Source organism: Pempheris klunzingeri, chromosome 11, assembly GCF_042242105.1.
Source record: "Pempheris klunzingeri isolate RE-2024b chromosome 11, fPemKlu1.hap1, whole genome shotgun sequence".
Classification (NCBI taxonomy): Eukaryota; Metazoa; Chordata; class Actinopteri; order Acropomatiformes; family Pempheridae; genus Pempheris; species Pempheris klunzingeri.
This window is the reverse complement of record NC_092022.1, coordinates 19,407,846-19,520,186: the sequence shown is the minus strand read 5'-3', so window position 1 is coordinate 19,520,186 and position 112,341 is coordinate 19,407,846. Positions and strand designations below refer to the sequence as shown.

General features: G+C 42.4%; 10 protein-coding genes across 16 annotated transcripts; 5 read left to right on the top strand and 5 right to left on the bottom strand.

Moving 5' to 3' along the window:
* Positions 1–2,256: 2,256 nt before the first annotated feature.
* wdr13 (WD repeat domain 13) lies at positions 2,257–8,613 on the top strand. Its single transcript, XM_070840201.1, has 10 exons — positions 2,257–2,303; positions 2,850–2,937; positions 3,063–3,294; positions 3,727–3,836; positions 4,057–4,187; positions 4,281–4,588; positions 6,128–6,308; positions 6,464–6,605; positions 6,736–6,854; positions 7,709–8,613. Exons 2-10 carry the CDS (start codon positions 2,897–2,899, stop codon positions 7,891–7,893), a joined length of 1,449 nt encoding a protein of 482 aa, XP_070696302.1. The 5' UTR covers positions 2,257–2,303; positions 2,850–2,896; the 3' UTR covers positions 7,894–8,613.
* A 5,146-nt stretch (positions 8,614–13,759) lies between these two features.
* On the bottom strand, positions 13,760–14,974 carry LOC139210168 (probable G-protein coupled receptor 173). Its single transcript, XM_070840154.1, has one exon. It carries the CDS (start codon positions 14,972–14,974, stop codon positions 13,760–13,762), a length of 1,215 nt encoding a protein of 404 aa, XP_070696255.1.
* A 4,762-nt stretch (positions 14,975–19,736) lies between these two features.
* Positions 19,737–28,855, bottom strand: LOC139210367 (protein phosphatase 1 regulatory subunit 3A-like). The gene is made up of 5 exons (XM_070840401.1): positions 27,795–28,855; positions 24,673–24,719; positions 24,203–24,285; positions 23,830–23,856; positions 19,737–21,623 (listed from the first exon to the last, which is right to left on the bottom strand). The coding sequence occupies exons 1-4, from the start codon at positions 28,655–28,657 to the stop codon at positions 23,830–23,832; spliced, it is 1,020 nt and encodes a 339-aa protein (XP_070696502.1). The 5' UTR covers positions 28,658–28,855; the 3' UTR covers positions 19,737–21,623.
* A 1,196-nt stretch (positions 28,856–30,051) lies between these two features.
* tspy (testis specific protein Y-linked) lies at positions 30,052–35,928 on the top strand. 5 transcript variants are annotated; one of them, XM_070840097.1, is made up of 8 exons: positions 30,052–31,422; positions 31,537–31,614; positions 31,700–31,811; positions 32,562–32,716; positions 33,210–33,286; positions 33,572–33,759; positions 34,105–34,152; positions 34,405–35,928. In XM_070840097.1, the coding sequence occupies exons 1-8, from the start codon at positions 30,466–30,468 to the stop codon at positions 34,440–34,442; spliced, it is 1,653 nt and encodes a 550-aa protein (XP_070696198.1). In that variant the 5' UTR covers positions 30,052–30,465; the 3' UTR covers positions 34,443–35,928. The 5 variants fall into 5 exon arrangements, with proteins under 5 accessions (XP_070696198.1, XP_070696197.1, XP_070696199.1 ...); XM_070840096.1 differs by having other exon boundaries at positions 34,087–34,152; XM_070840098.1 differs by lacking the exon at positions 34,105–34,152.
* Positions 35,929–40,368: 4,440 nt separating this feature from the next.
* Positions 40,369–50,193, top strand: LOC139210365 (semaphorin-3F-like). Its single transcript, XM_070840399.1, has 18 exons — positions 40,369–40,802; positions 42,613–42,749; positions 45,769–45,929; positions 46,046–46,108; positions 46,202–46,321; positions 46,528–46,621; positions 46,730–46,849; positions 46,970–47,115; positions 47,222–47,336; positions 47,436–47,505; positions 47,668–47,812; positions 47,927–48,149; positions 48,233–48,321; positions 48,433–48,474; positions 48,599–48,756; positions 48,851–48,918; positions 49,014–49,141; positions 49,687–50,193. The coding sequence occupies exons 2-18, from the start codon at positions 42,638–42,640 to the stop codon at positions 50,056–50,058; spliced, it is 2,226 nt and encodes a 741-aa protein (XP_070696500.1). The 5' UTR covers positions 40,369–40,802; positions 42,613–42,637; the 3' UTR covers positions 50,059–50,193.
* Positions 50,194–50,595: 402 nt separating this feature from the next.
* On the bottom strand, positions 50,596–55,610 carry wasb (WASP actin nucleation promoting factor b). The gene is made up of 11 exons (XM_070840400.1): positions 55,394–55,610; positions 54,546–54,686; positions 54,246–54,332; positions 53,999–54,095; positions 53,504–53,533; positions 53,362–53,397; positions 53,051–53,243; positions 52,785–52,960; positions 52,081–52,676; positions 51,858–51,969; positions 50,596–51,757 (listed from the first exon to the last, which is right to left on the bottom strand). Exons 1-11 carry the CDS (start codon positions 55,493–55,495, stop codon positions 51,699–51,701), a joined length of 1,629 nt encoding a protein of 542 aa, XP_070696501.1. The 5' UTR covers positions 55,496–55,610; the 3' UTR covers positions 50,596–51,698.
* Positions 55,611–55,826: 216 nt separating this feature from the next.
* On the bottom strand, positions 55,827–67,212 carry LOC139209477 (sodium-coupled neutral amino acid transporter 3-like). 2 transcript variants are annotated; one of them, XM_070839200.1, is made up of 16 exons: positions 67,088–67,212; positions 63,548–63,673; positions 63,336–63,420; positions 63,062–63,177; positions 61,743–61,816; positions 61,298–61,390; positions 61,099–61,180; positions 60,911–60,993; positions 60,671–60,729; positions 60,432–60,569; positions 60,144–60,223; positions 59,940–60,040; positions 59,629–59,753; positions 57,564–57,708; positions 57,329–57,432; positions 55,827–57,228 (listed from the first exon to the last, which is right to left on the bottom strand). In XM_070839200.1, the coding sequence occupies exons 2-16, from the start codon at positions 63,586–63,588 to the stop codon at positions 57,124–57,126; spliced, it is 1,431 nt and encodes a 476-aa protein (XP_070695301.1). In that variant the 5' UTR covers positions 63,589–63,673; positions 67,088–67,212; the 3' UTR covers positions 55,827–57,123. The 2 variants fall into 2 exon arrangements, with proteins under 2 accessions (XP_070695301.1, XP_070695300.1); XM_070839199.1 differs by lacking the exon at positions 67,088–67,212 and adding an exon at positions 65,409–65,527.
* Positions 67,213–68,026: 814 nt separating this feature from the next.
* Positions 68,027–71,449, bottom strand: apex2 (APEX nuclease (apurinic/apyrimidinic endonuclease) 2). Its single transcript, XM_070839198.1, has 6 exons — positions 71,335–71,449; positions 71,136–71,219; positions 70,707–70,887; positions 70,277–70,420; positions 69,806–69,875; positions 68,027–69,335 (listed from the first exon to the last, which is right to left on the bottom strand). Exons 1-6 carry the CDS (start codon positions 71,447–71,449, stop codon positions 68,187–68,189), a joined length of 1,743 nt encoding a protein of 580 aa, XP_070695299.1. The 3' UTR covers positions 68,027–68,186.
* Positions 71,450–71,797: 348 nt separating this feature from the next.
* On the top strand, positions 71,798–86,739 carry LOC139209500 (protein bicaudal D homolog 2). 2 transcript variants are annotated; one of them, XM_070839233.1, is made up of 10 exons: positions 71,798–71,952; positions 73,088–73,420; positions 75,540–75,752; positions 75,968–76,120; positions 77,553–78,044; positions 79,686–80,570; positions 81,190–81,369; positions 82,972–83,123; positions 84,354–84,714; positions 85,858–86,739. In XM_070839233.1, the coding sequence occupies exons 2-10, from the start codon at positions 73,169–73,171 to the stop codon at positions 85,861–85,863; spliced, it is 2,694 nt and encodes an 897-aa protein (XP_070695334.1). In that variant the 5' UTR covers positions 71,798–71,952; positions 73,088–73,168; the 3' UTR covers positions 85,864–86,739. The 2 variants fall into 2 exon arrangements, with proteins under 2 accessions (XP_070695334.1, XP_070695335.1); XM_070839234.1 differs by lacking the exon at positions 84,354–84,714.
* A 4,640-nt stretch (positions 86,740–91,379) lies between these two features.
* Positions 91,380–99,545, top strand: nt5dc2 (5'-nucleotidase domain containing 2). Its single transcript, XM_070839571.1, has 14 exons — positions 91,380–91,770; positions 93,399–93,583; positions 93,679–93,753; positions 93,842–93,897; positions 94,084–94,177; positions 95,055–95,183; positions 95,650–95,710; positions 95,818–95,920; positions 96,022–96,123; positions 96,281–96,362; positions 96,556–96,642; positions 97,651–97,791; positions 98,639–98,703; positions 98,938–99,545. Exons 1-14 carry the CDS (start codon positions 91,398–91,400, stop codon positions 99,197–99,199), a joined length of 1,815 nt encoding a protein of 604 aa, XP_070695672.1. The 5' UTR covers positions 91,380–91,397; the 3' UTR covers positions 99,200–99,545.
* Positions 99,546–112,341: the final 12,796 nt, after the last annotated feature.

The window sequence follows — 112,341 nt, the reverse complement described above, 5'->3', positions numbered from 1 at the left end:
TGTTTTAGATTAAAGCCTGAATGTTCGTTTATGCTTGAGAACAAGTGCTCAGTCTCTGCAGACCTGACACCAATCAATCCAATAAGTACAGTATTTTAAATATTATTCTGATATTTCCTTTCAGCTAACTTTTCTCCCTGTAAATGTGAAGGCACTGATGACACCTGTGATATTTTTATAAAATTTTACATGAAACTTTGTCGTCTTTGTTTAATTCATTGTCGGGGGAAAATCCAAACAAGAAATGAGCAAGTGTAATGATATCAGGGATAAATAGAACTCAAATACACATTGACTGCTGTAAGAACTTGTTTATTTGAATGATTATTTACAAGAAGAATGTGTAGACTGTTTGACAGTCTATCACGGTGTAAGGGTGAGTCAGGGAAGGATGGAAAAGGGGTGACAAACTTTTTATTTTTAGCTCAAAGCAATGGTCCGGTTAAACCTGGAGTCTTTTTCTGAGCATCCAATAAGCCAGAGTGCACAGTGAGGGGAAAGGGACAGAAAAAGGTTGGAGAGGGAGGGGAAGGATCGGGGGCTGAACAACAGATGGTGATGGATGGAGATCAGGTTCACTTTCTGCCTCTGTGAGAGGTGAGCAGATGCTGTATTGGAACTGGCCGCACAACAGCCCAGTCTGCAGGCTCTGGGGGAAAGTGCGAGGTGCACTCAGCCCTGTTTGCCCCGGGGGCCCCCATGTTTACGACGGCAGGACCCCAGCAGTGTCTCCAAAGCCATCTTCACGAATGCCTGGAAGTTATTGCTTCTCTCCCTTCGGCTGTCCTGCGAGGGGATGAAACACAGACAGATACCTTCACTGGGGACACAGCAATCACATCACCACAGTACCACACTGGGTGCCAAACATAGAGAATTTCTTCCGGTGTACTGAAATTCAATATCAACTCACAAAACTGTTTGTTTGTTTTGTCTTTACGTCTGGGCACACACAATGACATACTGGCAACATGTAGATTCATATAAATGCTTACCTCCTTGCTTCTTGCTATCATCTCCTTTCTGATCACCTTTCTTCGGCTGCTCTTTAGGACTCTGAGGTTGCTGGGAAATGAAACCAAAAACAAATCCAGTTAAGCAACAGAAAATTACTGCAGAGAGGAAAATTAGGATTTTATCATGGTATTGTAATGATTTTCCTACCTTGGTAGTTGACTTCTTGTCCGACTTATTACCTGAAATAAGCAGAAGTCAGTCACTTTTGCAACATTTGTATTTTAAATTTGTAATCAAATCTATATTTGTCATTGAACATGCAGCTCCCTTGTTATCCAGGTATAAATTATAGTTAAAAAAAAGATACATTTTGTGGACATTTTTGTTTCACATTGCTTACCTTTTGTTCCTGGCATTTTGGCTGTGCTCCAGTCAGTGCTGATTTCTGAGAATTCAGTGCTTAATGTGGTGTTCAACTCGGTCATTTATGGCCAGTGCTTGTGAATGGCTCTGTCACTGGGGCCCCTTCGAGAAAGAGCACCATGAACAAGCAAAGAGCCCCGTCAGCTGAGCAGCATGCCCCACAGCCCTGCAGGTCTTTGCTGAGCCAGGCGAAACCTCAGAGCTGACCTTGTAATACTGCCATTGTGAAGCCACTGGAACTGTGTGTTCACCTATTGTCCATGACAAGAAAGCATTTTCATCATGTTACCGGCGCCGTGATGGTGTATTTTATTTAACAGTCTGCTGGGCCAGGGATAGCTTTCTTTCATGTTAATCAGCCACACTGGGTGGAGGATTAAGATTTTGTCCTCAGAAACCCAAAATAAGAAGATGTTGTTATGTATGAATACAGTAATTACTCCTCAGAAGTGTCAGCACTGCAGGAGTGGATGATGATAATAGCAGGGATCAATAAGCGAGGCTCAAATTTGCCATCCTTTGCATTATTCATTGTGTGGACTTCGACACAAGCTGGTGAAATATTGCTGATATCCCTAAAGGCACCAGTCCTAATGTGCAAACATTAGTGGTACCACTGTCATTACTCTGTACTTGTGTGTAGGCTGGTGGGGGGACTGTAAAGTGAACACACTCATAATGTAGCAAAATGTGGTTTAAAACATGTCATTTCTGTCCTCTAAAAAAACACGCTGATGTCTGGTTTTGGTGGTAGTGGGTTGTATTTCCTCTGTGTCCTGTTCATCGTGTTGGATCAAACAATAAATCATGTGAATGCAGCGGGTCATGATCCGGATACATGTAGCTGCCATCAGTAAGGTGGGCCGTCACACCGTGTCACGTGACTTGACTGAAAAAGCAGCGATGGAGAAAAGCTAAGGAAGGTGAGCCTTTACTAACGTGTTTGTGGGTGTTTCTTCGCTGTATTATCACAACGCAGCGCCACGCAGTCTGAATAAAACTGCTAACTGATTGACTGTCTATGCACATTAAAGAACGAGTGGGAAATACATTTGTATGCGAGGGCATCGCATGTAATGTTGTGGCTAACTTGCTAATGGCTAGCTAACGCTAGTTAGCTTAGCGACGTTAGCTGTCATGAAGGCAAGGCTGCTCCTGCTGCTCTTTGCTCTCCGGAAAATGTTTAGCCCCATTTGACAGTTTCAGCTCTATCCAGCAGTTATGTTCTGGTGTCAAACTCGCAAAGTAAAACATATCTCAATAACAAGGTGTTTTCTGTCTGTGCACAGTACCATTATATTCTGCATCATCACTTGGCTCGTCTCTGTGAATGGGAGGGTGGGGGTGATGCTTCACATCTCTGAATGTGGCATTCATGTTAGCAGATAGATGTTCATACATTGCATGGATGTAAAGTTTACCAGTGAAAGTAGCTGTAAATGTGAGTTGCTTGTTGTGTGTTTTGACAGGAATCTGCCCAGGCAGTGGTTTCCTCTCTACCCAGAGTGCTTGTGGAATGGCAGCAGTTTGGCAGCAGGTTTTGGCAGTGGACGCAAGGTGAGACTCAATCATACAGCAGGCTTTCACAGTCTGACCTGATGAATAAGCTATTCAGATGCATAATTGCTTATGGATCAGTGGTGAGTGATTGTGTGTGCTGTGTCACTTCTTACCCTCCACAGGTACAATGCTTACCGCACGCCTACGTTCCCACAGTTCCGAACTCAGTACATCCGCCGACGCAGCCAGCTGCTCAGGGAGAACGCCAAGTGTGGCTTTGAGCCGGGGCTGCGCAGGCAGTACCTGAGGCTGCGCAGTCAGCTGCTGGCCCTGCGCTACGGGCCCCTGTCTGAGCAGAGCAGCTTCAGGGCCAGCAGTGTGCGCAGCTCCCGCACCACACTGGACCGCATGGAGGTCAGACCCAAAGCAACAGAAAGGGCAGGGAAAGTAGAGGAGGAAGAATAGGAGGGGATGTGTGTACTAATTTGGAAAAGGAGATATAAAAATATCTGAGAGTTGGAATGAAAACATGAGATAGAACATGTGAGAGCCATCTGGATGGCTAGATGTTAGTTTTTTATCAATCAGCAGCATAGCCAAATAACACTTTGGTTGCCCATGCATATTAAGCTGAGCAGCTTGGTTGAAATGGTTGGCATTGCCCAGTACATGGACAATATCATTAACTGAAAAATGCATGGTAATTTCAATACTTTTTCCAGAATTATTGGTGGTTATTTTTTGATTATTTGTGGTCTTAACTTCTGCCTTTACTCGGACTCACTCCTATGAGGTTCTGTCCCCCCCCCCCCACGGCTCCCCTCCCTCTGCTTTCCTCTCATGCAGGACTTCGAGGAGGACCCCCGTGCCCAAGGGGCTCGTGGTCACCGCCGGTCCGTCAGTAGAGGCTCCTACCAGCTACAGGCCCAGATGAACAGAGCTGTCTATGATGAGAGGTACCCACACAGAGGTCCTCAGCCTTCAGCATCTGGTCTCATTGCCTTGAGCAATTGAATTCCCTTTGATTTATTTCTTCTTTGAGCTACTGGCTGTAATTCTGGTTTGGTTGCACTGAGTAATGCTCATTAATGCTTGAGTTGTCAGCTGTAGGCAAGGGCTGTGAGGTGAATTGTATTGATTATATATTTATATGGCGGCTTTTATTTCTGACCGAAGGCCTCCGGGCAGTTTGGTGCCCACCTCAGTGGCAGAGGCCAGTCGCGCCATGGCAGGCGACACGACTCTGAGTGAAAATTATGCTTTTGCTGGCATGCACCACATATTTGACCAACATGTAGACTCTGCTGGTAAGTGGATGTGTTTTTAATTCATGATAATCCATTTATATACATTAAACTGAACATTTACCTCACCTCGTGTTCCTCTCCTCGTTCTTCTAGTTCCGCGGCTGCAGTTTGCTAATGATGACAAGCACCTCCTCGCTTGCTGCTCACTGGATGGCACCCTGTCCATCATGACATTGTCCCCGCCTCCTCCCAGTGTGAAGGTGACCCTGAAAGGTCACGGGGGACCTGTCACAGACTTTGCTTGGTCTCTGAGCAATGACATCATTGTGTCGACATCACTAGATGGGACTTTGCGTATCTGGAACACGGAAGATGGCCGGTGCATCCGAGAGGTCAGAGACCCAGAATCCAGCGAGTTGCTCTGCTGCACCTTCCAGCCCATGAATAACAACCTTACTGTGGTGAGTCCCATTTCAGTCATGTAACCATTTTTATATTCTCTAGTATTAATTCCCTAGTACTGCAAAGACTTGCACTGGAATTGTAATCAGTTACGGGTAATGCCAATGAAAAATAAAGAAGAACTCAATGTAAGACTAGAAAAGAGTTAATTTTTCTACAATTCTTTTTGTGTCCTTAACTTTACAATGAATGAGTGAGGATGCTCACTTTTTGTGTTACAGTATTATACATTTAATATTCTGATATATTTCAAAGAATCCTGATGACATAGTTCCAGGAAGAAAATCCTTTAAATATCTGTTTCGTCAACTCAAACACAAATGATAGAGTATTGAGCTCAGTATGAGCTGTGATGGCGTCTTGATACAAGTTGCATAGCTGCAAGCATTACAGTGGTAAACCATAGCAGTCTGTTTATAATAAGCTCAAATTCTCTTATTGAGGGCTAATCATAAACTATATGATGCAGTATTTTGACATTTTAAATGTCTGAGTTTCAATCCCAGACCACAAAATGCAGTTTGAAATGGTAATTACAGGTTTTGCCTTGAACCAGTGCAAATCACATTTCTGTGTCAGTGTTGAGAAAAGGAATGTACTAAGTCTCAAGATATTGGTTAAACCTGAAAAATACCAAACTACCATTCTTGATGTGTACCCGTTACCATAACTGCCAGTTGTTTTACTGCAATCTGTTCTCTTGACACTTGAAGGGATCGTCCAATTTTAAAACATATGGTGTTCAGAATTTTGCTCTAGTTCTGGTATACCCAGAAAATAACCCTGAACCACTGATGCTGACTTTTGCTGCTTTTTAGTCCCCCTTTAATGTATATAATATGCCATAAAATGTAAGTAATTATCATGCGTCTTCTTTTACTCAAAACACTGTCTCATTTTTTGTGAGTGTGCACACTAAAACATGCAGAGGCATAGCTTCTCAAACGTTTTTTCATGTCCTTGCCAACTAATCCATGCATATTTACACTGTGCGGGCTCTGATTAAAATTTTACAACTGAATGTAATTTTTTTTTTTTTTTTAACCAAACAAAAAGCGACAAATGCCTTGGATAATTTTGATTTTACTCTGCTTTTTCCATGCCAAATACTTAAATTGATGAACAGAATGTAAAAGAAAGCAGAGTTGTGCACAGCAGTGTCCATTCACGCCTCATTAAATGGAACATGAGGGAGATTGATATTTGTTTTTAACTGATAGTCAGAACCAACAATGAGCAAAAACACTGTGAGGGAAGAAATGTTTGCTTTATGATTCGTGCAGTTTAACTGGTCTGTCTTCTAGAGCAGCCCTATATTAGTTTCATCTGCCTGAACACAAGATGACATTGTTGATTACACAGTTTCTAGTATTAGACTTAAAAGAAATATTTCATATTACTGCATTGGTTTCACGAGACTAACTACACCAAAGACAAAAAAAACACACAAAAAATAGAGCCCCTGCTTTCTCCAGTCAGTTTATCAGTGCTACCCTGTGGAAATAATGAAGGTCCTCACTCCTAGTTCTGTGTTGCAGGTGGGAAACAGCAAGCACCACCTGCAGGTGGTGAACATCTCCACTGGGAAGAAAGTGAAGGGGGGCTCCAGTAAGCTGACAGGCCGCGTGCTGTCTCTCTCCTTTGATGCTCCGGGGAGAATCCTTTGGGCTGGTGACGACAGGGGGAGCATCTTCTCCTTCCTCTTTGACATGGCCACAGGTACTCTCACAGCATCTCCATTTGGCAAAGGGCAAAGTGTGCAATGACTGAATCACAAATTATAATTAGTTTTTGAATCATGCTCTGGATGGTGGGGGAAAACGGTTGATGCATCTCTGCCGGTCTCTTTCTGCCTGCCCCCTCCCCCCCTACAGGGAAGCTGACCAAAGCCAAGCGTCTGGTGGTGAGTGAAGGCAGCTCCATCTGCAGCATATCTGCTCGGTCCTGGATTAGCCGAGAGGCCAGAGACCCCTCCCTGCTGGTCAACGCCTGTGTCAATAAGCTGCTGCTGTACAGGTCAGTCTGTAAGGGCAAATCACTGCTTATGCGCTGAGATATAATTTAAAGCCATCGTAATTGGTGTAGCATGTTTCCGAATCTGCATTTACATTGGATTTGATCAGTCGTGCCACCTTTGTGTTGGCAGGGTGGTGGACAATGATGGTACACTACAGCTGAAGAGAAGCTTCCCCATCCAGCACGGTTCCCAGCTCGTTCACAGCATCTTCTGCCCCCTCATGTCTTTCAGACAGGGGGCCTGTGTGGGTAAGAAGTCTTTCAGTGTTCCTGCTGTGATATTTGAATAGAAAATGAGACCACAGTTCATTATATGCTGCAGGCTGTCCCATGTGGAAAAAAGGATATGCAAAAAATAGCATACTGCTGCTTTTGGATAAAAAGAAAAACCATAATAGCAACCTTTCGGCAATTAAGTAACCTGCCTTGTTGTAAGCTTGTATGCATTGAGTAAATGTGATTGGTTTTGTAAAGCACTCAACTACCACGGCATTGTGGAATTTACAGAAATCATACAAGCGTAATCGAGTTATAAATGTGTGTATATATATGTTGTTTGCACGAGAGCATTGATACATGACACAGCATCAACTGTTCATTTTATTCAAGGATTGTCAGTGTTTTAAATCATCAGGTTTATGTCTCCTATTAACAGAAGTATCTCACTTACGAAAATACCCTTGAGAATCTTCTTTTGATGATGTGTTGTCGTGTCATCATTACAAAAGCCACTGGTGTTTAGCGACATGGCTGCTTACATTATTTCAAAAAGGACATGAACCAACAAACTGAAGGCCTTCATTAGAAGTGTTTGTGGCAAAACTGGCCTCATTCATGTCGGCATCTCTGGAGAGTTGAGCAGCGTCTCCAAATTTGTTTTTGTTTTTTTTTCCTGCTAGGAATTCAAAGGCTGCATTGTGCATACAAGTGATTTTAATACTGTGTCTCTCAAGATATTTTAGAGGCAGTGTGAACTACTGAGATACTCATTTTCAATCCAAAGTGAATTTTAATAAGGCATCCATCATTTATTTATCTAGTTGTCCTTGTAATTTCTTTTCACCATTTAACTTTTTGATTTTCTGTTTTTCCCTCTGACACAGTGACTGGCAGTGAGGACGCCTGCGTCTACTTCTTCGACGTCGAGCGCAATACCAAGGCGATTGTGAACAAGTTACAGGGTCACGGGGGACCAGTGCTGGATGTCAGCTTCAACTGTGACGAGAGTTTACTGGCCTCTGCGGATTCCACTGGCATGGTCATCATCTGGAGGAGGGAGCAGAAGTGACGGATCCACCAATAAAATACTTCCATCCACCGCATACAAAAGGCCTGCAGCTCCGTAACCGTCCAATAACAAGTCTGTAGATTTTCACTGGAATGTAACAGGCTGCATTAAACGTCTAATTTAACGATACTCAAGTGCAATCAGATAGAACATTATACTGTGTAGGTGGTAGGGATGTCTTTGAAATTCAAGGGGTGGGGTGGGGGGGTGTATGTGTGTGTGTCAGTACTCCTACAGCTGCAGCTGAGTAATTGCTTTTCAGCCGAGACAGAAAGAAAGAAAGAGAGCACTACTCCCATGCATGTGTCATGGCTTACCTCTGTACGGATGTGACTGAATTCATGCAAAGAGGATACAACGTAATCTACCAGAGAAACCAGATCCAACACTTTGTATCACACTGACAGTCCCTCTGGCATAGATCTAGTTCACTATTTATGTAACTGTTCTTCAAACAGTGTAATCAAGTGTAGTAAAACCGCCTTATTTGCTGTCAGTTCTGCAATTGCCTGTTTGCATTTGAGACCATGTGCATGACATCGAACTTGGAATCCGTCAGTAGGCATAACAAATTGATCAACACAAAAGACAAGTGTATTTTTAAGTACGTGTTTGTACGTCTCTGTGTGTGTGCGTGCGTGCGTGTGTGTTTTCAGTTCATGCTGGTTGCAGATTCATATTTATTTAACGCACATACAGAATAAACTGCTGTAACTGTCAGTAGTCTCTTCTCTTTTTTCACAGAATACATTTAAAACAATAGCATTTAAGAGCTAAAATAGCAACAAGAGCTTATTGTAGTAGGGTAGTCAAACCTACAGTGTAGGAGAGTGTTAGTCATTGCGTGGGTCCTCAAGATTTCCACAGGATTCCCCCCTACATCAATGACTAAAAGTGTAAAAATGTGGAGCTGGGCAATATATATCTATGATGTGTAATGAGATTAGGTTTTGTTTTGGGACTTTGGTTGTCGTATCATTTAGAGAGTGCTTATATATTGTCTTTTTGTGGTCTTAAAGGCTTTAAGCTTCAGTAATATTTGACCTTTCGAGTGTTCCAGCTTAAAGAAAATACTCAATTCCTTTGCCTGCTTGGCCGTCAGTCATGATGATGTTTTAGCTCGCAGAGACGCTGTGGATGGCAACGTCAGCCCACCGCATTAATGCAGTCTGGAAAACCTCAAAAACTTTTGGATGCGTTGGCGTACATGTTCCCCAGAGGATGAATCACAGGGGATCGCTGACTTTGGTGATCCCTTGTGATTCATCCTTTTCATCCAGCACTGCCTTTAGGTAGACATTTTGAATAAAATACCTTGACAGATAAATTGCTCCAGATATTTCCGGTCCCTTGAGGGTGCATACATTGACTTTGGTGATTCCCTGATTTTCAATTTAGCGCCATTATCAGGTCAGTTTGTCCAACACTTTACTGTAAGAGCAAATACCTGCAAAACTGATGACATTCACAGCAACCTCCACTATGTTGAAATAATTACAAGCTAAACTAAGATGGTGAACATGGTAAACACACCTTTTAGCCCAAAGGTAGTCTTGTTCAATGACTAATGACTCTTTAAATTCTTTTCGTTCAAACCAATTTTAGAGGTTGAAGGTTGAATTTACTATTTCTCAAAAAAAATAACGTGATTTTCACTTAGTCTGGTGACCCCTCCGCTATGTACTGGAAGTCTTTCACGGGTCCTGACCCCCACTTTGAAAACCACTGAGGTAAATCATAACTACATGTTCATGCTCCTCCACATTTAGAAGTTTCTGTTTTCTAGGTCTAGACAAGCGGTGAAGATTATACAGTAGAGCTGCAATGACTAATGTATCAATGTGCCAATGCGTGACATTACTTTTGCAGCCACAGTGCAGGAGAAAGAAGTACATATTTAACTAAAAATGGTGAAAACTGGTTGATTAAAACAAAGTCACTGGGAAGCACAGTGTTTGTAGGAGCCTGTGATTTAACGTTTCAAACACATTATGTGTGATTTATGCGCAAGTGCAACGCCCTCAGTCTTGATTGTTTTCCTCTCAAGGTTGGCGAGGGTATTGTGACGTAGAAATGTGGCTGCGTGGGAGTGAAAGCACAATGAATGGTTGCTGTCTGGGAAGGTCAGGACAGCGCTTTGTTTGAAACAGGCAGGATAGGTGCTGATAAAAAAAATCAAGAAAACCTATCCAAAGGAGAAAACAAGAAAACTTCTCCTGTGTGAGCCCGAGTGCTCTGATAGGACAACTAGAGCGGGGCCTTTGCACAACTCTGCATCTTCAGAACGTGCAGTGGGCGAGGATAAGTTTTCACAAATGAGTAAGGCAGCCTTTGTTGTGGTGTATCTTGGAGAGAAGTGGGATGAAAACTAAAAATAAGCGCTTAAGACCAAACTTCAGCATCACTTCTGTTGAGACAGAGAGGCACGGTTTGATACAACCTGTTAAACCTGGACTATTTAGAGGATGACACACAGCTGAAGCTGCTCGCTATGGAGGCATCTTTTCCAACAGAACACAGTCTAAGTGCACACATACAGACAATGGGAATTATCACTCATTCAAATTCAAAATATCTGCTAATTGTTTAGGGAGAGTATACGCAATCATACAATGGCTGGATTTCAATCGGGTCCTAATTAAGATTGAAAAATGTTATTGTCTCCACAGCCTCTACTTTTTATTTCATAATGTCAGAAGCATAATTATGTAGCATGCTTGGTTGCATAAGCTTTAGTGTAGGTGTGGAATCTGTGTGATTTATTTTACCTGTACAGTGGTTGAGATTCATAACATAAAGTGTTTCATTTATGTGATTTATGTTCCTCGTCGTGCAGAGGAGATAACCCCTAACAACTACATATAAAATGGTTTCTATTTTCAACAGTAGTATTTTTACTTGTTAGATTAACACTCATTTATCCAGACATCACAACACTAGCATATGCTAAATTTTAAAGAATTAGATTTATTTTTCTGGCCTGTTGAGAGGTTGGATAGCATCTCATAAACATCAAATCACTTGGTCCTGATTCTACAGCTGCCACTTAAAAAGAGTGGTACAGAGCAGCAGTTATGTTTATTTATATTATTTTGTCGTCGCCATTTCTGGATTTTGTGTTCTCGTCTCCGAGATGTCACTCGATGCTGTAAAATTCAAAATACTTCACTAAATACTTCTGTCACATTTCAAGGGTCTGCTTTGGAGCATCAATATCAAAAGCTAGTTTTAAGTCTAAATATTGATAAACTTAATTCATCACCTTCAGTGTTTGCTAACTAGCGTGCTTGTCCTTCTGTATGCTTATGCTGGAATCGTCTAATTCTTTTGTCTGTTTTTAGAGCTTCATTGTTTAAAACGAGACCAGGAAACTGTTGAAAGTAGAAATTAAAACATTTTTCATCTGAAAATCTGAGGTTTTGCTGCTACAGCCTCACATGGTCTGGTATGACCAGCAGCTTATGTTAGCTAATGTTAGCAAACTTTAGATTATTGCTGTTTAACACATTGTGTGACATTGCTTTGTCATGTTCTTGACTTCGTGACTCTTCTCTATTTGAGCTAGTGCGACACTTCATCACTATTTTGTAATTTTCATTGGTAGCCAGACGAGCTGCGGGTTAGCCAAAAGTTACAGAGTCACTTTAAGTTTTATTCCAGGAAGCTTTACATCACAAGAAACTTTCAACCACAGTTGTTCAAGCTTTATATAACTATTCTAATTTGCACATATCTCTTCAGTTTTTTGTATTTATACACCTGTCTCCACGGATTTGAAAGGCTGGCACTTGAGTAAGAAATCACAAATCCTCTACAGTAGTTGTTGGTCAGTGCTCAGTGGAGAAGAAAGTGTCAGGATGACTTCACAGTCATTTTTGACTTCATGCAGTGGAGTGTACAAGTGTCTGGAGTGTAGACTAATCACAAATGCACCGCACACAGGATGTTATTTGTGCTATATGTAGTGTGAAGTGGTCTATTTCACCACAGGGGATCCAACCATGTCAACATCCAGGCAGGTCACTACTCAGAATGCATCAAAAGTAGAGTCTTTATTGATGAGTGGGAAAAAGAACCACCTCAGTTAAACTGTACAGTTACAGAATATCATCTCGCGAAGGAATGCCAGACGTAAAAATTATGGACCTCAGTTCACTTTTTCACTTTTCGTCTTTCCACGTCAACATCTGTACAAGTTGTAATCCACAGTCTTGAATCTATGAAATGCAGTGGAATGCATGCTAATACAGTATGCTGTGCAAGTGTCCACATTTAGAAAATTGACTGCACAAATATATCTACGCCTAACATACTGTAGGTCTGACATTTGTATTACATGAATCTTAATTTGGAGAGACAACTTAATGTAGTCTAAGCCGGTTTCCATACACCAAACATCTCTGAGCCTGAAGACGTTTAGACTTTGAACTTACTGTGATCCAGGACACTCAAATGGTGACATTTATGTTGAGGGGAAATATAAGAGAGCCTGGTAACATTCAAGTTTCCTTCACATTAAGCGCCACTTCATTTCTCCTTATTTTTTCATATCCTGGTGAGAGCATAACAGTACTTTCAAACATTCCCAAGATCATCATTTGCAAATAAATGTTCATTTGCTAATGATTTTTTTAAAACAACGTAATTTACATCATCATTTAAGTCATTAAATCCTATGGCCCGTTTGCAGTGTACAAGTGTTGTTTTGTAATTATTCGGCCCCCCCTTTTCATTATCCATCCCTGTTTCACATTTGCGTGTACATTACCATTAAAAATCAGACTACATTTTCAGTTACGGAAATCCATTTAAAGGATACATTTCCATATGATGATTGTTCAATTTTGCATGATTTTGAGACACCAAGATGAGGCTGCTTTCATACTGACTCAATATTACTGGAACCTATTCTATCATCATTTCTTCTGTCATTTTTCTCCCTCCCTCTCTCCCACCCTCCCTCCCTTCCCCCTCCCTCTCTTCTCTTCCTACCTCTTCCTCTCTCACGCACACATACACACAATTGCTATATAAAAACACACAAGCAGGAATATACATTCCTGTACAGTCTATACAATATGAAATCAAGTCATATTTCAAAATAGTGTCATCTGCTTAACATGTATAGTTTACAAATAAAGGAAAACAGGCAATTTTTATGATACAAAGAAACCTGACACGCCCTAAATCAAGTCCAAAAAATCAAGCATGTTAGGGGCTTCTTGGGTTCACAACAGCTATTTAAATGTATCCAAGGTTATCGGGTCCATTCGATATTCTGCAGTCTCCTTTGAATTACATGAAAAGGCGTCCGGGGTGGTCCATCAATCCATTCAGACCCTTTGAGTTCCTTGATGTGTTTCAGAGTTAGTAACGCTCTGATCAACACTTTCTATTCACAGTCCGCAGCACATTTCTTCAAGGATTTCAACCCACTGTGTGTCTGTTTTGTGCCTCATGTGACACAGAAACTAATTCTCAGTTGAAAGCTCTGGGGCGTGTCCCACTGAAATAAGGCAACATTATTTTAAAATGGCATCTGTCACACTTAGTTGGAGTGGTGATTGTTGTGATCTTTCCTACTTATTAATCATACAGTACATCATCAGAAATGCAAACCATTAAAGTGTTACCAGGGTAACAGGGTACTGGGGTACCGCCCTGGTCGAGCCTTTGCACCTGACACATTTATTCAAATATCAACATTCTCAATGAAACGGTGCCATGCCTGCATTTGTTGGCAAAAATTGGATTTTGTTGTGCAAAACAACAAAACAGACACTTAACCAAGGTGCATTACATCACTTCTTTTCTCCAAATTTCCCCTTAAAACCTGTAACATTCTCTTCACAAAGCTCATTTCTTATCACATGATGCAGTAGGCCTCATCCTGGGGCAGGTGTTGTTTAGTCCTCCAGTAGGTTGGCAGGTGAGCTCTCAGCACTTTCCTCAGGTCCTCGTTGAGCAGGAGACAGAAGATGGGGTTGACTCCGGCTTGGGCGAAGCTCATCCACACTGTGATGGAGAGGTACCTGTGAGGGATGGTGCAGGACTTGACGAACACCCTCCAGAAGCATGCCACGATGTAGGGAGCCCAGAGGACCAGGAAGAGCAGAGTGATGGTGTAGAACATCCTGCCCAGCCTCCTCTCTGACCTCACCTCCTCCATCCCGAGCAGCCGCCGGTGTTGATTGTGTAAATTTTGCCTGATGCCCAGCAGAGTGGGTGGCATGGGGCCGCGACCGAACCCTGCAATCCAGTTAGCTGCAGCTTGACCCGTGGCCCCGGGGCCGTGGAAGGTCCAGTTCTGGCTGATGGCTGGCACCAGCTGGACAGGTTTCATCTTGCGGTGCCTGTACTCAAACAGCAGCAGCTTGGCGTAGAAACCGTGGGTGGCCAGGACCACCACAGCCAGCATGAGCATGAAGCCCAGGGTGTCGTTGGTCTTCAGGTAGCGGTGTTCAAAAATGCACTGATCCTCATCACGAATGAACTTGTACGTCCCCACATCAAAGACAGGTGGGAACGCCATGGCAACGGCCAGAGTCCACACCATGCAAATGATGGCGGCGCAGGTCCAGATGGTCATGCGCTTGGCGTAGAATCGGTGGTGGGCGATGGCAAGGTAGCGGGTGACAGCCACACAGAACAGCATGAAGGCAGCGTGAAAACAAAACAGCACAGCCATAAAAGCCACAACTTTACAACTCAAGGCACTGTAAGTCCAGGCCGAGCTGTTGTGGACAGAAACCAGCACAAAGGGGAAGCAGGCGGCAGAGCGAACTGCATCGGCCAGGCACAGGTCCAGGAGAAAGAAGTAGGGAGCCTTGTGAAGTGTCCTGTCTCGTAGGACCAGCAGGGAGACCAAGAGGTTGCCTACAAGGCTGACACAGATGATCAGACCCAAGAAGACCAGCTTAAAGTAGGCAGACACATCTGTGGCAGAGATTCCTCCGCTGTTGCTGCTGCCGTCACTGCTGCTGCTGCTGCTGCTGCTGCCGCCCCTTGCCATCCCGCTCTGTGAAGCCAGCACAGCCAGCAAACTGCCAGGGCCATCGATGGCAAAGCTCTGGTTAGCCATTCTATCACCTTCCGCAAGAGAGCCTGCCTGCTTCAGGCCCTTAATAAACACTACTGATCCTCCTACAGCCGTCGTCTCCCGCGGCTCTCTCGTCTTTACAAAGAGAGGCCGTACGGATCTTTTCTACACGACAGACTCATCTTTCCTCTTTGTCCACAACCTCACCACCTGTGAACAGAGACACACATTTTGAAGAATGAAAAACAAGATGTCTGACATGCCTGTTAGGTCCAAAACAGTCCAGCATCCAGACACAAAACTCACATTTCACAGCATTGATATAGAAGTGCTGTGTTGGGCAACACAGTGGAAATCTCAGCCTTCCTGTTTCTCTATGGCTGGGATCAGATCAGCAGCTCTACAGCATGCCAGCTCCTTGGCTCTCTCAGTAATTACCTTGCCCGTTGCTAAGATACAACAGCTCACATACTTTGTGTAAGTGTGGGTGTTTGAGTGAATGCATGGGGGTGTACAGGGGGATGGAGCAGACACAGTACAACCAACACTGGGCATATTCAACAAACAGAGATGTTGTAAATGAGCAAAGAACATTTTATGCTTTCTCTCTCTGCTGCTGCGCTGTGCATGTGTTATGTGCGTGACGGTCCGTTAAAGAGCAGAGGGTGTAATCTGTACCATTCACAGCACATAACAAATGTGAAAATATAACGGCAGCCATTTGTTTTTTTGTTGGTTTTTTTTTTTTACTGTAGGCCTACGTGTGAAGAGTGTTACTCAAGAGGAGGAGAAAGTTATCATTGTGATTATCATGGCCAGGCCTCGTTGTTTAAGCAAGGAACCAAATATCAGCCCTGTTTAAAGATGAAACGATTAAAATCATGAAAATTCAATAATAAAAACCAAGCACAGATCCAAGATGCAGCCTCCCCTGAAAACTCATTTACAGGCAGAAGGTGATAATAAAACATAGCTGTGCTTGTCTGGGTGGGCCTGGTCTATGTAGGCCATGAAACACAATGTGATCTGCTGTAACTGTAGGCTTATTTCTCTCCATACATAACAGCATTCTGCCACCTTGACAAACATCATTTCACCTGATTAGATGGCTGCCATGTCAGCTAGGCCTGAAACACAGGCTGGAGTGAAAAACAGATGAACAGGTGTCAAAATCACCTCTGATGTGTGTGTGTGTGCGTGCATGAGTGTGTGTGCGTGAGTGTGTGTTTGTGTATATGTGTGTGTGAGGAAAATAGAGAGAGAGATGATAACCTACCTTTCATCCCCTCATTTTTTTTTTTGTGGATCTGTTCTTCTCTCACGGCAACAACAAAAAAATGATCCCAGTCGCTTTGTCTCACTGTTTGTTAAACCGAGAGGAAAACACATAATAAAGCCTCATGCTCTTGCTGTGCTCTCGGGCTCAAACAACACCTGTTATGCATAAATCCATCGCAAGGAAATCGAATCGAGCAACATATAATAAACATAAGACGGCAGCAGAGGCTATCTAATAATCAACAGCTGATCAAACAATCCAGAATGAGGACTCCGCTCTTAAACCATATTTAAGAGATATGTATAAAAAAAAAATCCACTTCCACCCTTTTACAGTCTCACAGAGATGGATGTGATCATTTGGTCTGGGTCTGAATATCATCCGAGAAAACAGATTTTATGTTGCATCACGTCGAAGATGGATTTCCAGGAGGCTAGAAACAGACGCGATAAAAAAAATATAGATCTTGTTCTGTTCATATATCCAAATGATGTCAGATTTTCAATGCTTATAATAACCCACCCACAGACGATAGAGAGGAAAAAAAGATCGCGCATCCCCTAAATGAAACGTCTTGGCATGTATATTGGCTAGTGGCACCAGAACAATTAGTCCACACAGACAACAGCCTCGATACGTCTCTTTTTCCCATCATCGGTCAAAAAAAAAACAAGGCGATGTATTTACCCTGAACTGTCAATATGCAGTCTTTGTTTTGCTGTCCGGCGAAGGTGGACTACATTTTAATAGTCCACAATAAAAGCCTCCATGACAGAACAAGTACATGTTTTTTTTTTTGGACAAATCCAGCGATGTCACGGGGAAAATCACATCAGCAGCGCGGTCGAAATCACGATTATATATTTTTTTATCTTTCCTTCAGAAAGCAGAGGAAACAAAAACAACGCGGCTGGATTAGGCGAATTATTCCTGAATAATCCCAATTATGGCTGCTTGCAAGGAGGCAGCTCGCACATTCGCGGAAACCGTCGGTTTTATTCGGAGAGAGAGAGAGATGGAGAGAGAGAGAGAGAGAGAGAGAGAGAGAGATGGAGAGAGGGAGGGAGAGAGAGAGAGGCGGACCTGTGCGGTGTTGTGGGCCATCACTCGAAATGTGATGTTTTATTCTAACCCTCTCTCATCATGTATGTCATCAAACCGTGTGTGTTTCAGGCCGAGCTGTCCGGACCCACGGTGATACAGAAATAGGCCCGGCAGCGCAGCAGCAAGGAATTATGGGTCCTCTGGGATAATATTGGGCCTTCTTCTTTTTCCCAGGATAAAATAATGAAACTCGAATTTGCACAAACCATCACCATACCCACCATCATCCCGTACAGAGTGTGGTGATTTCCAATTTCTCTTTGTGCTTCATATTTTCACGTTTGTAATATTTGTATCATAAATGAGATCATTTATCATATATGGTGCAGCATAATTTCTACCTTGCACCTCCCTGTCTTTTCCTTTTATTCTTTACAAATATTTCATCCTAGTTAATTTTAGTATGCATATATACTGCTGACCAGCTGGTTTGCAGTTTGAACCCCTGTAGTTGCGTGGGTTTTCTCCAGGTTCTCCAGCTTCCTCCCCCAGTCCAAAGACATGCAGGTTAGGTTAATCGCTGACTCCAAATTGCCCGTAGGTGTGAGCGTGAATGGTTTGTCTGTATCTATGTGTTGGCCCTGTGATTGATTGGTGACCAAACCAGGGTGTACTGGGATTGGCTCCAGCCCCCCCGGCGACCCTTAAGGATAACCAGTATGCCAACACATGCCAGTATGTCAGTGTAGCTGTAGACGTAATTATTTTTCAAAGTATATCAAGCAGTTTGGGTATGAAAGTTGTCTTCAAGATTATGGTATTTCAGTTTTATATCATCTCCTGGCAAACTCCAAATTAAAAATCCGGTGGCCTTTTAAAGTTCAGTTAGTGTTGATTGACATATTTTTGTAAAATTCTGGTGGGAATTTTGCCTTTATTTCATAAGGGACAGGACATGAAGACTCCAGTGGGCCCACAGAGCATGTAATCTTGTAGACATTGTAATCAGCATCGCGGACCCCTGAGTCGACAGGATATCCCAAAAGAGTTGTTTACAGTGGTGTACATATTTGTGCACAAACCAAACACATGAGCCTGCTGATCGATAACAATCACCTACATTTCCTTTAGACTTCAAGCCCCAAAAACAAGCATCTGAGCAACTACGGTAAACTAAATAGTGACCATTTATGCCCTCTGAGCACTGACAACATAGCTCATCAGATAACCAGTAGGCCTACATGTAGTTTTAGTTTATGAGTAAATGTTAAAAAGATGTCTGTTCATTCCCTTTAAAAAGACAAATATGTGATGTTTGAACGCTTTATTCAGACTCTGTATGTTGGCCTTGGACAACATTTGGACTGAATGTACTAAACAGTCACATTTGGACTAATTGATGGCCGTGATGGAGCAGATAAAGCCAATTAACATCCGTGGGCCATGGGTGCTAATTCTCTTTGAGCACAATGACATGCAGAAAAGAGGGGTTTTATGGGAAAACAAGATCCGTATTGTCTTGGGGTTTTCTGCTGCCAAAGATGTTGTTAAAGAACAAGCTGGCACTCCTCAGCATGTCAGCCATTTTTTGTGATGAAATAGCTCCGTTCAACCGAGCTGCACTTCCCCTCAGAGTGATATCACACTGGGTAAGACAGAGTAAGAAAATACCTCCTAAACCGTTATTTGGTAATAATGTCACAACACTGAAAGAACCTCTTTTGAAATCAGTGATTAACACGGCTTTCAGTTGTGTATTGCTCAGAAAGGAGTTAATGACTTCAAAGTGAATGATCTGTTGTAGAATTCGCACTGATTATCCTCCTTGGGTCAGTTTTAAGTCTGCTTAAATTTTTAATACATTCCACACTCGAGCTATGTGACCATCACACAAATTAATCACTCCCACTCCTTTCCCCTGCACAAGTCTATGAAATGCAAGTGTGCTCTGCTTGATAATTTTGTTTTAAGGCCAAATAGATAATCCACATAAACCAAAGGGTACCTGACATCCAAGGACGTTTGTGGGCTTGAAGTTAATAAAGTTGATAGAAAATGCAGTCGACTGATTTGGCAGGAAAACACTGAAGTAGCTTAAGGGCTCAGATGGTCAAAGAATAGACAGATGTCTTTAAGATGTCAGCCTGTGATGACTATAATCAGAAATAGTCTTTGGCATCTCATCATGTGGCATCAAGAGGGGGGGTGGCTTTCCTGAGAATTGCCAACTCTGAAACACTGAGCTCAGCTTACAATGGCCAGTGTGAACTTACTCTGGCATGACACTATGACTTCAGTGCAATGCATGACCTTTGGCTCCCATCTGCAGCTCAGGTTGCCGCCTGTGTATTTCCACTTCGAGAGAAAGACACGCTAAAGGCTGTGATGGCATTTTCCGCTCACTACCGTGCATGAAACTGTCATGCGCATTATTTCTGCAGAGTGAATGAAAAGAAAAAGAAGTACAGACAAACAGCGGTGCAGGGTATGAGACATGTTTAATGGCAATACACTGCAAAAACTTCTCATCACTTCAAACATGCCGTTCAGTGCTTCAGCCTGTCTGAGAGGTTGTCAAAGTAGGGCGATAAAACGTCTTGTTGTGCAACAACAACAACAACATGATTGACTAGCAAGGATCAACAGAAAGACTTGGGTGCAATAGTGAAGAGGCTGGTGTTCTTCAATGATAAACATCACCTGTCACATGTCACATTTTCCCACTAGTTTCATCCCTCAGACGGCATCCTTTTCAAAACGATCATCAGTACAGGTCATCAGGTTTTTGTATTTTATGGCATTAAGGCAAAACACTCCACGTGACCATGTCTTGCTTTCACATTTTGTAAACAAAATTCCTTTAGTATAACAAGTCTCTTTATTGTCCCACTATGGTGATAAAAGACGCGATAACACATGGAATTTGCAAAAGTTAAAATCATGGCTTGTGTGGTTAGAAAACCTTGGCTACACTGACGACAACAGTCAAACAGTCAAAAACACAAGTGCATTATAGTACTGACTGAATAAATCACAGTATAAGACCACATACACTATCTCCATCTGACAAGAAAAAAAAGCAATTACAGACAACTTACAAAATATCTCCGATATCATGCTGTGCTTTTGTAGGGATCATCATGTTGTTGCAGAAATGCGCTAATGATTGAAAATTATTTTATCACTTAACACTTGTTTAACAGAAAGCATAAAAATATCGCCAGTATTTCTCTCTGCATGGACATACTAAAGAACTGTACCCATTATGTCTGAAAACGTATACAAAACTCACACAGTGATACACAACTTCAAACGGAGACTCGTGCATTGATTTTTTTAACTTGTTAGCTAATTTTGGAATCATGTAAAGGCACTTTAAATTGAGAGAGAGATTGGAAAAGACTGTAATCACAAACGGTGCAGGACCAAAAGTAATCCAATGAGGAAGAGGGCACTGGGTTGCTGCATGACTATCGAGAGGGAGACAACTCCACACAGAAAGACCACGGATGGCATCAGATTCTTGTTTACGTTATGTTCAGACTGGAGCTCAGAAACCTCTGACAGTGTGTTTGGTAGACTCTCTAATAATGCATCAGGGGAAATCTGGGGAGCCTCCTCCTTCCCTCCCCCGGCTGAGGCAGTCTGAGGAGCCGAGGTTTGGCTCACCTCAGTGACACCTGCGCTCGCTGAGGGTTTCTCTGTGAGTTCAGGTGACGGTGGCGCCTCACCTTGTACCCGCAGACATGCCCGACTCTCTGCCACAGGAGACAAGAGTGCAGGCAAACTGCCTTTGTGATGTGCTGCAGAGCTGGTGGAACTTTCTGTTAATCCTGAAACAAGTTCACTCAATCCCACTGCAGCCTCTCTCTCAAAGCCCTGACTCACGGAGGGAGCTGAGACGCTCTCAGCGGGCAGCTCAGGACAAAGACGACCGGCTGGGCTGTGGGTCGACGCGTCCTCTCCTGTCGCTGGGCACGGATCCGTCTCTGTAGGAGGATGCACGCATGAGGCCTCTGAGCGAGGGATTTCCTCTGCGCCAGCCTGGGAGCTGTCTGATCTCGGCCTTGACTCTTGCTGTAGAGGAGGAGTTGAGGCCGGCAGCAGTGCAGAGGGACTACAGTCTGTGGGATGCTCTGACGTTTGGCTGCCTAATTCACAGTGGAGTCTGGGTAAGGGCTGTGACTTATTTGGACGAACCAATTCGCTGGCACAGAGTACAAAGGATGAATTAGTTTGAAGCACGGTTTCGGAAGACATACAAGAGAATTGTTCACCTGGGGATACAGTGTGAGCGGACAGTGTGCCATCAACAGATGGAAGCTCTTGGTTGGGTGGGACAGGGGGACCAGATGGGTGGACTGCAATCTGTTAAAGTAAAAGAGTGAGACAACAGTGACAGCTAGGAGAGCATAAAGACAAAGGGAAATGATTTGTACTTCACATTAACATTGCACACAGAGAGAAGAAAAGCATTTGACTGCATACTAATGCTTTTCTGTGAGATGGATCCCATGCTGGCATTGTAATTGTGAGGAAATGCACACAAATTTTTTTTCAAAATTACTGGCAAAATTGTACAGTCTAATGCTCAGACTCTACTTGTCCTGAGAACAAAACAGTATAAAGATATAAAGAAATAGTTCAAAGACTTAACTTAACTGGGCTCCATACAGTACAAGGGCATCCAACAGAGAAGAAAAATAAATCACTGCAATTTATTTTATCCTCAAGTTTACCTATTACCCAATGTACATAATTTCACATATTGAATGTTTTTCCTTTGAATGCCAAGAACTGGAACGAATGCTGTCCCTGAAAGACCCTTATTTTCGCTTTCACTTGATCTTACTCAAAAAGGTAAACAGTTAATAATCTAGAAAAGAGCTTTGACTGCTATGAGGCCGCTGTGACAAACATCCAAGGTCAACAACAGATGGAAATATAACAAGAACAAGAAGTGCAAGTCAAAGACACATGAAACACAAATGACAGAGAGGATGAGACTGAGCACGTGTTAGATACAGATGAATATAAGACTTAATATCGGGTTATTCTCATGTCTCCACATGATGATCCAGCTGTGACCTGGTAAAACACCACAGAATTACAACAATGCTCGGTCAAACATACATGCATAATTTTGTATGCTGCAATTTTTGGTTTCTGGAATCATATTCTGATTCTCTGCTTCATAAAGTCACGCCAAGTAGTTTTCAGCTTGTCTCGAGAGAGCACCGTGTACTGTGTAAATCTCAGAGAAAACAACCATTAAGAAATGACTTTATAGCAACACAAAATGAGTAAAAAAGCTAAATGGAAACCAACCTTAAGTGCACAACTAAGTGCTCAGCAAAAGAGCCATTAATATGATAGATCCTGGCAATTAAACTGACAACATTTAACTTGAAAATGATTACACAAAGCAGGGAGAATTCATTGGTCATGAATGATAAAGTTTGAATGTTTAACCCCTGAATACCCCTGAATTAGATTCTCTAAATATTCTGGATGACGTGATTTACTAGTTAGAAGGGGCTGATGTTCATACAGTAGATGACTGCTTCACCTTTAACTTTAATGCTCTACCAAAGGGAAACAACATGCATGTGAATACAGATGTAGAACAAATATTAGGATGAGCTGGACGAGCACATGCCTTACAGATCTGTAGAAACAGTGAGACACTGATACCAGATCACGTTTTATCATGTTATTCTGTTAAGTGGCGGAGTTTCTTTTGACTTCCACCTCTTCTGAAATACAAATATCTTCCAATCCGATATGTTTCATATATGGAACTGTTCCACAATCAAATTTGCTTACCAAAGTGCTAATGCAAGCCCCCTGGTAATCATAGTTTTAAGCAGCTCAACAGCTCTCCCTTCCACCATTTTACTATGAGAAAAAAAGAAAGTATCCTATGCTGCATCAATAATTTAGCATAAAGCCAAGAAATATTCTGGCACATAACACATAACTTACACTAAGTGTAAAAACTTTAATGGGTCGACAAGTGAGGTGTGATGCTGGTAGGTGTATTTCTTTTACCTTTGGACAAAGCAGGGCGGGCTGTTTTTCCTGTTTTTAGTCTTTATGCTAAGCTAAAAGTCTCCTTGCTCCTGCTTCATATTTATAGATTCTAAGCAAGAAAGCGAGTAAGCCTTTTGTACATTTGTCTAAACATTGGAGTATTTCTTTAAGGTAGCACCAGGGTCATCGTGTAACACCATGTATGACCTAACATGAGCTTCGGTAACATTTCAATACAAATAACTCCATATAATCACCATGACAACATCACATTACTATTAACAGTGTTAATAGTAGTGTAATCACCATCATAAGTAATCTGAAAATACAGGGTACAAGATATGATTACAGAGGGTGGGATTGGATATTTGGGTTCTGAATAACTTAAAACTGAAAAAGACATGAGTTCAAATTAAACAGGGACAACATCAAAAGGTGCAAAAACATGAGCAGCATGCATCATGATATGAATACAATAAGACGCTGACAAGGAAAATAGCATACAATACTCGTGCTGCAGCGGTGAGAAGTGAGACATTACCTAAGTTGTTGCTGAAGCTTCAATGAGCTGTGAACAATATAAACAACCAAGCCAATGATGGTGAGCTTCAAGAGATGAACAGAAATGTTTGTTACGTTTTATTAGACACGACTTGCATAAAGGGAAAAAGCACTTAGCCTGCTTACCTGTTAAATGGGAGAGTGTCGACAACTGCATGCAAATCAAGATAATTTGAACATAATCCAGCAAGTAATTTGCTAAATGTGTGCCCTCTGTTGGCAAGTGAGGAAATGTGATGGGCTGTTTTGACTTTTGCAGGTCATAGAAAGTTCATAAAACCTTCTTGTTGGTTAACAATTTATTCCTTTAAAAGCTGTTAATTGCTTTCTCATTCTTGTTTTTTTACCCATACCTCTATGTCAATCTCCGGCTGCACGATGATCGGGAGGACAGCTTTGGGCCTGACAAGTCCTGACGTGGAGGTCCCTGCTTCTCCTGTTGGTGCAAAATAGATAATTAAACTGCGAGAGTCTGATTAGACTAAATGGAGAAAAGGAGACAACGTTGTTGAACAGAACAGGATTGTTATCGTCTACATTTTGTATCAAAAGTACACAAGAAATTAAAGGGGCACTCCACCTATGATGGATGCTTATGAGTTGCACTATGGGAAATGTAGGATCCAGCATATTTGAACTTGGACATCAATTAGGACCACTACCACAGTGCCGCTTTCAATAAACGTACCAATTCTACATCCTGTGCAGCACCACCGTATATGATTATCCATTATATACTTGTTTAATCATCTATGTCTTCTTTTTCTCAGATAGTGAATTGATATGTCGATAATGATTTTGAACGACAGCATTGATACTGTACCTTCTTCGTTTTCCTGCTCCTCCTCTGAGTCAAAATCATCACTCATACTGAAAGAGAACACATTTGGGTTACAAGCCAATATAGAGACAAGGCCAACACGATTTTACACGTCATGCAGATCTAATGCCTAGAAAACAACATTGTATTAATGAATAACATGAAGCCTAATAATAATGATGCTATTAAAATACACAGTCATCTTTACACAGTGTTAAACTGGTTGAAATGTGGGCAGATGCAGCAGGTGAGACCTTTGAGATGTGGATGCATTCAGTTTGCAGATAGGGATGGACAGCAAGATAAGAAAATGGCTATGGCTTGTTCACCAAGTCCTCCAAAGATTACTATTAAAGACTCATCTTTGGCTATAAAGGCAAGATCTGGATCATCTGCCAGATGCAGTAGCCATGTCTGAAAAGAAAGAACACTAATTTGGGCCCTAAGATTGACTGTCAGAATAAAAGTTGATGTATAAAGAAGGAACAGTTGAAATGGCAGGAGAAGGTGAGCATACACTATCACCAACACTTGCTCTGGATCATTAGGCTTAATATATGCTGATGCAGCTCTGCTGTTAATGTGCTGAACTGGTATATATCTCGATGTGTGGTATTGTACATTCTGTACGGTTCAGTTGTGGGGTGCTAAAACCGGCTGTGCAGGGTGTTGCACAGCCAAAAGCCTCAGTGATGACCCATCTCATTAGGCTGTTTGTTAAAATACATGACAAGGTGTGAAATTCGTGAGTGAGATATTGTTGACTGAGGTTAATGGTCACTTAAAAGTACAAGCACAACACAAGCTAGTAGAAGCCATGTTTTTATACTGAAGTTCGTGTATCAAATATAATTGTGGTGGCAGTAATTATAGGAGAAGTCAATGTGTTGTGCTGAATGTATTTCGATATCGCAGATGACATATGATCCATGTCCCTCTAGAACCCTTTCATATGATCAAATCCTAAATATTTATAAATTGCAGGGACATTTCTTAAGACATGGCCATGATTCATTTAAAATCATCTGCAACATAATGATGCAGAGATGTTTTTTTCTGTTGGAAGGCACTTCTGTTTAGAGGGTGGGTTGTAACATTGCCAAGAGTCCTGCGAAGGATGCCAAATGAAATAAAGGTCAAGATGTGTGATTAGCATGTGACAGCAGCTACACAAATAGAGTGAGAAAGCTGGTCTTACTCCTCGCCCTTGAATCACTTCAAGTTTTATATCAGCTGGGCAGATTTAGAATCTGATAGAGATCTGACAAATACCTTTGCATAACAGGCATAACATACATAGCACGGTGATGTGAAATTGTGAGATTGCGAGTAAGATTCTTCATAATTTTTGGAAAAATCAGCTCCTGATTCCTGAAATAACTAAACATAAAACTTCTTGTTTTACATATGAAGGTTACATTTGATATGTCAGGTTGCCATAGCCTGTGAGCCTGGACACTCTAATCTGACCTGAGCCTGATGTAGAAAAAACAGGGTTCAGCACAATTGTGCGGGCAGGTCTGCGTGTCTTTCTCTATATACAGCATGAGAGATCTAAAGACTGATAGTAGATAGACTTAACATCCCTTATTCTGTTAGCCCTAATCGAGCCTGATGTGGAGACGAGGCCCCGTTTGGCCGTGGTCATGCAGCAAAACTCCAAAATGACTCAGCAGTGAGTTGATGCAAAAAAGATTAAGACTGAGGCAAACCTCTGCAACCTCATCACTTGGACAAGACAGATGACAGAGAAATAGAAAAACATTGTCTGCTCCTGCTCTGGTCTCAGTGTTCACTATCAGATACATGTCATGTGATTTCTATATTTAGTATAAACTAAGGCAGCAGTATACTTACTTCAAAGCAGAAACACAGGCTTCTGTGTGAATAATTGATATTAACATACAGTAGGTAACACATTGTAGTGTCTAGACTTGTTCATAGTAACCTTTCCTCCCACTGGCTGCTTTGTTAATGTGTTAAAATCCAATTATCAGTAAACTTCAAAGCACCTAATGAATCTCTGATGGTTGCTATGGTGGGGGTGCTGTTACAGTTTCTGCTCCCCAAACTCCTCCTTTTCAATCAGTGACTCATCCATCCCTAACAACCCATCTGGCACCTTCCCTACCTCCAAACAGCTACAGCAGGGGAGACCCACATGACAACTACCCTGTTTGTTTGCTCCTTTTATGGCTCCTGATAAGCTTGGGGGATCTTCCGTGCTGTCTTCTGCCTCCATCTGGGTGCATTCATCACGCACTTTCATGTTGATGTAACAATAAATAGGCGTTTAAATCTCCCTCTCAGGGGTTAGCTGACTTTAATGGTGTAGAGGAGAGCGGGTTCGTGTGCCGGTCTCCAACTACACAAGGGAGAGAGGCCGAACCGTTCCATTGAAATCGTTCCGCTCCCCTACGACTCTGATAGAAAAGGTCAGAAGTAAATTTAAGGCAGGGAAACGTCAGGGCTGAAAACGACACCTGCCCTTTGCCTATTTTGATCGCCGTCACACACCACTGGATGATTGGCATTCTGAGGGGGGTGTGTGCTCTGTCCAAAACTCTCTCTACGCCTCGCTGCAGACACTGACTGTAAAGGGTAAAACCAGCCATTGACTGACTTTATGATCACATAACTATGTAGCACACTGCGTAACTGCGTTTCTTCCTGGGTTTACTTTAGACTTGAATTCTTACTCTAGTCTCTGGGCAGATCTTCTGAATAAAGCTGGATGCTCATTTCAGCCAAAAAAAACCTCAAAGGGAATTAGCAGGCAACTGGAGCTCTGCAGCTGTTGCACACAACCCAAATGTCTGCTGCTTTTGTGACTCATCTCGTTATCATTTGATGGCAAATATGGAGCCCATGCCAAAGTGAGGCTACCTGGGGCTGAATGTTTTCCCTATTTAGAGAATACTGTGCCTTAATGATCTTAAGGCTGCCTTTGATTAGAGGCAGACTGAGGTTTTTCCAACAATAACAAACAGGTCAAAATGTGTAGGTCAGAGGTCAAAGGACTGTCAGGCGGAGAGCTGCCTGAATGCTGCACAAATGTTCTGTTAAATCTGCATCCTGTGGTCTGTGTGGGACAAAGGAAAGCACGCACGTGACAGGAGATTTACCTGTACACTTTTGGAGGTTTCAGGATACCTCTTACTTGCTGCATGTGGATGTTTGTCTGAGCTGATTCTTCTTCATAGGACAGGAACAGAGTAACCACATAATTCATAGAGGAGTTATTAGCCCAGTAATCACCATCAGAGGTTTCATAGCGAACAACAAACTCTATGCGAGAGCCGTGAGTGGTGTAAGGCGGTGCAAAGGAGAGCTTGAAGGAGAACTGATCAGTGGTCCCGTCGTGAGATCCCTGGACATACTCTGCCGGGTGGTCAAAGTAAGTGGCCCAGTTGTCCATGGTGGACCTGACGTAAACTGCTTTGTGGAAGGAGATGTTCAGGACTCGTATTAGCCCAACGAAGGTGAGTGGCTCATCCTCTACAGCTGACATCTGCTCAACCTCCACTTTGTGAGTGCTCACAGCCTGCAGCAGGGCATCGCCAGTGGGCGCATGAAACTCTGGGCGCACATGATAGGTCGGCTCGCGCGTTGGCTTTCGATACTTTGCCTCCTCTTCCTCCCACCTGGCACTCTCTTCTTCCTCGTCCGAATCAAACGCAACAAATTCCTTCACATCCACCAGATCCCCACCTGTTGTATCGGCGAATAAAACCCTCTTCCCGGCAGACAGCGCCGACTGGATCCGCAAGTACTCGGCGGTCTCGTCGTAGATGGACGCGCCTCGCTTTCTGGGCACCGGGGAGCATCTCGGGATGAGGTGGACGTCCTCGGTGTCATCGTCCTCATCATCTTCATCATTATTCTCCTGGTCGTCCATGGGGGTCCTACTTTCTGCCTCTTCGGCTGATTTGCCTGTTTTAACCGTGGTAAAGAGGCCCTCTTGATTTGGTATGCTTAAAAAGGACATTTTTGCAGAAGTGAGCACTCATGGAAGCTGTGGCTGAGCAGAGTAGGCTACATATGGCGTCTCCAAAAAAAACAACTACTACCAATTACTCCTGATTTGCGCAGCAGTGGCCAGTGTAGCTCCAGCGCTGTCCCTGCGTTACGCACAGAGCCTCTTCTGCCAACGTGTGGCGTTAAATGTCACCCGTGGAGAAGCTGTCTTTACCCTTGTGATAGTGTATCCCCTGGTTGACATGACTTTATGCATCGCAGTTTGGCTGCTGTCGCGGAAGGAGCAGCCTCTAATTATAGCACTGACCTACCAGGGCTCTCCATGCCCCAAATTTGTCTTTTTAGTTGGTATATTCCTGCGACCCCCCACGTCCCGTTTGGTTCGAGCTGGCTAGACGCCCACTACTGGAAATTAGAAATTAAACTAATATCATATCGGCCACATGCCAATCTTACTAAAGAATTATATATATATACACACACACATTTAACCCGATGTAAACACAATCTGTAGTGTATACAGTCCTAAAACATATGCAGATATAGTCGGACGGTCTATTTTATCACCATGATCCACTATCCTGGTGAGAGGTCCCAAAAGTATTAATACACAGGTCATGCATGTTATTGCTCTGCATGCAAATTTATATCAGCCTGCATGTAAATATCTTTGCTGCAAGGCTAGGCTGTGATCACTCCTGTTAGTGTTTGTGCAAGTTCATTCTACCGCTGAGGGTTTTGTCATCCGAAACATTAATGTTTGTTAATTCATCCGAGCACTGACAGAAATAGCCTACACTTTGAACGCTGTGATTGTTATGTAATCTCACTCATGTGGCCTGTTAAAATGTGCCCCTTTTGTGGAGACTAAAAAAATCCCACAGCAGGCGTATTGACATTAAACGACACCTTTTCATAGGCCCTAATCTTAATGCCAGAGGTGTTTTCAAACCTGAAGGAGGCTTTCCTCATTCCTTTGCCTCTGTCCGAAGACTGATGTGCTGATGCAACATTTGATATCATTTAATGGCGCTACAGGAATGTGTCATTAAGGCACAACTAATCAGGCTGAGGTCTTGAACCTTAAATGTGTTATTAATTACACATTTCCTCCATTTTAATATCCCCCGTTCAACGGGTAATCACACGGATAGAAAGCCGGGAACTGAGATAAAGTCAGGTAATTCGCTGTATGCTTAGATAATGTCTTGTATATACATATAAACGATACTTTATTTAATTGAGGTGATGATTATCTCCCCACAGCCGACAGCTGCCGCACTGGCTCACTGTACCGCTGCCTCGCATAGATTCACCGTGTAAACACACCCTTGTACGTGATTGGTGGAGCCGTTTTAGCGCGGCGTGCCGTAGCCAATCAGATGATTGTTTTTCTGTCACGTCGGTGCACGGATAGTAAGCTAACGGATAAAGCAAACATAAACTAATATAAAGAACGCGGTTTGTCGCTAAAGGCGGCTCAGCACGGGAAGGTTTCATTGTTTGGACCGAGTCTTTCCTTTTGGACTTTTATTCGCGAAAATGTGGCGCGGCCATCGCTGCGAGGACACACGAAAAGGCTAACTGGCGTTAGCAGTAGCCTGCTAATTTTTAACGTTCCGCAAGGCCGCGGAGAAACACCAGAGCTGCTTCCTGTTCTAGCTTCATTGAGAATGTAGGTTAGTTTACGAGCAGAGTAACAAAACCACAGCGGGTATCCAAGAAGCCGATTCAGTGGTGTAGTCGATTGCATTTAAGTTTGTCTTAGTTGAGCTCGCGGGCTACCTAGCTTGTTAGCTATTTGGCTAGCTAGCTAGCATGAGTGAACTGACGGACTCCAAACAGTCCGCTGACTCTGCGTCGAGGAAACGGTGTCCATCACCAGACCAGGATGAACGCAGCACGATTCCCAGCAAGTCCACAAAAGTAAGTGACGCATCAAATGAAGCGGGGGTAACTTCGCAAAGTTGCAAAAACAGTGAAGCTGAGAGTAAAGAAGTAGCTGCGAGTGAGGGCCAGTCAAAAGGCGGCGAGAAACTACCAGCTGTGGTGGAACCGGATCGGGGTTCAGATGGCACCAGTGCACTGCCTCTCAACAACTCCGGTGCTGACGGCCAGTATGCCAGCAGCGACGAGAAACCCCAGCCTTCAGAGCCACAGCACCCAGCTCCCGCAAAGGAGGGGACAGAGAAGACGGTAGGGTCCAAACACCGTCCCGCAGCTCCTCTGGACCAGTCCGACTCAGCAGCCATAGCAGCTGCTGAAGCACTCGCCAGTCTCACAGGAGGAGACGGGGAAGACAGCCAAGAGACTCCTTGCTCTTCTGAAAAGGCAAAGCAGGTGAAACAAGGGAGCAAGTTCAAACAACGTGGGGGCCACCAGTCCTCAAGAGCAGGCTCTAAAACGCAGGCAGCTGCTGCAGACAGCTCCACCTCTGTGCATAGCACTGACAGAGAAGATGCAGATGATATGCCAGAAGCAGATGAAGCTGATGAATCCATGTCTGGATCCTCGTCCACTCCAAGCTCCTCTTTCCCTTCAGACAATGAGGACAATGATGATGGGGAATGTGCCATTGTGTCGGTCAAGATGGCCCCAGAGATGAGGCAGTCGGTGGCTCTCCTGGCGCAGGTACAGATGAGGCTGGAAGCTCTTGAGAAGAAAAGCGCCCGGCTTCACCAGCGACTGGAGCTGAAGATTAGCCGTCAGCGGCGCCCACATCTGGATCAGCGCAGCTCCATCACAAAAACTATCCCAGGCTTCTGGGTCACAGCTGTATCCTTTAAAATGAAAACAATCCTTTTTTCTCCACTCCCATGGAGAAATCATTTCTGTTTTTAATAATTGAAATAAACATATGTTGGATTTTTCTTAACTCTGATGTGCCAGCTGTTGAACCATCCTCATCTCTCAGCTCACATTGACGAGACCGATGAAGACGCTCTTAGTTACATGACTGATCTTGAGGTAGGAGGAGTTGTGCTTTCTTACAGTGTCTGACTATTGTATACGTCTAGTAGCAAAATCCAGACATTTCCATGCGTCTTTTCAGATCGAGACCTTCAAGAATAATAAATTGGGCTACAGGATCCGTTTCCACTTCAGACGGAACCCTTACTTCCAGAACAACATCATCATGAAGGAACTGCACCTCGGGATGGGAGGTAAAAATAAACATGTGGTGATCAAGTCAAGATGCAGATGTCACACATAATAAAAAGCACAGTGTTATAATACAGAGTCAGACTTAGTGTCATGGCACTGTACAGGTAATGCAGTGCCAGGAAAAAAATAATGTAATAATGAATAATTAACCAAAACCAAAATATTGTCATTTTCAGTGTACATATCGTCTTTCAAATGGGGCTCATTGAGTCATATTTTGGAATAAAAATACTAATGGCAGCACATTCTGTCGAAGAACTGCCAAAAAGTATTGAGAGTGTCGAGTACTTGGCCAGAAAACCGCAGACCAAGTTCAACAAACTTGTCAGTTTCACACCTACAATGACCAAATGCTGCAGCCGTGTAGTTAATGCTAGAAGAAAGTGTGATGCTATTGTAATTGTTATGCTCCCTATGAATATAAGTATGGACAAAGTAATTAAAACAATGCACTTTCATACAACACAACTAATAATTGATTCAAAAACTACTTTAGAGACAAAAACACTGAAACAGTTCCAACAAAAATATTATATTGTAAACTTCACAAATTCACTATGGCAGGGCAATTATGTAAATTTTGTACTTGTGCCACCTTTTTCTAATCTCAAACAGTTCAGAGGTTGTTTACAGTTTGAGTGGTTCAAAGAAATCAAAGTGTTCATCTCTCAAACTGACTGAGTGCGAGTGCTTTATACACCTCATATTTTGAGGCCACTTGGAGTCTTAAGTGTCTGCTTGTGTTTCAGGGTCTCCCATGTCGTTCTCCAACCCCATCCTGTGGCATCGTGGCCAGAACCTGACGGCCCACAGCGAACCCAGGAAGTCATCGCGTGGGGTCTACCAGACCTTTTTCAGCTGGTTCAGTGACCATAGCAACCCAGGACAAGATGATGTAGCACAGGTACAGCTCATGCGCCCACATCCGGGCAAACGTTTGCGATTGTAGCGCACAGAGATCGGCACTGCCATCTTATTAACAAAGGTCACCTGTTTTACAAAGTGCAGCACTCTGGTGACGAGTATTCAGACCAGCCAATCTGCATCCAGTTTTTCTGTATTAGGATGATCTCTTTGCACCATTTTATCCCACTGGACATCCCTCTAATCAGCCTGTGCCAAATGTGTGCCTGTAGAGGGTTTAAGTCTGAATGGTTTAACAAAATGTTATTTCTTCTGCATTTATTCAACTTTCTTGCCAGCTTATGACAAACTAAATTGATTCTGGGGTATGCACACATACAGATTTGATTAATGCTGCTTTATGTCAGAAATACTGGCTCATATTTAACACAATGCAGTCATGACACGTTTACTATGTACTACATGAAACTCACATCTTTGTCGACTATCTTTGTATGGTGTATTAAATGTGTGTCCTCTGTGCTGGTGTTTAGATACTTAAGGACGACCTGTACAGAGACCCTCTGAGATACTACCTCACTCCGCTCTGGGAACCGAGGGAGAACGGCAGGTAAAACATGCGTGTATTTAGGCCACAGAAGCAGACAGTTGTAATCTGTAGTCAAACCGTGTTGACAAACTGCTTATTAAGTTGTAAATTCTATAAATATTTTCAGCCCCAGGGGCCTTGAAATAATAGTTTGTGTGTGAACTTTAACAGTTTCCTGACATCTATCTAGATGTATATATATTTCCTGCAGGTAAGACCAGCTGGGATGCATACTGAAAGAATTATTGTGTTCACTGTTAACACAAGTGTGTGTGTGTGTGTGTATTTGTGTATTTTTTTCTCCAGTGGTGGCAGCGGGGCCAGAGCAGCCGACAACGGTAACGGAGACGAGTGTGTGGTGATCTCTGACTCGGATGAAGAGCCTGGTGAGGAAGCTGGTGAGGCAGAACAAGGCCACAGCAGGGAGGAGGAAGAGGACGATGAAGAGGAGGAAGAAGAAGAAGAAGAAGAGGAGGAGAGGGGGCCAAGTGCTGGTCAGTGCTAAGGCAGAACTTTTAAAGAAGAGCCACGCGGCTGGTTGGGGCACAGTGACTATTTTTTTTTCATTTAAATAGTAATGCAGATACATTTTTCACATCTAATTAGATTTTTTTTTTTTTTTTAATAGGCGTATTTGTATTTTGAAGCATTTTAGCATATTTTGAGAATGGATGTTAAGTTGTAAGACAATTCTGTGTTTGAAATCCACAGTGATTTTATGAGGGGCCGTGGGCTTGTTAGCATCAAGTTGACTGGCTTGTGTTGTAGCTGTCATATATGTCCTAGATGTCTGGGTAATGCAGGCTAAACTGAATAGACAGGAAATATCTCCTCCTCAGATGAGAGCCCAGAGGAGGAGGATGATGGTGGAGAAATTGTGATCGACGGTAAGACGCCACTCTTAACAGTAGTGTTGCAAATTCACCACTATCACAACAATGAGTGGGGGGCTGGGAACCTGTGGGGCGGCAGCTTATCTTACTTTTCATATTTACAACTTTCTGATTGGGCTGTTTTGTTTTTTTGTTTTTTTTCATAATCTGAGTGTGCTTTGTATTGACAGTAAATAAAGTGTTTGGGGTGAAATTACAATCACATTTCATACCAGAAATTATAGCTGGCTTACTTTTGTCCTGTAGGCTCTGATGAAAGCGAGCAGGAGGAGGAGGAGGCCTGAAAAGAAGCGGAGAGGAAGAGGAGGTATAGCAGGAGGAATCATCAAGGGACCAGGACGATGAGGAGGAGGCCTAGTTTGGCGAAGAGTACCAGAGCAATTTATTGTCATTTTTATGCACAGAATAGCAGTTTTTGTTGTTTTATACCTAAAATACATAGAAACATTTTAAATCAGGGTTAACTATAATAATAAAGCCAAGGCAGCATGTTTTCCCCTCTATTTTATACAGTCTGTACTGTGTATTCTGATGTACTCCAATTCCAATTTTTGCAAAATGTTCTTTTCTAAACCGGTTCTTAGGCATATTATTCCCATCACTTTGTACAAGTGGTGTTCTTGTATTTCACGAGGAGCGTCACACGACAGCCTACAAGCGTGTCGGTGAGCTTTTGATTGCCGCTTTCTGTTGCCGGCGAACTTCGCGTTGCAAATTCCTCAAACAAATGATGCAGAAACCTCCGGAGGCATTATTAGTGGTCATTTCAAGGCAAACTTTTGGCTGTTTTTACAATTGATACATGACAAGACAAACGTGTCACAAGCTAAATTGATATAACGACAGTACATTTCAGATGCACTGAGTACTGAACCAAAATTTGTTCTCAGGGATGATCATGGTGGTAGTTTTATTGAAAGAACATTACTGATTTTCAGACATTTACACACTCTGGTTATTGTTGGCCGTGTATAAGGAAACGTGTACTCTACTGTAGTAAATAGAAACAAATATTGTTTTAATATACTACCTGTGTTTTTCCTTCTTCATCTCTACGTTCAGTCTTGTTACACACCGACCTATGCCCTTCCTAACAGTCTGTAATCCATCTCCGATGTTTAAAAAATCGTGTGTAGTTTAACCAATGTTTCTGTGGATTTCTTTTTTTTGTATTTTGTAACGGGCGCCTACAATGAGTAGCTGAGTTTTGTATTTTCTTTTCTCAAGATTTTAACTTAATTTGAATTTGCTTTCTAAGACATTTAAGACTTGTTTTTGTGTAACGTGTTTAAAGATTTGTGTTGTCTTCTTTTTGAAAACGATGGTATTTATTACGTTCCTTTTCTACACGTCCAAATCATGGCATGCCCGTGAGCATGAAATGTAAGACAGGATGATTACGTTACTTTCAAGGCTTTTTCCGTGCACAGTGTCCGTAAATGTCGTTAAAATTCACAGCAACATTATGGGGTGCACTGTAACAAAACTAGTATTTGTATTTGCTTACTTTTCCTAGCAATGACCTGTAAATAATATCTCAGCATTGTCTCTTGGACGAGACAAGTACACGTGTTTAATCATGGATAAATTTATCAAATTATCTGGAATTTTTTCAGAAACATGATCAGAAGGTTATATTTTGTGTGCTGTGTTTTATAGAACACTGTAGTTTAAAGATACCTACTTGTTTGTTGCTTTGGTTAATTTTGTTGGCTCAAAGATAAATGTCCACCTTTTGACTCAGACCTAATAAAATAGGCAGTTGTTTCACCTCTCTGTCTGTTCTGCTTTACATACGCAGTTACTTTGTACATGTTATGACCACTGGATGGCAGTCTAATTCAGATTATTATCACATCTCCTGTGAGGCTGTTAGTTTTGGTTTGTGGGTGATACAGTATATCATGTACTACTTTGATGCCAGTGTTTATGCTTTCAGATGTTCATAAAAGAATTAATTGCCTAAATGCGACCGTCTCAACCCCCTAAGAACTCATATCAAAGGACATGTGAGACACACTGACATAAAAGTCACCTCTCACTACTTGGCTGCAACACTTTCCACTTAAAGAGCAGAATCAAACAAAACCCAGTGCGACACAGCTGCTCTTTAATGTCTTCCATCTTTGATATGACGGCACTGTGTGATATCTGACATTTTGAATGTAGCACTGCAAATAGCCCCGGGCAAGACATTTTTGGACAGGCCCAGACAAAGGAACAGCAGCAGTGTTGCAATGGTACACTTAAACCCTTGATTCCACTTTTGATGCACAGCTATAAATATTCCACCAGCAAAAACCTGTCCTGCTGTAGGCCCAGCAGCACCCGGGGTATGCGGTCGAGGATGGGCATATACTATTAATACTGATGATGGAAACACGTTATACCCCGTGAAATGATCCCATGTGAAACACAGTGTTTGCCTCCTCTTTGAAGCAGCTTTATTCAGCCCCCCTCGGAGCACAACATGTTTTTATGACTATGAATTAATAATGGCTTCGCTACAATATTGATCGTAACAAACTAAGTACAGATTGCCGGGACAACAACGCTATCCTTGGGCTGCTTTGTGGTCTGAGGGTTGTCTGTGGAGCCTTTGTTATGTATGGGGTGGCAAAAGCCTAAATGGATTCTCCAGTGTAAACTACACCCCCTTGGGTTGAGCCAATGTTGCTACTGTACACAAATCATCTTGTCATGCTGCTTCATGCTCTCATGTTTCACAAAGTAGTTCCTCCTACTCAGACTGATTCACTGGAAACTAAAAAATGAAAAGATAACACACAGCTGCTCACTCTTCATCTGTGTGATTGATGCTGGAAAGGATACTTTTTCTGACAAGTGTACAAGAAACATGCTTTTGTTTCTCTCACAGACATCTATAGTGGGTAATCTGATAGGCTGTGGTAGTGCCCCTGAATACCAACTACCTGTGTGTGTGTGTGTGTGTGTGTGTGTGTGTGTGTGTGTGTTTCTGTCTACATGTTTGTAAAAGCTTGCATTCTTTTATGCACCTCCATGCACGCACGCATATTGGCAGAAGCGGCACGTCACACACATACTTGCAGGTTTCCACGTATGCGTGATTGTCTGCTTGTCAGTGGTAATCAAGATTAAGCACAGCATTTGAACTGTGCAGAGGGGCAAACAGAGAGGGATGAGAAAGGAGAATAGAGTGAGTATGATTGAGGGAAATGGATGAGTGCAGTGATAAGCGGAGCTGCCTGGGCCCTGACAGATACACACAGCAGATGGATGACTCTTATCTGGGAGATCACAGAGTGCATACTCACGCCTAGGCCCAGTTACAGAGAGCCACGATCACACCAGACAGATGAATAGGCCTACCCCCCACCAATCACATTGCACATACAGTACACACACCAAGTCAAGTGCACGTGCACACCTACACACACAACCACTTGACAGAGTGAACAGATTGCAGCGCTTGCGTTACCTTCACGTCTTTGACATTGAAATTCATCTGGAATTCTGTGTGTCAAGGATGTGTGCAAAGAGAGGAGAAAGGGAGGGCGTGGAGGGAGATAAGAGAAATCGTTTTCGTTTTAATTGAAGCTGCAGAACAAGTGCATATGTGTGTGTGTGTGTGTGTGCAACCCATGTTTGCATGCACACATTTTATACATGTATGCTGGCGAACACATTTGTCTGCCAAAAAGAGAGGCACGTGCACTCCACTCTCACTTTTTCTTCCCCAGCATGACAGATTTTTTTTCACTGATTCTCTGAGCACAAACAGGTCTGTGATGGAGGTTGAGATGGAGCTGAAGTCTCACATGCTTGAAACAAAAGAAAAAAACAAACATTTTGGGCTGTTTTTGCACTCAACCGTTGAGCAGCTATTACCAAAGGCTTCTGCAAGAGCGCTGACAGATTTACCTTTTAAGACACAAGCACTGTACTTTCACTCATCCGCCTCACATCCCCACCATCCTCCCTTTCATGTACAGTAACCCTCCCTCCCTCCCTCCCCAACACGCACTCCTTGTTATTTGGAAAGAGCTCTTCTTCGACAGCTGTTGATTCTCCCAGCTGTATTTTATAGCGAGGGAGAGTGCCAGTCTTGTCTTCAAGGCAGATGGTGGCTGGCTGGCCCAGTGGACACGTGGCACGTTGGACGACTGCAGACGGTGCTCCGTCTCAGGGAGGCTGCAGCTACAGTACGCCTGTATGGAGTTCTCAGTAAAAACCTGCAATCACCTCACTTCCAATATAGTGCAAGGCGAGCAGGCTGCGACTGGAATGTGCGCCACGTATGCGGCCTCCATGTCAAAGATATTTTCCAGAGTCGCTCCCTTTTGATAATCAATGGTGTGTGAAGTTCATGGATGTCACACAGCACCTGTTCCCTTTATGTTCCATTTTGATGTTTACATTTTTTCCTGACCTGTAAGATAATAATTAGAAGACTTGTAAAGCCACGTGAAAAGTGCTGCGGTTGAAACTAGGGCAAATAATCCTCGGTGAATATCGTACCTTTATTTTCTCTACCCTATAATTTCCCCTCAGGGTCATGGTAGACTTTCCCAGCATGCATTGGTGACACCCTGGACTTGCCTCTCCGTAACAGACATGTTCAGACACTCTTCAGTTCATCAATATACTGCTGGAAAGACCATCAGTTGGTCAAATAATGGGTTGTTTTTCCTCAGGGGGACAATTCTCAACCCCTAGAACTGGCGTGATTGATGTGTCTGAGGGCCCCGGATTTATCTGGAGCCTTTGGTTGGCCTACAGGGATAAATGTGCACCTCACATTTCACATCACCTATCCATTAGATGAGAAGATCCTCTTGACAGAGCTTTTTGTGGACCAGAAGAAGAGACTGAGTGTTTGTTTTCTAATCCGTGCTGTCTGTCTCCATGATACAAAATCCATCCATCATGTCAGAGGTAACAGGCCCATTCGGCCACTGTTTCCTGCTCCTTGTGCTCACGTACGCAGAGCAAAAAATAATCTTTTCCACTGGTGAGTGGAGAGCTGTTGCTATCTCTTAAGCAAGTCGAGGCAGTAGTTTGTGCGTGCCGGTCAGATAAGACCTCAGGATTGTACGGTGAGAGACGGGGATGACGTTAAGAGGCGCTTGTGAGGCGAGGGGAGCTGGTCAGTGCGCTGGTGTCCATGGCCAAAGTTGAGAGCACACGGAAACCTGAACTCGGCTCACACTCATGACTCATTTCCTCAGCTGGAAACAGAGGGATGCCTCCTGTGGGGTGGGGAAACAAAGACTCCCTCCTGGACACATCTTGACACACCACTGCCTGTGGATCACATCTGGCTGATACCCAACACGAGATAAGGTTGATGCTTGTAAGTTTCCCCATTGTGGGACTAATAAAGGAAGATCTTATCTTATCTTATGCTTCCACGCTCTGTCCGTGTGACGATGAATCACACCCAGTAATGTACATTAAAGATAAATTCAGAGAATTAAAATTAAAGCTCTCCAACTCTTGCCAGGAGCTGCTCTCCTCCGTGACCTTTTACACACTGACACACCACATTGCCTCGTGTGTTTATTCTATTTCACTGTCTTGCAGGGCCACAGCTCAGAGTACATTCATCGTCTGCTTTTGTGCCTTTAGTGCGCCATACTGCGTCACAGCGACACCACAAAGCCAGTAATGATGAGAGGCGCTCTGAAAGCTGTTTTAATTTCAAGCTCAAGGCTCTGTTAACTGGATGGATGTCCTTTACGTCCACCCCCACCTCCTCCTAGTTGCTTTGTCACTGTTGTCATGAGTGCTGGAGCCAGCCAGTGAGGAATCCCAGGAATCTTTTTCGGCCGACCTGGCTCTCATGTAGAGCCGAGGAGTAATGGTGACATTGTCCAAGTAGCAGGCTCCTCTTTAATAGTGAATTTCAGCCCCTGAATCATGTATAAGAAAAGTCTGTGGCCTCCCCGGTGCATGAGAAAAAAGACATTTCCATAAAACAGTGCCTCCATGTCCATCACCATTTAACTGAATTATTCAGCTTAAATAAACTTTGCCCACAGAGCACTGTTGAACTGACATGGATGGATACCAGTTTACAGTGGAGTGGAGCAGTGTGGTACACTCACCAGCAGTGAGAGGGTTAATCATACCCATATGGTGTACCAAGAGGTTTGGTCCAATGCTGCTGTGGGCCAACAGGAGAGGGAAGGCTGGGTGGGGGCAGAACAGAAGGGAGAGGACAGCGGGGCAGACTCTCTCCCAACACCTGCACCTGGTCACTTGATTCACCCTCAAACACCCGCAAACTCCCTTTAAAGGATCAGCGGACCAACATCTCGCTCACATCACGGTGATGGTTGCTGCCATCCAGGCGTAAACTTTTGGAGGGAGTGGAACAGGCGTCCAGGGATCAGCTGTGCGTTTTTCTTTCTGTTTCGTGGAAGAAAATGCCGTCGGTTAATAGCGACTGATTAGGCAGCGTTTTTTGTTTTTTCCTCCTCTCCCTCTGTCTCTCTGTCTGAAGGGGAATTTGCAAACCTATCGGATTGTTTTATGCCTGCGCAGCGCTGCTGAGGGAGATTTTCCAATCCAGCTCCGAGGCACAAAACGCGGGGAATGCAGCGGTAACATCCCGCAAGTTTGGGACCTCAGAGGCGCATCGAGAAAGTCGGAATTCAAAGGTAGGACATTTAACTTCTCCCCGGTTTAACTTTTAACTCCTGTTGGGTTACTCTGTAGCGGAGTGTGAATGGTGGATGACTGAAGTGCACTCGTTTGTTCGGCTCCTATTTCTGGATGTTGAGTTCACAGGTAAGTGCGCACTCCTCCGAGGGGGAAAAAAAGGAACTAGGTTATTGAAATCCTATAATTATTTCTTTTTAAGGGAAACCATATGTTATTAGGGCTGAAGTTTAATCTGTCCTGCCGTTACCACCCAGCACAGAAAACCACTAGAAACACCGTCATACATACAGATTCAACCAAGTGCAATCAGGCCATCATCCATGGAGCCTCAGAGGCACATTATTGTATTTTAGTTCCTGATATTTTAATGCCATTACTTTCCTTTAGATTCATTTTTCCACCCTCATGCTAAAGCCATACATTGTGTATATAATGGGAAGCACACTGAGATGGAGCCATAGACAATTTGCCAGCCTTTATTCAACAATCATGTGCAAACAGAGACTCAGAATGTGTCTGTGGTGTCCACATTCTCATTTTACTCTCATTTGTTGACTATTAACATTTTTGGTAACCATGTGTAGTCATTTATTTATTTTATGAAAGTGATCCAGTGCTGTTGAAATGGGTTCTTTTTTTCCTCCTGACAAAGGAAGAGAAGAACATCATGGAGCATGTGTATTATTAACAGTGAATACACAGTGTTTGATAGGAGGAGGAGAGATCAATCCTCCCTGGTGAGCTGATATATGGCAACTGTGTGATTATGCCAGTGAGCTTGCAAGGCGTTCCCAGTGGCTTCTGTTTTTAATTACCAAATGTTCAGCGTGCCAGTCATTGCAGTTTCATCACAATGTTCGTATTTTTCATGGCAACATATTTTCATGCAACGTGTCAGAGAAATGGCTGCGACGTTGTGAAACATAAAGAATATTCAGCGAAATCTCCCTTCGTTTTTCAGCATGAATACCTCTCCCTAAAAGCCCTCACTTCAAGGCTTGTACCTTGTGCCACTGGAGGCCTTGGCTACATGGATGCCATGAGAAAAAGAAAAGCCCGTGGGATGGCTTATAGCCCCAGCCAAGCACACCTTCAGGGAGACAATTTAATGGATGTTGTGGACTCAGCTTTTAGTATTCATAATTTATATAGGATCCTCTCCAGCAAAGTGCAGATGCATAATGAATGCTTGAGTTAAGGTCTAACAGTTAGGCTACGTTGCAACACCCCTAAACTGTCAGAAATTGTTTCAGCGAGGACTACCTGTGTCTTTGAACTGCCATGTATTTCACTCGTCAGCCTCTGAAAGTACGTTTACGTGCTTGGTTGAAAGACTGAGAGAAAGGCCGAGGGAATCACTGATGGGTACCAGAGTCTTGCTTAATTCAGCTTTCTGTGAAAATGTGTAGAAAAAGTATGTTTAAGAAAATGCTATATGCTTAGTGAAATGTTCAACATGAAGACAAGGTGACATAAATCTCCCTTTTCGGACTTTTTCCATGTGACTGTGCTTGCAAATACCACTATACAGTCCTAACACATACCTCACTACACTTTAAATAAATAATAGGGCTGTCATATTTTCCAGAGCAGGTGTGAAGATTTGGACGTTGTTCTCTCCTGCCAAACTATACGTCTCGCCTTGGAAGGCTTCAGGCCAAACTTCTGATCAGAGAGATCAGAGAAAAAGAGAGAGAGAGAGAGAGAGAGAGTGTCTCTTGCCTGTCCTTCCTTCTTTTTCTGTCTCCTATTTCTCTTGGGGCACTCTATAATAATAGTTCATTCCTCTTTTCTTTTCTCGTCCAGATTTAGATCTCTGTGGGCTACCTGCATGACTGTTACCATGACAGCATCTGGAGCCCAACTCCTCCTGTTGGCCTTATGTGTTTACAGAGGCTCGGGCCTGCAGCAGTCTGCCCCGCGGGTTCGCCTCTCCTTCAAAGGTGAGCTCACACAGATTAACTAAAACTCCTCTGACGGCAGGGATTGTCATAATAGTTTCTTTTTCCTTGTTTGGTTTCTCCCACTAAGTTCCTCACTTGCACGCACAAACTCACGCTCGCGTCCACACCAGCGCCAGCGGTTATGTTTCCTCTTTATACATATGTAAAGAACCTATTTCCTGCCACATGCCAAACAGTGCAACACTGAAAACAAAAGGTGGATATTACGTGTGGTTTGTTACTGGTAGTGCCCTTCGACATAGTTCCTCCCCACACCCTAAACCCAACATGCACTGTAGTCTGACATGTCATTGCTTCTTTGTTTTTGAAGTCTGACATGATGACACAAAAAGGAAACACCTGAAATTTGATCACGACACCAAAAGGATATTTTAGATGTGTGATGTTTTGTCCGCAAGGTATAAGTTCAAAATGTGTGTGTGTGCGTGCGTGTGTGTGTGTGTGTGGGGGGGTGTATAGTGATTTTAAAGCCTTTTTTTTTGGTACGCATTTGGGATTTTCCCCGTCTAGTCGCTGTCCTCATTAACTCTTAATGGCAGCGATTCATGTTACAGATATGTGGATGACACCTTTGATCCAAACAATGCTGGATGATTACAGTTATTTCTGCGTCCCTATCATGTCCTGCCTTCAGAGAGCACCTGCAATATGTGGACGTGCACGCTCACAGAAATGCACTCGAATACACGCAGCACACCTGAAGTACCTGTGAGTACGAATTAGAGGTGTGAATCAGGTTTATAACATGCTTTCATGTGGAGACCAGTCAAAATCTTGTGGTCCCACGTCAGGTCCGGGCAGCTTTGATACGCTTGCCGTCTTATCTGCAGTGATTCAACGAGAAACATTTACGATTTTGCACAATTTCGACATGAGACACATCTGATTCAGATTAGAGGTGAGCTAATCATGAGGCCTGTGCTTGATAACCAGCAGTTGGAGTCTACATGCAGCATTGGATTGAGTTGACGAATTTTTTTAAGACTGAAAACAGCTGTCTACATGCTGTTCGTGGCTGTCGTATATGGCAACGGTTCCATTTGAGGCTTGAGACAGTAATTGTAGTGCGTTTTAATACGACCTTTAACACTAATCCCCTTTCAGTAAACAGCTTATACACACTAGTGCATTTTTTTTTTTTTTTGCAACAGCGTGCACCATGTAGTTGTCTGACCAATTACACAAGTTTGGTCTTGAACTTGATCATGTTCCTCCATGTGGAAGATGCAGGAATTCACATCTGCACAGAGCTCTTCATGACAAATTCATGTCCAGGAGCTTGTTCAGAGCAGCTGAGAGGTGTTGAATTATTAGCTTGTTGGTAAGGTTTCGCAGACAAAGCAGCAGCATTCACAGACCTCAGTTCCCCTTCCCCCTAATGCCAAACTAAAAGGAGCAAAGTTGGATTTACTCCCCAACTGTTTTCTGCCACTCCAAGGATTTATTGTTCATTGTTTGTGACACCGACTCTCTTTGTTCCCTGAGGCGCCTGTGGAGGAGGCTTCAGGGCGGCTGGAGGACATGTGACTCTTCTGAGCGAGCGAGCCGGCCTGAGCGACACTCTGGGGCACAGGAGGCCTGCAGAGGATAGAGATCTTACATTGTTTCCTCTGTCGCTGGGAACTTGTGTCAGTTATACGCACTTCAAAGGGATTGAGTCAGGATCATTTGATAGAATTAGTCAGCATTGCTAGAGAGCAAAACGCGCAGTGTAACTGAAGCCATGTTTCAGGATCTCATGCCCCTGCGGTGCTGTCACCAGTTTGTTCATACTTCAGAGAGGCCTGGGACTAAACAGCGGTGGTCATTAGTGCCTTAGTGACAATATGTTGTCAGGTTGTAACATGAGAGCTTGTAGTGGCCCAGCTTTAGCTTCATACTTCAATTGCATGTCCTTCCCAGTGTTTCCCTATCAGTGTGAGAATGTTGTCAGGGGATAAGTGTTTGCTGAATGTTTACCAGATGATGGCAGTACATTGTTTGCTATTTTTGGAGAATGGAGACATGTATAGGGGTGTGGTGTTTCTACATTTAGCCTGTTCGGTGAATCCACTATGGCCCAGTGGAGCTTGGCCAGAGGCTTGTTATCCTGTGTTTACCTCTCAGGAACAGAACCGGACCTCGTCCCACCTCTAAGACTCCGTCTCATGTCGTCCGGAGATCCGATTGCATAGCTTATTTTAGTGGCACCTTGACTGCATCCTGTTCACATTGACCTCAAAAGGAAGATGGCAGGCACTTTGATGTAAATAAAGATTGTGCTTCCTCCTGAATCCCTGTAAGCCGGCTTCTGAGGGTCTGCGTGAACATTTGTCATTGGTTAAGCCTGCTGTCTTTAACATGCCTACGTTGTGTGCTAGTGTGCACATATGGTGGTCAACATCTTGGTGTGTGTGTGTGTGCGCCTGCGTGTGTGTTGCTTTTATGTTTTTAAAACGATTCAATGAATCAGCGGGTGGAAGAATGGAAACAAGTCACATTCGGTGGTTGAGTGCAGTGCATTTGTCTCGCAGCAGATGAAAATTGTTCAATCAAAGCTTTCAAGAGAACAAAAAAAGGAGAAACATTTTCCACAGCAGCATGTCTTAACAGGTTACGCTCTGCTGAACACAATCCTGATCTTAAGAATTAGCTCCGAGTTCCACTGACCGTATTTCCTTAGGGACCAGCTTTTTCGCCTAACTCTGCCGGGCATGTGGCGCCTTAAACTCAATCAGACAGGCAGGACACATAAAATATTGAGATCTTAAAAGCGAATATGTTTCTTAAAATGCACTAAGTTGAGTTATATTTAAGCAGTGACACACATTTTCCAGAAAAGGGTGTTGTTCAAGGGACCATAAGTTCATCCAAGGCAATAATAAAACATGTTAGTCATAAAGAGAATAATGTGAATAGATTTTGAGAGGTAAGCTTTGCTCCCCCTGCTGTTGGTTTTCCAAATGGGGTACATGTGTTATTTCTTTTTTAACAAAGTTGCAAACACCTTTTTACGCAGAACTGATGGACACAAGGGCAGCGCGTCCCTTCAGTTTCTCCTTCAACACCAGCGACTACCGCATCCTCCTGATGGATCAGGATCAGGGCCGTCTGTACCTGGGCAGCCGGGAGTACCTAGTGGCTCTGGACATGCACAATGTCAACAAGGAGCCACTAATAGTGCGTACAAACTCCACCAGCTTGCTTTTTCTTAAATCCAGTCTGCTATTTGGTATGTGGCATTAAGTCTCTACATGCAGTGATCCTTAATAATCCAGTATTTTTCGAAAATACAGATCCACTGGCCGGCGTCTGCTAAGAGAAAGGGAGAATGTCAGATGACAGGAAAGGGAAGACAGGTGGGATCATGTGTTTACATCCTGCTGTTTTCAAGACGGGACAATGTCGATGATGATGTTTGAATTCCATTTGTCTTACTCCCGTTTGTCCAGGGTGAATGCGCCAACTTTGTGCGTTTGATAGAGCCGTGGAACCGCACCCACCTCTACACCTGTGGAACGGGGGCGTACCAACCTATCTGCACATTCATCAACAGAGGCTGGAGGGCGGAGGTGAATGCGCATGTGACATTTACAGTTCCCCGCGTGGGATTTACAGCAAAGATCCCCCAGCAGTAGACCTGGAAAGTTTTGTCCTGATAAATATTTCAGGGCTACAAACTGGGACACTGATTTGTTTATGATTTTCCCATGCTCCCTTGTGACGTTTTAGCAGCCTATTTTTATGCACACTCTCACTATCTAATCTGCCTCTGCAGGACTACCTGTTTAGGCTGGTCCCTGGGTATGTGGATTCAGGGAAGGGAAAGTGCTCCTATGATCCCAAACAGGAGAACATTGCAGTTCTGATTGGTAAGAGACACTTCATTCATAGGCACAAAATCTCATTCAAATCTCAATTTCCTCCACTGCTGAGTCACAAAGTCTCACCTCTGTTCGCTTACTATCTCACCTGTTCAGATGGTAACCTATATGCCGGGGTCCATATTGACTTCATGAGTACAGATGCTACTCTGTTTAGGACCATGGGAGGGAGAACGGCAATCAGGACAGAGCAGTATGACTCCAGGTGGCTCAACGGTGAGTAAGTGTGGGTGTGAGGAGGTAAATGTTGCTGATTACAGGTTATGCTTCCTCTCATTTTATTTGACAACCACTTGCCTCAATCCCCCTCTCCGCTTATCCGTTTTTATCCCCCAGAGCCCGTGTTTGTTCAGATCCAGCAGATCCCTGACAGTGCAGAAAGGAACGACGACAAGCTTTACTTCTTTTTCCGTGAGAAGAGTCTAGACTCGAGCGGCGGGGCGAGTCCCAGCGTTTTAGCCAGAGTGGGAAGAGTGTGTCTGGTGAGCCGAACCACGTCGTATGTGGAGTGAAAATATATGCAGCGTACCTTGTAATATGAAATGCATTGTACCTATTGAGCCGTGACCTAATTTCCTTCCTGTCTAGAATGATGAAGGAGGGCAGAAGTCCCTGGTGAACCGCTGGACGACGTTCCTGAAGGCTCGCCTTATCTGTTCAGTGATAGGAGACGATGGAGTGGAGACACCATTTGATGAACTACGTGAGGCTACAATAAAAAAAACAAAAAGCACTGCGTTTAATCTGATCGCATTTTAATTGCTACTGCTGTGTTATTGATTTTGTGTCATTCCTCTTCCAGGGGACGTGTTTATTCAGCCCACACAGGATGAGCGAAACCCTATGGTGTACGCTCTCTTCACCACAGCAGGGTGAGTGGTTTTTGGAGGCTTGGTAGGTGAAATCACACCTCACCCAACCTCGTAACTTTTTTTTTTTTTTTTTTGTCACACAATTTTGTGGACTGTTCACGCTTTAATTTCAGGGATAGAATGCAAGCTGTCTCTTACCTTAATTGTCTGTTTCTACTCAAGCTCTGTGTTCAAGGGCTCAGCAGTCTGTGTGTACTCAATGGCTGATATACGCAATGTCTTCAATGGACCGTTTGCCCACAAACACGGCCATAACTACCAATGGACAGAGTATACGGGCAAGATTCCCTACCCACGGCCTGGAACAGTATGTTTCAATCATGTGACCCAATCAAATAAACAACAGGCATCTAAATCTGCATTAAGAGATGTGACTGGAAAAAAAATAAATAAATTCCACCTTTCTCCCTCTTTCATCCAGTGTCCTGGAGGAACTTTCACTCCTGGTATCCGTTCCTCCAAGAACTTTTCAGACGAGGCTGTGAATTTCATCAGATCCCATCCCCTCATGTTCCATCCAGTTTATCCTATCCACCGCCGCCCCCTGGTGGTGAGGACCGGCGTGGACTACCGCTTCACTGCCCTGGTGGTGGATCAGGTGGATGCTGTGGATGGACGCTACGAGGTGCTCTTCCTGGGGACGGGTGAGGCGACTGAAGGGCTGATGGCGCTTAATTTGGCATGAAAATGTCAATGAGGTCTCAAATATAATTTCTCTCACTTCTAGATCGAGGCACTGTCCAAAAAGTTATAGTTTTGCCTAAGGATCCGACGAGCATGGAGGAGCTGACGCTAGAGGAAGTGGAGGTTTTCCGGGTATGTGTGTTCATATGTATGTACGTATGAAATATGTGGCCCTGATAAAACACTCTGATCTCAAAGTTAATTCTCAGTTGATTTACCGTTTTGCTGTTTATTCACTTACAGACCAGAGCTCCAGTCAAAACAATGAAGATATCCTCTAAAAGAGTAAGCAAATTCCTCTTCCCTTCCTCTCAAATCTGGCTCTGTGATGAACGCTTCAGTGCATAAACCAAAAAAAGTTTCCTCACAACCACACTGTGTTGAGTTTGTTTTGCTTGTGTCACCACAGCAACAGCTGTACGTGTCATCAGACGCGGGGCTGACCCAGGTGTCGCTGCATCGCTGTGGTGTGTACGGCAGGGCCTGCTCTGACTGCTGTCTGGCACGAGACCCCTACTGCGCCTGGGATGGAGAGAGCTGCTCGGCCTTCACCCCGTCCACCAAGAGGTCAGCGACGTCTTCCATGATGTCAGAGCACTGTTTTCTAGACTATAAAGGGAGGATGTGTCAAGCTAACTTAAGTCTAAATGTCTTTTCTCAGGAGGAGCAGAAGGCAGGATGTTAAACACGGTGACCCACTGAGGCAGTGCAGAGGCTTTAATGCCAAAGGTGTGACAACTTGTTTTGGTCTATAATCATCATGCGTACAAATCTGAGCTTGTTTTGAGCATCTGTCACCATTTCTCCTCTGTGTGTGTGTGCAGTGGAGAAACGTCTGAGAGAGACGGTGCAGTTTGGGGTGGAGGGCAGCAGCACCTTCTTGGAGTGTCAGCCTCGCTCTCCCCAGGCCACGGTCAAGTGGCTCTTCCAGAGGGAAGGAAAGAGGAAACTGGTGAGGGAGAACCATTACATTTTAGGAAAAAATAACAGAATAGTATGTGGACATTTTGGAAAATACAACCATTTAAGATTAGATAGGATAATATAAGTTAAGATAATTATTATCTTAGATACTTAATTTGTGCTGGGCTCCAAGCGTAAGTGTTATTTTATTTTCTTGCAGAAAGTTAGATGAGAATATCAATACCACCACACCAGAAAGTCATTGCGTCCCGTCAAGAAATAGTTGCATAAAACCCAGCAAATCCAAACATCATTTTTACACTTTGGTTGGATATAGGAAGATGGAACATGTTCATTAGAGAGATTTAATGGTGCAGGTTTTGTTGTCACATCCAGGCTAGAGGTTTCTTTTATGCTAAGCTAAGCTAACAGACTACTGGCTTTTAGCTTTGTATTTACTGGCCATATAAGAGAGTGGTATTAAATTTCTCAGCTGACTCCAACCACGTGCCCATCTGTAATCTGTGTACAAATTCAGATAAATTGTTCCCTCTCTTAGTCTTTCCTGCTGTTTTTTAATTCTTTTTTCTGCAGCTCAACCGTGTGGGAGGTATTCTGAAGACCAACCATGGTATCCTCCTGAAGTCCCTCAACCAATCAGACGCGGGGCTCTACCACTGCCTCGCCACTGAGAACAATTTCAAACACACGGTGGCCCGTGTGGCGCTGCGCATCCTGGACCGAGACATCGTTTTAGCTCTCACTGCTCAAGATGAGTACGAGGAGCCAAAAACTCGCCAAGCGGGACCTTACTCCTCCCTAGTCTCCACACCCTTCCCACCTGAGATTAGACTGATTAACCAGTACTGCCAGTCCTACTGGGACCAGCTCAATCCCAAGCAGCAGCAGCAGCGCAAGCGCACCAGCCGCAGGCACACAGAGAGCCAGGACCAAGGCCTCGGCTAGAGGACGGGACTGTCTCTGTCCAACACTGGCCTGTCTGGACTTCATGGTGGACTTTTATGTTAGACATGCATGTGTGTGTGTCACCTGCATTCATTAGGCAGGTGATGCTGTCATGCTGTTGTTAAAGTACTATATTGGTGGTTTTTCACGTGTCAGCCTAGAACATACAAATTGTGTGTATTTTACATTACCTGTGACCACTTCCCAAACAATGCTGTACATTTTGAGATTGACTCTCTCTCTTTCATGTATCAGCCCACGTTAGAGTTTCTGCGTGCTTAAGGTTGATCCTTTATCATTGTTTTAAAACCTCTATTCGTTGGTATGTTCAGGTGCTTGTGGGAAATCCCAGTGTCTGTGACTTGAGAATCACTGTGACGGATCATCGTGCAGGAACCGAAAAAAAAAAAGAATACGTTTTTCGGCAGCTGATTCTTAAATGTCAGATTTTGCATGATCCTTGAATTCACCTACAAAGAAGAGTTATAAAACACAAATGGTTAATCATGCAAAAAAAACAACAAAAAAACACAAGCATCTGCTACAAATGTCCAAACAAAAGTTTAGTTTATAGCATGTATGCAATGTTTTTGAGAAAAGGAAGCTGCTTTACATTTTCTTCCCCAGCCGGATCTGATCCAGCAGAGCTCATTCAAAAAAGAAAAGAAAAGAAAACAGTGTGTCATTGTTTAGGAAAATGGTAGACTGGGATGTAAAATATAGACGCAGCATGTAGCTAATAAGCCTCAACGCACAAAACCACAAGTATGGTACTTTTAAGTATCTTGAACCAGAAATGTAATATATTGATTGTGAATATAATATATATGGTCATTGGATTACTCTTGTATTGATAAAGATGACATGCTGATACAAATGCATAGGCTGCATGCATATCTGTTGTTGTTTGTTGCAAGTTGTACATTTTACTGTTGCTCTGTTTTCAACCTTGGTGTGTAATGATGTTTGTAACGTGTAACGTATTCTGTTAAGCTAATTCCATTGGATGTTGTCATATAATGACTCCCTTACTGTCCTGTGCTCTAGTGACCTACAGTATGTGAGTGTTGAAGATACGTATAGCATACAGTGTTCTTCCAGTTATGCACTTTGTTGGTGGCGGTATCTGAGGGGATTGGGGATCTTTGCACAAATGTATGAGAAAATGAAACATAATGGTTTTTTTTATGTACAGTATGTTATTATAAAAATGGGAATGAAACTGGCTCAGATTTAGTATTGATTGTTGGTGTTCTGTCATATGCTGTATTTTCAGATTTTTAAAATGGCTCTTTTCAATGGAAGCACAAGGAACAAGCTATTTTCCAGTCAGAGTTGCCATTCACCTTCATTGTGAGTAACACAGTGCTATGTGATGTCATGCTGATGAATCCTACACTGGAAATGTTCAAACAAATATATAAACATTTCTCTTAAACTTCTTTCCTTTCACTCTCAAGTCCTTTTATATTCGATTATTTGTGTATCTAATCACCGTTTCTGTCATATGATAATCATATTCCATTTTTCCAGGATTGAACCTGATGTGCAGGACCATGTAACAGTATTGCAACCCAAAAGTCTACAACTGAAATCACTAACTAACTGCAAAATCGACACAAATCCACCACTTTTCTACATCAGTCATCCCATTCGTCGTCATCCTCGTCTTCATCTCCACCCTCATCTTCACTTTCATCTGAAAGGGAGCACATATATGAACAGATGAGACCTTTTTGGGCTCTTCTTCTTCTTCAACCTGTCCTTTATTTAGGGTGTAATAATGTTCTAATACTTACCAGAGGAATGGATGACTTTACTCCTCTTCTGCATGACCATCATGAGAGCACCAACGATGCCCTCACCTGACTCAGGTGTTGCAGGCGGAGCTGAGTCAGGACTGTCTGTCACCTATAACACACACCAGGACACTTGAACATTTGAACACGGGCATCGGCTACTAATGTCCAAACAAAAGTTTAGTTTATAGCATGTATTTTTGAGAAAAGGAAGTTGCTTTACATTTCTGAGCTTCTTCCCCAGCCGGATCTGATCCAGCAGGGCTCCTCTGCTGTCTCCCCCTCCAGAGGATGGAGCGGCAAGTTGTGGTGGACCGCTGGAGAGAGGAGGAGGTGATGGGAAATCAGTTTGGGCGGGTGTAGGTGTAGGTGGAGGGGGCGGCGGAGGAGGAGGAGGTGGTGGGCCTCCTCCTCCTCCTCCTCCTCCACCTCCTCTGCTGGGTGTAGAAGGAACAGGAGGTGGTGGGAAACCCATGGAGCGCTGTTGGCTAGACGGCGGCGGGGGAGGAGGCAGGTTGTGGGAGGAGGATGGGGATGAGACATGAGATGGCGGTGAGGGGAAGTGAGAAGGTGCAGAGTGCGCTGGTGGTGGTGGTGGTGGAGGGCCGCCTCTGCTTATCTGAGGAGGTGGGGGTGGCACACCTCCCCGTACTGGAGCCGTATGGGAGGACGGGCTCCCCCGCGGTGACGGGCCTGGGATCGGAGGCAGGGGGCCAGAGCGGCTACGTGGAGGTGGTGGGGTTGGAGCAGAGTGACCGGAGCTTGGAACAGGAGGCAGGGGCCCTTGCCTGCCAGGTGGAGGCAGTGGAGGTCCAGCACCTATGATGCAATGGAACAAGATGTGCATAAGAGTCCAGTTGAACCTTTAGACCATTACAGTAGCCTGTGGTGAGCAGGAGGAACAAAAGGATGCAGTGTGAGTCTAACCTCTGTTCACCTCCCTTTTGACCGCCTCCATGCCTCCAGACTGCTCGATGACGTTATAGATGAGCTGGGAGGTCTGTTCATCCCTCATCTCAACTTCACTGATCCCAGCTTGGGAGAGCAGCTTCCACAGGTCAGGGTCAATGTTGTTGGGATCCCAGCCTACATGGGAAACATGCCTGACAGGAAGGAAACAAAAGCGGACAGTGTAAGACGATCACACAAAAATTCACTGATGTGGCAACACATCCGTGGGCTCAAACACTCACTTAAATCCACTGGGTGCCCCTATGTCCGCTTTGGAGAGTTTGATCGTCTTTTTCTTGCTCTTCTTATCCTTCTTTCCTTTGCTGGTCAGAGCTGAGGCAGATGAAGGCATGGAGCGGTAGCGCGAAGACTGGATATCCGGGTTTTGGATGTCCACTGTGGCCATGTGAAAAGAACCAGGGCTACCAGATGATGCTTTTGGAGGAGACACAGAAAACGTTCAGGTTGGTATGTTATTATCATTTCATGTCATGCACCATTAGTGGTAGTAAAGGTTACAGTAGAGACATGTTGAGGTGGAGGAGTTACGCACATTTCTCAGGTGGGATTCGTGGGAGGGAACCTCTGTCTACAGTGACAGGACATGGGAAAAGAAGAAAGAAGTATTTTTACTCCAATAGTTTTCTACATATGTAAATGCCATTATGGAGTCATGAAGTTTATTGCTGTCTTACCAATAGACGGTAGGGGGCGCTGTTTCTTATCTGTCATTAACAAGGAAGTGAGAGAAACCATTTTGCCTCACATTAACACAGCATAACACAACATTTATTCACATAGAATTCCCTTAAAACAATTCCCTAGTGTTTAGGAGAGTAAAAAATTATTTATCAAGTATCATTTATTGATCCATTAGCATTCTGGATATTATAAGAACAGCCCAAGAAGTTATAACAATTTCTATTTAATGGAAATGATTGTCTCTGAAGTAGGCTGCTTGATAAGGACTCACTCACATCTGTTTCAGATTTTGGCAAAAGTCAAGCTCATTTCATCAAGTTCATTTAAATAATCTTTTTCCAGGATCATATTGCAAACAACATATTAACCCAAGAACATACAGCAGAGTGGAGTTGCAAATATGGCTATAAATCATTGAATTAAAAATGTCTTTCATGCTCTCTAATCCTAAAAATAAATATTCAAGTGGGGGCTGTGACCTCACTGACCTTGACGGCTGTGTCTTTGGTGGATTTTCTCCTTGACAGCTTTGTGGAAGGCCTCTGCTTCTTGTTGCAAAGCAAAGTTCAGCCCGACTTGACAGTCCTGCAGCGCGCAAGGAATAAACAAGGAATCCCAATAAACATGCTTCAGTAACAGTACTTTAAAGACTTTTAAGATTTGTATCTTATTGATAGTAAATGACAACTGATAATGGCAGTAACTAAGTAGGTGTCTCATGAGGGCGTTGCTTACATCCGCTGCGAAGGTATGAAAGTATGGCTGTTGTGAGGAGTAAACAATTTGGTTGTAGAGCTCCTGCTCCCAAATCTGCCTCCCTGCCTGTGGGGAAAAACATTCATTAATATTTAATATTTCAGTCTCTCAATGATACAATAATAGCGAGCGATCTTGCATCATAGTTTGGTAACTTTTCAATTCACACGACAGCACATGTGCAGTGATTAGATCATCAGTCTGAAAAGGACCTAAATGCTCTCATCCAGCCTTGTAATTCGGTTTTTGGTATGATGGCAGCATCGTCTGAGAGGTTACCTTCAAATCAAACATCCGTATGAAGTAGGAGCGCTGAGGGTTGTCTTTGATGAAGCAGACCACCCCGGTGTGCTGTAAGCTCCACATGGATGGACTGTGAGGCAGAGCCATGAACAGCTGTGCCACTGCAGTGGCCATGGACTAATCACACAGACAACACAGATATTAAAAACAGTTCAGTGCAGATAGGACTCATTTAATTGCAGCTCACATGGAAATTTGCAATTTTGTGGTTAGTATTCACTTCCTTGTCTGCTTTCATTTGTTCAGATAACAACAAAGTGCTCCTAATTTGCCACAGCAGATGTATAAGTCAATAAAATGTGTATTCTTTTAATCCGTTCAGGAACAAGACAACTTCTACTCTGCTATATGACTAAACCTAACTACTATCTAATTCTGACACCAGAGGAGGAAACCGTTCAGCCACCATTTCCTGTTGCAGCTGCCTCCTTTGTGATGACCTAATGTCAGCAGTTCATTTTGAGCTTCACTGGTTTCAACGTACAGTAGATTCTATTTAAGAAAATACATGTTAAAGTAAGACTGGAGTTCAAATTTCCCTGAATATATGAAACTAATGAAAAGCCAGTAAATAAACTAACAACAAGGAGCTCAGAAGAAATTCTTTATATAATGCTGGACATATTAACCCACCAAAGTTTTGAGGAACGAAAACTATTTACATCTATATGTAGCAACCAGTATAACCTGCATCTATCTTATATCACTTCTCCCTTCACATCGGCGCTAAACTCCTCCATCAGAAAGGACACAAGTAAGGACAAACAGAACAGGATATCAGTCTGTCAGTGGGCAATCCCCTCCCTGGTCAGGTCAAAACTTACAGCACACCTTCTCCCCATCAGGTCCTCCAGCTTCTCATTCTCCTGTGGGCTCAGCAGAGAGCTCCAGGTGCTGTCCGCTTTAGATTTAGATCCACGGCTCATGGTCCTCTGATAAAGCTCCCCGTTTATCTTAAATTACTGTGCACTGCATTTAAATAAGCGTCCTCTCTACACTGTCAGAATGCTAAGCTATACAGTCAAGGAAGTTTCTCTTCTCTGTTACTGTGCACACCAACTCAAAGCAGGAAACAGCCAACCGCACTTCTCTAACCCCCACTTTTCTTCTTTCTCTCAGACGCACAGCACAAATGAATGTGATACTTCCATTTTCAGAAGGAGGCAGTGCACTATCGCTCTGCTGTGAGTACATTAATTTTCTGGCCACACAGACAATTTCTTACCATTTTACATACATTAAAAGACGGCTCAAAACTTCTGTACAAATGACAGACATATTTTATTGACAGATAACAATCAAATTAATTTAAAAATGTACAGGATGAATAACAAAGTTACAATATATTTTAGTCAAATTTTACAGACAAAAAAAGAAAAGACAAAGGAAAGACTCCATTCATTTTAACTTAAAAACCATACGTCATTATTCACCATATCGAACAGTTTCTGGGACTGCTAAAAAAGACACAGCATTTTTAACACTGCATTTCTTTATGTACAATTTTAAATTTGCTGTTGCAGGAATTGTAAAAAAAAACAACAAACACATAGTGTGTTACACCCTATTTTAATGAGAAACAGTAGTTTCATTCTTTGGTTTGAATTCTCCACAATTTTTTCAGGAACACATAAAAACTAGTACAGACCATGTTTCTGTGTCTGTTTGACCTTCGTGGATAGCAGCTGAACACCAAGAATTGCACCGTGTCTGTTAGATTATCTGTAAAAGGTCACCTCAGACTCAGCTTTAAAGATGGTCACCTTTACAATAGTCATGTCAGTGGCAGGATAAATTAATAAAATGTCACATTAATTGCATGAAACAATGTCCATGTAAGAGTGGGTGAAAATTAGATTTTAATAGAATGGAGGGGTGAGTGTGGAGCTGCAGACTAACCCTTGCTGGTCATATTTAGCTAAATCCGTAAGGTTCAGGGATATTTGGACAGCGCTGCACCAGCACATTCCAGCACAGTCCTAGATGTGTGATGAAACACACTCTGATGAATGAACAATGTGAAATGTTTTTCCTGTATGATAAAAAGCAAACTCCCGGGAGAAGGAAATGATTGACTTACCACACTATCAAATTCTGTCCTGTAAAATCTGAGATGATAGGGAAGTAGGTTGGAAGGATTTTGGCAGTGACTGAGCTATTCCACGGAACTGTACACATCCATACTCTAAAATGGGATTTCCATTTGAGTCATGCTGTTCCCATTCATTCTTTTGCTCTTCTACACATGCCTCCAAACAGCATCCTTACAGCGAGCCGTGGCATATGTTTTATTCAGTCGGAACACTTTGCTTTGTATACTCACACTTCTGTAATCTCTCCCCACTAACGGGGCCTTTCATCTGCCCCTTCACATGTCAAAATGCGTTCTTTTTTTCTTTTTTTTTTGTTTAGGATTTTCACACATCCTTAGTCTTGTGCCGCCAAACTTTCCAACTTGGCTGTGGATGAGAACTCGGCAGATGAGGGGTAATTTAATGACAGGGAGAGCTTTGATTGGCATTTGGTTTGTAGTATCTCTGCTCTGTCATGGCGACTAGTGCCCGCCTCCACTTCTGGACTCCCCAGTCGCCCAGTCAATGATGATAAATGACAAACTCATGACCATGAAGACGAATCCCAGTGTAGCAAAGCACGCGGCCTACAGAGAGTGGAGGGAAAGAAAACAACATCTGGATCAGCAGCACGTTATAACTCCTTGATCCTTGATATTGTTGAGTCCTTGATGGCTGAAGCCTCACCTGAATCTTGGGTCTAGACCAAAAAGGCTCCTGGTCTTCAGGAACGATCCGAATGTAGAAGATTCCCGGTAGGATGAAGATGAGGCTGGGGGCAGATGTGGCTCCTGTAGATGAAGGAGGGGAAACAGAGGAGAAGTAGTTTATTTAAGTGATCACACGGCTTACAGATAATATAGCTCACACCACAAAAGTGTGAAGCCCACAATGGCTGGTCATTCTTCATGTGTAAACATACCGATGAGGCCAAAGATGTCGCGGATGGAGGGCACGAAGATAACAAGAAGGTTGACCAAGAAGATGAGGCAAAATGCTATGCTGATGTGTATGGCCCAGCTGAAACCCTTGTCGGGGAATAAGATCTGCAGCAAGGCCCTGCGGATCTGCACAGTTAAAGAAGGAAAAAGGGGAAACTGTCATGCTTTTCTTTACATATGAAATATATGAAGTATCATTATTGTAGATCTGCTTTTGAGAGACTGGTGGGCAAAGCCTTGAGTAAAATACGATCCTGTATACCTGAACTCAACTCCACCCCATTTAGTCGATATCTTTGCAGCTTAGTGAGTTTGAGAGGTGCTGGTAGATGCTGTCTTAAATTCTGGACAGGCTAGCTGTTTCTCCCTGGTTCCAGTCTTTATGTGAGCTAAACTAACAGTCTCCTAGCTTCCACATCATATTGAATGGACAGGCATAAGAGTGCTATCAATCTCTCCATTTAACTGTCTGTGAGTGAAGTGAATAGACATATTTCCCAAAATATCAAACTGTTCATTATTTACTAAAAGTTTGTGATTACAGTATATGTTTGCGGATCTGCGGTGTGTACTTAATAATTCCTTGTAATCCTTGTCATTTGTATTCCAGAGTTGTAATCTGAGCTCTGAGGAGTCTCTAAAATATTTAATGATAAATAATAGCCTAATAACTGTGTGCTTTCAGTGAGTGAGAGAGTGAGAGACACTTCACTGCTCACTGCATCAACACTGTTACACACACACACTCAGCAGTCCACTATTTGCAACAGCTGTATCTTTTTAGCCTATTTATTTCTTTAACGCAAGCAATACTCTTACAAATGCATGATCTGTGATTAAAATAAAATGATACATCAGCGACCCCCACTGATGTTTGATTTTACTGCTGCTGTCCTCTCCTTATGGGAGTTCAGCTCCCACAAAACTCAAACCCTGAACTGGTGGTTAAGAGGGTGTTTAAAAGGTCCACACAGTCAACACATTATTGAAACAGAAACAGCTGGTGGTTGAGGTTTCACTGGGGGAGGCACAGCACTGAAACAGTGGGGCAGTTTCAGCATCTTGATATATAATAAAACAATTCTTATTCTCGTACATGCATCCTTTGGTGCCTCAGTTATGTGGTGCAGAGGTTATGTTAGCAGTGTGTAAGTTCAAGATCTGCCCAGACACCATTGTTAGGGAGTGAAGTAAGACCCTTACACTATATGTGCTGACATCTGATATGAACACGGAGCTGTAGTCTAACTTATGCCACGCTAGATAAAAAACAGCTAAAAGTCTCGGGCATATTGACCAATTAAGACTTTTTTGTCACATACAGAAATTCTTCATTAAAAAGAATGAACATTACACATATGCAGTGCCCAATGGCAATTCTGGGTCCACCATTATATGGCCAACAATACTATTTGCACCTGGATGTAAATAGCCACATTAGCTATTTACAGCCAAGTGTATGTTGTAAAAAAGTTTTACATTTAATGTACCCTGCCTTCTATATTTGTATTTGACTTGTTATTCTAACCCAAACCACAATCTTTTCCAAATCCTAACCAAGTAGTTTTGGTGCCTCACTCTTACCAAACTGGTAATGAAAACTGGTAATGATAAAAGAAAATATGTAACTTAACTATTCTACAAATAAATACATAAAAGTAAAGAGTCTACTTTGACAGTTGGTCTCTCGTTTGATTGTTACGCTGAAGTGTTATCCCCCACATGAAAGTCCAGCACCTTAACCATTCAGCCTCCACACCCACATTTGCCATGAGAATGTATCGTTCTTTGTAATGCATGACCAGACCGTGTGTAAATAGCCAAATAGCAACCATCTGGCTAATTGCACCTGGATGCAAAAAGACACTCCTGCATGGCCAATTGTTAATCTCCTCTTTTGGGCTTTATTGACCTTAATCTACTTTTGTTGTTAAGTGAAGTGCATTGAATTACAATGTATGCAAAAAGTAAAGAAATCATGAGAAATATTGTTACTTGTTATTTTATCTAAATATTCACACTAAACTGGCATGATAGATGTCTTACCGGGAAGAGAACCACCGGGACAGTCAGAGTGACGGCCACCAGCACAGCCAGACGCACACAGAGCATCAGGACGTCCAAGGCATCCACTTGAATGTAGGTGTGTAACAGCTCGGATTCAACGGCACCTACCCACAAGGAAGCAAACACCATCCGACTTATCTCACGTGCTCTAGTCCCTCATTCACAACAGTGGAAAATGCACATGGGTTCTGGGTACAAGTAGGTCATTCATTTCAAATCAGCACAAGCATCACAGCGTCAGAACAAGGAGACCTTTGACTCTCAGGAGTAAGTGAAGAGAGTATCCTTACCGTAAAAGGTGAGGTAACCAAAAAGAGCAGTTAGGAGGTACATGATGAACATGGCCAGGATGGAGATGTTGGCAACATTCTGCATGCGTTTCTTGGTAGGACTAGTTTAAAGGCAAGCAGAGAAATGACATTCATTTTACAAAATCTTTTCTCTTTGTGTGACATTTGGATTTCGTCATAACGGATGATGACGTTCTGACTTACTCTCGTAGCTCAGTGTAGATTGGCAGCACCTCTGGGTGACAAACGAAAGCGAAGGCCAGAATTGGGATGGTGTATGATGTCTAAAAGCAAGACACACCAAAGGTCAGTGAGTAACCCACCAATCATTGCTCGAAGAATAGTGAACAGTGCTGTTTTATACCCAGCACTGTGTTGACATTACACGCTCTGGTGCAGAACATGTGGCAGGTAACCACTGTACTAACTAGGAGATACTTTTACAGCTGACAATTCAGGAAACTGGACACTGGTAATGTGAAACTCACTCACCTGTGAGTTGATGGTAAACAGTTTAGCCTCACAGAAGTCATCTGTCCCATTACTTGCAGAGTGGGTGACAGCGGTAGGAGTTATGTTATGATATTCATTCTCCAGAGGACACAGGATGTTGAATTTCTTGTAGATAACCTGGAGAGACACACCCATTGGTTGATCAAAGATAAATATTTAATGGATGAACAGCTGGTGCTATTGTGTGCGTCTGTGTTAGCCCAATAGTTAAGACTCACCGAAATGAGGAAAAACACCATGCAGGAGAGGGAGAAGCCGCTTGTGTAGCCCAAATAACCTGTGTTGAGATGACTGATGATTTATGATCGAAGACAGATTTTGGGAGCGATCATAGTTTACTTTCATTACAGGACATAAAAGTAGCTACGACAAAAAGTGGTCGTGAAGACGCGATGTACATGGAGGTGGAGTATGGATGATAAAAACAAAGAAAATGTGACAACAGAATGACAACATACCAAGTTGTTTCATGGTTGCTAGAGGAAGGATGATGAGACAGCTAACAATGATGATCAAGTAGTTTCCATTCAAGAACCACTCTCTAAGAAACAGCCGGACAAACAGATGAAAGAAATCAGTACACTAACGAACAAAAGAGTGACACTCCTGAACTATACACGAGTCATTGTCAGACTTGGACACTCACCCTGTGTTTTCGTGTTTACTAAGGAAGGCTTGAATAACCAGTGGGAGCTCAGACTTGACGATGAAGAGGTAGCTCGACATGGCTAAAAGGAAGTGAAAGCAGTCTTATTTTGGGTTTCACCTTATCCAATTAAATACACATGCTTCCACTTACAGATATCAGACATAAACATCAAAGGTAGGGTACGGCAGGACAATACCTCCAATGTTGTGTACTGTAATGATGCACGCGGCCAACATTTTCCCTGGGGGACCGAAAGCCCGATTCCCAAGCTGCTCATAAGCCCGGATGCCTGAAAGAACACACACATTACATATATACGAGGCAAGATTTTAACCTGTTGCCAAGCCTCTGTGATTTTTCTGCTTGAATTCAGTCTGTACATGGATAATAACCCTGATGATGGAAGGATGACAGAAAAAAAGTGAGCACACACTGCTGTGTTTTAAAGAAGTGTTCTGTAGCCCCTAATTAAAGTTTTATTTACTCTATTTACCTCATTTTATTTCATTTGATTGATATTCGTTACCAGCTGAATGTCTCTATCTTTACAATGTTAAATAAAGAAGAGCAAAGGGGGAGATAAAGATAAGTTACGAATACAGAAGTGACTCTGTGGCGTGATGAGTCTAGCTCTGGCTTACCCACAACTCCGGCACTTCTTAGCAGCAGATGAATTGAATATGCAGACAGGATGGCAATGAACAACAAAAGGATTCTGAAACAGAAAAGAGTGGACATCTGTTAGGAAAAGCAATTCATTGTCTAAAATCACATGAATGGACATTCATGCTTATTAGAGATAAAACTGTGTGAGTAAGGACAAAAGGAAAGAGCGAAATAAAGCTGTTCCTTAGAAACTCAATTGATTGCTGTCTTTTTTGTTTTGTTATTTTAAGTGAGCTTGGCTGTGACAGACTGGCTCTCCAGACACCCCCCTCACCTCCCCTACCCCCCCCCCGCCACATAGCACAGGACTGATCCAGGCAGGCGTGTCTTGGATCTGATCACTACCGGCTATTTTTAACCACACAAATCTGATTTAGGGAAGCTGCGCGTGTATGAGCTCTCATGTACATTCTGACAGATCAGGCCTCGCACTGTTGTATGTACAGTGTTAAAGCACCAGCTCACACAGGTGGACACGCAGAAACACACGGACACAGAGGCATAGATCCCATCCCCCGCACATACCTGTCTAACACGAACACACGGAGACAGTCAGATGACACACACACACCACTGTGGCCCCACTTCTAGCCTTATAAGGACCCTCTATTGACTATATCCAATCTGCATCTGCTCACATGAACACTTTTCCAATCCTGACTCTAAATTTTAAATTGTCCCTATGAAACAAATAAAGTGTTCTGAATCTGAATCTAATGTTAACCTTACACCAAAATTATAACCCAAACTACGGATTATCTATTGTACTAAGTTGTTCACATATGCTTTTCAAATAGAGCACAAAGAACCGCAAAGAGCTTTACAAAATTAGGTATCTAAAAGACTGAGGCAATTAATAATGCATAATATTAAAAGATAAAGTGTGGGTAACATTCACAACAACAGCAATAAAACATACGTAAATGAGCTTTGTAAAAGCAATCTCAAAATAAGAGTATTAGTTTTTAAGAAAAAGCCATTAAGAAAAAGCCCCTTTAAAAAGTGAGGACCAGACAAAATGACTTCAGTTTGGAAAAATCTTTAGTGTCTCAGTCTGCAACTCGTAAACTCAAACACACACACACACACACACACACAACAAACAGCCCTGCTCCATTGTTGTAATGCTGTGTGCATATTTGGCTTCACACAAAGACTAAATAAATATACTTAATATCACAAGAAGCTGAAATCAATATACTATTATTACAATGACATGCAGCTACATGGGGTTAAACACACAACTGCACGGTTTAGCTTAGAGAGGGACTGTGTGTTTGGCTTGCATACTCACATAAAAAGAATGATTCCGGTGTTGGACATCGCATAAGCCAATCCCAGAATTCCACTGCCCATAATGGCGTTACTGAGGTTAAAGATTGACATGCCAAATGAGGTCTTTCCCTCAAACTGCAGTAAGAACACAACAGAAGACGTTACACACAGACAAGTCGATTCATGAGCAAAAAAAAAAATCACATTAACAGCCTCATTAGTATTCACCATAGCTCATATTCATGCATGTGACCCCTACGTTTTCTAACATGTGGCTGAGAAAAAGCACTCACATCTGTAAAGTGGAGCTCTTTCTTAACACCAGTTTTATGTGGGAGAAACTCCTCGTGTTCAGCCATGCCATCGAGTCCTTCAAACCTACAAGGGGAAAAAAAAACATAATCCTCATTTTATATCTGGTGAACAAACACTTTAATTCCTGGAGTTGAACACCTATGACACAGTGTACCTGTATCAGCAATTACTCTTCATCTGTGAGACTTACCCATCTTCCCTGCTGTGTCCATTCATCTTCTGAAGCTCCATTGTGATTATTGGGGTTTTTGACTTGAAAGTTTTTGGAGATGTACTTTTGCTGGATTGAAAGAATCCTCTTCAAACTTTCACCTGGCTGAAAACACAGACGAAACAACTGTTTCATCCATCATTCACTTACTCAACAAGATCTCCCACAAATGTGTCTTTCCAGTGACGTTCAAACTAATATTACGCCCTCGTCTTGCCAACTTTCCATTATTTGGGAAGAAAACATGGCCTCTGTATGCATCACCTCCTCTGAGATCTTGTCTTAACTTTAGCAAGTTAAGACAAGATCTCAGAGGAGGTGATGCAGAACGGGTCTCTGAAGAAGATGAAGTAGAGTTGTGACGTATTTATGTAATATTTTTATGTGATAGACGTAAGGTGTTGGCTCTGGTTTCAAATCCAGTAACAGTGGCAAAGGTGTTTATATACCCTCAGCCTCTTAAAGGTACACATACCAGTTATTTGTGCTTGAACAGGAGGGAGCCACAGCAAGAAGCACTGAACACAAATAATGTAATACAAACAAAAAAATGCTATGTGGCTGCAAAAGGGCAGACCTATTTATAAAGTCTTGAGACACACACCACTGTAATTTTTCCACTTGCCAAAGACAGCAAGAATGTTGCTTTTTGCTTTTTGGCAATGCCTTTGACAATACTGCTCCCTACTTCAGATATGGGGATTGAAAGAAACTTCCAGATTACTGCGGCACTTTGCTTGGGATGTGAGTCCATTTAAAGCTTGTGTGGCATGAAAGGTGTTAAATAACAAATGTTGTCAGAGGACTTATGTTGCTCTAATCTGCAGCAGGCCACGCAAAGCTGTCATGGACGGACTCTGAGAATGAGCGTGGGCCTGCGCTCCAGCCACGGGGTCATGGGATACTTCCCTTCTCTCTGGGTCAAACTGCCCTGATTTTCACATTTGACCCCTAAGGACACGCTCACACTACTTTGTGCCATTCCTTGAGAGTTTCACACAAAACTTGAATCTTTTATACTCCTACGCTGATCACTGACACAGGCCTTGCCGTCCAATAATTCATGCAGCTTGAAGGTTGATAGCAGTGGGTCACCGAGATAAACAAAGAGTTCCTGTGTAAATGGTGCTATTTAGTCTAAATACAGAGTAGCCTTTGCCATGCACACTGGCCTTAGGTCAAGTTTGGGTTTGGGGTTGAGTAACTTTCTTTAGCTACATACCCGACAACTTTCCCATGGCCCGTGGCCAATGCACACAGCCAGCAAAGCAGAGACTAAATGTCAGGAATATTTTGTCATTTCATTCTCATACAAATGACAGTTTTGAAGAATTAGTTAGCCCTCTCACATTTTAAAAGGCAGACTTTACAACTGGGCCATGCTTCGCATTTTCATGAGGGGAGATAGAAACAGAGAAACTAGACAAACCTGGTGAACTAGAAACTTGTTAGATATTTCATTGGCCATTAGGGCAGCTCTTAAACAGTGGAAACAGTAAAAGAGGGGGAAAAAGTAATAAAATAAAAAAAGAGCTCCAGAACTTTCCATCTATTCATTCAACCATCTTTCCAAACAACCTCCTCCATGGCCTTTAAAGAGTGTTGTAATTAGAAGGATATATATATATATATATATATAACATTCAATGATTTATGTAGTATTATTGTCAATGAACAACACATGTTAAGTTAAAAACAGTATTGTACTAATACTATTCAGCAGTGCACACCACATGGCTTTTGTCTGACGCAAGACCAGCGCACTATTGACAGCCCTTCCCTTTGCTTCCACATCTCAACCACAAGAATACACACACACACACATTTTTCAGAAACTTACCCTGGTGGTCAAGAACAAGGCTAGATTTCTCAATATTAACAGAATAAATCCTTGAGCAAGTGCTACCACTTTTCTCTTCCAATGTTTATATATAGCTTTGTTCTTAGGAGACTCTCCAAAGCTCCTTGGTAGTGAAGAGAGGAGAGTGAAAGAGATTAGAGGCTGGGAGGGAGTGAGCGGGAAATGGGAACACCCATACTTAACCCTTTGTTGAACCAGTTACAGGTAGTGTTAAGTGTCACAGTTGCAAGGAGACTGTAGGGATCCACTCACCAGGTGTCTACACTGAAAAGGCATCAACACTAGTGTTTCGAACAAAGGAAATCAGTTGCCTGTAGCTTTCAGAGACGGTCTGCAGTTTGAGGCTACAGGTAATCCCAGAAACTCATCAAATCAACGAGGCTTCTGGTGTTCATACCAGAGCCCAATTACCATGTCAGTGGAGGCTATGCAAGTAGAAAGGAGGGGCAAAGTGGGTGTCATCTGAGGGGGGTTTTGTTACAGCATGGACGGATACTCACTGACAGTTTGCATCCTGCTGGAAGTCACAGTGATGGTAATAAGATTAGGAGATAAGTGCTTTTTTTACAATTGCTCACATGTGATTGTGCTTAAGAGTGGAAACATTGTGCATGCTTACATTGTGCATGCTTGACAGTAAGACCTGAACTGACACGTAACACTGGAAATGAACGAGTTATGCAATATGGCACTTGAGGAGATCCTTTTAATGTCCACTCCAGGTTGTAACACATTGTGTCAATGTCACTTAACACATCGACACGTTTCTACAGACATGTTGTGCAGCATAGCATACATCATGTACTCAACCTGTTACTAGTAACTACCAAAACTGAAATGTCTTCTCAGGGGACGATGTTTCAGTTGGCTGATAAAACTGAGATATGAGCTTTGCCTGCACACCCAAGAAACACCCACATTTCGTTTATCTCAACACGACACAAAGCTTTTACTGGAAATATATCTTTCTATCATATAAAGATCTAATCTAAAAGTTTGCACAGGTGGCAAAAAAAAAATTCAAAATAGAATCTTTCTTAAAAAAACTGCAATAAAAGAAAACCAGTGTATCGCTTCCACATTTCGAGAATTTTGAGAAGCAAAATATCAAGATCCTGGTCTGTACAGGTCGGGTGAATTTAAATAATGAAAAGATAATGTCAACATTAGGTCACCTTAAATTACCTTATAAGCTATTTGGAAAAACCCAAGACAAAACTAACTAACATAAAGTTACAACTGTAAAATATAGTTCATCAGGAGACATCTTATCTGGATAGAACCACGGATCAAACTTTGTGTATTATTTTTGTACTAAATAGTCATGCCAGCATTTGGTGCCAAGATGCTCTCCTGTTTCAGTGAGTCATTTACTGACTCTGGCAGTATTCATTTGTGCTGTGAATACTGCCAGCATGTCACAAAGGAGGCAGACTGCGAATGAGAGCAAGAATATATCCTCAGCTGAAAAGTTAAAACAGGGAGCAGTAGGGAAGAAATCTGAACCTTATTTCTGCTGCCAACAAACAGCACATTATCAGTGCAGAGAATGATTTTCTGAGGTATCTCCCTGTTCATATGAATGGGAAATTATGTTGTGGCCCAAATGTTGGAGAAGCTGCAGAATGCTGGCCTGAAGGCCCTTTCATAGTACTCACCTCCTCAGTAACAGTGAGACAGAGAGATGTCTTCAGTCTAAGCAGAAGTAACAGGGTCTGGCTGGCTGACACTTGGTGGCTGGTTCACTTCCAAAATCTGCTTCTCACAGAGCCGTGAGGTTCTCTTCAGCTTTGAGAGGACAGAGAAAAATGGGGGAAGGAGGGAGGTAGTAATTACGCGCGCAAAAAAAAAAAAAAAAGCAACAAATTTCCTGCCACGTCACAAGTCAAGCCACTCCCTGCTCATCCAGCAGACTCACATGGTGCTCTGTTACTTCATGAATAACTGTCATCTACTTGTACATACTTGGACACAGTCAGCATTGGTCCTCATGTTTTTACCCAGGTGCATTTTGGAGTATTCAAGCAATCATACAATGTAAAGATGAGAGTCAAATTCTTAACATACTCTGCTTACTGTCCTATATTACAGTGGATATATTGTGGCTGTGCAGCTGGTAGTGTCAATAAAGTGTGTTGCTGTGGAAAGTTATTTCTCATTTCTTTTCTGAGCCTCAGCTTTGGGTCATAAGCTCACTACCACCGCCATCTAGTGGGCAAAAAACAGACTCCATGTGATGTGAGGCACATTAACAGAGAGCAAGTTGGACTGCAGCTAACAATTATATTCATTACTGATTAATCTCATTTCAATCAATCTCAACATTTAGTTAGGTAATGGTTTAAAAAGGGTAACAGAGTTCCCCAGTGCCCAAGCGGGATGCCTTCCAATGACTAACTCTAAGATATTGAATTTCTGATGACATAAAGATGGGGAAAGTTGCATATCATCACATTTGGGAAGCTTTTGCGTTTTTGCTTGAAAAAGATATAAATTATTATTTAATTTTTTTTATTATTATAAATTTTTTGTTGATTAATCTATTGATTGATTTCCTAATTGTTCAGCTCCAAGAACAAATATAACAAAACTCGAAATAGAAAAATATTGTCTTTTATTATTTAACAAAAAAAAAACACACATAGAAATCGTGAAACGGTGAGGACTGTATAGCAGCCTTACAGTATATGTTTGAGCTAGAAGTTTCATTTATGATTCAGAAAAAAACAACAACTTGTGGCCCATACTGTAAACGCATCACTTCCCCTTGTCAACCCATGCAAAAAAATTACACCGAGCCTCGGGGTTGGAAGCATGTCCCTGAGGACGGGCACAAACAAAGAACTGTTTGCCCATGTTTGGCCCCTCCTTTTTAACAGTACGAAGCACACAGGGTTCCCTGTGGACCTTACAGGAAGGTGGTGGGGGCGGTCCATGAAGCACCGACTTCCAAAACACTGATGATGCCCCTTTCTTGGCAGCCGATTGTCCCACAGTGGGCTGTGAGTTTTCCTGCTTTGTCTTCATCTGTCTGTCATCTTCTTCTGTGGTGCTGCTGGTGCACAGCTGTGGTGAAACATCACAGATGGGCTCAGTGTCTTCAGGTACCCTGAATGGGGACAGTTCCTCTCTGGTTGCAGGTGCTTTTTCAGAGTTTTGTGATGAAGTAACTTCATCCAGGAGTGTTTTGTCACACTGCCGGCCAGGGGCTTCAGCGGATGGAACGACATTTGTGAGTTTGGGTTTAAAAAAGGAAAGGAGGCTGCACTGTGGCTTTGAAGAAGTCTTAACCGTCTTAGTCTTTTTCCCCTTTGGGACAACAGAGTCTGGCATTAATAACCGTTTCTTACCAGAGACATTTCCAGCTCCGATTGGGTTTAAATTCTCCCTCCTTTCCTCCTCCTCTTGTGATCCAGGTAATGCATCCCTCTGCTCAGACTGAGTTGATTTTTGATCCACCTTAATGAGGAAGCGGGAGAGTTTCTGCTGCTTGCCAGCAAACTCTGGTAGGTAGGAAGTACAGAGGGGAGGAGGCTTGGAGCTAGGCAGGAGAGAGCAGCTCAGCTGACCCCACGCAGGGCAGTGGTCTGACCCCTCCACCTCTGGCATGATGTCCGCTGCCACAAACTGCTCCTCGGCTAGCTGGCAGTCAGCGAAAACGTAGTCAATGCGCGTGCCATAGTTGGTCTGCCGCGCTCCAGTGAGAGTGGACCAGCACGTGAAGGCGTTGGTGCGAGTTGGGTGGAAATAACGAAAGGTATCCACAAACTTTCCACTGTGGATGGTCCCGTTTGAAGATATCTCTGATTCTTCATCAAATTCCTCTTCATCCCTTTGCTCCTCTTGTCTGCCATCATGCAAAAATCCATTCAGCCATTTCCTCCCAGGATTTTCTCCAAAATCATCCTAAGTAATGAGTAGAAGTTTCATTGTTATACATACAGTCCACACGTTTGCAAAATATTTTTTATGCAATATTATATCATTCCTTCATATCCAAGAGATAGTTTGACACTATGGGAAACATGCTTGTTTGCTTCCTTGCTTGATTACCACTCTCATGGCTGTTAAATATGAAGCTACAACTAGGAGAGAGCTAGCTTAGTTTAACGTAAAGACTGGAAAAAGGGGTAGCTAGCTAGTATACAGTGAAATTTGTAGTTTTTTCACTTCTGTTTTTGTACAAATTATTGAACTTTAGATGTGCTGTTTTCGATGCTAAGCTAAGCTAAGTGGCTGCAGGATGTAACATCATGTTGATCGTGAGAGTTGTGTCAATCTTCTCATCTAACTCTGAGTAAGATATCGAATAAAAGTAAATCCCAAATGAAACAAGCAAAACATCCCAACATGTAGCATTCTAACCCTCCACTTACATTATCACTGGGGTCACAGTGGTCAATTGGCCGGTGAGATGTATTTATGTCTCCCAAAACAATCACATGGCTGAAACATAGAAAGAAAACAATTAACTGAGACGAGGGGATAGAGCAAGTAGGAAATGCTCTCACGAACCAATGTCAAAAAATAAAACAAAATAAGACTTATATCACAATACAGGCAATTCTGTAACACACACACATGCTTTCTGCGAGTCAGTCATGCGCCATCCATCATGTTATCAAGTATCAGTGAACTTTATTGACTAATGACATGAAACATAGCAGCGAGGTACATGTGTTGCTCCATTGCTCAAGCTCAAATGTCCAATAACTGTTTGGAGGCTGCACTGTTAGAAATGAGATCTATACTTAAAATGTCATGTGCGATTAAAGCAGGATACGCCTGTGCCTGTGATGACAATCTTTTTTTTTTTTTAGTTCGTGGAGGCATTTCTAAACTCTCACCTCCCATCTTTCAGTAAAGCTTCAGCTCGACACTGAAGCAGCTTGTAGAACTGCAATTTGAACTGCTTCCGCTCCGGCTTTTCAGGGTCAGCCCGTGGACAGTACACATTGATTAAAGTAACAGTTTGCTCTTTGTCCTGGCACCTGTGGGGGTAAAACAGAGTCACAAAGAGGCACAGACATCTACGGTTTGCAACTACTTTACAAAGTGAAGAAGACACACGTTGGAACTTCCCTTTGCGGTCTTTATCAGCAATAATGTTCTTATCAATGACCCTAATTTGGTTGACTGCAAGGGTTATTATAGTGCATAGATATAGCATAGGTATAGTCTAATATAGCAAATTCAACATGCTTCTCTCAAGAAAAAGAGGGAAGGAAAAGGAGAAAAGATATTTCACATTTACATTTTTTTAAATTCTTCTCTTACATGATTCTGTGTTGTGTGATAACAGCTCGTCCTTCATTATCCAAAAGCTGCAGCTCCTCGCCACAGAACTCAGTCTGGTCACCGTAGGATCCAACAGCCCCTTCATGGCTGGTCAGCAGACCTGTGAGACCCTCCTCAGCAGCAAAAGGGGTGGCACTGTCTTTACAGTAAGTGGCAACCCCTGTGCATGCCAGGAATGGGAGGTGAATTAGTTGGTATAGTACTATAAAGCAGGTGTAACAGAGGGCAGTGGCATTAACAGGGACCATCTGTTAATGTGCCCATTCAGTTAATCAGCCAGTTTTACAAGATAGTGTCTTCTTGTCTGGGTAAACTCAGAAAGGGACACGTGGAGAAAAAAAACAGTGCTGTCATCATTCATAGACATATAATGTCTTGTTATGACAATGTTATGACAATGTAATGAACCTGAATAGCCGCTGCGTCCTCGACTGAAGCTGAAATAGGAGTTATAGCCGTCAACAATGGCAGTTCTTTCATCAAGCAGGTCTCCTGTGGGGGACACATCTTGTCTTTAACTTTTATTTCTTTTATAACAGACCTACAATCCACCGACTGTGGTGCGTTACATGCACCCGCGTTTTTTTCTTTTAGTATAATCACTTACTTGTCACTTTAGTTTCTTGAACACAGATAATATCTGCGTTCAGTGAATCGAGAGCCTTTTTAATGCCTCCTCTGAAAGTCCTTATGCCATTTATGTTCCAGGTAATGATCCTCATCGTGTTAAAATGAAGTAGTTTGACTGCAGCCAACGCGCTCAACACCGGAAGTAAAACGGAAGTCGTGAAAGGGACGAGCGGAAGTATATTTCTCCACTAAGCTTTCGTTATTTTCTCCTATTTCATGTTTATTTATAAAGTAAAAGTAGTGTTCTCGCTACAGTCATGCTTTAATTGCTATATGCGGATAGTCAGCAAAGACCACATCCACTCAAAAAAAGATAACAAAGAGAATCTCTCGGAGTAATTGCATTGCGCCGTTGCCTAGCTAGAGGGAGTAATAGTGCTTTCACGTTTTCGGCGCGCTTTTGACACCAGAGCTCACAGTGAAACGAGAGAACCGGTAGGAAGGAAGGGAAGCGGCTGTCCAGCGGCAGTAACCCGGGCTGGTACCCCCGGCTACTATCCTGAGTAGCAACCGTTGCTGCTGACACTTTCCGGAAGAAGCACACGTTAAACGTCTGCTTGAGGCTGCCGAGCCCCGTCTTTGAAATAACCAGAGGGTGAGTACGCTAATGGAGGCTATCTAGCCGTAGCTAATTAGCTTCTCTGACAGGATCCCACTGACGTTATCGCAGGAGAACAACCCCGTGGGTCGCGTAGTCGATGTGGTGCACTCCGCTAAGCTTGTGAAAATGTTGCTAATTACAAAGATAAGAAGCTAGTTAGCTGAATTATTCAAATCGGCGATGGTAGTTTAGCATCGTGGTATCATTTGCCGTCTACATTAGGCTAAAACTACTCTTGCTAGCAGTGTCCGGTTCCCAGCCCGGTGTCGTCTCAGATTCGGTATCCTTGTCAGAATATTTTCACCCACTAGGATACCAGTTTACTTTGCAAACTAGAGCATTTGGCTGCCATAGTATTCATCGTGAGTGCCTCCTTCAATTTACTCTCAGTTGATGCTATGTAGAATTAGTTTGTGTGCCAGGAGAGACAGATGCTCACGGGATAATGTTAACGTTACATCATTTGGCACCGGACAACCGGCGGCTTGTGTTTCCATCTTCGGTCAAAGAAGAGGACACGAGGACATGGGGGATGTCCGCCCCACCCAGTCAGTACGGATGGTCAAAGTAACATTGATCCATACCGTCTCCAGGGCTACTTTGTGGAGGACCCGTGGGGACTTCAACCAACTGCGCAGCTAACATTAGCCGTAGCTGTCAACTCATTGTGAAGAGCTGTAGCGTTGCAGATGCTGAATAGCAATAACGCTGGTCAGTGATGTGTAACGTTACAGGCCGGCCTTAAATCCCAGTTTCATAGTCGCAGCCTGGTAACTGCATTGAGCTGAGGAATCATCAGTTGCAATCTGTAAATACCATGGACTAATTGCCTATTTAAAGGGGTGAATGGCAACAATGTGTTGGCTATAGGCATAGATTATTTGCTATAACTGATAATATAATCTGAGTTGACATGGCTAACTTGTATTCGTGAGTAATATTTATTAGCAAACTGCATCAGTTATTTGTGTGGCCATTTGGCCTTTTGAGATGAAAGTAAAATTGCTTTTCAAGTGGTCAAGTTTGCTCAATTGGTGTCACAATATGATTTATACAAAATCCCCTTGCCATCATGGCTATTGTTCTAAGTAGTTTACATAACCCCCATCTTTGTGTTTTCCCTTTGTAGTGTGGAGTAATGAGAGTGGAAGCGTGAAGGAGGCAGGTGTCCCAGTAGAACATTGGCAGACGAGTGGGAGGCCAGGCAAGGATGCTGGAGGCAGACGCAGACCCAGCAGGTCAGGCAGTGGAGGGAGAAGAGGAGGCAGAGATGGGGGGCCAAGACATGAAGGCTGAGGTGATGCGGCTGACTCTGGAGCTTCAGGAGGCCACAGAGGAGAAGCTACAGGCAGCCCGCTATGGCCTGGTGGTGCTGGAGGAAAGTGCTGCGCTCAAGATGAAACACAGGCAGCTGGAAGAGGAACATGAGACCCTCAAAACGGAGCTACAGCAACTCAAAGAGGTAGGAGCACCTTAGGCTGTCTAGTTATATTTAGACAGCGTTATAGTCCTTCCCCTCACATTCCAAGTGTTATTTTCCATTGTCATACGACTGCCTTGTGACTGTAGTTTTACACATTCTTTTGCACAGTACTCTTAACATTATTTTGCCTTTTAGAAATACCCATGCTTGTCTTTACATCAGACTGGATTTGGTGTGATGATGTGCTGTGTTAACATTTGCTAAATACAAATTTCACAGTGAGTGAATGAATTTCCATAAGATGCATCTCTGATGTTGATAGCTTTCAGTTTTGTCTGGTCCATCATGTATAGTGGATTTTCATGCAGTGATCTTGAATGTCACTTTTTCCCTCTGTACGGAAAGAAGATTACAGTAGGAATAAACACACAAATGGTTGTGATCTTTTAATGTATGAGGAATATGCAAGCAAATGTAATATACTGTTGCATTATTGCAGGATGTCATAAACAAGACTCAACAGAGCAGTAATATCAGGCCTTTTTATTATCTCACCTGCATTCCCATTGTACAAACATTGTTTTGTAGAGTTATCTGCTTTCACACATCACTATTGGCGAATTGTAAATGCATTCTGAATTTATAAGGCTAACATTTTACTAAAGCTCTGTCAGTGCTGCTCATTTTAATTTAACAGCCAAGGAGCTGCCTTGCAATGTACCGAGGAGGTCCATCAAGATGAGATGGTTGTCTTTTTTACATGACTTGAATTTGATTGCTCTCTGCTTTCTGTCAGTGCTTTTTGGTTACTGTCCTTCTGCTACAACAATAACAGTTATTTTACAGCTGTGATCTTATATTAAACTTTCAGTGAAGATGCTTGTGATCTCGTGCTGAGTCAGTGTCATCTGATGCTGATTGCATCGGAGGGAGAAGACCCATTAGTTATTAGGACAACCTCCACAGCCAATTAGTCAGCATTTCCAGTGCTTTTAACTTATCACATTTTCTCTGTTTATCTTAAACTGATTTTGATACTTAACTTTAGAGCATTACGGATTAAAATTAGGTTGGCGCCGGATAGTCAAGATAAAAAGATTAGACCAGTGTGTCAATGCTGAGATTATCGTGTAATCCATCCCTTTCAGAGATGTATTGAAATTGCAACATATGGTGTATATAAATTGTAACATATGTTACACATAACACACTGATGTGTGTGTGAGCTGTTGTATCGTTTCCTTTTTAAACTTTGACACAAATCTACCAGATTTGCTTTAAATATATTTAGTATTGCCTGGAACAGGTTATTTAACACTTTTTAATGCTATACAATTCAGTCCTAGCATGTGGCCAGATTTTTGGTTTTGCAATTGTCCCACCCACCTGTTTAAATCGAGACACAAAAATGTTTAAAATCCTGCAAGCAGTTGGCTATTTAACAATAAATATGTGTCAGAATAACACTAAAATTTGTTCAACCTGATGTTTTATAACCACGTATCAAGCAAAGCTCTTTATGTCTTAAGGGACATAGTGGTACGGAATTTCAGCTATTTTTTATAATCTGCATGAACCTAATTTCTTGGCTGTTTACCTATTTAGGCTTTGGCAGGGTTTTAACAAAGCAGAGTGGACTCGTGTTGGGAATTAGCATCATTATATAACCCCACATCAGTGTTCAGCTGAGCGTGTTTAATAGCATGTTCATTTTATTTAACACCTTATTTGACACTTTCTCTCATTAACAGTCAGTGATGCGAAATATGTTACATTCTTGTTTATAGCAATCTGTGAATAAATACCTATTACTGACCGTGTTAATTCAAGTGTAATGTATTAGGCCCATTTTATGACTGTGGCTCGATAGAAACGCAGTATGAAATAGTGTAGAGGCTGCTGGTACAGACTGACGTGTCTAACAAACCGTAACAGCTGTTTCCTCGCTGTCACTAGGTTTAAGGTGATAGTTGTCAGTGAAGTCCCATTCCCCTTCCTTTGTTGAAGATGTCTACATTTCTTGCCTTCATATGAATAGTACAGCGTGAATGCATTTGTCTTTCAGTACTGTGAATGTAGTTCCAATGTGCACCATGTTGTAGCCTGCTAGGTACCGCCAGTCTTGCCCTTTCCTTAACCCCTTTGGTTTTTTGTAAAGGCATTTGCAGATTCTGTGAGCAGCCAGAAGCGTGCAGCAGCTGATGGAGAGTGCCGGGAGGAGAACCTGCTGCAGGAGACTGCCACTAAGGAGGCTGCCATGACAACCCGCATAGAGGAAGTCCAGGCAGAGCTCAAGCAAGCACGCCTTGCTCTGGGTAATGCCCATGCAGAGATCGATAGACTGGGGGGGTGCTCAACCCAGCTAAAGAAGGTGTGGCAATTCACTCAGTACACCTCCATACTAGCAATATACTGTATGCTATCAGGCCTGTCTTGTTATGATACATACAATGGGCCTCTGGAGCATATTTTAGCTGTATAGTCTCATTCCCAAAATAAAATGAATGATGTACAACATAAAAATGGCAAATGAGAAGTTTGAATTTTGTGCTTTGCACTGATTTGACTATGGATTGTATTCTACAGGAGTGTGAGTGTCTGGAGGCAGAAAAGGGTCATCTGAGGGATGAGATTAAGGAATATAAAGTGCGTGAGCTGCGCCAGTTGCAGGACAATGGCGAGCTAGAAGAAGAGAACATATCTCTGCAAAAGCAGGTGTCCGTACTCAAGGAAAACCAGGTCAGTAAACACTCAAACTATAACATTACCAAATACATCCACGTTGTTCCCACTGGTCGTGTTTGTAAAGGGATGGATGGATATAGAATAAATATTTTATTTTACTATTTAGTTTTTCTACTTATTTTCCTGAGTTTTTATACTATTTGTGTTTCTGGATTACGTGTCAGTGGGTTTCAGCACTATCATATTGACATTATTGTAGTGCACTTCTTTGCATATAGCTTTCCTGCTTGAGAGCAAAAACTGCTTCACGCCCAACAAACTTCTAATCCGCCTCACATGTTTGTTGACATAACCTCTCAACTGAGTTACAAATTCACCACTGTTTAAGAAAGTGGACAGGCCAGTTGCTGGGTGATTCATGCTGTTATGTCTACAAAATAAACACCTCCCACACCCGAGGACAGCAATTCTTTTCTTGGTTTTATTCATTTATTTGCTTGTTTTCTTTGTCACTAAATTCCCATTGCTAGGTGAAACACATAACGCTGGTATTTCAGATCTACAGTAAAGGCTTTTTGCCAATTTATATGATGATGATGTTATCTCAAAATGACAGGAGAAGGGATTAAACTAGTTTGAAATGGCCTACCCCAGAGATTCTAATTGGCTGGGATTTTTTTTTCTCCTTACCCTGAAATCATGAAAGTTAACATGAATTCAGAATAATGGTATACTGCAAGCTTCATCTACCGTTTCTGTTTTACTGTAATTTTGTGTCGTTACAACATTGAAAAAGCACTAAAAATGCAAGCTAAGAACACTTCCTGAATATAATTATTTTACAAATGCCTTCGACATTTCCTATAGTTATAATTCCTTATAGTTAACATCTCATAGTTAACATACTCTGTGCTTAAAATGTTGTGCTCCGCATGTTGCAGGATGCTCAGTATTCTTGTGCGTTGATATATTATGTAGTTATGTGGAAGTGTCATTGTTTGGATTCCTGAGGGTGTGAGACAAATGCTTTTGAGTGCAGATGTACCTCCTGTGTATGTTGCAGCTCTGCCAAGACAAACTGTCCATGACTAGTTCTAAATGCAACAGAGGCTTGTTAGTATGTGCATGAGCTGTTAGTTGACTCTTAGATTAAAAAAACTACCGTGGCCTCTACAGTCTCTGATGTCAGAAATCCTTTTTTGTTGTTTTATATGAAATGTGTTGACTTTATAAAAAAAAAAAACAATGCACATCTATTGTTAAAGTATGTAAAAATGTATGTATAATGAAGAAGAAGTGAGCAAAGTGGGTGAACATTTGTCTGCCTAAGACATCTCTGTGTGCGTATGACTGTAACACTACAGTGCTGAATGCGGTGATGAGTATTAGCACATTGGGGCTATAATGTTAGGCATAATCAGAAGGTTGTTTTAATAGGACTTTCTATTTTTCTGTATGTAATGCAAATCTTCTTTTTACTTTTCAGGTTGAGTTTGAATCGATTAAGTTGGAGCTGACCCAGAAGAACGAGGAGCAGGAGGAGCTGCGAGGTCAGATGGAGGAGGCGGCGAGGCTGAGGGAGATAGCAGAGAGGCAGTTGGATGAGGCCCTGGAAGCCCTGAAGGAGGAGAGGGAGCAGAAGAACAGTCTGCGGCGGGAACTCTCTGCCCGGAGCCTTAACCCCTTTGATTCTGTGGGGAACCTGGAGCTCCACTTAGAGCAGCTGGATGACAGCCAGGAGGAGGGCCATGAGAGAGAGGGTGAGGGTGAGGGAGAGGACCAGGACAGTGGCTTTAATAATGGTCCTGGGTCTGCTCCTCACTTGGGGGGCTCCAAAAGTAATGGCCTCATCCAGCGCTACTCCACTCCACGCAACAGTGACGTGTTCCTGCGTGCTCCCGCCTCTGGGCTGGTTTCGGACCTGCTGAGTGAGCTACACTTTTCAGACAGTCAAAAACTAAAACAGCAACTCCTGCAGGTAGGCAATGGAAATATGTGTGCCTTTATTTTAGATATGTTAATATGTTTAGTTATGGTCGTACAACAAAGAAAAGAAAAAAAGTGCCACAAAATAATTTTGCTTTGCTTACAGGTCAGCAAAATTCAAAATGGATTTGTTCCCTTGTTAGCTTGAATTGCTTGGCAAATTTCATGGCTACCTGCTTGTTTGTTCTATAATGGGATGTCATGTGCAAATGTGAGAATCTTCTTAGTATTGTTGATAATTATATAAACAATTTCAAAAAGCAAGAAGAAATGAAAATAATATAATAATATAATAACTTACAACAGCAAGTGGATTCACATGCGTTAGTATAACTACATTTCATTTGTTAAAATATTTGTTAGATGGATGACCATATAGAATTATGATTATGACTTTTTTTTCCTGTTTAGTTAACTGGTTTAGCCCCCCCACCCTTCAAACAAGGTTTTTGTTTTGGGGACACTGAGCTGGAATCAGTATCTGCAAATGGTTGAAACCCTTAATCATTACAAAGATCGCCTACTTTGTCAATCTTAGTGTAGTTTGTTACTTCTTCTGGATATTACACACTTAACTTAATCATTGATGAAAGCCTGTGCTAGCTGGATGTGACGGGTTGCTGCTCAGTACTGATGGTTTAAGAAGACTGTCTTCAGAAATGTGTGCATAATGAATGCCCAATGAGCTGAATATTTTGCAGATTGAAACCTCCCTTGTCTTTTGGTGTTTGCAGAGTTGCACGCCAAGGCCATTCTTTTTTTCCCATTTTATAAAAGGTTGTGATAACATTGGAATCTACAGCATATTTAACAAGTTAAATAGTTTTGGGACGGCCATCCTTTTTATGACTAATTTACCCCAAATGAAGAGGTTGAAATCTTTCAAACATATTTTTCCAATGAGTAGCATTTACTTTTATTGAGTTATTAATTAAGTGCCTGTATTTAATTCCAACACTATACATTCATTAGCAGGGAACACAGTGTGCATTTGAATTATTTTGTAATTCACAGAGCTCTATTTATATTTAAATGGCTAACTTAAGAGTGCAACCTTTTGTTAAGCTGAAGGGTGAGGTTGTCATTTAGTTGTCATAGGCTGTTTTGTGTGTCAGCTGCTTCCTGCTTTAGACCACATCCGCTGCACACTACTGAAGGAGTGAGCCTTTGTACATTAATACAACCACCTGGCACCATGTTACATCCTCTCCTTCACCAACCATTTTAGTCAGCTCCCACCTGATAAAGCTCTGCTTCACAAATAAAGAATACTTGTGAAAATTGGGGATGTCTTGAACCGTCACCCCCACTGACTGAAGGAAATTCATTATTCATGATGCACTTAAATCGTGGGTTGGGTTAGCTGAATGAGGTCAGCAACTGTTGTACATTAAAAATGCATAAGGGCTTAAGGTGGTTGGGGGAGAAATTTTCGTTTCAGAGAAACTGATCTTTTGTTTTATGGGAAATAATTAACAATCAGTATTAGCTGTCCGTCTGGCTTAAAACGGAAATTGTGTTCTATTAAGGACAACACCATTGCAAAGTTTCTTTTATATTTATCAAATTTAATCAGCAAGTTTAATATGTATTATCATACTTGACAAGATTTTCATATTTTGTGTGTACCCAGGCAGAACGAGAGAAGTCCAGTCTGGTTAGCAAGGTGGAGGAACTGCAGATGCAGCTAGTGATGTCCAAGCAGGCACTCAGTCAACAAGAGGACAAGGTTGGATCCCTCACCCAACAGCTGGAAGCTGTGCAGAGCAGCCAGCAGCATAACCAGGAGTCAGATGACAGGGGAGATGATGAGACGGAGAATGCAGATGGTGACAATGCAGATTTTGACTATGAGGTGGACACCAAAAGCAAGGAGGTGCTGGAGGCGCGCATGCGTTCAGCCAGCGAAGAGCTTCTGAAGCTGCGAGATGAATTGTCTCAGGCGGGAACTCGTTATAACAACCTGGAGCAGCGATACAAGCAGGAGAAGGATCGTTGGAGGGCAGAGGCCCAGGAGCTGGCTGACAAGATCCGTCAATGCATCAAGTCCAGCAAGCAGGACCAGGAGCGCATCAGTGAGCTGGAGAAGGAGATTGGAGCCACACGGAAAGTGGCAATTGATTCAGAAGGGCATTTGAGTGTCGCCCAGGAAGAGCTGCTGGCCTTCTCGGAGGAGCTGTCCAATCTCTATCACCACATCTGCGTGTGCAACAATCTGACACCCAAACGAGTCACTCTGGACTATTACCGCGATGGTGCCAGGGCAGGTAGTGGAGGAGCTGGTGCACGAAGATCCCATTTTGTCCATCCCCAGCACAACCCCCAGAAGAAACAACGGGCCAATGAGATGTTCATCTCCAAAGCTGCAGCACTGCAGTTCATGGGGGAGGTGGACAGTGCTGGAGCCAGTGCTGGAGACTCTCCTAATTGCCCTGGATCCCCCACCTTGGATTTCAGAGACCCTTCCAACGTCCGCAACTTGGTAGCAGTCATCCGTTGCCAGATCAAACACCTCCGGGTAAGACAGCACTGCTTATCACATACATTATGTCAGGTGTGCTTTAGAGTAGTACAGAGTGCCACTCTGCTCGTACTTAATGATGAACTCAGACTTCTTGTGGCTCAACCACTGATAGCCAGGCGTTTGTTTTTTTTTCATGGTAAAGGCTTTCCTCCTTGCTGAAGCTAATGCTCAGCTCAGACTATTAAATGTAGCTGAGTACCTCCTGTGTCTGTTCAAATCCAACACCTGGTGTGGACCTTGATGACACGTGTGTTAGGGTTTGAATGAATTGGATTATCTGGGCCCAAAGCTGAGTTGCGGCTTCCAAAAGTTGTTTTCATGTAGTGAAACGCATAGCTTGAAACACATATACTTAGTCTTCATTCCTGAAGATTCATTTGACAGTTGCATAATGATATTGTTAAGAAATCTGAGATTCATTTTAAACATTTCAAACAGATTGTTTTGTTTTGGCCATCACTGATGATGTCATGTTTGGATGTACTGCATATTAAAAAGAAACACTCCAATATTTTAAGGGAGAGTTTTTCCTATGCTTAAAGTTTAAAAGTTTTACTCTGCCAGCAGCACATTCAACTGCCTTTTCTGAACATGTGTTTTTGTGTTCTCTCAGGTGGCAGTGGATCTCTGTCGTCAGAGGGGCGCCATGCCTTACTCAGGGTTGAGCAGCAGCGGAGAGTCAGAGCGGGATGCTGAAAGCCTCTTGGAAGAAGTACTAAAACTCAAGTCCCTTCTCAGCACCAAGAGAGAGCAGATTGCAACCCTCAGGACTGTCCTCAAGGCTAACAAACAGGTAGGTCACAGCAAGCACTGGACACACTACATGTTCCCTTTTGATGTCTTTGCACTTCTTTAAAACCGTTTAGTCTAGTAACAGGGTAGTGTTATTATAATTTTAATATTTATTTTTACCTACTCTGGATAAAGACTTGACTAATTCCAGCATTTTAATGTTAAATTGATTATCCTGATAAGGTAAGAGAGCTAACGTTCACCATACACAATCTTAATATAAGTAGTGTAGTGGACCGGTATCATCACTGTGATGTCCAGACAGCCCCTTAGGCTCACATGGTGCTGCACCTTGAGAACAGTGTGATGCCTCAGAGGGTTGAACTCTCTCTCCCCTCCCCTTTTCTGCGCCTCAATCACTGCGTGACCTGCTTCTGTCATTCCCTGAGCTGTCATTCTCCCCTTTGCGCACACACATAAACACTCACGTCAATCTCTTTGGCTGGGCTGTGCTCTCATACAGTGGTTTACCTTCTCAAGTCTGATTTCTATCAAGGTATCAAGGCCATCCATTTGTCATTTTAGAACACAGGGTTGCACAATGAAATGTAAGTTGCAGCCACCTCATGCTTTACATTTAGAATAGATGAAGATAAAATAAAACAATATACAGTTATTTATATGCATATATAGGTAAATACCCAAAAAATAATTCTGTATTGCAGAACTTAAATAAAATTAGCATTGGAAGGAATGTAAACAGCAGCAACGAACTAGTATTGTTAGTCTGATCGGCACCTTACCATTGAAAATTTGACATCTGGGTAACACTGCCCATCGACTTTAACTGCATTTGAGCACCAAGCATCATTGATGTAAACAGAGACTCCCCCCTCCCCTCATCTCACTTTTTTTCAATCAAATGTGAAATGCATTTGGAACAGGCAAACAAGTGTTATGGATGCATTGTAATTGAGTGTTTTCGCGCTTTCGTCTTTTGCAGGAATAATTGAAGCAAATGAGAATATGGATTAATGAGAAAATGGTTTATTGAAAACACAATTGGCCTACGATAGGCAAGAGTTGATGAATCAGATTTGACTATTCTTAGTCTGGGACACCACGAGTCCTTGACAGAGAGACACCAGACTGTTTTCGTAGTTCTCAAAGCAATGTTTTTTTTTCCATTGACCTTCCTAGCTGTGATGCAAAATGCTCTTTAACAGAGGACATGTTGTAGTCACATGGAATAGGAATAAAAGGACACTAATGATGCCAATTATTGATTTTCTTTTTTGTTCCATCTGAGGTATTTGGTACTAAAATCTAGAACAAACAGAACCACTTAAAATATACAACACGTTGGATGGTGTCCCCTGTGTTTCTCAAAACATTGAAACATTGCAGGCTAATTGTCTTTTAGAGAAACTGATAGTTAGTTTTGTGACCTGAGTATATGCTGACACGTGAGGGGCACAAACTGGGGCAAGGGTCTCCCTAGAATTTGTGGGTATTATGGTGTCTGGTCTTACGAACATATTTTGTCAGTTCTATACAAACCTTGGGTGATAATGTGCATTTTAAAACCCGGCTTTGACAAGAGAGTGATCGTGCTACAGTAGCATATGATGGTGCAATCGTCCTTTTCTCTTTGTCAATGCAGACTGCAGAGTTGGCCTTGTCTAATTTGAAAACCAAGTATGAGACGGAGAAGAGCATGGTGTCAGAGACCATGATGAAACTGCGAAACGAGCTCAAAGCTTTGAAGGAGGACGCCGCCACCTTCTCATCACTTCGAGTCATGTTTGCCAGTCGGTAAGATTTCCTTTTTGTATATAAGAAAAAAGCGTTTTATCTAACTGCAACGTGCTAAGTAGTTGTGACTGTCTGGTCTTTGCCTCTTTGCTAGTGTTCTTCATGCTTAGTAATGGTGCTCTTGTTGTGGTACAGCTTTTGCTACCAGTCATGTAATAAGCTTACCATGCTTATTACGCCTGTAGACAATCCACTGGTTCACGTGAAGATTATGAACCACATGCTCTGCCCTGTGCCGACGGGGGAGGAGGCAAGGACAGATTTGTCCCATCAAGCCAGGTCACCTTAGGGAAGAAGAAGCCTCATGTCTGCGGGAGATGGGTGGGACTTTAGATAGGATGAGAAAGTGCTGTCAAGGGTTGAGCTTACAAACAACTCAACAACACTCACTAATCACTAACCTCTTCTTAGGATCTCTTGGCATGGATATTTGTTTGACTGTTTTGTATTGGGTTGATTAATTGGTGAACTAATTTTTTCTTTTCCTTGACTTTTTTCTGTTTTTGTAATAAACAGCAGAAATCTCTCCATTATTATTTGTTATTACTTGCTAGAGAAGCTCCAAGGACACGCATTACCTGTCTAGGCCCCCAGACAGTTATGAGCTGGCATTTGATTATCCTTAAGAAGGATTGGAGAACAGACAGTGGTCAAGGTCTACTACTGTCTGTTGCAACAGGCTAAAGATTACAGCTTTAAGGATCCTCTTGTTTATTATTGAGTTTTATGCTGCCATCTTGTGGATAACTGGAGTGAAAGCATTTCTATGGTGAATGATGACTCACATGCACCCCACTTTTCTTTCTCTCAGCATTATGAGTAGTTGATCAACATAAAAGTAATTAATTGCTCATATAGCTGTTATTTAATAAGTCTGATTTTTTGGCACCAGCCTCTCAAACATTGAGGGTTTGCAGTTTTTCTGTTTCATATCACTATAAATTCACTAATTTTGTGATCTAAAAAACATAACCAGTGTGAAGACATCACTTACTGGGTGTTTGCTAGACAAACAAGTGATTTAACAAGTGATTCCTCAATCATAGTAACTGCTAGATTAATCAATAATTAAAATAATCTTTAGTTGCATTTGTAGTGTTTGGTCACAGCTGCAACTGAAAGCTGGTGTTTGCCACACTATAAGTCATGTTTTGCATGTGTGTTGTGCTTTAATTTGTTCTTTCCTGCTTGTGCATGTTGCATTTTTTTCATTGTGTGTGCATCTCTCAGGTGTGACCAGTATGTCACCCAGCTGGATGAGATGCAGAGGCAGCTCGCAGCAGCCGAGGATGAGAAGAAGACACTGAATTCCCTGCTGCGTATGGCCATACAGCAGAAACTGGCTCTTACTCAGCGCTTGGAGGATCTGGAGGCCCCTCTGTCCCCTCACAGCCTGAACAGCAGCCCCCGCCGCTCTCGAGCCAAAGAGCTGGCCACCAAGTCAGGCCGGGCTGCACGGAGCCCCCGAAGCAGTCCTGCACGCACCCCACTGAGGAGCAGTCCACGGGCCAGCCCAGTTCTCGGCAGCAGCGTTCCTTCCATGGCCACGCACCACCTGCGAAGTCTAACCCGAAGCCTGCACACGAGCCCTGTAAGAACCCCTCTCTCCCTTTGTCCTGACAACCCCACCCAGAACAGCAGCCAGTCCCGCAGAGGAAAGGGTCTCCCACGAGACGCCACCTTCATTAGAAGTCGTAGTGTCAGTGATGTTTTTAACTTAGAGTTGAGTCCTGGCTACTCCTCATCACGTAAAGGCTCCACCAGTTCTGTGAACAGCGAGTTAACGGTCAAAATGCAAGCACAAGTCAGTGATTCAAGAAAAGGTGTGGCAGGACGAAGAGCTTCAGTCCCTGCACGTCAGGACACCTTTATTACAACTCGCGTTGTACCTGCCTCCTCCACAAGGCCAAAGGCGTCTTTGTTTTCTTCATCCATAGAAAATCTAACCTCTTCTAAACCTGTGTGTGTGTATCCTAACACATCTGAAGCATGGGCTGAAAGTAAACAAAAGCCTGATCTAAAACCAAACGTAGATACTTCTGTTAGAAGAAAACAGTCGGGTCACAGAGCCAATTCTGCGCAACCAGCAGCTGCATGCCGTAACACGTTTCAGTCAGACACAGCCTCGTCTCAGTTAAACACTAAATATTCAGGGGCCCCGACAACTCCGTCTCTCTCTCTTCACAATCCACCTGGTAAGACTAGGATGAGTGGGATCTGTAGAGAGTCCAGGCATAGATTATCCACCTCCACGAGTAGAATCACTGACGAATCGCACATCAGTGTGAGTAAGAGCTCTGGTAATAAAGCTCAGGGCACACCTGCAAGGGCCCGCAGCTCACACTCGAAATCATCTCGCAGGCGATGAGTTAACTTTATGCTCTATACTAAACTACATTGTCTATATCTACACGGTACTTGTATATTTTATGTTATGAAGATGAAAAAAGTCATACTTTATGATATAAAATATTGAGTAAGAAATCCTTAATATTTGGAACAGTCATGATTGCTTTTGCACAGATTTTGTTGGGAACTAAAGCTTATTGGGGTTTGAATGACTTGCTTTTATACATCTCACCTTAACTGATTTGCCCCTAATCTGCTGATCCTATATATGTTGTTTTGAGCTATTTATCCTTGGTAATTGCCCTCACCTTTCTCAATTTTTTTAAAAATTTTTTTTAGTTGAACTAAATATGTTTCTTGTCTCTGTCTCACCCTGTCTCTGTAGCGCTGAAACACTCCTTCCATTACTCCAAACCCCCTTTTCTCCATAAGGACCTGTCTTCATGTTGACTCCTGGCTCCCTCCTTTCCTGACTCAAGACATCCTGTCCATCCCAGATATGATGCGACATTCACCACTCTACCCACCAGAACCATGGATTTAAAAAAAGTAACAAAAAAAAAAAAAAAAAAATCAATTCAAAAACTCTCTCATCCTGCCCCCTTTGGTTTTCTCTGCTTGGAGCAGAGAAAACCTGCATGCAGCCTGGAGAAGGATGAAGAGACAAATGTGCTCATTCCTCTGTGAAGTCATTGACCGTGTCTTTTCCCAAGTGGATCCAGCTTCCATCTGGTCTTTTTCAAGGCTGTGTGTTGTGTTGAACCGTTGACAGTATTTATTCCAGAACGACTGACTTCTCATGTACAGTATTTACTGTCTTCAGACTTCGATTGAAGGCTACGATCTGTTTTAAGGCTGTGCGTCTTTCCACTCTTGCCTTTGGTCTGGCATCCTAGTTGGGCCTGTCTGGCGTCTTTTAGTGTAGCTCTCCCAGGTAGTTGTTTTTATAGAACAATGCAGCCTTACTAACAGAAATGCTATCGTACATGTGAAGAGCTTCCCCTTGTTTTTAAGTTGCTCCCTGTGACTGGTGGTTCAGTTACATGCCCTTTTCTATCCTGTGGCGTCTGGCTGTTTGGATTTTGCCTGTCACTCTCACCCTTTAACTAGAGGCCAGTAAGTAGAGCAGCCATAAATTCACCACCTCAGGTCAAACCCAGAGTAATCAGATACAGTACATGATTTGGGAGATCTTTAATGCGCCTCTTACTTTGCTAACTATGCAGACCAAGTCAGGACAGTGCCTGTATACTTCCTGCTGTTTAGGATCAGGGTGGGTTTTGAAACTTACCTTAACTTTCATTTAACAGTGGATGGCTGCAGCCATTTATCATCTCTCACAATAAGCAGCTTTTGGGCGTCATCTTTGGGTGCTAAGTGGCACAAATGCAAGAATTGCATCAATTGACGGCGCTGCTTGTTGCTGTGGAGTTTATTAGACACTGTCTCACACCACTCAAGAATACAAGTGGCTTGGTTTTAAAACTAAGACGGACATGTTTGGCCATGCTCATTTCTCTTGATTACATAGTCATAATAACAGCTTCCATCCAGCATCTGCTTTTCTTCCTCCTTTGAATGGCTAAGCAACAATATTCATGTTTTGTATGTCATCATTTAATGTCACCATGTTTCTGTGTGCTACCAAAGTAAGCATGTTGTAGTGAGCTAGTGTTACCCCCTCAGCGAACTAGATTTCTTCTCCTGTGGCTACAGCATCCATTGTTTTCAATTAGGAATGCTAATAATGCTAGCAGGCTGCTGTTTGTAGAAAAATTGAAAACTAATATTGTCTCATAATTTTATAATTTAGTAGCACATTATGACCTAAAACAAAGAATAACTCATTTTTTGATAACAAAATATTTCAAACCCAGACGTAACTCCAACATGGCATTGCTTTCTAGTCAGAGGTCCACAAAAAGGGGCCCTGGATAGCAGAAAAACATACACAGAGGGGAAAAAAAGCGTACCTACTGATAACCTACCATGGGTGGCTTATAGAGTAGTTTGTTGCCAGGGTTGTTATTTAAGAAGAGCAACACATATGTTAACATTGGCACTACAACAGCTGTCTCATTGAATGCAGTTTAAATTCAAATGGAACTGACCCCATAAGTCCAATCATGATCTTTTAGACCACATCTGGAAACCGTTGTTTAAAAAAACAGAGCTGAATGCAAGAAAATGTTGACATCAATTTCTTAACGCTCAACTGTCTTGTGGTTAAGTAGACGAGGCCACATCCTGCTGATTGGTTTTTGTTGTTTTGTTTTTAGTGCCTTGGTTTTGACCTTGTCTGTTTTTAGACTACAACACATTTTCTAAATAGAAGCTACTATTCAACACTGTAGTTGTGATGTTTTTGAAGGTATGTCTTTTGAGGAAACTCACTGAGCAGTTTTAGCACTGAATTAAGTGATATCTCATTTTGGTTAAAATATTTTCACTTTTTAGCCAGCATGCATCGTATGAACTCATTATGTATCAAAAACATTACTGAATGAATGTTATAAGGTTTTGAAAGTGAGAATAGCAGTTCTCGGCAACTCATGTACTCATGCTAAAATGTGAAAATGCTTTAACATTATGTCATATTGCTTTGAAGGATGTAAATGGATTTCTTAATCTATTTAATTCACTCTGTGCAGTTGTGTGTTTAATTTAATTACCATTGTTGTATAATATTTTAACTGTATTTATGTGGTCTGCAGTCTGTGTAAATTATTCTGGAGAATGACATGCACACACTCCGCATAACACATTTGATGGTCCTAAACTTTTTATGTGTATGCAAGTTCCTTTCATTGACCTGTGAACCACTTTTGTCATGAAGAATAAAACAAGCCAACACTGGATGCAGATTGTGGTCTTTTGAGTTCAAACACAGTCATGTGTAACACACAATACTGAGATGATATAATGTGGAATCATACAGCAGGCTACGGTTGGTTTGTGGTAAAGTTTCTGCCAATTACAAAGGTGATCTTTCCTTGGTATGTTATGGTGAGCGCTCCTTCTAAAACCGTTTGTTCCTAGTTGGGAGGAAAATCTGAGACAGTAGGTACAGACCAGCAGTCCAACTGCATGGTTTAGACAGCTGGATTTTAAGTAGGCTAAAACTGAATCTGAAGTCAAAGCTGTGACTCAGCAGTTGTTTGAGTAATAACAAAATTTCCATGTAGGAGTGACTCTGAAGTACAAGGACAGTCCAGACATGTTTAATGTTATACAAACGTTCCTTTGCGAAGTTAAAAAAATCCACTGCAGATATTAAAATGTGATCGAGACACAGATCACAAAGCTAATATAATAAGAACAGGAGCCCTCTTTTACAAAAGTTAATTAGCATTTAAAACAAATAATCATACATAAATTACAGTAAAACAAAAGTAAAGAATTAACTAAGTGCTTCAAAATATGAAGTTGATCCAGTTTCACTCCAAACATAAACTGTAGTCTAAGATATTTACAACAAACATTAAAGCCCTTAATGGGTTCCTTTAAACTACTTAGACACATCAATTTATCAAGATTATTAATCTGTTTGTAGATTATTTCTGTGGAGCAACACATTTTACTGTTGGTGCCTGTATCTGAGGTCAGGCTGCAAAACAAGTTTGATGAGTATCAGATCTCCTTGTGAGAAGTTATAATAAATTACTTAAAATAAAATTTAGAAGCAAACAAGAGGCAATGATGAATGTGATCGTAATCTGAGAGATAAACATGACCAAGAGATCTTTAAGCAGTTTCTACAAGCAAACAGAAAATCTAGGACTGAGAGGAAAAAATGCTCATATGAGTCTTTGTCTGCAGAATCTGGAGAAAAAAATGATATAATTTGTATGCAAGAAACTCAGCATCACATTTGAATTTACCAAATCATGCCCTTGTATGAAATAATGTACCTTTAGGCTGCCTTTAACTCCTACTCTCACTCAAATAAAGAGCAGGCAGGAGTCCTGGCACGAACACTAAGCGATGCGCTGCTGTGGATGACAGAAAAACATATTTTAGCCACATAAAAAAGGCCCACCTAAAAAAATCAACATCACTTGAAGTGTGCGCTATATTTAGAATATTCTCACTGCTTCACGTTGCCGACAGACAACCCTCTTAATAAGGAGCTGAAGTCAATCTGCTGTAAGTAATACTCTATGGATAAGGCCCTCTTACACGGCACTTCAAGAAATCTGAAGTGTCCCTTTAATGCCATGATCCTGCAAATACATATTTTTTAAAGCAGAAAACTGATCACACACTTCTCTGGTCTCATGCACCTCTAAAGGGTCCTTGAATCTTATCCTCATGCCACAAAGCAGATACTTGCTGGCTTGAGGCAGCCTTACATCTACATTTTATGTGCTCAGGTTAGACTAGTGGCTTGACCGGCTTCACCCTCTGTCACTGTATGTCTGGTTCCACTAGTCTTACCAATAGCCACCAGCAAACAATAGCTCTGGTTTTGAGAAACTTTTCCTGAACAATGTTCTTTGACCTGCCTCACCATGTTGGTGCCCTCTCAGTAACTGGTGTGTTGTTGAGTTGGGACACTGAGGAGGCTCAACAGTGTGTTCCAGCATCCCAGAAGCACCCCCATCTTTACCTGCGCCCACACACTCTCCACAACCCTCCGGAGCAGGTTCTAGTCCCTCTTGACCACAGTATCACTGCAACTACAAACAGCTAACACATGTCACATTACTATCACTGGTAGCCTGCTGCTAGTCACCCTCTGCCACGTCATTCTAGCAGGCAACAAAGCACACACTCCTGCCTACCAGATCATGATGGGGTAACTTGCATGCTAACAAAATGGCCTACTGAGCAACCAGATCAGGGGTGTCAAACTCATCTTAGTTCAGGGGCCAAGTCCATTAAGTCTAAGTCCATTTTCTTCTCAATCATAGACATAGTCTATAACACATGGACGTAGCGTGAAGCCAATTCAAGTCCTTTCTAATGGCGAGCAGGGGGCGATTCCGCTGGTTGCAAAAAGAAGAGAGAATGAATGGAAGCCTATGAGAAAATGACCCTACTTCAGTAAACGCGTTCCTCATGAATTTATGGTCTCAGTTACTGGTGTCAAGTCTTCAATACACCATGACGATAAAGCAGGTTATGCTTTAAGGCGGGACTACGTTGTAATTTAACCAATCAGAGGCGCACTTCACGGATGGAACGTCACTTCTGGTTCCAAACAACCAAGATGGCGACGCCTGTGAAGCCAAACTTGCGGCTTCAAAGCGGCGGTCCACAAACCAACGGGTGACGTCAGGACGTCTACGTCCACGTCCACCTCTTCCATCTGCAGCTTTAAACTAGCTAGCATGCTATGCTAACTACCACTCCTGAGCCGCCACAAAACCAAACAACCCTAAAAAGCTTCTTTTTTCTTCCACTCCAGAGGCGAATATGATTGTCTTTACTTCACTACATTTACTCTCTAGTTAATGGTTACTTTACAGAGAAGGATTTTACATACAAAACATTTAATGATGTAGATCAATCCATCATATCTGACAATAAATTAAGTAGATAAAGAGTTGAATCGTGTTGTCCTCACCAGCTACAAATGTAACACTTACAGGGACAATTAGTCCTTTAGCTTTTGATACTTTATTCACACATTTACAGTAGCATTTGCCATGCAGGGCTTTTGTTAATCTTACGCAGGAATAAACTTTTTCCAGTGTCATGGACACACTTTATCATGTCCCAGAGTCACGTAGAGAAAATGCTCTTGAGAAAAGGGGTGTTTGTTGTGGTTGGTCAGGTCTGTGGTCATGATTGGCTGCAGAGAGCACCGACCCTCCCCTTTGAATCACGGGGAGGAGCTGCAGAGCCGGAGTGTGTGTTGTTCATGATGTGCCAGTGTGCTGGGACAGCGGATCTCAGGCGTGTGTCCAGCACACTGTAAACATGGCCGTGAAGTCAGTGGGCACCGCGCTGAGCCGCGCTCTGCTCACCAGAGGAAACAGGACCCCTCCTCTCGTGCAGTCCCCCAAAGTGAAAAGACTTTCTACCACATGCAGGGCCTACGGGGGAGGAAAGCATGGCAGCGGAACAACAAAAGAAGAAAGTTGCAGCTCCGACTGGGACAGGCCGAGGGAGGACGAGCGGCCGTCCAGCGAGCCTCCTCTCAGATGTTCGGAGAAGAAGCGACCCAAGGAGCCCGCGGGTGTCCCCGGTGTCTCCGGTGTGAGGAGACGGGCGTACACCTCCACGGCGGCCTCGGTGGACCAGAAGTCCTACCTGTGGGCTCGGTACAATGAGATGAAGCGGCTGGTTCACGGTAAGTTTGAACCCCCACACGGTGAAGCCACCACGTCTCCTCTGTGTGTGTGTGTGTGTGTGTGTGTCCACAACACGAAGACATTTTGTTTACCCTCTTCCCAACAGATGGCACACACGCATTTTAGGGCTTAACAAGTAAAAAAAAAACAACAACATATGCCTTATTTTGAATGAAAACGACAAGTCATTAACAATTCAGTAAGTTAATTTGCTCTCCCACAGTTGACGACCAGCTCCATTGTATGTCAGGCTGAGGTCAACACTAACGTTAGCTTAGGGGCTATGTTTACACCTCTTTAAATACTGCTACTCCAAGCTAACAGTTTAGTTTACTAGTTTAGTGTCATGCTATTACATCTGTTACTATTTCGACAGAACAGCTAGTTAGTGTATAAATGCATAGCTCAAGCCGAATGATCACAATAGAGCTGGCACAATTCAAAATGAAGCTTGAAAAACAGAAATGGAAATGGAAAACAAATAACTTAATAGTGCAATTTGATATTTTATTTCAATTTTCACCTGCACAATCAATGTGCAGTTTTCTTTATAGTGACTGACCCATTGCAAAGCATGAAGTGGTTTTAGGTGAATGGGTTTTAATTCAAGCTGGTCGTGTGCTCTCACTCAGACAAGAGATAGATCTGGTCTTCAGGAATGTGACTCAGCATGGAAAGAGGGGCATTGTCATTAAAGGAGTATCTGGAGGGAAACTGGCCTCAGGGTTGGTACACACACGTCTGCTGCCCGGCTGCAGCACTCACTGAACTCTCCCAGGATAGAAAGCCATGGCCCACTTTCCCTATAGACAACAGAGTGACAGTGACACAGCTCTGTGCTCATATTCCAGCCAGGGTATTAGAGACCGTCTCAGGGACAGATTGTAAAATGTTTGTTTAATCTGTGCCCTGTGTTAGCTGCACGACTGCTGTGCTTAACAGAATAGCAGCCAGCTAAACTGATGAAAAAGATAATGAAAAGAACCTCCACAACAAATGGTTCAAAAATGTCTTGCTCCCATTCAGCGATATCTTAAATTACTCTCGATTTTCGAAGGGCTGTACAAAATGTTCTTTTTTGGATCGACTTAGTTCCGCGAAGAGTCAGTTTTGGCGTACTACAGGCACACATTACACAACCTCTGATGAGCTCGCCAGCTTCACTGAAATGAAAACAGCAGTGGAATTACTTCTCTCCTCCTCTGCAGAAGTGCATAATCAGCGGGTTTCACAAAATTAAAGAGATAGCACAGATTTTTTTACATTAAAGAGTAAATGAGTCAGACAGCACATCTCTATTCTTGTATTAGAGTTTTGTATTAAGTCTTTTATCCCTTAAAATCCTAAACAGGGACATGGACTGCAAATTAGCTATGGCTAGAAATCCTATACACATTGCATCGGTTTCATTTTATTTAAATGCGACACTGCCTACATGTATTGTCCCTATCAAATAAACTAATAACGTAAATAAATAAACATTGTGAATGACCTAATCCTACCCTCCCTCAAATGAAAACGCCGCCTTTTGTCTTGTTCCCTTACCATGTGTTGTCATGGATGTCTGTCTGACTTGAGCTTTATTTGACTTGTGTAATGTGAACGAGGTTTTTTGTTCTGCCGCCAGACCTGATCCCACCAGGTGCGTGTAACCTCCTCAACTCCTCCACCATCTACCCTAACAATGAGGTCAACCTGGCCGAAGTGGACATCTACGGCTTTGATTACGACTACACGCTGGCTCTGTACTCAAATGCTCTCAACACAATGATCTACAATACAGCGAGAAGCTTCCTAATTGAACATTATAAGGTGTGTCTTAAAGGGAGGTTGCACCAACAATACTGGCATCACAACTGCTTTCAGAATCAGATTAATTTATCCACTTTTGTCCATCTTCTTGACAGTACCCTGAAGGCATCGGCAAATATGATTACATTCCTAGCTTTGCTGCTCGGGGTCTTCACTATGACATCCAAAAGGTAAATTCTTTGAAATCACAGATGTCCCGTCGCAGGAACGTTCTTGTAGAGATTAGTACAAGTGAAACTGTTTTTCACCCCTCTGTAGGGTCTTCTGATGAAAATAGATGCCTTCCATTACATTCAGTCAGGAACAGTTTATCGGTAAGACGTTGATGCTGCGCTGAATGTCTGTTGCAGAATGTTAGTTACACCTTTAGGCCGTCATTTTTAATTGCTTTTTTTGATCCATATCTGCATCCTTGCTTCTGGAGGCAAAATCACCTGTTTGTGTTGTCTGATAATATTGCGTGTGTTTTTGAGCTCTAGTTTTATGTTTGATGTTCCCAGGGGACTGAGCCCAGTGCCAGACGAGGAGGTCCTTCAGCTCTACGGGGGCACTTATCATGTCCCCCTGCAGCAGGACAGTGGCTTCTATGGAAAGGTAAGGAGCATGTGTTTTTTGTACAGAAAACAGAGTAATTATACAGTGATACAGTGTATAGTAATGTGAATGCAATTAGATAATCTTTATAACAGTTAGGTGGAGAGAGCTGAACATTTATTACAGTTACTGCATGTTTACACTTGTTTCATCTCTGTGAAATATGCGTTTGGTTTGGCACAGATAAGAAAGCTCTTAATTTTGTGGGCGCAACACATCTGCTATAATCTCTCAAACAGGCATGTAGTTCAGGATTAAATTTATTATGGGTATTTCAAGTGTCTAGCTTTGCGTGGCTTTACTATTACATAAGGCCAGATTGTGAATTTTGTAATCTCATTTGTTCCGCTGTCGTCATGAATCTGCTGGAAGGCAGTGTCCCAACTCTGTGTCCAACAAAATGATTTGTTTTCTGGTTATGATTCTTCAAAAGTTGCTCTCAATTAGTCTCAGTAATTTGAGGTTTCTATTGAGTCTGACAGTCACAAAGGTTAATCGGACTTGTTTGCTAATTAGGAGCAATTTGGACTCAGATGTTTTGAATCAGACTCAAATAGTTTTCGGCCCATTAGGTCTTTTAAGTGCTTTCTTGCAGCGGGAAGTATGCCTCTCCATCTTCTAATTCTCCTTGAAAAAGTCCTATCCAAAGTAGTTTTGGTGGAGCTCTAATCTCATTTTGGGACTTGGCTCTGTTTTCAGTGTAGCCTCTTAGTGGGTAGTGGCTGTTGTGGAAATGGTTCCAAATGTGATTAGGAAGTAATTCAAAAGACCATAGATGTAGAATTATGTTAATTTTACAAGTTCACAAGCATGTACTGCATCCCTCGCTATCCAGCAGAAGTAAGTACCACGCAACAAAATGTATTTTCTATCACAGGGGCCGAAGGTGAAGCAGTTCATGGACATCTTCTCCATCCCTGAGATGACCCTCTTGGCTGTGGCAAATGATTTTTTCATCACCAACGACATTGAATATGATCCAGTTCACCTTTTTAAAGACGTGTCGGTGAGCGTGGCCCCTGACTCTCACAGTATCAAATGTGACACCCTATGTTTACAGTCCTGGCCTCACCCTGTAGCTCATACTGAGAAGCATACTGACCTGCTGCATTTGACTGTTTTCACATGCTGTAATTCTTCAGCTGGAGGCTCGGGAATCTGCTGAGCTCAGTAAATGATTACAGTGGGCTCTCATGGGTAGAACAAAGAACAATTACTGCCTTTCCTCTTGGCCCTGGGGTGCTAGGGTTTCCAGTTACAGGACACTACAGCACGTCTGCTCTGACCCCACGATATCTGCTTTGATAAAAAAAAAAACATGCAAACCTCTTAAGGATAAACATCTAAGGTTCTTAGAAATGTTCATGTAATGATCTGTCTCTCAGTAGAAAATCCCCATGCTTAAAAAAATACCCTGAAATAATAATGCTGTGAAGAACTGTTGCCTCTATGTAACACTTTTTAATCCTCAGGAAGCAATTGGCATGGTTCACCTCAAAGGCTACATGTACAAATGGGTCATGGAAGATCTCCGTAAGAAATCCCTTTTCTTATTTTGTATCAAGCCAGCACATGGCTGCACATGAAAATAGATTATACTTCCACTTTGTGCCACTGAGCTGTTTCCCTTCTCTTCATAGATAAGTTCATTCTGAGAGGAGAAGAGACTGACGCTGTCTTGCATCAATTGGTCAGTCACGGAAAGAAACTCTTCCTCATCACCAACAGTCCTTTCAGCTTCGTGTAAGTGTCAGCTATCTGTGGCACACGTTTTAATGAGTCCACTCTGACTCATGATGAAGTTCTGCTGCAATCTGTTATCGTAATGTTTTTCCTGTGTGCAGGGATAAAGGAATGACACACATGGTGGGGAAAAACTGGAGGGACTTTTTTGACATCATCATTGTGCAGGCCGACAAACCTCACTTCTTCACTGATTGTATCAAGTGAGTAAACGTTTCAGAGAGAACAGTAAACACAACAGCCATCACCTGAAATGTTCATATTCAAAACTCAGTAGAACTAAACAATCGCATCGACTTGATGTGTTCACTTTTGGTTGCTTGTTTTGGAGAGTGATCTCAGAAACTGTTACTCTAACAGACCTTTCAGACGCTTGGATGGTAATGGAGACCTTCGATGGGAAAAGATAAACAGTTTGGACAAAGGCCAGATCTACAAACAGGTCTGTATTCCTTTAGGCTACTGTCTGACCTTCTGAAAGCTAAACTTTGTCTTGTGTTTGAGCTCAGTCAGGTCCCCTAATCAGTACGCTTATCTCTCTGTGTGTCTAAGCTGTGTTTTTACATGTTGCACTCTGTGTGTCTGAATGAACTGAGGACCATGGCCTGTGGTTTGGGGTTTTCTTTGTGTTTCAGGGGAACTTGTATGACTTTCTCAGACTGACAGGATGGCGAGGTTCAAAGGTTCTTTACTTTGGAGACCACCTTTACAGTGACTTGGCGGTACGTGTTGAAGCAAATTAAGGATCCGTGTTATTGCTAACGGTTGTTTTTGTGATTAGAATGATTTCTATATGAATTTAGCACAGAATCTCTTCCTAAAGAATTTTAAAAGAGGTTTTCAGGATTGCTTATATGACATTAATGTAACATTTACTGATAACATTTGCCATTATACATTAGTAATGGTCCAGATCCTGTAAAACACACACAGACACAGACGTACAGATCCACACACTGCCAGATGCCCACTGACTGACTGTATTGCACAATTCTGAAAATTTCCAATGTGGCGTTTGGGTGCAGCCAGAGGGGAGGAGGGGATGCAGAGTGAAAATTTCAAACACCAGATGGCAGTACAGACTTCCTGTTTTTCGTAGAAAAATGTAGTATAATGGCATGGATACAAATAGCTAAAACATATGTATTGTTCGAATACTGTTTTGAAGTACTTGCTGGTTACACTCACAATCAGAATCAAGGAGGACAAGGCTTTATTTGTATAGCACCTTCAAACACAGGCAACGTGCTTCACATAAAGTGGAGAAATGAATTAGAGCAGCATTTAAAGAATAGATAAAATGAGATAAACTACAAACAGACAAAGTGTATATAAAAGGCGAGAAATACAGTGCAGGAACAAGATATAATGTCCCAAATTCAATGAAAGAAATAAAAGTGCAGTAGAGAAAACAATCAATCACGGCACAGCAAAATCAAGGCACGGGGGAGCAGCAGAGGTTTTAAATTAGATTTGAAAATGTGTAAAGTTGGGGTTTTAGTTTGTTGATTTTGACTTGAGGCACTGGTCTGGCAGGGCTCACTGGTTATGTATTCCACCTCAGGAACTGAATATTTTGCTGTGGATTAAATTCCCCTGTAGTTTTCTACTACTTCTGTCTCAGATAAAGACACTGCATGCTAATCTTTGCCGGGCCCTCGCAGGACACTACAGTCGATCGTTGTACAGGCTAGAGTTTGACCAAAGCAATTTCACTTGTCGCGGTGTAGGACCTGATGTTGCGGCATGGCTGGCGTACGGCAGCCATAGTACCTGAGCTGGAGCACGAAACCAAAGTGGTGAGCACAGAGCGCTACGCTCTGAACCTCACGTGGCTACAGGCTTTAACTGGCCTGATGGAGCGCCTACAGGTGAGAAGTAAACCCCTGGATTGTATCGAGCTTTTGCTGTATGTTTGTATGGGCTCTCACAAAATTATATACACTACTCACAAAAAGTTAGGGATATTCGACTTTCAGGTGAAATTTATGGAAAATGGAAAAAGTTAATGCGACAGTGATATTATATCATGAAAGTAGGGCATTTAAGTAGAAGCATGCAATGGTCATTTCTTCATTTTAAACAATTTATTGAAAGAAAATCTAACAACAGTGGTGGGTATACCACAACAAAAAATGTTCAGTGTCTCAATAAATTGGGATGTGGCCAAAGGACGTCCACTCCTCTCCTTTCTGTGACTCTTCCAGTCTCTCTGTATCACTGTTGCAACCTCCTGATGACACTGTGACCCTCTAAGCTCAGTGAAAACTTCCATCTGAGGACTTCCTGTTTGAGGCCTCGCAATGGCGAGGTGCTGTTGATCAATTGTTAGGTGTCGTCTTGGTCTCATGATGTCACAATGTGAACAGCATAATGAGGAGGACTGTTTAAATACTAATTCTAACTGAAGCAGGAAATGTATTGGTCGATTCATGGATCAAACCTGTTGTGAATGTTGCTGTTAAGCTTCTTGTTAGAGAACAGCAACTTGTGCAAAAAGTACTGAAACACTGAACAGTTGGACATGTGCATTCAAAGGTTTAGAGAAGGTCACATTAAGTTCACCTGGAAAGGTTAGAATGCATTTTAGGTTCATCCTGAAATTTCACCCGAAAGCCGAATATCCCTAACTTTTTGTGAGTAGTGTATATTGTTATTTTTTTGCAGCAGTAGATCTTGATTAGTCCATAGTGTTCATATTCTTCTTCATTATCCCAGACACACCGCGACCCAGAGTCTAAACAGGTTTTTCAGGAATGGCAGAACGAGAGAGATGAGCTCAGGTGAGAGTGCTTATCTTAATCCTTCAATCAGTGAATTATACACCCCCCATTGACCCTGCTTTTATCATGTCTGCCACGTTAGTTCATTTTGAAAGCAAGAATCTGCCATTTTTACTCAGTGGTATTGATACTTTTATTTGTTTTAGAATCTGAATCCTCCCTCCAGCACTAAGCCTACGAATTCATACACAATTAAAATCACATTGACACCTACCCTCACCTTTTGTGCCGCAGGGCGATGATCAAGAACTTGTTCAACCCTCAGTTCGGCAGCATCTTCAGAACACAACACAACCCCACCTACTTCTCCAGACGCCTGTGTCGTTTCTCTGACATCTACATGGCCTCCCTCAGCTGCCTTCTGAATTACGACATGTCGTACACTTTCTACCCCCGCCGCACCCCTCTGCAGCATGAGGCTCCTCTGTGGATGGACCAGCTTTGCACAGGCTGCATGAAGACGCCTTTCCTGGAAGAGATGTCTCACATACGATGAGGGCCTTGCTCCCCTCACTGACTGTTAGGATTTCGTATTTTAGGCCCGGCCAACCTTTGAGATTGCTTGAGGATTTCTTTTACGTACAGTAGCAGGATTTCTTTTTAGCCAAGAAGGTGCTGCACAACTCTCCCTACGGGGCAAACCATTCTCACTCTTCATGGAGACCCACCTCCCCGGGGACTTCAGTAGAGGGCGCTGTAGATTTAGCTGCTGTCCAGAGACCAGATGGTCGGTCAGATGTGGTACAAGACTGACAGATACTCTAGAGTCAGAATGATATGGAAATGCTGCACAATATGAGCTACCAACGCACAATTACACCAAATAAAAAAGTAAAATCTGACCTACTTATGTGTTGAAGTCTTATTAACCCTGTTACATTGAACACATCACATTTTCATGAGATAATAGGTTGGTTAAAATGAAACAAATTATCTTGAGATTCATGAATTATGAACACTAATAAGCACAGCCTAGCACTAACACTCACCTTTAATTAATTAAATGCATGCATGTGCTAAAATTTATTTGATTGGTCGACTGGTTGCCAGGCAGCAGCATCCATTCATCCCCACTGTACTCAGCATCACAAACTCAGTTCACTTCCAGCCGCCTGCCCGAAGACAACAGCAAAGGTATTGTACTGTGTGCTGCCTGCAGCCCGCTGTTCGAGCTGAGTGGTTGTTATTAAGTGGCATGTGCGTGTGTTTGATGGTTACAGCTGATGATAAATAGCAGGGAGAGGAAGAACAGCGGTGTTGGTCAAGTTTTATGGAGCTGTCCCGTGCAGGAGTTACTGCAGTGGCTGCTGCTCAGCGCTGCACGCTCGGTTAAAGCGCACACTGTATGGCTCATATGGGCTCTTATTAATAGACGTACGCACGCCAATGAACTATTATTATTATTAACTATATCATTGCTCTTTTTGCACCAGTACCAAACTGTGAGATCCAGAAGTTTGGCTTCAAGACAGACGCTATTTCTTAAATCATTTTACCGCATACTGACCACTGGCACCGCCGTTACAGGAAGTTTGGATTTGTGATGCCTGATGTCTCATCTTGTGTTTTCCATCAGATGTCACCGCTAATGTGTCACATGTGACCGTCCATCCACCCCACCCCACCCTGTCAGTGTAAAACATCTTGAATCCACCCTTAGGGGCGTTGGAGTGGGTGATAACTCACTGTTTAACTGTCTCCATGTTATATTAGACATATTAGTCTTAACTGAGCTCTCAGCGAGACGGCGAGTCTCACTTTACAACTGTTCTTGTGTCTGAATAGAAAATCTTAAGTCTAAGTGTTCTGAAAATGATGCGTTTTTTAAAATATGGGGTCCTAATGTGTTCAATATTAAACAATTAAGACACGAGGAAACAATATGCACGAGTAATATAATAAATATATATATATAAAAACACTATCAAATACATAAAGTAGGAAATACTGCGTATTAAAATGTCACATTAATTCCATCTGTTTTATTTCCTGTATAAGTTTGATTGGAGATGAACTCCAATTCTCTGTCACATTCATTTTCTCCATCAAAACAGCCCTTTTCAAGAGTCTATTTCAATCAGATAATGGCATTTTATTTCATAATGTCATTTTTCATGACAGCGTCTGTCGTCCATTTAGGATGGATTTGCATTTTTAACACCTCATGACACTATTTTGACATTCACTCATTAATTGTACCTCAGCATCCTCGTTCAAGATTTATAGATTCATGTGACATTTGATGACAGAATGACATTTTCTCTCAATTTTCCACTGGGGACTTGTAGTTTCCTCATGTTTCCTCAGCGAGACCATGGCTGTTTGTTGTTTGACACCTCTCTTGGCACACTGCTTGTTGGCTGCATATTGCATCCAGTATTAAATTCTCTGCGGGTATGTTTTTTTTGTTGTTGTTGTTGTGGTGAATGGCCATCTTCATTGCCGTTGTATTTTAAACTACCGTGCCAATATGTTATGACACCGATTTTTCCCCTTTTGATGTTTTGTTCCAACGTCGACTGGAGAACGAGACACAAGTTTATTCACTGGAAAAGCACTGAAACACAATAACTGTATCATAATTAGCATCAATAAATATATTGGAGTTGCGAAAGGAAACTACATGAGGAAAAGTAAAGATTTAGAACTTCAGGGAATGATATGATACCAGCTTTTGTTTCTAACTTGCAGGAGTATCTTATAAAAACAGCAAAAATCGAACTCATCTCATTTACTGATGATACTGACTATTTGTTTGATGTAACTGAGAGGGATGGTTCATTGTGTTTAATACTGAGATATGTCATTCTAAGGTCAGAAAACAGGGAGGGTATTAGGTTATTTTTTATCTTTTTTTGGTGCTACATTTTCCCATGGAGTTCGATTTTAGTATCAGATGAACTCTATGATACCCAGTGACAGCACTGTTATCAGGTCATATTGCTTTCTGGTGGCTGGTGATCATTTAACATAGTTTTAAATTTTAACACGCCATAAATATAGGAGATGCTAGGAGGTGTGTTTTTCATGTGATGTTTGTGCTTCATGGGATCTTTGGTGGTGCATCTGTGTATCTGCTGGACTGTCTGGTGCTTGTGTCTGTTCCATGGCTGCCTGCCTCTCTGTGAATAAGCCTGCACCTGAGCAGAAGAGGCTGCTAGGTCGAACTTTTTCTACACATCTGCTGAACTCTTTAAACATGTTGATGTAATTTGCAAGACAGCAAAAAAGCCAAAAGCCTCAATTTCCTGAGGAACAAGTGTGTAGGAAGAAATGCATTCAACAAATCCAGTTTTATTATATACTGTGACTTCAACTGATCGACAGTCTTGTATAGGACAGTCTCTAAAATTAAATGATTGCACAGATTTTAGTTTTCTAAAATCAGCCCCTCCTTTGTCGGGGAGCTTTGCCCACCCTGTCCTTCATCCTTCAGTGCCTCCATCCTGGATTTCTTTACAGTTCCTTTTCTTCATCCTTTTCCTTTTATCTCTTCACCCCCCCCCCCCCCCCCCCACATTTTTCCCATTTCTGTCTTCACTCCTTCATTTTCTTACCTCCAAATCTTTTCATTCTCCTCCCATGCACAACCCTCCCTTCTCTCATATCTTTATACTTCCAGTTGAGTGCCTCTGTGCATGTCCCTATGCAAGCTGTGGGAGGCTGTGCACTCAGAGGTTTGTGTGCTCTAGCAGCCTGTCCCTCCACACAGCAGCCTCTTCTATTATTAAATGTAACGGGACCTTTACTTTCACAGCTGAGCAACGTCAGGATCTCTTCTCAGCGAAGGAAGATTTCCCCGTTGCAAATGATATTCCTTCATCTGCCTCGAAACTAGAAGCCCCACAGAGAAAACACAGACTTGCATTGTTTGTTTTACTGTATTATCATTCTTGTTCTTCTGCAAAAGCATTATAAAACCACAACATATTTGTTAATTCATGAGATTCAAGCTCCCTTTGGCCGACAAACAAAGAAAAAGCAGATGGGCTTGGATTTGTGGGATTGGAAATCTTGGTTTTGAGTGTAACACACAGAATCTGGGAGGATGAGCGGCGGAGAGACGCCTCAAGGCTGCTACTAATTGGAGCCTGTGAGTGGGGCAGTTTGAATTCACTGTTGTGTAATCATTAATCAGATCTCACGTGATCAATTAGTCTGTAATGAAGAAGGTTAAAACATCATTAGCCCAAATTGTTATATTAGCTATCTTGTCTTTTGGATGATATTGAATTAATAATGTGTCACACCAATAAGGATCACTGATTTCCTGTAGTGGCAGTGATTGTGCAGCTCTGATAACTGGATGTACAGCTATTAGATATAAGGTATGAATTTTGCATTGGGAGGTTAAATGAGATAAATCTTTCATTATGGGCCTTCTTTTACATGTTTGTAAGAAAATCAAATCTGTACATTTTAGTTTGCACTTGCACCATTTACCAAACTTTGCATCTTTTGTACAGATAAGGGCTCAAAATGTGCAAAAACATACTATGTGGTGTAAATGGCAAAAATAAACGATTTAGGACTACTATGATGGTAATAGTGTGAAGAAATTATAAGAAAAAAACGACCAAAAACAACCACGTTTGTGCCATTTTCATATAAGTGAATATAGATATAACCTGGTGACTACATAACCCACAATGCAACTGGACCTTTGGCAGTTTCCTTGGAGTGTCAGGTGTGTTATGCTAGTAGTGGCTAACGCAGCTTTGAGCAGCTGAGGAGCAAAAACTTGTGAGCAGACCCTGATGTGTAGAATTGGTGGAGTTCCTCTTTGAGCCTGTTTGACAAACACAATGTGAGTTGACCTGAGCTTCACTTCTAATCTTTCCTCATTGTCACCACTGCTGTTTACCTGCTTTTATTCTAAAGAACTGATGGCTACACTGTGCTTAAAAACAACACTGGTAACTAAGAGTAACAGACAAGACCACGTCTCTTTTTAATGTCACTGTGTGCTGCTTTGTTTCAGAAACGACCTTAAACTTTTATTGATAACCTGATGTGTTAGTTTGTGGCAATCAATCTGAAGTCTTGATTGTATATATTATGAGCTGAGCTCTCTTGACTGTCCCTATATCCAGAAAACCTGTGTGCCAGAGTCAAAGTCAACTTGAGAATCGCTTGCTTTTATTATTTAACACACAATACACTGTAGTCCATAGTCTCACTGCTGTCTCTGTTTCTTCCAGTTGTTTTATTCATATCACTTTGCCCCTTAGCGGATTGTTTCTCTGTTTTATTCACCCCAATAAAGTGCAGAAAGGTATGAAGAACATTGCGGTTTCTCCACTCATGACCATCTTTTGTGTATCAAAGAAACCAAGGGAAGCCTCAAAACACCACCCACTCAGTTTCCACGCAAGCATCGCCAGATTTCACATTGATTATTTATATGCTGGTGTATATGAGGCCACTGGCAGCCCCTGAAACACTTCGCTCTTTCATCCTCATAGATGTACGATGTCCCTTTGGCACTGTGTCAAACATGCAAGTCTGTGAAGATGCTCTCTTTGGTGGTACAATTTACTCTCGCCGGCGCTCTTGCCCTCCCATGCTGTAGTTTGATGTCTAATATGTCACTGAACCCTTTTGTAAATTACAGCCCTGCCTGTGGTGTCTGAAGTACGAGCCTGTGCTGTAATTAACATAGTCAGTGGGTCAGGGATGAGAAGCTCCATTAAATGAAGGCGTAGGTGTCATTGTGAAACCTGACTGATAGGAACGTGGTGGGAGAATGTTTTATGTGATTGGACAGCAGCGATATTTAATAAGCATCTAGATTCCGGTTGGATGTTTTTTAAATCATAAACCTACCCTCTTCTATATTAAAATTCACTGCATTGTATTTTCTTATGTGATTCTTAATTAGAGAGCTATCCCTTACTTATACGTGTGCAGGGACAACAAAACAAACAACCTTTAAAGCCATGTCTTGCTACTTAAAAGTCTTTTTTTGGAAATTGATTGCATCATTTTCCCCCCGTGTTGAATTATTTATCTGCAGACTGCATTTGTGTGCATTCTCCACTCAGAGGAGGATGTCAGCTGGACCACTGCAAACAGCTTATTAGAGCGAAAGTGTACTGTCTCTTTGATGGGCTCTGAATGAGTCACCCACTCCTTGCCTCTGTATCTGTGAGGCTTCTATATTTATTCTTGATCTTCATCACAAGTTGCCTTTGTAGTGTTGCTCATTCAGTCGTTTCAATACCTAACAGAGTGTATGAGCATATATGAACTGGTTTGCTCGGTGCAGGCTATACCTCACGTCCACACTCTTTGATGTCGGCCTCATTAACATTCAGAAAAGTGTCTTGTCAGGGGTGTAGTATCTTGAGGCTGTGGCTCTTGGTTTTTTATCTTTTATTTACTTCACTGGGAAAAAAAATATTGTACGAAAAGTCTGTCTCCTTCAATTTCATCTGACTTAATTGAGGCGACTGATTCTGACAAACAGCCATCACTGGCAAGTTCTGAAAAGACACGGTCCAAACACTGTAATATCTTAATCGGGTTTTAATTACTTGCAGTATATTATCATTGTGGCTGTGTTTTGTGGTGTGTATAGGATACAAGCTAGGGAAGCATTTAGATAAAGCCAATTAGTACACAATAACATTTAATGGCTAAATTCTAAAATGCAGTGCATGTAGCTGAGTGAGGGGTTTGTATGAACAGGGCTGACATGATATCTAACCATTGATTTATCCTCCTTGCTGGCTCTGTTTAGTCTGTCTCTGTTTCGATGCAAACATACCAAAAATGCCCCCTTTGACTTATAAATCATTACAAATGGAAACGTGACTGTGATTTGTGTAAATGATACAAACTGCAGGGTACTAGTCATAGGTGCTGGGATTAGCTTTAAAAAACACGTTTCGAGAATAAAAACTATAAGATTTCACCCTTTCATTACTGACTGATAAATGCCACAAATGTATTTTCTAAATGATTTGTTTAGTAATCATTTATAGTTTCAAACCAAAGTGCACTTAAGGTACACGCTGTGGCAGGTAATTCTACGACTCACTGCAATTTAGAATTCATGTTCCAGATGATAACGAGAATGTTACTCCCAATTAAGCATGAAGTGAAAACAAATGACAAACACTACACGCTGTTCCTCTCTAATGAATTTGTATTGTTTGTTCTCTGCACTACTGAGCTGCATGACAGACAGAGAATAGATACAGGGGAGGGGACCTCCCACAATCTGCAGTATGGGCTCTCAGCTAGAATGTGTTTTCTGCAGAAACATGCCTTTGAAACTTGATGACAAACTTGCAAGGTAAAGGATTAGCTTGGCGTGGAGGCTGTCTCTGTTGCAGGACACTAAGCACATTTCCTGACTCAATGCTCCTGCCCTCTGTGTCATCACAGTCTGCTGTTTTCTGGATGACACATGCAGACCTTTTCCTCTATTTTCAGAGACACCTGCTGTTCCCATGCCGAGGCGGCTACCCCACACACTCACTTGACTCCGTTAGGTCTGTATCTAGCTGGTGACAAAAAGTAGATGTTAAACCAGACAGCAGACATGAGCACTGTGTCAGGGTTTGGGTGATTTGGTTTTATTGCATCAAAGAACCAAAGTAACCTTACAAGATGTCTTAGGATTTTCTCTTGAAGGCTTTTTAGAGAAATTACTTTATGTGTATTTTTTGAAGATTAACCTCAATCTCGCAATCTGCTCCTGGTTTCTGAGAACTACTCAAATGGGTCAGACCTGACAACCACAATGAAATCATGCATGGAGGGAGCAAAAATGTCCGTTCAATAATTCAAATGAGATGACATTAATGCACTCCGTCTGCCAGCAGTAGTAACATAACATTTGTTGCTTTGAAAATTCAAATCCTAGCACAACCCTTAAAACCCAACAAATAATGTACAGTATCAGTTTAAAAAAATATATATATATATTACTTCTACAGTAGCAGGGTGTCTGATGCCAGATGTGTAAGCTTTATTAAACTTCAAAGAAGACAACAAAATACATCTGCATTAAAATAGTTGTATGAGAAGCTTATTGTAAATGTACCAAATTTATAATTTTGCTGTCAAAATCTTTTCTTTTAATAATTAATCATTTCATTTGGGCAAAATAGATAGAAAATCCACAATTACTGGCTTGATGTGAACTTCAGCATTTCCTTAATTTTACTGTTAATATAGAAGCTGATCAGCACCTGTTTAAGTTGTTTAGCAAATTACAAAACAGTAGCATTCATCCTGGGGTGATTTTTTTTATGCCTGGTGACGTTATTAAAGTCCAGAAGAGGGCACTGTTGCTCTGCATTCCTGTGACCACTGACAACTCAGTAATAAATGCACACAAATGCAGACTTACCCTTTACAGCACTTAAAGAAACTCACAACATCAAAACACCCACTTTCCAAACCAACTTTCTCTTTGACCTTTCCTGCGCAAATGTATCTGTATTCCACAAACCGCTAATATTGAATTGGTCAATACTGCAATGGTGGTCAGTGGAAATGAAAGCGATCAAATCTGCTATTCCCACTGTGTGTTGAAAGCAAAGGGATTAAAACTTGCCCTTTAGCTTTCTGACATTTCTCCACACCAGCCGGGGGATTTAAAGTTGAGTGTGACTCTGTTGTGACGAGTCATCTATTGATCACCTGGCATGAAGACAAAGTCTTTCTCAGACGCAGAGAACCATCCATCACGGAACTGCCTGGGACACAGCGGAGAGATAGCATGGCACTAAGAGATCTATTATAACTGAAATAGATCTTTCCCTGCAACACAGATCGATGAGAAGCATGTCCCTGTAGCTGTTGCCCTCATCCTGCTTCAGATCATAATTGTCTGAGGGAGATGGACTGCTATGATTAATTGATTTAAACTTTCCCTATGAAGTCCCTATTATTATTATTATCATTATTATTATTACTATGTTATTGGTAAGCCTTCAGAAAATGCAAGATGATGCCATTTGAAAATCAAAAATGAGGTAGATTGATGAAAACAAAAACATGCATCACTCTCTTGTTACCCACAGATTATAGCCTCTCACTTGCCAATGAAATGAAAACAACGGGGCCAATATAGGGAACTGATAATTGCATTCAAACCATTCAAAGAGTGGAGCGTAAAGTGGGATCGCGCTCATTCCATTCGAGCACATTGCAACAGCACCTCTTTTCTTGTCCACCATAACATCCTGGCCCTCTAATGAGAGGCTATGAAAGGCCACAGTGTGTGTGTGAGGCGGTTTGCAGAGGCTACCAGGGGCCTGAGGGGCATGTGACCTCACTGGGAGGAGGACGGCTCAGTGGGCTCGCTCCACTCCTCCCAGTCAGACAACAACCCGTACTGTAACTTCTCTTCAACTGTGTTATTTTCAGCCGTCTGCCAGAGGACTCCGCTCGGCAGCAGAGGGGGAGAAACTGATGTAAATTCTACATTCTACAACTGTGGGAGCGCGAAGGGGAGCTGAATTATAAATCAAATATAAGATTAAAAGTTGTGCAAATTCCTTTGAAGTGACAATGAAGTAAAGTCAAGTGAAGCAATAGACGTTGCTCTGTTCAATGTGACTTGACAGGCATTTGAACCATCCAAAACTAACAAAAATCTACAGCTTCAAATTACCTCTGCAGTCAGGCACTCTTATGCTCAGTCAGCCACTGAAATTTAAAAAGTGTAATGAAAACGAAATGCTCGCAGAGATAAGGCTCGTTTTTTTCCCCTTGTGCTTCAAAGCACAATTGCCCTTTGATTATTCCCTCCCTTCAAATATTTGTATGGCACCCCTTCCACTGCAAACTCACCCTCTCCAAATATCCGAGCGTATGTGTACTCCTTGTTCAGTCAAGTGTCTGGAAAATATTTGGAATATATACACAGGCCATAGGCAGTGTGTTCATGACGATACAGTATAAATATTGTGGAATGATTAACCACGTTCTTTAAGGGGCAGTTCACTAGCTCGGCCTCCGCCATTTTTAAAGTAAAGGTTCTTTCCAAACAACAACTACATATAGGAACCTCTACAGGGCAAAAAGAGTTCATCATTTAAAGGTGAGTATCCCTTAAAATACGTGTCAATTATTTTTATTTCTGTTAGAAAGCATATTCAAGCCGCTAGTATTTCTCTGTTCTCCTGACTAAATAAGCTAACATTACGACAAACAAATCATCTTTCGTCATTGTTTATGAAGACTTTGACATTCATGGTCAGTCTTTGATTGACAACGACCAAACAGGCCACCAAATGTCATTAGAGTCTAATTCAGAAGTTGCCAAGTCCTGGTTGGCGCATGAAAGTATGTGACATCACTTTTTTCGGTCCTGTCCGCTTCAAACCAGTGAGAGAGAGCGCAGAGAAAAACAGAACAGCAGGAATCTCTCAAAAACCTCTACCAAAAGCTAATTTTAACAGAAAGCTCTGTTCATGTAGGACAATCAGCAACAAACTGATTGAGACAACACATTTTTGGGGGCGATATTAACTACAAATATGACTCAGATCAGCTCTTCTGTTCCACACTTGAGAATCCACGTTAAAAATTGAGGTTTATCACACTTTTTCTATTCTTACCCCCTGCCACAGTTTCAGTTTCCTTCCTTTAGAAAGCACTTTGTACACCTTGCTTGGAAATTGCTAAGCAAATAAAATTGCATTAACATTATTTGTCCTGCTTTGAAACCACTGAAGAGCACAGGAGAAAAAAACAAATATTAATGAGAATGAACATAGAGCACAGGGCTTGTTTTAATCAAAGTGTTTCATTGTTTTCTGTTCAAATATTACTTATATTGAGCCAGCAGGGCCATACTTTGCCTTGAACCTCATGTTGCTTTGTAGCAGAGTTGATTTATGATGTTTGTCCAGCCTCAAACACATTAAACCCCCACACACAGAAAATTGGATTTCTTTTTAAAAGAAGTGAAATGATAAATTACGATGCACCTCCCTAACAAAGGCCTCTGCACAAGTTGTGTGCTTAATAAGCGCCTGCTTCTCTTCAGATAGGCACAACGCTCGTTTATTCCACAGGAGCAAATTTCCTGCCTCATGAAAGCGGAGCTGAGGATGAATGAATGATCTCTGCCTCCGCTCCACTCTCTCTTCACCTATCGTATACCACAAACCGACTCTGCCCCCACATCCCCCCGCCTTGCTGCTGTGGCCAAATCACTGAGTTCATGCGCTGGTAGCTGAGAGGAGAGATCCCACATCTATTTACATCTGTAGCAGCGATAACATTCATCTGTGCTGTTATATGGAGAAACAATGATTTAATCATGATGCTGCTAATTCTGACAGCACACATGATTTACTTGGGAAGACTCAGAGGGTCTTTTCTGTAAAAGCTTTTATATTTTGTGAGCTCAGCAATCTTTTTTGTTTTCGTCTGGGTTGGTGTTTTGTTGGTGTTACAGACAGTCTGACGACATAGATATTGGGAAGGGAACTCCATTTCTTTTGTCCTCTTGAGAGTCTTCCTGCCCGTCTGCTTCCTTAAAGACAAAAGAGGAGCCATAGCCGCTCAGGGGACTGGGCCTTGTTCCTGAAGTGATGTGATTAAAGGCCCCTGTCTGGGCTGCACCCATTCAGATGCCTCACACACGCCACAGCTGCTTTAGTTAATTGAATTGTCAGGAAAGCAGACAGGACTGAAGGTAGCACCAAGACTGACGCACTGGATCAATAGAGTGGCACTTAAATAAAGTTGGGCAGTGGCTCTGCCAAGGATGAAGAGCTGGCTGCATGTTGGGATCAGATCAGTAGTTTCTGATTCTTTCAGTTGATTGAATGTTAACTGAAGTGATGGTCTGGGTGAAGATTTATTTTCATGTTGGGTAAGATATAAACTGTTTGGGTATTTAAAACATGTTCGCAATCACAAACAACAATTTCACATAGACGTTGCTGTTGCTGCACTTTTTGTACTCACTAACTACAATGTGCTGTATTGTGGCATTATTTATTGGTGGATGTGTACTGTGCTATCTTTATATTTATTCTATTACATAAATATGTTGTCTTCTTCTGTTTTTAGACTGACCTTTAACATCTAGTCAGGAACAGATGATGGCAAACTCCAGCTTATTTTCTTCCCGTCTAATAAGCTTCGTCACTGTCAAATAAGTAGGTGGAACACTAAAGGAAGTCACTACACAAGAAGTATAACGGATGCTGGACAAATTAAACAAATTCATATTTTGATCTGATGATAGTTAAGGTATCACCAAAGTTACTACAGTTTATCCAGAGGGCACACGAATGTCTGCACCGAAAATGGCGGCAATAAAAACACACATGACAACCTCATGGTGTAACTGGAGGAAAATTCAGCAGATCCCCACGGAACCACAAATGCAGTCAATGCAATCCACCCAGTAGTTTTTGAGATTTTCAGTCTGAACCAAAATGGTGGACTAACTGACTGACAGACATCTGCAACCCTCGAGCTAACACGAGCTAAGCGTGGCTAAAGACAAACGGTCAATCAAGAAAATAATAGCTGCACTCAATGAAACCAAAGATATCTTCAGAGAAATCACTGCGTGGCCAAGAGACAAAGTGAAGTCCATTACCGAAGTCAAAGTCAGCCAAGGAGTGTGATGCTGGGGTGAAGTGTTTTTTTCTTTTTAGAAAATTGCAGTCTGCAAAGGGCTGATGTAATTGTAGAGAGATGATGTCATTGTCTATCAGCGTGATTGCGCTTTTTTGGTAGGCACATTGATTAATTAAGTGCTTGTCTGTTCAGTTACTATGAAAGCATTACTGTTAATGTGATGAAGACATCATTGGTCCTGGGGGAGATTAAGGTCCCGGACTGGTGAGGTTTGATTTATTAATGATTAAAGGCTAAATTAACTATTGTCAACTAAAAGCCTTGCATTTCCCATCTAACACAGCTGACTCTGTCCTGCCTGACGCTGCCCATGAAAACAGGTTTCACCCAGCATTGTGCAAATGCTTTGGAAGTGACTGTCTATCAGATAGCTGGCTGATGCTTGAGACTGCAATCCTTCTTTATTTAATAATCCACAGCCGCATTAATGCATTGTTGTCACTGCTGCCAGTTTATCAGACTCAACAGCCCGCTAAAGGAGAGTCTGTGTCCAGACATTTTCTCAGTTCATTCAGAGCTGCTAGTACTGTTGCAGGAGAACTCTCATTTTGTATGCATACCAGAGGTGATGGGCTCACAAAAGAAAGAATTAGGAGGGAGATGAATGAACAGATTAGAAACTTGTTTAGAGGCCATCACCTATGACAGTATGAAGGAGTGGAGCTGCTAATCTGGGACAACACTAGCTGTGATTGGGACATTTGTGAAGAATGATGTGCTGTTTGTCTGATGTCTACAGCTTGTTTGACCAGCTGTCTTCCAGTGACACCGAGAGAGAATGAGTGTTGCAAAACTTGTTTTAAGCGAACTCTCACAACGCCAAGAACTCCTCTGTGTTTTGCCTGTGATCAAGTCACTAATAATGTACTTCTGTGACTTGTGTCAGTGCTGTGTGGTTTTAGGGATTACAGTATATTGTGATTGGGGGGGAAAAATCTGCTATTGTGTTCTCTGTGATCTTGATGTATGAGAGAGAGGATGTAGTCTGTACGTGAGAAAAGCTGCCACTACAGT

Coding starts and splice junctions, on each gene's coding strand:
- wdr13 (XM_070840201.1), top strand. CDS start 2,897: ATGGCAGCAGTTTGGCAGCAGGTTTTGGCAGTGGACGCAAG. Junction 4,188..4,280: donor CCAACATGTAGACTCTGCTG/GTAAGTGGATGT, acceptor TCGTTCTTCTAG/TTCCGCGGCTGCAGTTTGCT. Junction 6,309..6,463: donor CCTCTTTGACATGGCCACAG/GTACTCTCACAG, acceptor CCCCCCCTACAG/GGAAGCTGACCAAAGCCAAG.
- LOC139210168 (XM_070840154.1), bottom strand. CDS start 14,974: ATGGCTAACCAGAGCTTTGCCATCGATGGCCCTGGCAGTTTGCTGGCT.
- LOC139210367 (XM_070840401.1), bottom strand. CDS start 28,657: ATGTCCTTTTTAAGCATACCAAATCAAGAGGGCCTCTTTACCACGGTT. Junction 24,720..27,794: donor AAACCTCCAAAAGTGTACAG/GTAAATCTCCTG, acceptor GTTCTCTTTCAG/TATGAGTGATGATTTTGACT. Junction 24,286..24,672: donor GGAGCAGGAAAACGAAGAAG/GTACAGTATCAA, acceptor TTGCACCAACAG/GAGAAGCAGGGACCTCCACG.
- tspy (XM_070840094.1), top strand. CDS start 30,466: ATGAGTGAACTGACGGACTCCAAACAGTCCGCTGACTCTGCGTCGAGG. Junction 31,423..31,536: donor CAGGCTTCTGGGTCACAGCT/GTATCCTTTAAA, acceptor CTGATGTGCCAG/CTGTTGAACCATCCTCATCT. Junction 33,760..34,086: donor GGAGAGGGGGCCAAGTGCTG/GTCAGTGCTAAG, acceptor CTGAATAGACAG/GAAATATCTCCTCCTCAGAT.
- LOC139210365 (XM_070840399.1), top strand. CDS start 42,638: ATGACTGTTACCATGACAGCATCTGGAGCCCAACTCCTCCTGTTGGCC. Junction 47,337..47,435: donor GACACCATTTGATGAACTAC/GTGAGGCTACAA, acceptor TTCCTCTTCCAG/GGGACGTGTTTATTCAGCCC. Junction 48,150..48,232: donor GGTGCTCTTCCTGGGGACGG/GTGAGGCGACTG, acceptor TCTCACTTCTAG/ATCGAGGCACTGTCCAAAAA.
- wasb (XM_070840400.1), bottom strand. CDS start 55,495: ATGAGCCGTGGATCTAAATCTAAAGCGGACAGCACCTGGAGCTCTCTG. Junction 54,333..54,545: donor TACGGATGTTTGATTTGAAG/GTAACCTCTCAG, acceptor TTTTCCCCACAG/GCAGGGAGGCAGATTTGGGA. Junction 52,677..52,784: donor CAAAAGGGAGGTGAACAGAG/GTTAGACTCACA, acceptor ATTGCATCATAG/GTGCTGGACCTCCACTGCCT.
- LOC139209477 (XM_070839200.1), bottom strand. CDS start 63,588: ATGGAGCTTCAGAAGATGAATGGACACAGCAGGGAAGATGG. Junction 63,178..63,335: donor AAGAGCTCCACTTTACAGAT/GTGAGTGCTTTT, acceptor TTCTTACTGCAG/TTTGAGGGAAAGACCTCATT. Junction 59,754..59,939: donor TGGTTACCTCACCTTTTACG/GTAAGGATACTC, acceptor CCTTGTGGGTAG/GTGCCGTTGAATCCGAGCTG.
- apex2 (XM_070839198.1), bottom strand. CDS start 71,449: ATGAGGATCATTACCTGGAACATAAATGGCATAAGGACTTTCAGAGGA. Junction 71,220..71,334: donor TCAAGAAACTAAAGTGACAA/GTAAGTGATTAT, acceptor TGTCCCCCACAG/GAGACCTGCTTGATGAAAGA. Junction 70,421..70,706: donor ATCACACAACACAGAATCAT/GTAAGAGAAGAA, acceptor TTACCCCCACAG/GTGCCAGGACAAAGAGCAAA.
- LOC139209500 (XM_070839233.1), top strand. CDS start 73,169: ATGCTGGAGGCAGACGCAGACCCAGCAGGTCAGGCAGTGGAGGGAGAA. Junction 80,571..81,189: donor GCCAGATCAAACACCTCCGG/GTAAGACAGCAC, acceptor GTGTTCTCTCAG/GTGGCAGTGGATCTCTGTCG. Junction 81,370..82,971: donor TCCTCAAGGCTAACAAACAG/GTAGGTCACAGC, acceptor TTGTCAATGCAG/ACTGCAGAGTTGGCCTTGTC.
- nt5dc2 (XM_070839571.1), top strand. CDS start 91,398: ATGGCCGTGAAGTCAGTGGGCACCGCGCTGAGCCGCGCTCTGCTCACC. Junction 93,584..93,678: donor TCCTAATTGAACATTATAAG/GTGTGTCTTAAA, acceptor TCTTCTTGACAG/TACCCTGAAGGCATCGGCAA. Junction 93,754..93,841: donor TTCACTATGACATCCAAAAG/GTAAATTCTTTG, acceptor ACCCCTCTGTAG/GGTCTTCTGATGAAAATAGA.